The sequence below is a fragment of the Homalodisca vitripennis genome, chromosome 1 (assembly GCF_021130785.1).
Source record: "Homalodisca vitripennis isolate AUS2020 chromosome 1, UT_GWSS_2.1, whole genome shotgun sequence".
In the NCBI taxonomy this organism is placed as follows: domain Eukaryota; kingdom Metazoa; phylum Arthropoda; class Insecta; order Hemiptera; family Cicadellidae; genus Homalodisca; species Homalodisca vitripennis.
The window spans coordinates 118,625,305-118,748,019 of record NC_060207.1 but is presented as its reverse complement, the minus strand read 5'-3'; the positions used below and the strand labels follow the sequence as shown (position 1 = coordinate 118,748,019).

The window sequence follows — 122,715 nt, the reverse complement described above, 5'->3', positions numbered from 1 at the left end:
AGTAGATCCAAGCAACATTAAATTATAACATTAGTCAGTCTTGGCTTGATAAATGTCCTTACACGGTTAAACTTATTTACTCTCCCTTAATAATTGAGGAATAAAAAGTGACTTGACCTTTTTTCCGAAAAAAGGAATAATCGACCTCAGAATTAATTGCACCATGTAGCGAATTATAAAATCTGATAGCATTACCGTAGAATAGCTATATTTTAGAACTATTCTAAGACCAATGTCAAGAGTTCCTTCCCACAAACAAGACGCCTATATATATATATATCTAGAATAGTGTAAATATACGCTGGAAATATTTATTGTTAGTGTTCCCAAAGATAGTTCTAACTTCTCTTTTTGGAGTTTAAAACTAAGCTGGAAGTTGTGTTTTCATGTCACCATATTTCAACAGCATACGGCAAATCATATGAAAATCAATTATCTGCGTAATTTTCTCGTTGGCTCAGCTTACTCAGATGTGGACAAAGGAAGACGAAATTTACAAACAAATTATTGTCTGCTTTGTCACAGATGGCAAATAAAACTCAACAGTCACGTATTTGATCAACCAAAACTTCAGAAAAGCATTTATTTGGAACGTTCAATTCTCTTTTTTGTGACGTAAGAGAAGATTAAGTAAAGGTTTGTAGGTACACTAGAATGTCAATTTTTTTCTTTAGACGAGTTGATCGGGAATATAACACCTCAACTTCAAGGGAAGACACGAACGTGAGAACCATGTAAAATAGTTATTTACCAAAATGGTTATTTCATTATTTTTTAATTGGACGTATTAAAAAGTACAAGCATTATGTCTACGGTTTAAACACGAGCGTTAACCCATTGCGGATCGTATTGTTTTGGCGCGCGGGCACCAATTAATTTACGGTTAGCGGCCGCGCGAACAGCAATGGTGCGCCACATCGTATCGCTCGCTATTGTATACTAGAAAATTTAGCTGTGAAGGTATTCGTTCAGATGGGACATGGGCCTGCTGGGGTATCCGTGATGTAAGAACGATAACACGCGAGCAAGGTTCCGGGGTGACAGGGATGATGTCTGAATCATAGTCTAAATAAAGCGGCTGAGGCGAAGCGATTACAACATCCGGGCCATTGTCTAGACTAAACCCGCCAATATGTACGTCTGCGTCGTTTAGTTCTGTGTCACTAACCTCAAAAGTATTATAATAACAACTGAGGAAAACACCCAATCAGAAGCGCTAAAAAGCAGAGCGTAAACTCATATAAATGACTTTTCAACTTCGACATACAACTGCGATCTGTAGGATATTTATAAAACTTTTGAAAACTCTAAACGTAGACCGTTGTTAAACACTATAGTTGATAAGTGAAGACGATCGCCCAATATATCAGACATTGATAGAACTATTTGGAGGGAAATTTAAAAGCAGACCGCTTTTGCGACCTGAGCTCGTCATCGTGCCGTTAGGCCCGGCCGCTGCGTGACGAGCCCAGCTCGTCAGTGATCCGCAATGGGTTTTAATTTTATAACAACTTTATTTGTCTACGAACTTGTGAATTGTCTTGATATTTAAATGTAAGTAGGGGATATTTTAAAATAGATAATTACAATCAAAGAATAATCAGAAAATGACAGAATGTAGATCAAATTCAGGTAAAATGGTGTACAATAGATTTGTATGTTTATATTTACCACAAATAACGGAACTAAACTAAGACAATGGTAGAGTGGGATTAGTCGAGCGTTCTCCTAGGTCGTCTTTACGCGTCAATCCAACAAAATTCCTCGCTCCTATTAACCTTTTCGGAGAACACCCGGTCTGATGTCTCGGAGTCCAAAAGAGAATACCTTGTCGAATACACATGGGCAAACGTCCGGCCGGGAGTTGTGTGTAGTGGTTAATTTACTACAATGTAGTACTACTTTGCCTCCATCTTCAGAAATAAGATCTCGTGGTCAACCATGTCAATAGCTCGTGCATATAAAAGTGCCCTCAATTGGTCTACCGTCATCTAGAAACCGAACTATGGAAGACACCAGAAAACCAGTCGCATCTATCACTGAATTGCCCTTGGTAAATCCAAACTGGCAAAATTATAAAACTTCCTCTCTAGCAAAGAAGTCAACTTGCTGAGAAATAATATTTCCATCACCTTAGACTGCAAAGAAATTAAGGCGATTGGCAGTAAATAAAGCCATTCCTACCTCACTTTTTATGTATGGACCTGAACTAACAATAGCACTTTTCATTGTATTTTCCCTAACAAGCAACCCTTCTCGCCAATCATTTCAATTTATTGCTAAAAAGTACAAAACACCACAACTTATTATATGAAATATAATTTTTATTTTATTACAAAAATCAGTAATACTACGTTTCAAGATCTGCAATCTGATCTCTTCCACAAGTGAATAACTAAACTAACACATAATATTAAAATAAAAATGATACTATAGCGCCATGATAGCATAAGTCAGGAATCACAAGTGCCATATTGTGTTAACTCTAAGTACTCTAACATGCACTTACTTAAAACAGTACACTAATTATTAAAACTGAACCACAGTTCTGTGGTCGGTCGAGTCCAGACATATTGTGACCTATATTCTTTAGTTCAGTTTGAACATACTCTGGTGATTCGATTTGTGTTTGGTTAGTTATTCACCTGAGGAAGAGAAACAGTGTTACTGATTTTTTGTATCATTGAATAATGGCAAATGTCCGGAACATCCTGCTTCCTTCACAACCCTCCATCGCCAAAAAAAATTCAAACAATGAAAAACTTAAGCACAGCCTCGAACCTGCCAATGCCTCAAGCTTGTTCCTATGTTTATTTTTTATGAATTCATATGAACAAAATGCTCTCTCAAGAACTGTTTGTAACAGGCAACATATACTCGAGTATTGTCACGGTTGTGTTTTTAATTTAAGTTTATTTCTGAAAAAGTAACACTCAAGTTTGCCAGATGTTGAAACCAATTAACAAGAAAGTCAAAATTTAACTCAAAAGAGTAATGTAAAAAAATAGTTTAGCTTCATAACTCAATTAAAATAATTTTATCTCTGCAAGAAAGAGCAATCATGTAGACTGTTCATATTTTCCAATCACAATTTAAACAGTTTTGATTTTTTGCACTGCCCTTAATATTAACGAGTATTATTAAAAAATTATTGTATCTATCAATGACAAGTAAAATTGATAAATTGGAAACATCTATGCTCTCATCTACTTGAATAGAAATCCAGGGATATTTTTTCAACTGAAGATGTCCCTTCATCAGGATATCAGGCATATCCTTAATTCTTCTTGAAAATGTTACTTTAAAAAGGATTTTTTTCTTAACTTCTTTGCACATGTTCTCCACCCAATATACATCTGATGGCATCTTTAAGAAATAAAATATTTTGCAACTGCATGGTTTTACCACTTTCAGCTATGTAGTAAATAATTTTATAAGGATGGTTTGACTGCTTTCTCTTTATCTCTATTTACAGATGAACAATTGAGATCACATTAGGACCTTTATTAATCTTTGGAAGAAATAATGTATTTTTTTCTGTAGTTTGGATGTTATGTATCCAAGTGACGCAATAACAGCAACAATCTCAAACTGCCATTTGATAACATTTCTCCACAAATAATGCATAATGGTTATCAACTGTGAATGAAAACTCACTCCTTTAGTATTCATCAACACATTTTCTTTTTTTTATATTTGGAGAATTGCTGCTTTCAGTTCTTTTTAAACAGACCTTATCTCAGCAGCAAAGTATTAATTGCTGATCCCTTCTTGTCAAATTGCAATATATATATATATGGGTTAAAATGAAAAATAATGTTAATTGGGATGTATTAGCTACAATGAAGTGATATTTTATTTTTGAACACAATCCACAAAGCAAATTCAAGCATTTTACTACTCAATACCAACTAAGCTTTACCTTCAGTGTTGCAAGTACTGATACATATTTCCTGTATTATATATATATATATATATATATATATATATATATATATATGTAGAAAAAGGCCAACATATTATTAATATTGATTAACTATATTTCGCATTACGCTTCTTCAGGTCAAAACAACATAACGAAACACATAAAATAATTAAAAACATACATGTAAACAGATAAATAAATTAATAAGCATAATATTCTTGAAATGATAAACATGTGTTCAGACTGTGGGTGTAAAGATGTGATGAGTGTCCAGATGATTCAAATTTATTGAAGATTTAATCCATAGGGGAATTTAGATTTTGTGACAATTTGACATGCTTGTTCTAAATTTCTTAATTTTGATGTATTTGAATTATTTTGTATTGATCGTATTGGTTTTACTGTATATAAATTTTCAAAAGATTCTTTGTGTATTTTACTATGAATGACTAATGGTTTTGATTCATCATTATGCTTAAAATCATAACGGTGACCTGTCATTCTTATTCTTAAATTATTTGTTGTAGAGCCGATGTAGTCTTTAGGACATTGTTTACACTGAATTTGATATACTACATTTTTTGTACTACATGTCAAATTTCCAATAATTTTGTATACTTTTTTAGTTGAACTACTTTCAAATTTTGATGACTCTTGTATTTGATTGCACACCATGCACCTTGATTTATTACATGGATGTGCTCCTTTAAATTTAGTTTCCACATCAGAATCAGCTGGTAATTTTGGTTTCGATATAATGTCCTTTAAAATAGGAGGTCTTTTAAAAACAATACGTGGAATACTTTTTAGAAATGAGTCTGTCAGTGGAGAATTTTGAAGAATTTTGTAAGCTACTTTAAAAATGTTGTTAATTTTGTAGAGACCAGGATGATATTGTGTTATTAATTTAGGCTCATCATAATATTTCTTTTTGGCATAATTATTATTAAGGTTACTTTCATTGAGCTGTAGCTTTTCATTTAATAGCTTCTCAGGATATCCTCGTTTTAAAAAAGCATCATATATGTTACTAACGTAATTTTTAAGATCTTCACTCTCACTGCATAATTTGGTTGCTCGTGTAACCAAGCTTTTGTGAATTGATCTTTTTACATATACAGGGTGACAACTGTTGTAGTGTAGATATTGAAAAGTGTTATATTGTGTAATATTGAAATATTACACCTTTTATTTATTTATATAAATAAATAAAAGGTGTAATAAAATACCCAAGATTCATATCACAATTAATCAGGATGTAGGAAAATGTATAAACAAAATTAAAAGTTAAATTTTATTTTGTAGTAACAACTGAATTTCTTCATATAGAAAGAGAAAGGGAAGGAACTCCTGTTATTAACAAAGTTGTTTGTTTTCTATCACTGTGATGCACACACCACAGGATAGGTAGAGATATCATTTCAGTATCACACGCTACCAGCTGTTGATCTAGAATGTTTCATTGGCTCTTGATTCTTCTCTTTGATGTGCTTTTGCACTTTAGCTACCATGGAGTGCTGAATGACTGGATACACCTCCATCACCTGGGTCTCCAGGAGGTCAATCACATCAATAACAATGTCAGAGTCCATTGTGCCGATCTGGCAGAATTCCGTCACCTGGAAGCAATAAGCATTATAACAAAATATAACATCTCATTAGAATTACACACATAATCAATCACAATAAATTAGTGCGTTAAATCTTATATTATTTAAACGACCGAAAACAAGCACCTTTTAACCAAAGTAGGCTTCTTAGTCCTACACATTTATGTATTTTTTCTGCATCGAGAGAACAAGGCAAACTCTCATGACTGGGTTATATGATTCATCAATACTCTTGATTATGAATCCTTCTGAAAAGATAAACTTTTCAATGCTATAATTGTGCCCGCTTGAAACCCCTTGACCAATGTGTCACCTGGCGGCTAACGCTAGAAACACACACTATTAGTGACTGACGAGCAGTGCCAAGTGGAGTGTTGTAGAACTAGTGCAGTGCACGCAGTTTAGAACTGTTAAACAGTGGAGCAATGTTAACATACCCATGTGCACACACTTGCCATAGATGCTCGTTGCAACCCTTTACCAAACCCGTAGGCCTAAACACAACATGTAAAAGTAGTAGGACTTTGGTAAGTATAAGTTCTCATTCTTCAAACATGAAAAATGCATGCAGTATCAATCCACACATGATTAAATTAGTTTTACTTAACATTTTTTTCACATCAAGATTCAGTCATAAGGGCCAAGACAGATGAACTTGAATCATTAATTTTACACAAAAATATTTAACCAGACGTTATTTCTATAAACAAACATTGGTTAATGGAAGCAGAAATTCATCTCTTAATACCAAATGGCTACAAAATTGGCATTAAAAGTTTTTTCTGTAGAACCATGTTTGGACGTAGTGGTGTAGCTATTTTTGTTAAGTTAAATTTACTCTTTCCCTGCATTTAAACATTTTTTGTACAGAAAAACGTTTTAAGGTAACTGTGATAGACATTCCAAAGTTACATACAATTATAGTTTCAGTTTACCGTACACTGGATACCTGTTCTAATGTTTTTTTTGGACACCTGGTTGATCTTACTATATATTTGCTAAAATTACCTGAGTTAAGTGCTCAAAAAATTTTTTATCTATGGAGACTTAAATATCAATATATTAGTCAGTGAAAACTAAACACAATATTTTTTTAATTCTATGAGATCAATTGACTTTGCTTGTTTATATGACATGCCTACAAGAGGACTTACTTCTATTGATAACATATAAAGTAATACTCGAGACATTTGTATATCTGTTGAAGTAGTAAAATCCATTCTATCGGCTCATGAAGGATTGATGCTGACAGCTAAGTATACTTCTGTATTGAACAATGATAATTGTGTGAATGAAACCTTCTCTTATAGGCTACTGAATGAAAACTGTTTACTTAGTCTTATGTATAGGTTATGTAAGTTAGATGTAAGGTTGGCTGCAAGAATTAAACCAATTTAATCACATTGAACAAGCTACAGACTATTTTATTAGTATATTAACTGATAATTTTAATGAGTTTTGTCCAATTTCAACTAAATCTAGAAACCATAATGATCATCAACATGTATGTATAAGTGGTTTAACCCTTTCCTTGGTCATGTAAGAAGTTTAGTTCTACTTCTTTATGATAAATCCAAATACATGACATTTAAATTAAAGTATAATAGACTAAAAACTTATTATAAACAGCAAACCAAATTAGCTAAATTTCAAGGCAATGAACAATTTATCATGAAGGCTTATATAACAAATGCAAAGCAGCCTGGAGTATCATAAACCGTGAATGTGGTCGCAAAAGTAAACCCTCTAAAGAAGTTCGTCTGTCACCAGATAAATAAATATGTTCTAAATATAGGTAGTAATAACTTAAATGTAAACAAAAGTGATGTATATTTACATATTTATATTTTAGCAAATATTAAGTATGCAATATTTGGTAAGTAGGAAATGCCGATATCAAAGACAAAGTTACTGCCTAGCTTTGATTGCAGATTTATAGACCGTTATAAAAGCAATCTTAGTTGCTTTTAGGCAGAAGTAGGCTTCTTAGAACTGCGTATGTATGTATGAGTATATTTTATAAAGGCAAACTCAACTTATGGGTCCGGAGATATCTATGACCGGAAATAGATTACTGGGACTGGAAGTAGACGCTTTTTTACCAAAGTAGGCTTCTGTTTAAATATATTTTCTTCATCTTGGGGGCAACATGGCTAATTCAACTATGTCACTGAAAATACCTGAGATTGAAAGTGAATGTAAACGACCAGAAGTTGACAGTTTTTTGAGACCTTTCTATGTATACAGAGTGTCCCACGACTATTCCGACAAACTTCTAAGGTGGTTTCCTCTCATACAAATAATGAAAAAAGTTCATAAAAACATATGTCCGGAAACGCTTAGTTATCAAACTACGACTAGTGAAAGATTTCACCAGATATTTTAAGAAAGGACGGAAATAAAGCGAAACTGATGTTTTTATGGCGTAAAGATAGTTGTTAAATTTATTGGATTTTATGTAAAATGACCTGAAAAATTGAATAAAATATGTCTCAGAACTGTAAGACCACCCATTTCTGAGTATCAGACAAAATATGCAAAATTCGGTCTCAGAAAACATGCTTTGTTTAGATTTGAAATACATTAACTTCATTAAATGAGTAATAACACGCAAACTTTTTAACCAAAACTTTTAGAGAATTTAATTCTGAAGAGAGTAATGTAAAATAAAATAGGCTGATAAACAAAAATAAAGTTTAAAATTAATGCTTAATTAAATTAATACACACAACACAAAAAATAAGACAAAAAAATGCTAGATCTGTTTATTAAATGTACGTCAGGTTACTCATGGGACACCCTGTATATTTTCTTGATTGGGGAATTAGAGCAGGCAAACTCAACAGTGGGGTCAGAAAAATCATATATTCGAACTAGCAATGCTCGATCTTACACACGAAACTCCTGAAATAAGAACCACTAAACATTATATTAACTGTTGAATCTCTTAGCCAGACTGAATTAAAATTGTTAGATCTTTGCCTAAAATTCTGTTTGAAAAACATCATAGAGCATCATTATATTACATCATAAATGCTTTAACTAAGACTACGTCCTTTGATTTTAAAAATTGCGTGTGAAGCCTTATGGAATTTTTTTTGTTATGGGTTTTTGAATACACAAAACATAAACATGTTCACAAATTTTTCTCTGTTGTATTGAATTTAATCTCACCATAAAAGTATGCGTACAGGCCTATATATATATATATATATATATATATATATATATATATATATATATATATATATATATATATATGTGTGTGTGTGTGTGTGTGTGCAAACTCAATTTGATGTTGGAAATATAATTAATTTCAATCAAAAGTATTCCTAATAAACCAAAACGTAAAATAATAGCCACTCGTTACAATCTCTTTGGCCAGAAGAAACTTAAGATGGAAATAGCTGGGCCACTTCAAAGAACAGTGTCTACACACACCTGGCACTTGGAAACATTGGAATTTTCAGAATAGCTATTTTAAGTTATGAATATATTCACTCGAAAAGATAATGAGTTTCATTAACTCATTGCGGATCGTATTGTTTTGGCGTGCGGGCACCAATTAATTTACGGCAGCGGTCGCACGAACAGCAATGGTGCGCCACATCGTATCGCTCGCTATTGTATAGGCCTACTAGAAAATTTAGCTGTGAAGGTATTCGTTCAGATGGGACATGGGCCTGCTGGGGTATCCGTGATGTAAGAACGATAACACGCGAGCAAGTTTCCGGGGTGACAGGGATGATGTCTGAATCATAGTCTAAATAAAGCGGCTGAGGCGAAGCGATTACAACATCCGGGCCATTGTCTAGACTAAACCCGCCAATATGTACGTCTGCGTCGTTTAGTTCTGTGTCACTAACCTCAAAAGTATTATAATAACAACTGAGGAAAACACCCAATCAGAAGCGCTAAAAAGCAGAGCGTAAACTCATATAAATGACTTTTCAACTTCGACATACAACTGCGATCTGTAGGATATTTATAAAACTTTTGAAAACTCTAAACGTAGACCGTTGTTAAACACTCTTAGTTGACAAGTGAAGACAATCGCCCGATCTATCAGACACTAATAGAACTATTATATTATATTTTGCAACCTGAGCTCGTCATCGTGCCGTTAGGCCCGGCCGCTGCGTGACGAGCCCAGCTCGTCAGTGATCCGCAATGGGTTAAGGGTGAGAGACATTATGGGCCATTGATAATTGTCGTTTAACTAGGGTTTAGTTACATATTATTATTTTTTAGATTTATGTAATCTTGTTTAAGTGTACAGTGTAATATTAAATATTTATAGTATACATAAATATCTATCTATAAATATGTAATAGGATTTGTCTTTTATTTTGGCAACTCTATGAAATTAACAAAATTAACGATTAAAATGTGAAGTAATCGTAGTTCTATTTATTTGCATTCAATTATTTTTTCTTTGTGTATTAATAGTTTAGAACAATTTGACTAATTCCACAAGATTTTCATACCTCATGCAGTTATAAAATAATAAAAATATATACACAACAAATTGAGTGCTGTCTGCTGATATTTGAAAATATATCTAAAACTATTTATTTGGATTAAGTGATTAGTTTCTTTTTCTACAAATAAACCGTTTATAATATGTTTATAAAAATCCATAACAGTTTAACTTAATTTACTTAATTCATCAGTGGCCACAGTCCTGGACACAGTGTAATAATAAATTGTGGAATTGCACAATTGGGCTTACACTTTACAGGTGCAGACTGTGGATTGCCGCTCGGCGACTGGTTAAGCTATTCAATTCATAAGAATTTTGTACGAGTATCTCAGAATATTGTGTCAGAGGCCTGAAACGGGCACCGGCTTGTAGTGAGAAAGCAGGTAGACAGAGCGGAGAAGTTCTGACTACCACCAACAAACCCAGAACATCTGCTGGCCTTTCTTACAGGGTCATGAATTTTGCAGGTAAACAAGGGGTTAGAGGAGGGAGAGGGTAATGGGTGAAGTGATGTTTGCGACTGTGGTGGTGGATACGAGAACTACGTAAAACCGCGTACTCTGGCTGTTTACACCCGTCCCATAGGGATGATATATATTTTCAGAAGGATTCATAATCAAAGTCAATACACAACCCATACAGCACCAGCAACTACCAATCATTAACCCTTTTACTGCCGACGTGCGCAATTGCGCACGCTGCGATTTGTTCGAAAACTGCCGACGTGCTTATTTGCGCACTCTGCCGTTTGTGCGGAAATCGCCGACGTGCGCTATAAAAGCCGTCTCGTATTTGTTTTATACTGGTTTTCAATGTTGTCCAAATGCATCGAAATTCAGCTGTGTTATTCATTACTATATGGACAACACACAGAAAACAGGTTTTATAATCTATGGAAGCCATTTTTGTTACTGAACATCTTTGGTTATAACTCGAGTTTGGTTTGATAAGGTTATGGTCGATCTCGTTAGTCGTGAGTTCCACTTGTGTTGTTTCGTGTTTTACACTTTATTTGACATTTATATTTGTAAATCTACATATTTTTACGATTAATAAAATGAGTAAGAGAAGATCACCTGTCACCTGCAAAAACTGCAAAAATGTGTTCATCCCACATGTTTTGGGGAACACAAGTGCTAATCAGCAGGCCTATGAACCTAAAAATGTATATATATTTTTGTAAATATTGATCAAAGTGCCTTTTAACTTTAATTTTCTATTATATATTATATTTTCATATCAATGGACAGTGATTTATGTAATAAAGTGATTTATGTATTATAAAGTGATATAGTGTTATCAATAAGTGTTATCTTGAAATTCGAGGATATTGCACCAATTTCCAAAATTCATCACAGCTTCAGTATTTTTCAAGGTGTGTTCCTAAAACTTTTTGGGAATGTTTATATATAATTACTATACAATAAAAAATTATAATTATGGTGTTGGTTTAATATTTAAATATAGTTGTTAAAGTGCAAACTCAAAAAATAATTTTTATTTATTTAAAATTTTTGTTTCATGACATAATATATATATTTTTTAATGACAGAAAATGTTTAAATTATTTTTTGTAGCAAATTTCAACTTATAAGGAAAAAAAACAAGATAAAGTTTATCAATTTATGATAAAAAATAATGAATCCATGATTTTTTTAAAAAATCATTACATTTTAGTAAATTTCAGCCCGGCATTTTTAGCAAGTCAGTAAAATTAAAGTCTGGCATTTTTCAAACAAACCAAAAAAAAAGTGTCCGGCAGTAAAAGGGTTAAACTCCTAATGTGAGAATTCAGTACTATCATTATCATGGACCTTCCATATGACTTATCAATACACAACCCATGCAGCACCAGTAACTAATTAATCACTGAATTCTTGATGTGAGAAGTCAATGCCATCATTATATAGGACCTTCCAGTCAAGTAAAATTTTGAATGTGTTAGTGAAAAGGATACATTTTTTATTTAGTGATAGCTTTTTTTATTTCGTCAAATTTTAATTTGGTCCATTATAAGTTTCCAAAGAAGGAGTTACGTTGAGGTGGGTTACATACATGTGTGTTTACAACTGACTTAAGATTCAGGATGAACATTGCTGTCATTAAAAACAAACTCTCAGTTTAAAAGCTAATACCCTTGTAATATGTCTTAACCCTTTCAGGGCCAGGACCAAATATGAGATGTTGCAACATTTTTTTCACATCTCATATCCCCTTGTAACTAGTCAAAAGTGCCAGGCTAAAATTGGCGATTTTGCAGTTTGCAGTCTCTTAGATTAAAATTTATAATTTTTCATAAAAATTAGAGAATGACCTAAAAGTTGCATCAAATTACTCGTATAGATAATTATATACTATCAACAAAAAAATATATAGATGTAGTTTTAAGTAATTTAAAATTTTAAAAATTATGTTTTAATAGATTACATAAAATTTTTTTTACTTTTTTATTTTTTTTGCAAATAACTAAAAAAGGAAAAATAATTTTACTGTGGGAAGCTATTTTATTATATTATTGTACATTTAGAAAGGAACAACCGTACAAAATTTTGTGTTATTTCTCTCATAAATAAGTTTTTTATGACACATTTTGTATAAATACGCATAATTGTACTTCGCAACATTTTATAAGTGTTAAAGCAACTGACTCTTACATTGCAAGAAACTTAAAATAAATATTCACATTATGAATGTACCGGTAAACAGATGATTGTAGGAACCATAAACAGTTTCAATACAGTTAAAAAACACTATTTACCAAGAAATATTTACATAATTTTATTTGAAATTTATTTACACTTTTTCTATTTACAAATGTGCTACTTACAATTTCACTCCCGTGAAATTGCAAATTGTCAGTCATTGTAACTACTACACACAATAGCTAAGCACGTAACAACTAACAACCCACTACTAATATTTACAACCACAAAATAAAATTATGAAGAAGAATACAGCATACAATAGTACGATTACACTAAGGCATAAAGAATTAACAACAAAAGATCGAGTCAGCTGATAAGTCACATGATTATTACGAAATATAAATGCAGACCTCCAAAATAAAAATGATATTCATATTATTTATCTACAAATATACCAGGGAATAAAAAAACATAAAACTTTAATCATTTGACATCGTATTTATTTAAGAAAACGACGAATATCAAGGAGACCATATATTGCCGCCAGGCGCTTTTCGCGTATGTCACCGGCGGCAATATTTTGTCACCTGGCACTTTTCAGACGCGATCTATGGCGGTAATATATTGCCGCCTGGCCAGGAAAGGGTTAAAACCCATAATGAAGATTTTCTCATGCATTTTAGTATAGGTATACCATCATCAGAGCTTATAGTACATACATTGTTGTTTGACTCATCAAAGTTATTTAAAAATAAATTAACACAACAAACATTCAACACATAAAACATGAAGTAAATGAGAAAAGGTCAGTAGACCAATCACAATACTATCAGAATATGATTAGTCTTGAATTTCATGCCTTTGATTTTTATCTCCATCCAACTAACTATTGGACGTCATATAAATTCCATTGTGTTCCAATAAATGTTATAATATTATGCTAGTTTGATACAGAGGCAATACTATGGTTGTACCTGTTTAAGGTTGCCAAGATATGAGAGTGTGGCCAATCCTCTGTTTCCTGTTACTTGTGGGTTTACACTACTGCAGATGTTTTCCTCTTCAATAGTAGGATCCATCAGCCTTGACTCTCCATGAATTGCCTACAGATCAGTTTGTACAACTTTATACTTTTATAAATACTTTGATGTAAAACTACCAGCTTACACATTTTATAATTTCAAAAGTTGGGGTTGCATCATACACAAGGTAAAAGTTTAGGCTCTTATTGTTAAACCATTATCTAGGTCCTACAATTCCATTGTGACTGGTAATATTACTAACTATAGGTGTAAAGATTCTTATAGAAAGATATAACTCCAATGTTTGTAGTACTATGTCAGTAACAGACATTTTAAAATCTATTAATTACTATCATTGAGTCCAAATAGAAAAAAAAAAATATTTCAATGACAACATTATTTGATGGTTGTACAGAATCATGCTTAGTTTTTTTAAACACTCAGAAAATGTTCAGTGTGTATCAGTTTCATAATGAAGGTAGCTAAACCATTTTAAATAATCTTCAAAATGACCCTCACAATCAACTCACCCGCTGACTGTGAAGTTCAATCAGAGTTCTTTTGGTAAAAAAAATCAGAATCATCTTTGTTAATAAACATCAAGATTGCAAATAGTGTCAAGATTTTATTTTTATTGGTGGACTTAGGCCAGTTCTCAAAAGTCCCTGGGAGGAATTCTTCAAGAGAGTAAAAGGGTCGGTCCATGACCTACTCGTTCAGCTTTTAGCGAGTGCCCTCGCTTGTATTGCAGTTCTTGTGGTACTGTGTTGTGAACTTTCCTGCCCATACACAATGGTTTTGATTCATATTGCTTTAGATGATGTGCTAGAAGGTTATATAATTCACCATTTCTGGTATTGTAGTAGTAAATATTTTTTCGGATTTTAGCAGATCTACCCCATCCGCATACATTGCAACTTCCAGCATGTATAGAGCAACTATTGTAATTTTCAAGGATTTGAAAGCAATACTTTGCTACTTTCCAGGTGATGTAAACCTGCAATGACCCTAATAAGGGTTTTCTGGATCATTTTTCTGGAGAAATTAGCTAATTCAGCTGTGTCAGTGTTGCTGAGGGATTTGATTTGTTTTATCATACATAAACTAGCATTCAGTTTTTTGTTAAGAGTATTTATATGTGGTGACCATGTAAAATTATTATCTACAGTCAGACCCAGCAACTTAACATTGTTTGAAAGTGTTTCACAGAAACTAGGAGCCAAAAATGCTTACAGATCGCCATAAAGAACAACGAATGGGGGCAGCTTTTGGAGGCCTACCACAGTCATAGTGCTGCACTACTGGATCAAATCGTAACAGGAGATGAAACCCGGGTGAAATATGTGAATTGTGAGACTAAACTACAGTCCATGTAGTAGGGGAACTTATGTAAAAACCAAGGAAATACCTGCAAACTTTGTTTGCAAGGAAGCACATGATAATAGTGCACATGGAGCAGACAAGGTGTCTTCTTACGATTTTTTCGAAGCGCAACAACAAATTCTAAGCGATATTGCCAAAATTACAAAACCTTTGGAGAGCTGTCCAAAACAAGTGCCGAGGAGATTGTCATCCAAAATTTTGCATGACAACTAACGAAATAACACAGCAAACCGTACGCAAGACTCTTGACTCGTTTAGCTGGGAAGTTTTTCCTCATCCCCATACAGTCCTGATCTTGCTTCAAGTGATTTTAACTTGTTCCTGAAAATGAAGACCTGGCTAGCAACACAACATTTTTACGGAGCTTCAGGTAAGCGTCACTGTGTGGCTGAGATCACAGGTGGCAGAATTCTATGACACAGGAATTTTAAAGCTTGTCCACCGATATGATGTGCCTGAATTTGTATGATGATTATGTAGAAAAGTAGTATTTTATTCCCCCTTTCACATGTACATAATAAAATGTGCTTTTTTTTTTCCAAAACGTCCGTACTTTCTAAATAGTATTTATATGTAGATAAATACAATCACTGACTACACCATACTAAAGTGTACTAACTATATAATTAGCCCATAATAATGATAATAGTCGAAAACATAGTAATTAACTACAACAACATCACATATATGACAACAACAAAATATTTTCATCAACATTACACTTAATGATGACGCTGCTGTGATATTTGATAAAAAAAACTGATTCTGGTTTATTTTCATCTGCAAAACGCAAACTACTGTAGTTGACTGCCGACTATAAAGGGTTCATGTAATATTTTAGCTCTAAACTGAACAGTGATTAGAATTGTTGGTGACTTACGACAGAGACAGCGCTGACCAGATCATACATAGGAACACTTGCGTCTGCCAAGGCTAGTCCGGCACAGTTGATAGCAGCGGCTAGTGCAGAGCCGTCATTCTGTAGCACCAGAGCATATACATCCACTTGGAAGTTTGGAAACTCGTGCTGAAGCATATAACAAAAATGTTAATATATTAGTTTTTTCTTCAGATACAGGAGAGGAATTTTATGACTAGATTCTATCCAGAGAAGAACAACAACCAATTCTGATGTATATAGTGTGATCTAGAATGTACTACTAATCAATTGGCATGGCCTACTGTCTTCTGATTATGTTTATGAGATGGACATAACTAGATCATGCATGTTACAGTCCAGAAGTCTAATGTTAAATTATTTCAATGCTTCAATACAAGAAGTAATGAAAACTAGATATGGATTAGAATGTCGGTGGTTTAACAAATATTTCAACAATAATGGAAATTATATATTTTTCAATAGATTTGCTTTAAATTCATCAGGAGTATTCCATTTTGAAACATATTGTACAATTTTGCTAAATAAAAAAATCAAATCAAATTCAATAAAGGTCTTTATTTATGTTTTAAGTTTAATTATCGAAAAACAAACTGGATTTCAAACTTGCTAAAAGGACCTAATTGTGGGTCTGATCATGGCTTGTGGTTTTGTAACTACTAAATAAATGCACCTGTTGAAAAAGTAAGAACTATTGCCTCAGATTTGTAACATTTAAATTCCTTCCTACAGCACAACAAAACTTGGCTGATATTACTAGAGCTTGTTGCACTTCGTATTTGGGAATTCATTCCTACCACACCAGTCCTTCTCAGCCATAAGAAAATTATTTTATTATAGTACACATATTTTATTATGCATTTACAGATTCTAAATACTATGGCATCTTTCACCTGAATAGCATGAAATACTATTCTTTCATTTGATAGTTTTTATATTGATTCAAGAATTGAATGAACATAAAACATATTTCCCAATGGAAATATGTTTAATGTTTATTGTTCTAATAGAAAAAGGAATTCTTATTTGGCCAAACGTGTGTTCCTTATTTTCATTCAAAAGTATTTGAGAGCAATCAGGCCAAAAGTCCAACCTTTGAAGAAATAGTTATGGAAGAAGAAAATAAGATCAACCATGAATTGTCAACAAAAGTAGCTTCTGAAAAAAGGGTGATTACTGGGATTTAGTTAGGCTCAAACCTGTTAAAACCAACAAGTGTAAGTTGGTGTGGTTAGTGTGGTTGTACAAACACTACCATTTTTAAACATGTGTATCTCCATAACAGAGCGTGGTAGGTTAAAAATAAAAACGACTTCGTATTCTGTTTGAAATTTCTGTTCTTTCTCTTAACTCAGTTGTATTTCTATATATTTATATGGCTTAGTATAACCTACATTCTCACTTGCCCCACAGGCTGGGCCAAGTGAGAACTGAAGACTCAAAATTTTAAAAAGAGTCCACTTTGAAAAAATACAAGTATTTCCAGTTAAAAACTTGCACATAATGTAAAAGATTCCAAACAACTCACGTGCAAAATTTGATTGAAATTCTAATAACTATTACAGAGATATTTAGGTTCAAAGTACAATTATATGAGAGGTATGGCCTCTGTGAGTCATGTTCGGTGAAGTTATGCAGAATTTTTTCAATAAGTCCTACCATGAGGGCATTTGCAATAGGCTAATTTTGTACAAAAATCTACCTGATAATTTGTGCCAATCAATTAAATACTTTTGTTAACTTATTTATTTGTTTTCCATAACATACCCTACATACTGCGGGCTCTAAAGCTCTCTTCAGACTGACACTAAGCTCTTTCTCTTCCGGGTCCCGCACAAAATTTCTTCTCTTCTTACAAGAGAAAGTTGCAAACTTGAACTCACAGTAGAGTTCACCATTAACACTGAACTCGGACTTGTTTGGTATTTCTCTCGGATCAAACACTGAGCATATCACCTTGGTGTTTCCCACCTCGATATACGCCGAGCCCTTAGCTTGGCTGACAACCCCCGTCTTGATATCTGAAACAACAATTGGCTTTAGAGGTAAGTTAGTTTTATTAACTCAAAGTATGATATAAGAGAAAAATTTTATTGTATAGACAGATACATTTTTACACAAGTACTGATGGTCAATATATACTTCCGAAGATAACTTTTGAACTATCTACTACTTTTCTATCCACCACTATAGAAGCGAGGACATTTCAAACCTACTGTTACACACAGCAATGGCTTTTAACTTACTAGACTTAAAACTAACTTATATAGACTTAACTTATACTAGAAATAGAGGACTCTAATGCCTGCTTTGGGACCAACATGACAGACACTGCCTACTTCTAGATAAATCCTGGACTGTATGTTGATTTTCACTCCAAGAATGCAGGAGAGGGAAAATTTACATTAATCAGTTCAACACAACCATTTTCAAAAAGGTTTTTAAACACATGAGTTACTACACAACACTAATGCCAACACTGGGCCAACCTTAGCTAACTATGCCCATTTTTATATTGTTTACAGTACTGCCAAGCTTGTTACATAAAGGCTGATAGTAAGAAAATTTAGATCTTGAAGAATCACAAAAATCTAACACAAAATAATTCAGTTCAAGATATCAATTTCATTCTTAATTTGCAACTACACCAAAAGTTATCCAATTAAGTGTTGTTTCAGAAAATAATGAAATGACCGTAAATCTTTACATAAACTTACTTCATCAGAGAAGCAATAAAATATGGTTAAGGTGATCCTTGGGACATACTATTGTTTATTACATTATATTAGTTTGTATATAAAGGTAAGGGATAATGTTTACATTAACAATGTTAGCTATAACGATCTGAGACCTCTTTATGTATGTTTATATATTCAGAAAAAACATTTTAGGCAGTGACAATGTATATATTGTACAATAATTGATATGTTTGAAATTTGAATTACATCCTAAATAATCCATCAATCTAGAGAACAGAGGAGAATCGGGGTTTCTGGGTGGGAAGGGATGACAAGCTAAGTAGAGGTAGGCATTAGTGGAGGGGTAATCAGTATACCAATATTCATGTGAGACAAGTACAAGGGATTTTTGAGGTCAGCATAAGTCTACCAATTACATAAAAAGATAAGTTTAGTTTTTCTGTACTTTTTCATAATTTTTGCAACAGTTTCTACCTGTATGATGAAGTTTTATTGTCGCTTTTTCTCTGCGCTCTTAGTATTTTTTGCCAATACACATCCTATTTACACATCTCGTTATTAAGTTTTTTTCCTTTTTCATGATTGGTCAGATTTTGCTGCATTGAACATTTCAAAATAAAGAGCTCTAGCTTAAGATACACAGCTGTTTCGTTGTTTTAGAAGCATTTAATATAGATAGATAAGTTTGTAATATTTAGTGAACATTAATGTTCAACCTTTTGGAATTTTATATTTTACTGATCAGTGCTATCTTCAGCGACGTTTTTCAATCATTTCCAGAACTACAGAACAGAGTTGGTATAATTTAGCATATTAAAATGCTTAAGATATGGAGAAACAATGTAAAAGATATAATTTAATAATTTCTTTAAAATGCGCTGATAGCCGGAAGCATTACTGTTAGCTCGTACCTACTAGTGCATTTTATGAGATTAAAAATAAGCTTTGGTCTTTCCCAAATGTAATTGTAATCTATTACTTTTTATTTAATTTTGAAGTGTTTTCCTTTTGAAAAAACAACACATAATTGCATAACCGATATTTTTAAAATTTTAGATTGTATCTCAAATAGTCCGTCAATCTAGAGAACCGAGAAGAATCTGGGTTTTCAGGTAGGGAATACAACAAGCTAAGGAGGGGTAGGCATTGATGGAGGGGATAATTGAAATACCAACATTTAGGCAAAAAATTCCAGAAAATTTTAGAGGTCAGAGTAGGGTTACCAACATTGTATAAGGATAATTACGAGTTATTCGATTTTTCCTCTTTAGCTACATTTTTGCAACAAATTCTACCTCAATGAAGATAAAATACATTTTTTCCTCTGTGCTCTCAATTTTCTTCCTTTTTCTCAGCATTTTTTCAAGAGTTTCTACATCTATTATGGTAGGTTTTTCTTTGTACTCTTGGTCTTGTTTGCCAAAACACATCTTATTTCCGTATCAAGTTATTAAATTATTTTTACCCATTTCTTAATTTGTCCAATTTTGCTGCGTAGTAAATTTCAAAATAAAACTGTTCTTTGTGTTTTGTCGTCGCCATTCTGTATTCACGTTTTCTTGACCTATTTCAAGTAGTGAACAGGTTTTACCTACGAATAATGTGTGTTGTGGGGGTTCCATCAAGTTGTTTGTGTTACAATGAATAATTCAGAAGTTGAGTCATATTTAGTTCGACACTGAGTTTTAAATTCCTTTTCACCATGTATAATATGTGGCGACCATTGTCTTCTAGCTGAGGATACACTGTTGTTCCATTGTTTTAGACGGGCTTCTAGATCAAGTTATATCCTCCTCTTCATTAAATATTCTCTAAGTTTCTATTATTTTTATTTCATTAGTATTTTATTTTAATTATGTTTGAAATTTTATTACTATAATTCTTGTGTTAGCCAGTTGCCCCCTCTCTCCCCCCGGGCAGGACACTTTTCTAATGTCAGATCATGTTGCATGAACTTTGGGTAAGGCGTAAACAAGCTCTCATGTGATCTGAGCTCGAATTAAGGTACCATCTTGAGGACATTTTTCTTTTTCTTTATTTTTTTGAGAAGTGCAGGGTGAAAGGCGCCACCGCAGCCCACTCTGATACCCAGGGGCATTTCAATTTACGCTTGCTCACGTGATCTGAGCTCGAATACAAGTTTTTTAAGAATTTAAAAACAACATGTTTTTCTTTTCTTTCCCAGAAGTGCTGAGTGGCACCACAAAGCTCGCACTCATTGCCAAGAGAAAATCCAACATAATTTCAGTTATTATTTAGGTTTCCCTTCCTTTTATATCTACTGTAGGCCTACTACTCTCCTGTACCTTTATTTTATTTTTAGTTTAATTTAGACAACTAGTGTGAAGTCGCTAAAGTAAACAATTACCGTGTCCACACCAGTAAGTAGCTTAATTTGATCCTTCAGGGAATTCAATGACACCGACGTGAAACTGGCCATAGATTCCATCCATAAAAAGAACGAGTACCAGAAACTAGTTCCTAACTGAATCCTAATCTAGTTCATCAACTCAATCCATACAAAATATATATTTCATTAATAACATGAAGATAAATACTACAAATAAAGATTTTAAATGAACAAGCACTACTTTTATGATAATAATCTCTATTTATAGCGGCCATTTTCAAGACTATACTCAATTAACAAGACCCTATAAATGGTCCCGTACCTCAAAAACGTACGAGCCGATTTTGATAAAACTTTCTATACACATTCAATACATTGTCTACTATCTTGCAATACAGCTCTCATTCTTATGGACACGCCTATTTTCGGAGCCAGACCTATTTTACAGCCTATGTGCTGACAAAAACCAATCTATAGATGGCCGTACCTCAAAAATGTACAAGCCGATTTTGATAAAACTTTCTATACACATTCACTACATGGTTTACTATACTAAAATATAAGCCTCATTCTTAGGCCGCGCCTATTTTTCGAAGCCATACCTATGTTACAGGCTATGTACTAACAAAAACCAATCTATGGATGGACGTAGCTAAAAAACGTACGAGCCAATATTGGTAAAACTTTCTATACACATTCAATACATGGTCTACTATACTAAAATATAAGCCTCATTCTTAGGCTGCGCCTATTTTCGGAGCCACACCGATTTTACAGGTTATGTGCTAAATAATCAAATCTATACTCACCTGCAATATGGTGGAGTCTATTTTGGTTAATCCTCGCATACATATTGTAGTCACTCTAACAGAAAATTGCGTGCATTAACCGTTATATCTATAGTAATGAAGACTATGCTGGTTGAGCATTTTATTCGAAACAATGGAAGGAGAACCTGGATTAGAGATGGGTAATATGTAACGTATTAGTGTCGGTAACAACTTTATTTAGTGGTTACCTAATACCAGAATAACGTTATACCAGTAACGGGAGGGCAAAATGCTTTGGCGTTCTCATAACGTCTTTCTAGCATTAGGCTAGGCTAGTAATCTGATTAGTGAGTAAAAGCCGAGGCTATTAAATTAAAGCAAACCCGATGGGGTTGTTTATTAAAATAAAACAATACTGAGAGTGGGTCAGCTGGTAACTTTTCACTACGGTAATAGTTTACTGGACACTAACCTACTCTACGGCATAGTGTGGGATCATTGTCCAAATCATAAAATGCGTCATGTATGTAGTCTTTCAGTTCGTCAATAGTATGAGGCTTTCGAGAATAAACAGAGTCCTTGACTACTCCCCATAGGAAAAAATCCATTGGTGTGATATCTGGTGAACGTGGGGGTATGTCAATATCTGCCCTTCGACCAATAACTTTTCTTTGGAAACGTTCGTTTAAATAATCGCGATCGGTAGTGGCGTAATGTAGTGAAGCACCATCATGTTGAAAGTAAAGTTCTTGAAAGTTTAAATACGTGTCACAGATGAACTCACTAGTTCGATTGTTTTGTGTTTAATTGCATTGTATTGCCAACTTAAAAAGGCATAATTACCAACATTTAATAATACCAACATCACGGACGAAAACTATTGTACTACGTCTTGCTGTTATTTTTTTCTTCTTTAAACCAATTGTCCAGTGACTTTTGCGCCACCCTGTATCTTCGAAAATAGGCGCAGCCTAAGAATGAGAGTTATATTTTAGTACAGTAGACTATGGAATAATAATGTGTATAGAAAGTTTTATCAAAATTGGCTCATACGTTTTTGAGATAAGGCCATCCATAGATTGGTTTTTGCCAGCACATAGCCTGTAAAATAGGTGTGGCTCCGAAATTAGGCGTGTCCTAAGAATGAGGGCTGTATTGCAGGATAGTAGACCATGTAATAAATGTGTATAGAAAGTTTGATCAAAATCGGGTTGTACGTTTTTGAGGTACGACCGTGTATGTTTTTCCAGAATGTGACACATAAAGTCGATATCTCGGAAAAAGGTGCGGCCTAAGAATAAGGTCTGTATTGTAGTACAGTAGACCAAGTACTGAATGTATTATCAAAATTAGCTCGTACGTTTTTGAGGTACCGCTATCCATAAATTTTGTTTTTCAGTGCCTGATACGTAAAATAGTTAAATCTCCAAAAATAGGAGAGGCCTAAAAATGAGGGTTGTAATATAATACAGTAAATCATGTATTCAAAGTAGGCTATTGAAGTAGAATCTACAGATTTTTTTGTATTTATTCTTTTTGTTTTTAAATTATAAAATTTAATTAGTTTTATTAATTGAACTGGTTCAGTAACTAGGTCAGGAATAGTTCAAGAACCAGGTTAGGATTCATGTCAGAGGATTAGTTCTTTTTATGGATGGAATCTATGGCCAGTTCACACTGCATTCAATGACACTGAATCTTTCGATCTGAAATTAGTTATGCTTGTTGTTACACATTATTGTGAATACTGAACATGTTTTAACAGAAAAATAAATTAGACTATAAATTCTTAAAAAGTTTGACTCCCTCCACTCTGTTACCCAGATGAGAAAGGGTCAAGGAGGTTGTATTGTATCTCTCAACCCAAAAGTACTTACAAATCTTTCTAGGTGTTTCTGGTTTACGTCCATCCTTTCTAATATTTTCTGAACTCAACAGGTCCTTTTCACATTCTTCATAAGTCTTTTTTTGTTTAGAATATAAGTAATATTGAAGAGTATTATCAGGTCCTGGCACACGTCTGGAATCAGTTGGCATAACGCTTCTTTTACAACCAAACAAACAAAACTAAATTGAAAGTATGCACACATAAGAGAAAATTTTCCACATTAGAAAAAATAATAACAGTAGACCGACAAAATATTAAAAATATTGTTCAGCTGTCCAGTACACTAGTTTCTTTAGTGGCGGTCTTTGTTCATAACCTCCCTTTCAAATGTATAAACTATAAGTACTTTTTAGTCATATTTTGTTAGTTTCTTTTAGTGACTTGGAATTATCTCCATGAAACCCACAGATAAATAAAACTAAATATAACCACTAATTAATACAACTTCAACACTGTTCAATAGCTCGACAAAATTGTATTGATCTGTAATATTTATAAAATGGTTTCAAACGTAATTTTAGTGTAATATTAATTTGTAGCACATTTACAGTTTTATATGCCACCAAGGCATGAACTTCAATTTCAATTGTTTCAATAACTTTTTTAGTAAACGATTATTATAATTATTTTAATCATTCAGTATTACTTTCATGTATTGCTGAAAGATCGTTCTCAACAGAGATAGGGATCAAGAACTTGTTATTATATATTATATTAATATTGTACAATATTGTTTATACTAAGATCTTTTTCAGGTCCTAGCACCAGTAAACAAAAGGGAAATATCAGACAAAGCAGCAAAGACTATTGAAGATCTTTCTCAATTTTGAGATAGTGATGAGGTTGACAATAGCGATGCTGACATTGACTATTTACCTAATTAAGGATCTAGTGACTTGGAAAATAAACCTGTTCAACTAAATTTGTCATCAAAGTCTATGATAAAAATATGTTTATATTAGCTAATTCAGAAGATCAGGTATCATGTGCTTGCTCAATTCAATATTAGAGAAAGGTTTGTCTTTTTCGGTTGATGAAACTAGTAATCTTTAATCATCCGATTCCAATTTCTAAGGGGAAATTTGATAACTTAATATCTCTGTTACCTAATTTACTTACTTTATGCCATTCTTTTTTTTAAGAATTACGTACATCGACAAGTCTGCTGATTATCCAGAAATGTATTATAATGGTCCATATTGTTGATGAAATAGTCTTTTTGACCGATATTAAAAACCTATTTTATATTTTGTTGGATGTATTTATTTGATTGAAAACCTTTTAATATTGCTAGTTAATCCTTTAATCACTGTGTCATGAGAGGCAAAAAGCACTATGTCCTAAGGTGCAAGAGCCACTAAGCCCAACTCATTAAATAATGTTCTAAATTAGTTTTTTTAGAATAATATTAATTAATGCTAAATAACATATAGAACAACAATATACTACAGTTTAGATGTTGAATTTTCCGTACTAAGTGTGCTACATAAAAAAGAAACAACAAAGCAAAAAAAAACTGTTGTGCTGTAAAATTCACATTTTGTGACAGTGTCCTTTACCTTCGGCATACAGATATAACACTAACAATGGCTTGCTCGGCTCAGACAGCTAATTTCAAAGATCATCTGATCGCTCTTCTTGATTCTGTTTGGTTGTAGACCACGGTATGTTATGAACATTTGTTGCTATATTGAAACGGTAGCATCGCTAGAGCTTCTCGTGTGGCCGGATGTTCTAGATGCCTTAGTCCACCAACATCCATGGGCTATGTTAGGCCAATAAAGTGGTTCACAATGTTTGTGCCGATCACCGTGTTAGTTGTGCCTAGAAATACCGTTTAGTAGGAGTCTTCATGGGGATCCCCCTCTTAATAACTGTATCGTGTTTTAATGGACTTCCCTATATATGATGCCTCTCTTGAAGCTGTAAACAAATCGAGGAACTGTACTGGAAGTAAAAGTGCCGATGACATTTTGGTATACTGTGTGCATTTAACTCGTACTGATGAGGTGGACAAATCCTCTAAAGACTGTTCAAGATCAATCCGAGGCAGTTAACGTGAACTAAAACCAGTGCTGTATTGCGTTATGTAATAGTGCAGCGCTCGTTACGGTGTTTAACAATCAGGTTCATGTATAATTGTATAATTTACACACCTATTTTATTCCTTTATAACACTTCCTGATTGACCCTTCTTAAGTTATCTTAAGTTACCAACCACTTACAACTGATTATTGGTTACACCAACCACCTATCTGGTTATTTTGCCAGTCGTAGGTGGTTGGTAGACGAATGCAGACGTATTGTGACCTGTATTCTGTAGTTCGGTTTTAATGATTAGTGTTGTGTATAGTTTTTTTTATTAAGTGCATTTTTTAGAGTTAGTGAAGTTGACACTCAACATATTGGTTGTGACTCCTGACTTAGGCGTGCCACAACGCTTTGGTATGATTTGTTTACTTTAACCTAGTTTGTAATTATATTAAGTTAGTTATTTACCTGAAGAAGAGATCTGATTGCAGATCTCGAAACGTAGTGTTACTGACTTTGTTCACTGAACGATGGCAAATGTCCGGAAAAATACTGTTTCCTTCACGTACTAAAGATGTCGTGAAATGTAATTATAAGATAATAATTTAAATGTTCATTGTTCCAGTACTTTGACGACGATTCTTTCTACTTTTGGAGGACAAACGATATAGTAGAGAACATTGTACAGTGTCCTAGCAGAGCTCTTTAGTAACCTTTTAAGGTGTTATTCTTGGACCAAAGATAAACAATAATATCATAATCAAACTTTCTAAAACTCAATAATTACAAGGGCAGCCGACAATTTGTTCTTTAGTTGAGCTATTGTATCATTTGATACTGGCTTGATGTAGTAAGTTGAATTTTAGTATAGACCTTTATAACCTAATAAAATTTAAAAAAAATACTATCTTCAAAATGTTGGCTTTAAAAATTCTTTGAGCGTAAATATCTTAAAACGACATATGATAAATATCACAATTATTAATTTTTAATTGGACAATTTAAGTACAAATCTAACTGCACCAATATTATTTAGAAAAATAGGTTAAGGAACAAGGGAAACAAAGCACTTTTTAAAAAGTCGAGTAGGAAGCAATAGCAACTGTCTTTAAATGACAGCACTGCTCGTGAGCCTCAAAAATAAGGTGTTTTAACTTTAGCTACTCTAATCAGCTGATTTTAGGTTTCAGCATTTCACTGTTGAATTATGGTCCTACTTTCATTACCTATTGGATAATTTAGGTTTATTTATATTAAAACATAAGAAAATAAAAATTGCTTAAATTGCAAAGTTAACGACTTTTTTTTAATTTTATGGCCTACATTGGACCACTTTAGTCACTTTATATTTTCTAGTCCTTCTTCTTTTATCCACCCAATATTTCTTCATCCTTTCCGAGCGTAATTTCCTTTCCTCCTCCGGAACCACTCTTCCTATTCGTTGTTTGTTTTTTTTTCAGCTGTAGTGTAGAGTGTTTGTCATTTAATATCTTTAATGTGTTTGTCTTGTGTTTTAAATCCTCTACTGTAATTTGTAACTCTCTCATATCTTCTTTTAATTCTGTGATCCATTTAATGTCACTTTTACTATACCACAGTTTTTCTACTATTTTCCTGCTAATTCTGCTAAATTAACGACTTTATTTACATAGGATTGCTAATAAATCCCTAAGCCTTTACAGACTTTTTTTATTAAAACAGATTACAAAATCAAATTTGGAAATGTTTTAGCTACTTCTAATGGCACAGTTTAAGATATGCAACAAAACTGTCACCAGTTTATGAGGAAGCAAAATTGTACCTTGTGCAATTATTGATTTTTCCTGCTTTTTATTATTGCTTCACTGCATACGGCAACAGTATCAAGAAGAAGGATATTGGACGCATACAAAAGCTGCAAAACACTTCCGTGCGATTGTCTACAATATACGAAGACAAGAGCATCAGCCTATCGAGATGCTACCAATTTGATGCCAATCGAAGCCGTGGTAGCCAGGATACACACCTGCTGCACAGACTAAGTAGATTTCTATATTTCGAAATTTCAAGCTGTAGAAATATATTTAATGATGACCTGCTGACTAACCGCTAACCAATTGTTAACCCTGGGAGAGCTACAGTATTGTGGCATACTGAGCAATACTACACTCAGGAGAGAGGCCGCTTTTTGGACACACGAGATAACCGTGAAGCTTCTCTTCTAAAGTGAAGCTGGAAATACGTACGACAAGTTTTTCCTATTCAGCATCAAAATAGTACATTGACCTCTACTGTAATTTTAAAGTGCTTACGGCACCATGTGCAAAGCTAGAGTGTACGAATATGTACGCAGTACTTAATAAAAGCTGTTATGATAATCCATTATTATATTAAGATTGTTGTTTTTGATTTTGAACTTTAGATTGTTATTTTAGTTATAGTTATAGTAATTGCGTAAGTTATTCATGAGCAATCTATATAGAGAACATATTATAAGTAGACAGTTATTAATTGACGATATTCATCAATGTTTAACTGTAGCAATTTCACGGTAGTTATGTTTGCTCGAGCCACCAAATATAATATACTGCGTTTCGATTACATATGATCTCTAATAAGACAGTCTATTTTGTTTTACAACTAAAGCTGAATATTGTAGATTAGATGGTAGTGGCAAGCGCTATCAACGACGAAGCTATGAAATAACTTGGCAATAGCCCGTGTTGCTTATTAGATAATTTAAGAACATTTCATTTGTAGGCTTCACATCCAACAGAGGTCTTTCTAGTTATTTATTATAATTGTTCTGACAGCATCCTATAACTCCAATCATCTATACATTGATATAAGTTTAACAAGATGAATAGTTTTCTGTTTGGTTTCTGTTGGTTTGTTAAGCAGTTATCGTTATTACATTTCTCATTCGTTACAGTGAAATGGTATACTCCACTTTAGTGTATTTTAGAACATGATTCATTCTATTCGGAGCTAATTGTTAAGCCAGTAAGTGCAAGAGGAAGAAGAAGCAATAAGTATCTGTTCGCTTTTACCAGTAGGTTAGAGTTCCTATCCACAGCATCTAATTAGGAATGTTGCTTTGGTCAATTATGGTCCTTCTTAGTTTACGCAGATGTACCAATTACCAATTAATTTTTTTTCCAGTGAACTTATTACAACTAAATGCAATAGTGAACCCCAGTTGCACAGTTGCATTTTTTAAGACTTCTAGTAGTTAATACCACGTGTTTTCGGTTTGTCTCGCATGAAGCAAATAAAAGTTCTAGAATAGTACTGTTAAATTTTCCATTAACACATAACGATGACAAAAAATCCTCTTGTCACCTACTTTAAAACATTTGCTTTAATATCGATAGTTACAACAACCGGAGAGTACGTGAAATTTTCAATTTCACTTCCAGGCATGAAAAAAGAAAGCAGAAAATCCAAGTGCAGTTTGTAGAAAACAATACTAATAACTCAAAGAATCTATATCTTATACTAAAATAAATTACGTAATAATATCGATTATACTGTATGATATTAAAACACGGGATTTGAATTTATATTTTTTTAATGTTATGTGTTTTTGGAAGCAAGAGATTAAAATGGTTGTAGACATATAAATTGTTATATTTTATAATCGTGTTTTCAAAATATTTGAAACAACACGTTAAAGTTGCTAAGTGCTATTGTGACATGATAAAACATAAAACTCATTAATTTCACGAATAACAAATATCACATAAAATTTTCCGGAGTACCTTGCTGAGTATTTCTATAGCATCGAAGTAAAGTTATCTGGGAATGATTTTATTTCCTTAAAGCCATGAGTAATATGTGCCGGGGAGAAAATATAACTTTATATTTAATTCATATAGATGTTTTGTAAAAAAAACACACACACACACACACACACACACACACACATACTCTTAACATGCGGCATCTGAAATCTGATGCTGTTGCAAACTTCACTCTTGAAATCTGGAGTTGGGTTGGTCTGAAGGGATCTAAAAATAGTTGGTGATGAAGAACGAAGACGCTCAAAACGAACCCTCTACATCGTTTCGACATCAGAGATACCCAGATTAGAAAATAAGTGGAATCTAGGTGAAAAGCGGTGAAGAGGTATTCTCATTGTCTCATCAGGTGCACAACTGAGCGCAATACGATGTTGACTTACACGATCCCAAAGCACGGTAATCACGGTAGAGCAACCGAGTCTTCTACACGAAAAGGACTGATTCAACATTCACACCCATAGCTACTTTATGTGTAGAAGTAAATGGGGGTTTTAAGGTTATATTTCGATTATTTCTGATTTTATTAATAGTTTATAACCCTAACTACAACAAAAACTTCGACAAAAAGACAGACATACATGTTTGTACATAACAAATAGTACAATATACCGGATGCCCCATGAAGAGGTTTAAACGTTTCATTTTATATTACTTGCCCATTTATGCAATGAACATTTTCAAACTCTACACAGTTCATTAAATAGGTTTTAAAAATATTTTGTGAAAATTTAAGCTCTCTAGCAATTTTGTTGAAACAAAATGGTGGCATTTTGAAAAACTATACTTTAAAAACAGTATTTTTGGTTTTGTAAAATTATTTATTGTTATATTCTAGAGAAATAAAACATTTCAATCAGAAAATTAGAAATGTACAATGAGGCAAGACCAACGAATTATAATAATGGAACGCGCTCTGGGCCGGAGAAACCGAGCCGAAATCCTGGGCTGCGTTCCGAGTCTGCAGGCGCTGGAAATGGGCAAGAACTAACTCCGCCCATATGGCAGGCATTATAGTAATGATCTAATATCACTTTAAAACGCCTTGTAGACTTAATACAATTGTTAGATACTACAATTTATTTATTATTACAAATGTTAGTAGCTGCTTTTTACCGTGGATTTTTATTTTCTGTTAAAAAAAACTGATTTTTGTGCAATATCAAAATAACTGAGATTTTGACTTTTATTTTTCTTACAAAGTCGGAAACAAATATTACAGGCATTAAAATATTACCCAGATGAAAAAAAAAAACAACTTTTTATTGACAGTATTTTATTTCAAAATAAACTACAAAAAATTTACAAACATGACACACTTAATCTACGTGTTAGAAAATAAAATTATTTTGACCAATATTTTTGCCTTATTTCTAAGTTGGTTTCTTTTTTAATGTCAAAAGTTTTTGTTTTTTTCGATGTGATGAGATATTATTTAAAAAAAAATAGTTTAGTCACAGTTTTAATTCAAAGTAACTCGTGGCTTCCTGTCAATTTAGAAGTGGTCGCATTTGTTTGAGATAACTAGAGTAAATAATAATATTTTACAATTTTCAATACCGTACATCATCACTTGATCTACTTAATTTACCCTTAGATTTAAAATCAATAAAAAGTTAATGTGTTCTAAGATCAGCATCATTGGCATGGAGTACAGAACTTGGTGAGTTCTTGCCCACTTTAAGCGCCTGCAAATCCATGGATACACCAGTAACGCACAGCTGTGTGCGACCGGAAAACACAACATGCTGCTTATGGGCAGTGCGCGTTCCAGTAGTATAGTTCGTTGGGCAAGACTTGTTCATTTAAAACCTAGTCATACCTATTCTCAGTCATTGCAATTAAATCAAATCAGGTAACTCAAGAAATGTTCAATATGTCACCATTTTGTTTCTACAATTAGTTAGGGAGCTTTAATTTTCACAGAATATTTTAAAAACCTGCTTTATTAATTGTGTAGAGTTTGAAAATGTTCGGTGCATAAATGGGCAAGTCATATAAAATCAAACATTAAAATGTCGTCGTTCAACACTCTATATAATATGTTGATGAATTTACCTGTAAATAAATAAGTAGAATAAATGAACCCGAATATAATTAATTTATACATTTTAAATTTAGAATGAATTGCGGTGAAATATTAGGTTTATTTGATTATGTTTTAGAATATAAACATGTTTGTTCGATACGTAGTTTGATGTTTTTGGTTCGATTAGGAAATATGAGCGGGTTTCCAAGGCATATGGTATTCATTAATTTTTCATATTTATTTGGTTTGGCAGGTTGACATACTTTGTTTCACATTTGGTTGCCGTTGTTGGGAAGTTGGACTTGGACTGCATACTGCTCTTTTCTGTTTTGTTGTTGCACGTTGATTGTTTATTCTCAATTCTCATCTTGTTGTAGCCGGTTCGGGTGTTAAAATCACATGTCCGCGTCATCGTTTGTTGAATTTTCAATGTAGTTTTTTTAGTTAGTTTTTCATCTTACTTTTCTGTAAAAGAAACATTATTGGAACTTCGCTTCTTTCATAGAGGTGAGTGTAATCATTTATTAAATGTGAATTCCTTAAATTAGGCTACGTTATTTTAGGTATTTATGCCGACTGAAACATGAGGGCTAAAAGGTTACAAGTATCCTAATTGTTTTTTATTATCGATATAATAAATCAATTTATACTAACGTATACATTATAAGAGGTGTTTAAGATTAAACGAGCTTGTTAATAACAACCCAAATCAAAATTTGGATAAATAATGCAGGTTCTTTGTCCTTGAAAAATAGTTGACTAAATTTTGGTTATTGGGCGTCTACAGTAATTTATAGTCTTGCTACAGTATACAATCTACAAACAAATAAGCATATTAATGTTACATTAGGTACAAATGAATGAATAGGTACTTTATGACACATTAACAGTAACATAGTTATGAACTGTTAATGTCTTAGTTATTTTTAATTACCAGGCTTAACCCAAGAACTGGCAACTAAATTACCTTTATTCTGTGGCCACTTTTCCAGGATTTTCAAGGGTAGCCTACAGTACTTAAAAAAAGAAATATTTTTGAAGCTGTTTGATTATGCATTGTCATACAGGCTATCATTTTTTCCCCATTAAAATCTGTATTTTTACTATGCATATTTTTATAAGTAAAATAGTTTTTGTTAGTTTTTTTTTTGAAATTTGATACTTTTTTATATATTTTTATTTGTTTTAGAGGATGGGACCATACCCACAGAAGTGATATATTTGTACTAGGCCTAAATCGAAACTCCAAAATTTAAAATTATACATTTCGGGAAGACTTTAATAAGCGGCCTACACTCGTTATTCCATTGTTTTTATTTAACAATTTGATATATTATCCAACTTCTATATGTCAAAATTGTATGCAATAGGAGTTATAATAAATTACCTTAACAAGAACGTCTGTAGTATAATAAGAGGCCACCACCACAATAAAATCATAGTATATCCTTAAAAACAGTAAAATGTAACTAAATGTTTAACTGTTTTGTTTGTTACATTTTATAGATACACATAACAGATAGTTTTTATATAACATAATTCATGTTAAATCTTTTTACATAGTATAGATAATCATAAATATGATTCTATTGTGGTGGTGGCCTCTTATTATACAGCAACCGAAGAAACTTGTTGCATTACAATTAAAAAAAAAAAAAAATTAAACATTAACATTACAAAACAACAAAACTAAGTATGGACTGGACTTAAATATCCTGAGCACATGCCCAGACTGAACTGTTAAGCAGGTACTTTGGGATTATATCGACCACACCAGTATGAAGAACACAAAAATATAAATTTATAGAAACAAACATGATAGAACGAAAAAAAACAACTTTTTAATTATAAAATTACAAACTTACAAGCATTTCTAGGTATTTTTGTTGCTGTTATCTTTCTCGAGAATCCCGATTACGGCAGGCCGCGCAGCATCACATGATTATTTAAGTTTTTTACACGGTACATAATTGCCTTTCCATTACAATTCAATTTATATTTCTGATCAGCCCCTCTAGAATTTGGTATTTTACTGATAGGTACTATCTCGAGGGATGTTTTTCTTTCGTTGACATCAGCACAGGGTAGCACCAAAGGTGCTGCTGAAGCCCGCGCTGATGGCCGGAGGCACTCGCATTTTGGGTGGCGGAGTGTGATCAAGAATAAAAACAAGTTTTGAGTGTTTTTTTCAATAAAGAGTTTAGTTTTTGTTTTGTAATGTTTGTTTTTATTGTTTTGTGTTTGGAGAAATGTAGGGGTAAAACACGGAAATAACACAAAGCGACGCACCACCTGAACGGGCGGCGAGACTCTGCAATTACGTTATCTACTAGACTGCTCGACTTTGACCTCTGTCTGAGGATGGGAAGGGGTTTGCGATAAGACAATTCCTGTTTTATATTGACGAAATATTGTTCTACGCTTATCTAGTAATCAGTAGAAGCAAAATGTGAAATAACGATTCATGTCTGGGTGTGGTCGGTATAATCCCAAAGTAGGTACCGTTAAGCATTACTGGTGTATGCAGTGAGTAAGTTGTCTTGCAGTCTGAGCACATGCCCAAGGCTGAACAGTCAATCATTACTAGTGCATGCAGTGAGTAAGTTGTCTGGCAGTCTGATTAAATGCCCAAGTTCAACAGTCAAGTATTGAACACGATTGATGGTAGTTTGGTTAAATTTATTGTTAATAGTTTAAACAAGATGTTAAATTGTCATCAAGTATATCACTAATATCATTAACTAGCTGTTTCCCGCGGCTTCGCACGCGTCTCTTAAGCTTTGCCCGTATATTTCTTTGCCTTCAAATAGTGTTTGGATATTTTAATATACGTAACTACTGTGTTGTAATTGCAGTTTATAATGTGCAGGCGCTTTGATAACTTTTATATCTTGCAGTACAGCCTGGTGGTTAGTTACATCAATGGGCATTGCGTATAAACCTTCTACATAGAAAAATACAAATTTTCATAGTGATCGGTCCCAATAGTTTCTGAGTCTATAAAGGACAAACACACAAACATTCATTTTTATATATTATGATTGCAGAAACAGTTTAAACAAAAATTTGTCCTTTCTCTTAAGCTTACTCTATGCTTTAAAACTACTATGCTGTTCGAATTAATTGGGACAAAACATGTTTTTCTGGTCTTTGTTAGTTTGTGATAACTGGTGATGTCCCAGGACCGCTTCAAACCGGTTATAACTGCATAGAAGTAGTGTGCTGGGTTGACTTGACTGTAAAAAACTTGTTTGACTGGTTTTTGGAGTGTCATTCCTTCAGTTGTGAGCCTTTCTTTGTGGCGGTCGGTGGTTGTGGTACTGTGTTCCGTTTATTTACGTGCTTCTTCAAAGATGGATATAACACCTAGGAAGCGTGCTAAAGTTGTTGCTCTTAATGAACACACGTCTATGACTGTGAGAGATATAGCTACAGCAGTTGGTGTGTGGGAAAATCTAGTGTTTCCAGAATTTTAAAAAACATATCAAGATTCCGGATCATTGTCTCCAAAAAGAAAAGGAAAATGTGGGCGCAAACGTAAAACAACTCCAAGAACTGACAAAATTCTAATAAGAAATAGCAAAATAAATCCAAGAAAGACAAGCACAGACCTTCGAAGGGATTTGTTGGATTCTGGTATTGAAGTGAGTACTTCAACTGTAAGGAAAAGACTTCTGGAAAGTTGGTCGAAAGGCAAGAAAACCGAAGAAAAAAACAATTTCTTACTAAGAAAATGATGCAAAAAACGTTTTAGTATGGGCTAAGAAATACCGATCATGGACTGTAGATGACTGGAAAAAAGTTATTTTCAGTGATGAATCACATTTATTTGTGCAGGGATATCTATCAAGTGTTGTTAGGCGGAGTGAAGGTGAACCTTTGCGAGAAGGTCATATCCAACAGACTGTTAAACATCCTTCTAAACAGATGTTTTGGGGTTTTTTTTACCACAAATGGTACTGGGAGCTTAGTTTCCCATCAATGGGATGATGAATTCAGCCAAATACATCGACATACTACGCAGTCGGATAGTTTCCATTTATGGGAAACATTTGATGGAACATTTCAACATGACTTAGCCCCTTGCCACAATTCAAAATTGGTCAAGACTTTTATTGCGGGAAAACAAAGTAAAAGTGCTTGATTGGCCTGGTAACTCACCCGACCTAAATCCGATTGAGAACTTATGGCATATTCTCAAGAAACGTTTTAGCTAAGATGGATTGCACTACAAAAGAAAAAATGATAACAAGTGCTATACAAGTTTGGTTTTCACGATGATGAAGTCAAGAACATGTGTGCTAAACTAGTGGAGTCAATGCCAAGACGTGTAGGTGAGGTCATTTCTGCTAAAGGAGGACATACTTCATACTAAATGTATTGATTGTTCAATCTAAATAAGGTATCTAATGATTAAAAACTAATGTTTTAGGAAAAAATTGGTTTTTTTCATTTGTCCCAATTAATTCGAACAGCATAGTATAAGTGTAAAGAAATTTATATATAAATATATTTTTTGTCGCATTATATATGTTTACAAAGAACAGCTGATTAAAAATTTGAAAAGACTCTTTCACTTAATAACATATGTTTTGCTGCAATGCATTTCTTACGGGTATTTCTGTAACCAGTGGGGCGGAATCCTGAATCGGGAAAGGGATAAAAAAGTATCCTATAACCTTCTACAGATCAAGACGAACAAATTAAAAAAAAAATTAGGCGAATCCGTCCAGCCGTTTGTGAGTGATGCTGTTACACACGAACAGTTTTCATTTTTATATATATAGATATACACGTTGTGAGCATATTGATGGGCTCTCAAATTTTGTAATAAAGCATATAATTAATGTGATAATAGTGCCTCTTACTTACTTGATAAATTTAACTATGTTTAAAGGCCAGTTTCCAGATTGCCTAAAATCAGCTAAAGTCACCCCAGTTTTTAAAAAAGGTAACAGAAATTTACCAGAGAATTACTGACCCATTGCAATTGTGCCTGTTTTCAATAAAATAATTAAATCTTATTTGTTGTCTCAATTGCATAATTATTTTGTAAATAATTCGTTGCTATATGACCATCAATATGGGTTTAGGCCTAAACTCTCCACTGCAATGGCCGTGGAGACTATGGTTGTTGTAATTTTAAAAGGTTTTGGTAAGTTAGTTATAGGTTCTAGTCTGATTGACTTAAGCAAAGCTTTTGACAATGTGTCCCATAGTATATTATGTAGAAAACTAGAATATTATGGCATTAAGAATGTGGAGTTAAATTTGTTAGAAAGTTATAAAAGTAGCAGGTTGTTAAAGTTAATAATTCTCAATCTAAGTATTTAAATGTCATAGCTGGTGTCCCTCAAGGATCTATCCATATTGGGGCCATTTCTTTTTTTAATCTATGTAAATGACTTAAGTGTAAATATATTTTGTATATCTATACTATACGCTATAGAGATGTAACGGATAGTGGTTTTGGCCGGATACCAGATATCCGGCGAGGTTCTAGGCTGAAGCGCCGAATATCCGGCTACCGGATATACGGCTCAAGTAGTGAGTGTGTATAGTTTTAACTTTTAGCGATGATTCACGGAAAGACAAGTATGAACCTGTCTCTTTGACCGTGGGAGAGTATAGGTGGCTCGCATTGTTCATTCGCAGTCAGTCAGTAGCATCCAACGGTCTGTCAGTGAGTTCTTTTGTATTTGTTTTTTTGTGGTTGAAGTGTGTTGTATTTCAATGGCGACAGCTAAGAAAAGATCACCTATATGGAAGTATTTTAATATTGATGATCATCATGATAGTAAGTTTGCAGTGTGTTTATTGTGTAACAATAAAATCTCACGTGGTGGTGAAGGCAAGAAAGCAGGCACATCTGCGATGACGAATCATCTTAGAAACAAACATCATGAAGAGTATTCTACTGTTTCTGCAGTTCCCTCCACACCTGTAAGTAAACCTACTAGTGTAAATGTGATTGCTAGTAGAAAACAGTTAACTCTTTTGGAGACAACTGAAAGGAAACTTTTGTGGGACATTAACAATCCTAAATCAAAAGCTTACCATTATTTGATTGCTGAGACGATTGCTTTAGATAATGAACCTTTATCGATTGTTGAACGTATTGGCCTCACTAGAATTATGAATAAGGCAGTGCCACAATACAAAATCCCTAGTCGCAATTACATTAATGAAAAAAATATTCCTGACATATATGACAGAATACATTCAAAGATTGAAACCAATATCTCACAATCAGCATCAATATCTGTAACTACTGATATGTAGACCTGTCAACACAATAATGCTAGTTTCCTAAGTTTCACTGCACATTGGTTATCTTCAGAATTTACTCTTGAACATGGTGTTTTGGCAATGAAACCGTTTGTTGGTTCACATACCGGTGATAATATAGCAAGGGAGCTAAGTGCCGTTTCTGACTTATGGAATATTCCTAAAGAAAAGATTCATTTGGTTGTACACGACAGTGGAGCCAATATAGTAAAAAGGCGTACGAGGTGCAGAATTTAATTCTGAAAGGTGCTTTATTCATTCTCTTCAAATAGCTGTCAATCATTAAAGATTCAACCAGAGGTTATGGAGACAGTGGCTGCTGCGAGGCGGATTGTAACCCATTTTAATCACTATGCTATTGCACAAGAAAAACTTAAAGCAATCCGTCAAGAAATTAGCTTGCCAGATCACCAACTTGTGCAAGATGTCAGCACTAGGTGGAACTCCACTTATTATTTGATGGAACGACTTTTAGAACAGAAACGAGCTGTATCCTTGTATGTTACCGATCACGATACCTTAAATAACTTTTTTCCAGCTCAGTGGGAATTAATGGAGCAATATATCAGACTCCTTAAACCATTTGAAGAGATCACTAAAATTACTAGCTCTGGTCTTTCATGTATATCTGAAGTAATACCACATGTAGTAACACTGTTGAAATACCTGGGAAAGGAAGAAACTGCAGTAGGAACACAGAACTTATTAAAAATGAGGTCGTCACTAAAAACTCAGCTTGAACAACGTTTTGACTTTAAAGAGAATGATAAATACTTGGTTGCAACTTTTCTAGATCCGAGATATAAGACCAGTTTCTTGAGATAAGCTCAAGCCGAAAGAGCAAGACAAACAATTTTATTACAAGCCTTAAAAATGAGTTGTGATTTTGAATGTGGTAATGGATCTACCAACGATATTGATATTGATAATGATTATTCTCCACCTGCCAAGAAGACTAATTATGAAAGTGGTAGTGACAGTGAAAAAATACAACAGTTTTTGGAATTGCTTCGACGAAGTTGCAAAAGTATCAGACCAATCTATTGACATTGGGAAAAGCTCTGCAGCAAATGAAATTGACTATTTTTTTGCAAACTGTTCGTCTGGACAGAAAAGAAGACCCTTTTAAGTGGTGGTCAACCAACGCCAAGCAATACCCAATTCTATCAAATATTGTAAAGGTATATCTCTCGTCTCCTTGCAGCAGTGTCTACAGTGAAAGGCTATTCTCAGAAGCAGGACTTGTGTACGAAGCAAAACGCAACCGTTTACTGCCAGTACACGCTGAGAAACTTGTTTTTATTTACCACAATTTGTCGTTAGTTAAATATGACTACTGATTTTGTATATTAAGCTGTATAAATAACTAAAGTGTGTACTACAATAAAATACTTTTCAATATTAATACAAATATTTCAATCTTAAAGGTGTTTTATTGATTTCAAAGTTTACCTAATTAAGTATCCGGTATCTGGCCGAATAGTAGCAAGTATCCGGCCGGACACTGAATACTAAAAAAAGGCCGGATAGGCCGGATACCGGTTAGTAACCGGATATTCGTTACAAGTCTACTGTACGCAGATGGCACCACACTGATTAGTGCAGATGGGGATATTACCAATGTAATGTTGCAATTAAATACATCCCTAGAACTAGCTAAAGCTTGGTATTCTGCAAATAGCCTTTTAATAAATGAAAACAAAACTGAAAATATAATATTCATACTTAAAAACCAATGATTAATGATAGTTTATTCAAACCTGTAAAACTACTTTGCTTCTATCTAGATAGTAAATTGTGTTGGAATGTACATATTGATAGTCTCTGTAAAAAATTATCTAGGGCAATTTTCCTGCTAAGAAAATTGAAGTACTGTGTAAACATAGAAACACTTATAATGGCGTACAACATCTTATTTCATAGCCACTTGTGTTACGGCATTCGACTGTGGGGTAATTCCAGTAGAGAAAAAACGTTTTTGTCTGACAGAATAAAACAATTAGAATATTAGCTGGATTATCATACCAAGAGTCTTTCAGACAACATTTTTCTAGGGTTAAAATTATGACCTTGGCATGTACTTATATTTTCTATAATCTAATGTGTAAAAGAAAATGAAGATAGATTTAAAACACAATGTACACTCCATGAGTATGGTATGAGATCAAAAGATAATCTAAGAACTCCTAATATAAGGCTAGATAAATATTAAAAAAGCCATAAATACCAGAAATTAAAACTATTTAATAAGCTTCCTCTTTTTGTTAGAGCTTTTCCTTTAAAACAATTTAAATCAAACATGTCAGAGTGGCTTAAGCTTAAGGCATTTTACAGCGTTGAGGAGTATATGAAATGTGATATATTGTAAATAAAAAAATAAGGATACTCCATAATTTATTATATTGTTTATTTTAGATTTTAACTCCATGTATCTGTGTTTTTTATGTTTTATTTATTTGAGTAGATTTAAGTATTTATTTTGTACTTATTATAACAGATATGACTGGAAACTAGTATATATTTATACTATATCACTAGAATTAAGCTAGAAAATAATGTTATTTTGACAAAGCCTATTGTAATCTTTGGAGTACTTAATGGCCAATAAAACTTCTGATTTCTGATTTTTTGCTGGTGTATGCTGTCAGTAAATTGTCTGACAATCTGATCAAATGTCTAAGCTGATCAGCCAAGCATTACTGGTGCTGATAATCTGTAGTCATTAAGTTACCTGGCAGAGAAAGTGTTAATTTAGTATTGGGAATCTAAAAAAGATGTTAGTAACAAAACATACAAAAAGTTAAATAAATTATTAGAATCAGAACTGTTGGAAAAGATAGCAGGAATTTGGACACTTGTTATTGAAATCCTTTAGCCTTTAAAATCATCCTTTATCAATAACATATTTTGAACAAATAACCTTAAACTGACCTTAACTTCATGTTTTAAAATATTTAATCATCCTTTTGTTAACAGGTAATACAAAACATCATGGCAGATGACGGATGGGATTCTGGTGGTGAAAGTTCAAATCCTCCTCCTGTTTATACAGCCACATTTTCAAGAGGTGGAGGAGGTTTTAGAGGAGGGAGGGGTGGAGGCTGGCGAGATGAGAGGTCTAATGAGGGTTCTAGGAGAGGCAGAGGCAGAGGAAATTGGGATAGAAGTGATGGTGGAAATGGGAATTGGAATGGAGGAAGAGATAATGGATTCAGGGGGAGAGATGATGGTAGAGGGCGGAGTGGTGGAGGGGATAGAGACAGAGGATTCAAAAGAGATGACAGCACTTCTACTTCAATAACAATAAATTCTTCAGATGTTGGAAGAATTATTGGAAAAGGTGGCTCGAAAATAAGAGAACTTGAAAGTGATTCTGGAGCTGAAATTAAGGTAGATCTATGAACAAATAACTTACTATTTTAATCCATACAAATTCAGATATATCTCTTTAAATTATTGTCATGTTTTTAATTATAGTAGTAGTCTCATGTGATTCATTCATTCATACAGCTTTCAATATTTTAAAATAAAATTTGGTTAATAATTGTATCTGTGGGTATTTCTTTTTGTAGGTTATGAGTGTTAAAATTATTGTGTCCTGTGTTATTTAGTTTTTAATTAGTTATTTGTTTCTTTTTTATTTAATGTAAATATGTTAATTTAGATATTGTTTTGAAAATCGCATTAAAAACCAAACCTTTTTTAACCATTTTTAGTTTTTTATTACTTATTTTTTTCTTTTTTTGAAGTAGATTAATGTTTGAATTAATTTGTATCTATTTAACCCTTAGCACTTGGTTTTTAACTTAAGTAATTGTCTCTTCATCACGGTGAATATTCATGGATGGCCTTAGCAGTTATTTTTGTTAGATCTGAAGATTACCATCATATTTGGCCTCTTAACTCAGAGACCACACTGAGTAGTCCTGTCTATCTATCTATAGTCCACACTAGATCAATTTCTGTTGGTAGGTTTAAGAATGTTGTTGCAGAGTGGCTCAAGAGAAAAACGTTTTATTCTGTAGATGAGATTTTTAATGATAATTTTAGTGACTTACAATTTTAAACTTTTAACGTAGATATAGATTGTATTTATTTTAGGCTCTGTAGGCCTACTTAGTGATATTTTTAATATCACACTTGACTTTGTCAATACAATTTTGTAATTGTTGGACGACAATAAAATGATTCTGATTCTGATTCTGATTCTATTTTATAGTTACATTTGGCTGCCCATTATGTGTGGTCCATTTTATTACGCAGTTGCTTAATTCATAATATTTATAATTCTTATCTAAGCTGTAAATAAAAATACGATTAAAAGACAATTCAATTAGGAAAACAATAGCTTAAATTACATATTACTTGGCACTTAAACAAGAAAGGAATAGATAACCAATAACAAAAGTATAAACTTTTAGCTCTATAATATCTCATAAGTGTTAAAAGGTTTGCATTTAAATCCCAGTGATTTAAAGGGTCTGAGCTCAAATGCTGCTATTAAAATCCTAGTCAAAGTGATTTTTATTGTTACGCAATCACTCAGTTGAGACTAGGAACACAGCCAGCCACTATGTGTTGCCTGCAGGCTGAGCTGACAATAACAACCTTTGATTACACCTGAGCTCTGCTAGACATCAGTTAAAGCCACACTCAGTGGACTGCCAAGGATTAAGAGTTAAAGAATTTAGAAATTTTAGAATATTATTCTTTAAACACTACCCTTTTTTAACAAAAGTCTGTTCCATTGTTTTTTTTTTTTTTGTTAAACCAGGTCTATTCAATCTTGTACTAATCTTGTAATTTCATTTGAAATAAATAATTAAATATATATATATACTATATATATATATATATATATATATATATATATATATATATATATATATATATATAGGGTGATCACTTTTTTTCTTGTTTGTATATAATCAGGAAAGTCTAAACTTATTCTATTTTCAGGTAGAGAAGAACAACGACAGTTATTCGGACCAGACACAAGTAACATTGAGGGGTTCGGCTGAGAGCCAGACTAAGGCCAAAGAACTGATAGACGAGTTGTTAAATGACATGGGAGGGAGGGGTGGTGGTGGTGGAGGTCGACCTTACGGAAGCTCTGGTCCTAGAAGAGGACGTGGCCAAAATAACAGCTTCTCCGCTGTTCCTATACGGAAGAGGGTGGAAGATGAAGACCTAGCAATTGATTGGGATGAAGTCAATAGACAATATGTAAGTATTTATTTTGTACAGTTAAAACTGAGTTGATATTAATTAATAGATTTAACACTACAGAGGTTTTATGGAGTTTCACAGTGAAATCCCAACTTATTCTTAGTTTTCTCATTGTAGTGGAGTCCCGAGAACTCTTGCCTATTGTGGACCAAAGTGTGGCTGAGTTTTTGAATATGCCGGGTTATCAGGAATACAGTAATGCAGAGTTTCCCAAAGTGTGCGCCGCGAGCTAGTGCTATGTGCGCCGCCGTTGTCTACCAAAGAGTCTAAACGTCATCATACTACAATACAGTGCGGACCAGTCTGTGCACGCGGCTTTGGAGTTACTACCCCCTCTTCCCCCTGCCGAACCTTACTTACTGGCCCAGCCGGCCGGTTGCACAAACAAAACAACTAGGCAAGGTCAGAGAACAGAGCTTTGCATCTCGGTATGTCATTCTGTTCTTGGAACTTACTACCTTCGTGTATTTTCGGAAATCGTCGTACGTTCCCGGCGGACAGTCTGCTACTACTACTTGCAGTCTAGCTTCTGTTGAGGTTATGTTTTAGATTTAAGTTGCGAGTTTATGTTTACACAGTGTGACAGTCGCACAAGTGAAGTAAATAATCAAAGTAGTGAAGTTGTAGTTTTGTTCAGTTTATTTAGTGTTGGTTATTATATTGTTCTTTAAATGAAAAGATTTCTTATCTTCAAATAAAATTGAACAAGGAAGTAAACAAAGTAGTGATTCCGCGTCAACTTCTGCAAAGAGCGAGGCCGAGGCAGCTGAGGGAAGCCGTAAACCAAAATACAGAAAATATGACGATAAGTATTTAGATTTTGGTTTTTCTTGTATTGAAATTAATAATGAAGAGCGCCCGCAATGTGTTGTTTGCATGAAGGTTTTATCAGTCGAATCTATGCTGCCTAGTAAACTAAAACGGCATTTAGAAACTGTCCACTCAAACTTGATAGGGAAACCAAGAGAGTTTTTTAAAAGAAAGGAAACTGAGGCAGTAAAATAAAAGGCTTCTTTTTCTAAACATTCCAAAGCTAACAGCGATGCACTTTTAGCTTCATTCAAAGTGGCATATCACATTGCAAAATGCAATAAGCCTCACACAATTGCGGAAGAGCTTATTTTACCAGCTGCCGTTGACATTGCTAAGATAATGATTGGCGAGGATGCAGGGAAGCAGCTTCTTAAAATTCCTCTGTCAAACAATACAATAAGCAGGAGGATTGATGACATATCTGAGGACATTAACAACCAGCTTATAAATAGTTTGAGAGGTAAAGAGTTCGGAATTCAATTAGACGAGGCTACTGACAGTCACAAAGACGCTAATTTAATTTGCTACGTTAGGTATGTGAATGAAAACCAGTTGATAGAAGATTTGTTGTTTTGTAAGGAAATTGAAGGAGGCACCTCTGGTAAAGAGTTGTTTGATATTGTTAACAATTGTATGGCGGAGAATGATATTAACTGGGAAGACTGTGTTGGGATGTGTACTGATGGAGGCCGGTCAATGTCAGGCCACTACCAAGGACTGCAATCTCGCATTTGGACACACTGTATTATACACCGAGAAGCACTGGCAGCAGCAAAGTTCAGTTCAGAGTTAAGTGCAGTTATAAAAACCGTGATCCAAGTAATAAATTTTATCAAAACAAGACCAATGAAAGCCCGGTTTTTTTCTAAACTATGTGATGACACAGGCGCTCAACATTCGTCGCTTTTGTACTATAGCAGTGCTTGATTGCTATCTCTGGGCAATTCTCTGCTAAGATTGTTTGAGCTGAGGCAAGAAATCTACATTTTTCTGAGTGAAGACAATAATGCTCTTGCTGATATGTTTATTGATGAAAGTTTTCTCCTTAAACTGGCGTTCCTGACAGATATTTTTGAACGTTTGAACATTCTTAACAAGTCTTTGCAGGGGAACAATACGGATATTTTTCAATTGAGCAGTAAAGTTGAAGCATTCAAGAAGAAACTTATGCTTTGGAAAAAAAGTTTGAAGAATGGAGATTGTTCGATGTTTTCAACTTTGAATCAGTTTCTTAAAGAAAACGATCGTACTCTGAAAGAAGAAATGAAAACAATGTTGACTCAGCACTTGTCTAGAGTACAAAGTTATTTTGAAGACTACCTGCCAAAAGATGAAATCAAAGCGCAGCAGTGGGTAAACAACCCTTTTCAAACTGAAATGCCTGAAAACTTCAGCAATGAAGAAGCAGAACAGCTAATTGACATTTCAACGGACTTCTCATTGAAATCAAAATTTCAGTCCCAATCCCTGTTTGAGTTTTGGAATGGTATTGAAAACGAATTTCCACTGTTGAGCAAAAAGGCTTTGCGTGCAGTTATTCCATTTGCAAGTTCTTACCTTTGCGAGTGTGGTTTTTCCGCTGTTGCAGTGATAAAATCCAAATATAGAGCAAAGCTTAACATTGAAAAGGAAATTCGGGTTGCTATATCAAAATTTACACCCAGGTACAATGAGCTTATAAAAGACAAACAAGCGCATCCGTCCTATTGAAACAGAAACTTATGGACTTTGTTATTTATGTATAATATGTATAATATTTTTCAAGTTAGCATTTCATTTCTATATATAATTTTCTTATAAAGGGAGTCGTGTTTTTCTTATGGTTGTTTTAAGTTATTATTATTACATTTTTTTGCAATAAATCAAGTACAATCCAACTTTTGTGTGTTTAATGATGTTTTTTACTGTTGTAAGAACAAGGTAAACCTGGTGTGTTGTTAAAAAAGTAACAACAATCTTATCAACAATGCTACGTAAAGTATAATAACAAATAACTATTAAATTTTTATACAAAAAATTTAATTATTGTAATGTAAGTGCAATGCAAAACGGATAAATTATACTAGGTGCGCCGCAAAGCCATGTCTGTACTCAAAGGGAGCCGTGGGCCAAAAAAGTTTGGGAACCTCTGCAGTAATGTGATTTGTATGCATTATTTGCTTGAAAGTTCAATAAATACCGTTAACATTTTTCTTCCCAAATCCAACGGTACATAATCAAATCGATATGTTGCCAGAATATATTATAAGAAGTGATTATGAGTGAATGTTTGATCGACAAAACTTAGTCGATTAACACTACAAGGGTTGAAACAAGAATTTTCAATTTGGAATCATCATATGTCTGAAAAATATCTATTCTATCAGCAGCAATATTCTGAAAATAACTAACGTGATGTGTGCCAGTTGTAAATTGAGAAATAAATGTCACCTGATTTAGATCTTCTGGAGGAAGTTACTCCTAATACTGGTGGAATTTGTAAATTAATGGTTTGCTTCAGTAAAGATTATACAGTGTTGTGCCTCAAGAATGTGTCTTGTATTTTAACAGCAGCAGAAATTGAATAAAACTCTAGAAAAACTTCTATGTCAGAAATTCATGTTGTATGCACACGAAATGTTCTGGACAGAATAGAGTAAATGGATAATTAAATAAGTCCAAGATAGACTAAATTTTTTCTAGTTTTAGAAAATTATACTTTTTTGTAGTTTCTTTGACAAGTACATGACATGTTGTGCTTAAATTGGATAAATTTTTCATATAAAATTAAAACATAATTTTAACACATCTAGTCTTATCACTTACTAATAAGCAATTATTGTAACTATAATAAATATAAATCACTAACAACAATAAATTTACCTCAAAACATTTACGTAAGCAAGACTAAGTGCTGCCAAAAAAAGGTAAGTTACAATGCATGAACTGGTTTAGTCACTGATGTCATAGTTATTATAAAAGATCAAATAAAGGCACCACGTTATTCAGTTGTTTTTGATATTTCTAATGGTCATCATATGGTTGTCATTGGTGTGTTATGTGTAATAATACTAAACGATGCAAATCTGTGTTCGCCAAGTTGAGGGTTAAAAAAAACACTGTACATAAAGAAAACAAAATGGTAAAATAAATGTTTGCTAATTATAATTTTAAATTCTTACTTTAAACACAATATTGACTTATGTTATGAGTTATGTTATGTTTTTAGGAGGAGGGACAGAAGTTAAAATGGAGTAAGTGTCCTCCTATCATTAAAGAGTTTTATAAAGAGGACCCCCAAGTCAAAAATATGGATGAAGAAATGGTTAAACAATTTAGGTAGGTATAAAACTTATATAAATTTACTTAACAGTTCAAATCTTTATTGAAAAAAATCTTTTGAATTATATGGAAACATTGTCATTGTCATTATCGCATAAGATAAAACATTAAGATAATTCATTATTACTGTATATAGTTTTCACTACAGTTATCTCATTAAAATCCAGATAATAAGTAGTAGATTGCTCACACATTGTATATCCTAATTTCTGTTTATCCATTTCAGGCTAGAAAATAAAAATATTGTTGTAAGTCACACTTTTGGTGAATGTGGGGAAACAATCCCTAACCCAGTGATGACGTTTGAGCAGGCCTTTGATCCCTATCCAGACATACTGGAGCTGATATACAATCAGAATTTCGTAAAGCCTTCACCCATTCAATGTCAAGCCTGGCCTATTCTGCTAAGCGGAAAAGATTTGATAGGCATTGCACAAACCGGAACTGGTAAGTACAGTAGCAATATTTAAACTTATTCATTATCAGTACAAGTACAGAAATCTTTAAATCATTTATTAATTGTTCATATTCAGTTGCTGAATATTTAGATATCGCCACCTGTGAGTAGCTATTATTTTCTCTTTTTAACAATTATTAGTGTTTAGACACTAAAAATCGAAGTTTCTATAGTGAAACATATGGACTTGAGACAAATCCTTATTCGTAAATAAGTTTTAAACTTTAACCCTATGTTAAATGCCAGGCTGGTAGATAAGCTAAGCTACCACACTCTTATGGAGAATCCATAACTCTGTACTTCACCATGTTAACGTAATGAACATATTTAAAAAAATTTGACTTTTTTGTCAGTTGTTCTACATTCTTTGAAAAATGCTGAGAACCATGCTGAGTTTTTTTAGCTAAATATAATTGGTTTTCTCTGAGTTATGATATTGTATTAATTTGTAAAAACATGTTTTTTAGTTATTAATAATTTTTATACACCTAAATGCAAATACAGTACATGATCACAAAAGAACTCAGCTGCTTTGCAACTGTAACAAGAATGGTGTGTAATGATTTCAGCTTATTGCATTAATACCATTTGAGAAAAGGTTCCAATTAAAAAATTTCAACTTTTGGGTAAACTTAAATGTATACAAAGATCCAGAGTTTATGTAACACTTTCTTATGAACCTCTTAGTTTTTTAATGTGTTTACTTTTTCTGTGTAATTATAGAACATGTGCTTACATTATTAATCAATAGTTTGATCATAAACATTTTCATAGTACCACCAGTTTTTATTTTTGCAATATTTCTATTTTAAGTATCATTTGCCCTATTTTTATATTAATTTTTTCACTAACCTGTGAACAAATAGGTTATAAAAACCCAACCAGAGTAAAAAACTAAATTATTGCCAATTTATTAAACAAATTACAAATGAGATTATAGTTCTGGTTTAAAATAAAAGGCCTATGGAAAAACTTTTGCACAGGTATAAAACTTATTTATACAATAACATGTAAGTTACTCTATAGAATGAACTACTATTATATGAGAGAAACTCATAGAATGTACAACTGGTAAAAATGTATCAATAGTGCAGTTATTTTGTTAGATAGTTTTGAACAGTTTGAAGTTAAAATCACTGTGGAGGAGGGATTTTTAAACATCATTTTAAATATGGTAAATACTACAAAAATAAATAAATTATTTTTAATTTTGTTCACAAAAAATTAGTTAAAAAAGTGGTAAAAATTAAACTGTTCTTACAGCCTCTCCCCGTATTTATAAAGTGTATGAGGCCATGTGGTATTTGGCATACATAACATTTAATGACAAAGTAATATTTTGTAACATGCATTATTAACCCTTTGAGTGCCGCAGCGTTTTGCTATATGGTATGCATAAAATGCACAGCGAAAATGCCTGATTCTGAAAGGGTCTAGTTAAACATTCATAACAAATTTATTTATTGGTATAATGTCTTGGGTTTTTGATTTTTTTAGATCAATATATTTTCTTTATACACATAATACATTGATCACTTATTTAACGTTTTTATACAAATAAAAAAAATCATTAACAAAAACTTTATGAGCAAAAACATTTAGTTTTTTATTTTGACACAACTTAGTGTTATTGAAATATTTTATTTTTCACTTTTAGTTATTCTATCTTATACTCCATTTAATTCCTTACAAAAAGACATATAAACATTTTTTATACTTATAAATAAAGTTTGGAAAATAAATATGAAAATATGAACCACTACAAAACTAGAAATTTTCTAACCTAACCTAACACTCTGTGTATTTTCTACACTGATAATGCTTAAATCTAATGCCTGCAATACTAGGTCTTCATTGTCAGCAATGTTTTTACGACTCATTGTTTATTAATATCACTGAACAAACGCAAAAAACATAAAAACTATACAAACGTATTTAGTAAAGTACTACATGCTTACGATCGCCGTAACTCGCGGCCAAGTCATTGTTCTACTTACATACAGACTAGAACAATATACACAAACAAAATAATTTGAAAATACTAACACTACAAACCCATTTACACTTAAACACTTTCAATATCATTTGTGAAATAAACAGCAGCGCAAACAAAACACGTGGCGGCTCGTCCGCATAGCGGTCGATTCTAAACGCAACCGACTCGCTGACTTTACAACCGCCATAAAAATCAGAATCTAACCAAAATGCAACAAAACCTACATCGAAAGTTACGTTGAAGCCTTTGGAATGCATATGTATAGTAATTGAGCCAATTTAGATAAAAACTATATAAAATATAAGCGTTACTGCAGAAGTCGCTAACAGCGATTCTGGCATTTCTTGCATATAATGCGGGATCGCTGACAGCGATGCTCCGGCACTCAAAGGATTAAAGTGAAGATGTTTAATAATTTAAAATCATGTTTGGTTTGTTGTATTATTATTTTATGTTGCATAGAAATACAGCATTGTCTGTTGGATATATTCTTATTTTGTTATGATTAAGTAATTTTATGACTCAAACATTTAGAGAAAGTTCTTCGTAATTTGGTTTATCATGCCAAATAGAATCTAAATTCAGTGCAGCAAAAACTGATGTAATTAAATTATATTTTGGTAATGGTTCCAACCACTGATTTCCATATAGAGGAAAGGAGACAGCTTAATTGAAAGGTATAATTTCAATAGTTCTGTTAGAAAAAAAAAAACATAAGTACGGGATGTTCTCCTTGCTTACTTTTCTAGCCTACCCTACTAAGTGACAGAAAGTTAGAGTGGTACACAAACTTTTCTACTATCGTGTCTCTCCAGAAGTTTTACTGGCGGTCTCTGATACTTCTTACCTCAAAATAAACAAAAAGCAAGTTCTCTAATAAATTCAATGTTGCAGGGAAGACTCTGGCATTTTTACTGCCGGCATTCATCCACATCGAGGGACAGCCAGTTCCTCGCTCCCAGCGAGGGGGCCCTAATGTTCTTATCCTGGCTCCCACCCGTGAGCTGGCGCAGCAGATACAGACGGAGGCCAAAAATTACTCTTATAAGGGAATCAAATCGTGAGTCACTTAACTTATAGACATGTACTAGTAAAAACAATAATTATGCCAATTTTTTGAGATTACATGTAAAAATTTGTATGTTTACTAATAAAAAATATGATAATATTTATCAATGATTAAAAGATACAATTTTTTCTTGATACAGCTAGTTTAATTGTAAGTCTATAGAGGCTCACAGTCCTTTCATATATTCTTTAGACATGTAAGAAATATTTATGTTTATTGGTTGCAATCCTGTGACAGTAAATGAAAGTATGGGTATCTCCATTTTTGTTGTAGATTGATTTAATAATAGGACAAAGGTGTGTACAAACCCATACTGGACGAATGCCGGACTATTGTGAATATATTAACCCTTTGAGCACCGTGATTAAATTGGCTAATTTCCCTATGCACTCATATATTGAAAAAAGCAAAAGTTTCCTTGTTTTTATATATCTATAACCTTTATGAAAAGTTAGAGAAAGCAAAAAAAGTTCTTTTCAAGATTTCTGGCTTCGAATGCTTTTATTTTTTTTATTGTTATTTATTTTATTATTATTTTATGAAATCGTCAAACTCAGGATCATTGAGATTTGCTATAATATAAGAATATAACTAATTAACTAAATAAAACAAAACATTAGAATTACACCAAACATACTACGTCATCGGCACTGTGCGTGACCTTCAGCCGCGCCTTCCGCTATAAATAGATGCAGCTGACATTCGTCCTGGGCGTTGACCTACATTTTACAGTCCATGTGTGGAATAACACAACATAGCTGCACTCCAGGTAACCATGAAGACGCAAAATATCAAATACAGCCAAATGCGTATAAACATCAAAGATGTTAAGAGAAAAAGTCACAAGATTATGTATACGTGTCAATGGCGTTTGAAGGGTTCAGTTACTTAACATAAGTAGTTAGTAGTTAAGTAGTTTTATAATGTGCAATATACGCTGAATCAATTAGAAATTGTAAGTGAAAGTCAGGTTCTTGCTCAAGCAAGATGTTTCACCCAGCAGGGATCACTACTGGCTGGTTTGTACCTTCTAGTTGAACTTATCACTGGGCATAGCAAAAACTGATGTGTCACTTAAATGTGGGCAACCTTATGGATGTCCAGGAGCGGCACATCACTAACCGCAAATGAAGAGATTCTGGGGTTCATGGGCAATTCGATAGGTCTAGTCTACTGTGGGAGATGACTGTTGGAGTTGGTGGGGTTTGTTCCCTAACCTCAGATGTTCTTGCTAGCCTCAACAAGGGTGTACCACCCCCTGCCTGCTTTGACTGAAGAAATTGCCCTGCCTGCTTTGACTGAAGAAATTGGTTCAGAGCTGGCCTCCCCTTCTTTCGGGAGGACATGACTTTGAGATTATTGCCCTAAATTCTTCTTCATGAATCTCGATAGAGGCGGCCTCTACCCCCTAACCTTACCCATCCTGAATATCCTGTCACTCCAGAAGCAGTGCAAAGGTCCTTATAAGATAAGACTAGGTGTAATTTATAAGCTTCTTGTCCTAAGAAAGAAAAAAATAGAAATAAGCAAGATGTTTACATTTTCTTATTTACCTTTTTGCAGTATTTGTATCTACGGTGGAGGAGACAGGAGAGAACAGATCAATAGTCTCAGACAAGGAGTGGAGATTATTGTTGCAACTCCTGGGAGGATGAATGATCTCATTCAGGCTGGTATGTAAACTAAGTATTTTGTTTATGGTACTATTAATTGTCAAGATAATTTCATATCAGTGATATGAATTTTTGTGCATATGCTGAAACATCTTTGTATTGTATTTGATATGGAATCATGATAATAAAATTTATTCCTTTTATACCTTTGTTTAACAATTATTAACTTTTCTTGTAAATCTTAATTTTATACTTGTTCTGATTAAACAAAAAATTTTAATTACTTATAGTAGGGGAGCCTGGGATGCTAAAGTTGCAGTGACTAAAGCGTCATGGGGACCTATAGGATTGTGAAGATTTGTGAAGAAGTCTTAAAACAAAAGAAATTTATGTTAAGTTTTTTATTTCAGTGTGGAGGAAAGCGTGGACAAATTTTCAAAAATGTAAAAAAAAAAAAACATTCACATGGAAATACTTGAGCGCGTCAGACATTCATAATCTATACGCGCTATGTCTTTCTGATAACCGAGCGATATTAATCTGACAAGTAATAAGTGGACGGTGGCCATAAAAAGGGATAGAAAAAAAAGTGATTCGAGCGTGTCAGATATTCAGAGGGAATGTTAAGTAAACTCAAAAAAGTATCCTATTTAAATGACTGACGATTTGGACGTGATTGAAAGTCATGACAAATTTGTGAAAATGTAAAAAAGAAATGCGGTCTTGAAATACTCGAGTGTGTAAGATATTTATACAGGCGGTTCAATTCGATGGCCTGACCGTTCTAAATGATAATTTGACAATAATGTGGAGGAATATTGTTCATCTGACCATTTGAAAAAATGTATTTATTTTTTTTTCACATGTTTCTTTTCCACAAAATACACATTTAACACTTATATCACTCATTATTGTAATGTATATAAAACTTATTGCATTAAAACCTGTAGTCCTGTCTGTGTCAGATCTGTCTTGGATACCGAGGAAGGAGTCTCTTGTGACGGCCCTTGTGAACGTTGGTTTCACAGAGAATGCGCTAAAATGACCAAGGCCGAATATCAACGAATTAGCGGCAACACTAATATTAAATGGTACTGCAATAGAAATGATTGTAAAAATCTCTCGAACCAACCACTCAATCAGCTATCAACTCAAATGAATTCGGTCCTCTCTAAGTTGGATGATTTATTGGAGAAAGTAAACAAAATTGATTTCAATATCTAGAGACGTTGTTTCCATTAAATCAGAAATTGTAGCCATTAACAAAAGTCTCTCGTCCCTTGAACCCCGTGTTTCTACCGTTGAACAGCAGGTCATGGATATAGGAGACAGAGTAGACAGCATTGAATCTGGAATTGCTTCTAACGTAGAAAGCGCAAAGTCTCTGGCAGGCAGCAGTCAGGTTGACGTAAGTCTTGTTGTCGAGGAGGTGAATGAGAGGTTGTTTACGCTCGAAAAAATATAATGATATTTGGCCTATCTGAAAGCCTTATTGACAAACCCAAATGAAAAACGTGAGAGTGACAAGCGTAATATTGAGGCTATTTTGTCATCAGCTGACCCAAATAGCAAGCAATTCGAGCAGCTTGAGATTTTTTCGTGTGGGTAAAGGATCAGCTTCAAAAGCCAGACCTCTTAAGGTTATTATTGGTTGCGCAGAAAGAGTTAACAAGATTTTTGAAAGCTTGCACTAAAGATGTCATTCGAGGACTAGGTCCAGACTTCTCAAACATAAGTTTGGCCAGAGACAAGACTAAGCAGGAGTTGGCCCATCTGGATCACTTGAGGAAGGAACTATCACGCCGTTTGAAGGAAGGTGAAGTCAACTTGACCATAAGATACTTAAATGGTACTCCTAAGATTATGCAGTCAAAAAAACGAGTAGCTTCCCACGGTAAACCCTATACACTTACAGGACTGTATCAGAACGTAAATGGCATTCGCTCGAAGACTCACACTTTATCTGAAAATTACCTTCAATGCGTCTATGACATAATTATATTTACGGAGACAAACCTAAAATCAACAACGTTGCTTCTTCTGAGCTGGGCTTCACTCATCACACTATATATCGCAGAGACAGATCGGAGCTTACCAGCCGCAAGGGGGACGGTGGGTGGTGGGGTTTTAGTAGCAGTTTGCAATAAATTTCAGTCCAATGAAATATCATACGCTAATTCAGTTTGTGAAGCTCTATTTTGTGGAACTGAAGTTTGACAATTCTACTAGGCTCCTTGTTTGTGGCGTCTACATACCTCCTCACACTCATCCTCTCAGGATTATATTAATTTCTCTGCTATGCTTGATGAGATCATTGCAACCTCTAGAGAATTTCAATCTATCCTTATAATTGGGGACTTCAATCTTCCTGATTTCAACTGGATGTCGGACACTCCACAGGCTGCTTCTGCCTCACACACAGAACCGTCTTGGATATGGCCTCGTCGCTTGGCATTAGGCAGATGAGTGGAGTTCTGAATGGAAGAGGAGTTCAGTTGGACCTAGTGTTTGCCACTCGGCAAGATTTCTCTGTCACTTTTGCTAGTTGATCCTCTTCTGCCATTCGAAGACTATCATCCTCCCCTTGGTTTCACAGGCACCATGGGCAGTGTCAATCCCCTTATTCAACGCCCACAATATGTTCACGATACGAGGAAATGTAACCTCGAGAATGTCAAGAATGAAATCTTGGGCGGCGCAATTGTTATTGACTACGACTGCAAAGATGTGAACTGTGTCTTTTCCAGTTTCTGCTCTCAACTCTCGGTAACTGTATAAAATTGAATTCCCCCTTGAAGAGAGTTGGGAGCTCCCCGTTTCCAAAATGGTTTACCAAGGAGTTAAAGGACATGGTTGTCCTCAAGAAAAATATTGCATGCACAATATAAGAAAACCCTCACGGACTTCGACTACTGTGCATTTAGCAGTGTGCGTGATCAATGTAAGATCCTTTCTAGAGCTTCTAAGGCTAACTACGTCCACTTTGTTGACTCAGCTATCTCATCTAATGTAAAAGTCTTTTGGAGCTTTGTCAACGATTTAAGGCGAAAATCTTCTGTTCCGAGTGAGATGAACTTCGGTTGACTCAGTGTCTTCCCATCCAGGAACGATGTGTAATATTTCAGCACGTTCTTCTCTTCAGTGTATGCGCCTGCTGACAACAGTTCACCACCAACAAAGGCATATGAGACTCCTTTTACCTTTTCCGAGGTCTTAGTTACTGCTGAAGCAATCAATAAAAGGCTGAAAAGCTCTCGACGCTTCTAAGGGATGCGGGCCCAGATAACATTACTCCTGGAGTCCTGAGGCATTGCCGCGCTGAATTAGCCCCCATCCTTCTCTTTTTGTTTAACCTGAGCCCTGGCCAATGGAGTTTTTCCTGAAATCCTGAAGGAGGGTTACGTCGTACCCATTTTCAAATCTGGTGACAGACAGAACATAACTAATTACCGGCCGATTGTGATCCTCTCAGTGTTGGGCAAGGTATTCGAGGGTTTGGTACTGGACATCCTTCAGCCGCACTTTAAGAAACATCATCATTGAAGAACAGCATGGCTTCATGGCGGGGAGATCCACCGTGACTAATCTTCTCGTATTCCAAAGTTATGTTCTTGAGGCTTTCAGTCGTAGGCGCCAAGTTGATGCTGTTTACATTGATTTTAGCAAGGCGTTCGACAGGATCAGCCACAATCACCTACTTAATAAACTTGAGGGCTATGGTGTCTTGGGAAACTATGCAGGCATGGTTCCGTAGCTATCTTACCGACCACAAGCTGGTGGTTCGCTTTGCAAATCAGACTTCTGACGCCTTTGTCCCATCTTCTGGTGTGCCTCAGGGCTCCCACCTTGGCCCGCTTTTATTTTCCATATTTATTAATGACATCAAGGAGGTCACCAAAGTTTCCTTTCTTACTGTTTGCTGACGACATAAAACTTTTTCTTGAAGTGTCCTCCAGCGGAGACTGCGAACATCTTCAGCAAGCTCTTAACTGTATATCGAAATGGTGGTCAGCGCAACGGGATGTCCATTAATGCCAGCAAGACCAAGCTTATGACATTCAAGAGAACCACCTCCTCAATTGATTTCAACTACTCCCTTGATGACAAGCTTCTTGATCATTGTACATCCATCAAAGATCTTGGAATAGTTCTCGACTCCTCTTTTGGCTACGGTCTCCATGTTGACCAATTATGCTGCCGAGCGTCTGGTATGATGGGGGCTGATTATGGAGGACTGCTAGGCATGGCCTCGGCTCTAAATGCTCTTGTACTCCTCTACAAGTCCCCTTGTCCTCCAGCTGCTCGAGTACGCTTCAGTTGTTTGGTCTCCTTACCAAGTGGGCCTCATTGACAGACTGCAGTCCGTGCAAAATAAATTTTTAAGGTATTTGCACTGGAGAGAGCCTGATAGGCCTCTGAACTTGCTTTCGGCTACATCCACTGGTCGTTAGAAGGGAGGTTGCAGATGTTTTTCTTTCTTTATAAGATTCTCAACTTTGTGGTAGTCTGCCCCCCTCTTTTGGAAAAAGAATTGCTTTTCGTCTTCCTTCTGGCACAAGATCGCGCCGCCTCTTCGAGCTGAGCCACTTAAAAAACCGCAACTATCTCCAGTTTCAGCTCTGTCCCAAGAATGCTTCGCTTGGGCAACGAGGTGTGCAGTGAAATAGACTTTTTCTGCAATCGACTGGGTGCTTTTGAGACGTGCTGTGTTGACAGTAAGGCTGGAGACATTTGAATCAGAGTGAGCTTGCCGAGTCCTGCACAGTATTACAATAGTTACTCCATTGTTATCTTTGCCGATTTAGTCTATTACTGTTATCATTATTGTTATTGTTGTATTATTATTTTTTATTACTTGTTATATCACTACTTGTTATTGTTATTGCACTATTGTTATTGTTACCTACTTTCGTTATGTTTCACATTGTATTAGTTTTTATCTTGTTATATCTATTTATTTCATTATGTCGTAGGCATGGTCAATTGCTGAAATTGCTGAACTTGATTTTTCAAACTATACTTTTTTTATGAGAATTTATTACTGTTATATTACTAGTCATCTTAAAGTATTGTAATTTTGCAAAATGGTTTATACCGTGGGAATGTAAATAAATAAATAAATAAATAAACAATCAAACAAATAAATAAAAACGTTGTACTTCTACAAAAACACGTTGTTATTGTGATCAGCTGAGATGGCATTATGGCGGCAGATGGTAGTGTGCGGATGGTGCAAGAGAGTGAAAGACAGAGAAAGAGTGAGAAGGAAAGAGAGGCGTGGAGTGGGAAATATACAGTTCTCAGTGGCTGTACGCTCCACCCTTTATTTTTGGTTTTAGCTACCTCATCCCATGAAAATCGTCAGATTATATCTTTTCCGTAATCCTTAAAAGATTTCCTTCAAAATAAAAAAAAAGTTCAATTGCGCTTGAGTATTTCGAGGTAATGTATTTTTTACACCTTTGTGACTTGTCTATTTCCTTATACCACGCTTAAATCGTCAGATTATTGAAATCTACACTGTTCTACATGTACTTAACTTACCTTGTATTTATCTGACGTGCACGAGTTTTTCTCAGGATCGATTTCTTTTTACTAGTCTGACGGTCTGCCCTCAACGCAGACCCCTATATTAAAGGTTCATATGTGCTAGGGGTACGTTACAGGGTACGACATTTCTCCCCATATAATTTTCTGACGTGCTCTAGTAAGGCGAAAAATCCCCGCTTGGGCTCCTACTCCTACTATTATGCCAACATCAGATTGGTCCATCTTCAAATGCTTTAACCACTAATCCACTGTGTTCACTTCATTAGAATTCACAAAACATTAATTGTCAATGTGGCGTTGGAGCTCTAAGGAAGGTAGAACGAAACAGGATTTTTCCGGACATTTGCCATCGTTCAGTGAAACAATAAATCAGTAACACTACGTTTCGAGATCTGCAATCTGATCTCTTCTTCAGGTAAAGAACTAACCTAATACATAATATTACAAACTAGGTTAAAATAAACAAATCTTACCAAAGCGTTGTGGCACGCCTAAGTCAGGAATCACAACCTACATGTTGTTTGTCAACTTCACTAACTCTATAAACATGCACTTAATAAAAAACTATACAAAACACTAATCATTAAAACTGAACTATGGAATACAGGTCACAATACGTTTTCATTCGTCTACTAACCACCTACGACTGACCAAAGGGGCTAGCCAATGGTAATCGTGACGGCAGACTAAAACAAGATGGCGGAAATAAAAAGGAAGGAGGACAGGAATGGGCCCTTTCGTTATTATTGGTTCATGCGAGATGAACTTCTTAAAACCATATTGTGACTCCGCATTGGTTTATTACAAATTTCTGATACGTTTGATATTTTTGGTTTTCTCTTTAGTTCATTTTTTAGAATTGGCAACCAAAGCGGCCTAATCTCGACTGATGGTTGACTGATTGGTTGGTCTGCCAATTTAATGTATGTTGCCTCAATTAATTTCCTTTTGAAGAAATGTGGTTCCCGATGTATTATGTTGGCTTCATCCCAATTCATATGATGGTCTTCGGACCAACAATGGTGTGCAATTTTTGATTTTTCTGTGAGACCCTTTCTCGTGTTTTCTTTGTGCTCTTTTATCCTTACGTTTAGTGGTCTTTTTGTCTCGCCTATGTATTCCCTATTGCAACTACATTTTATACTGTAAACACAGTTTTTGGAATCCTGTGTGCCATTTTTTGGTTTTGTTTTTACGAGACTTTGTCTAAGAGTGTTATGTGTTTTAAATGCGGTTCTAATGTTGTACTTTCTACCTACTCTTCTAATTTTCTCTGATAATCCCGGCATATAAGGGATTGACATAAACGAAAATTTATCACAATTCTGTTTTTCTGACTCAGGAATGATTCTTCTGGTTCTTTTGCACTTATTTATTACTAATTGAGGGTATCCATTGCTTCTGAGATCCGATTCAACTTTCTTAAATTCTTCTTTTAATCCATCTTTATCTGAGCACAAGCTCTTTGCTCTATCAAACAACGAGTAGGCTACTCCTTCTTTGACAGATTTTTGATGGTTGGATTGATAATTTAAATATTTTCCTGTGTGTGTTATCTTTCGAAAAACGGTTGTCTAAGGACATCCCTATCTCTTAATACACACACATCCAAAAAGGGAAGCTTGTTTTGGACTTCCACTTCCATTGTGAGGTGGATGGAAGGAGAAATACTATTAATGTGATTCAAAAAATTATTTAATTCAATGTCTCCATGAGAAAAAATAACAAAGGTATCATCCACATACCTCCACCAAATCTTCGGTGCCACAACGCTTTGGTAAGATTTGTTTATTTTAACCTAGTTTGTAATATTATGTATTAGGTTAGTTCTTTACCTGAAGAAGAGATCAGATTGCAGATCTCGAAACGTAGTGTTACTGATTTATTGTTTCACTGAACGATGGCAAATGTCCGTAGAAATCCTGTTTCCTTCACAATCCTTCCATCGCAAAAAATAACCTTCAATCAAAGAAGGCAGAACATTGCAAAAGTAAGTCCTGTAGACTCCAGTGTTGCTCTTCTGAAAGATATTATTCTTAGATGGGGTAATTAAGATATCTCCTTTTATAATAGTATTCAGTCCCTAAAAGTTGGCCATAATATGTGAGTTAAAAATTTTTCTTCACGTGCGCACACACACACACGCACACACAGTTTAAACACATTAGCACCAACCAGTTGCACTTTGTTACATCTGTTGCCTGTGATATTGGTGATAACTGATACCTGGAATTGACTGCCGGCTTTGGGTATCAAGGTAAATATCGAAGTACATTAGGGATGCTATCTGAACTTCCGGGTTATCCAAAGTACATCAGAATTTGTTTTCGTAATCCAGTTGTTATTGGTGTAAATCATTTAATGTGTGTGCATTATTTATTTAACAGTTAGTGTTGGTGCTGTGTATGGGCTACTATTACGCTATTATCTTGCTTCCTGTTTGGGATTGATTACATTCTAAGGCTATAAATAGCAAACACCAACCCTTGCTGTTGGCATTACCTGTATCTAGATGTCCCTGTTCAGTTTTTTGTTATCAATACCCAATGGAAGCAAGTTTTTATTAAGAGATTCCATCACCATTGGATAATTTTGCATGTAAACTGAATCTTATTCATAATATTAGTAGTACAAAATAAATAATTGCTTTAGAAATACAAAAATCATACAGGTTAACTAATGAGTTGATGTTTTCAATTACAGGTGAGATAAATCTGAATGCTGTAACATACCTAGTGCTGGATGAAGCAGACAGGATGTTGGACATGGGCTTTGAACCAGAGATTAGAAAAACTTTGTTAGATATACGACCGGACAGACAAACAGTCATGACCAGGTTGGTGTAGACGTTATTGATGTATTTAAAAGTTTTTTTAACAACAAAAAGGGAATTATTTTTTAATTGAACAAAATATTCTTAGGTATTTTTTACAGTTTTAATTTTGAACATTTATGTTGAAGTATTTGACGATGTAGATAGAACTAATTATAATGAATAATAATTATTCATTATCACTGAACATCAAATACAATGACTTTTTAAAGTCTATAAAGTCAATGTCTTTAAAAAAAAAAACTGTTCGACTTGGATTTCTTTGAATGTAACAACTTTTTAAAGTTTCCTAGTTAGTTCTTTTTTCTAATATTGGTAGCCAAACTGGCCTAACATCAACAGAGGGTTGACTTAACCCTGGAACTGGCGGTCATATTTCTCTCAGTGGCAGAGTTTTTTAGTACTTCATACATTGCCTTATATTTATTTTATTGTTACATATTTACTATAAAGTACCTATAACATATTATATATTTCTTGATTCAGCATTGTTCAAGGAACATTTTTCACATAATATAATTAAAACAAAAAAATACCCTTACTCTACCTCTTCAGGAAAAAATATGTTTTTTAGAAAAAAGAAAAGTTAGTTCAAAGTTTTTGATCTGTAAAATTGTTGTTGTTAGTGATACGCAAAATCCAAAATATACAAAAGGAAAGAGCATTTAATTCTGAGTAAAAATAAAACAACACATAGTTTATAAGGTATTTATTTTTACATGTGGTAAACGATTCAAAAATCATACACTGACATTCGAAAGTGCTACTTACCAACAAAAGTAAGAACTTCAAAGCTCACTTGGATTTGTACAATCTTGTAAGTATTAGTTTATATTAATTTTCTATTTTTTAATTTTTTATTATACATTTTTTAATTATGTTCTGATTGAATGTCTAAATCGGAATCCTCATCGTTCCTTATTTCATGTACAACTAATTCTCGAATGTCACTTGAACGATCGCGGAAATTACGATCCGTTATATAAACACACACAAAAAACTTACTATTATTGTGTCATATACACAATCATCATTACAACGACCTCAAACAAACAATAAACCAGTCAAAACACCATGCAGGTGACGAAATAACAATAGCCGAATGAACCAGTTGACTCATCGCTACGCGCGCGCGCAACTAGCGCGGTACGCGGGTGAATGTAAACAAACAGTTTAGAGATTACAAAACGTATGGACGTGTAACGAAACAATAAAATTATTTATTAGTGTATTATTTACATAAATTGAACCTTCCTCTTTCGATTGGTATCAATGTACAAGTAGTTCTCGAATGTCACTTGAACGATCGCGGAAATTACGATCCATTACGTAAACACGCACAAAACACTTACTATTATTGTGTAATATACACAACCATCATTACAAAGAACTCAAACAAACAATAAACCAGACAGGATACCATGCAGCTGACGAAATAACAATAGCCGAATGAACCAGTTGACTCATCGCTGCGCGCGCGCAACTAGCGTGGTACGCGGGAGAATGTAAACAAACAGTTCAGACATTATAAGACGTATGGACGTGTAACGAAACGATAAATTATTTATTAGTGTATTATTTACATAAATTGAACCTTCCTCTTTCGATTGGTATCAATACCGATACTCTTTGATCGTGTTTTAAGTACGTAATATTGAGAAATATAAGACGTATTAAAACGCCCGATATCGGGCGCTGCCATCTAGGATGCGACTAAAACGCCCGATATCGGGCGTTTGCCAGTTCCAGGGTTAAGAGTTGATTGGCAAATTTTATTGGAGACAAAAGCTCAATTGGTTTATGACTTTCCACTAGCCTTTTTGGGTATTTTCTTTGTTTTAATCATAGATCTGGTGCTATGGTATGTTACAAGTTTAAAATGGTTATGGCATTTTTTGCACTTGCTAGTATTTTTTTTTATTATAAAAAATAGAACACTAATTGAATTTATTTTTTTTTAGGCCTATATATAGTTTTGTATGAGGAAATGTAGATTACTGTACTATTTCATGCAATAATATTTGTTGGTATTAATAAGTTTTTATGAGAGGAATTAATAAATGTTTGTTAATTTACAATTCCAACCTCAGTAGTGTGGCAGTTTGTAGGATGTTTGGACTAGAAATTGTTTTGTGAATATATTTTGCACAAGAATCACGGTCAAATAAAAATGTGAGGGTACAATAAAAACTTTCCTTGTCAGTACAAAAAAAGCTATACAATTTAATTGCAACTATTTTATATTGCTAATAAAATATGCTATTTTAAATTAAAAAGATTATTTTGTATTTCTTTAATTTATTTGTATATAAACAGTCAAAATCAATATTTCTGCGGGAACCAAAAGCCTTTTTTTAGTAAAATATTTGAAAAGAGCCTTGAAATACTTGCTTTAGTGCCATTAAAAAAAACTGTACGTCATTACTATACTTAACAAACTAACATAAAAAACAAGTGCTGACCAGAAAGTAAAAGACATTTTTAAATGGTGCGGCAGTGGGTGGCTACAGTCGCCATCTTGGTGGCACAAAACTCTGGCGTTCATTACGCATCGAGCTGTAGTTGTGTGAGGTCTGCATCTATTTTACTTTTCTCACTGTGATTAATTAAAATGTGTGCTACAATTGAGAATCCCTCCACTTGTGAAATGCGTTCAGTGATAAGGTTTTTGTTGGCAAAAAACCATAAACCAATTGAAGTCTATTTATTGCCAACTGTGTGAAGTTTATGGAAATGGAATAATAAGTAAAAGCAGAGTAAGGCAGTGGTGTATTGGATTTTTAAATGGCTGCACCATTGTTCATGACGATAGTCGTAGCAGTCTGCCTAGCCTAGTGACTGAAGATTTGATGTCAAAAATCAATGACAAAGTGAAATTTTGAAAAATTTCACAAAGTTTAATTGATGGAATTGTTGTAAGGAAGCTTGGATACCACAAATTGTATGCAAGGTGGGTTCTAAAAATCCTTAGGAAGATGTCAAAAAAAAAAAAAACAAAGACTTGCTGCATCGTTCACTTTCCTTGATGAAAACGACAAACATGGTAACGAACTTCTCGATCGTATCGTTATTGGTGATGAAACATGGGTGAGGCATGTCAATCGTGAAACGAAAATACAGTATATGGGATAGGGGCACACACATTCTCCAAAAAAAACCAAGAAAATGTCTCCAAACACTGTCAGCGAGAAAGATTATGGCAACTGTTTCTTTTGGGATGCTAAGGGTGTGATTCTGGTCGATTTCCTTGAACGAGGATCAACAATCAACACAGAGAGGTATTGTGAAACATTTAAGAAGCTACGGCGAGTGATGCAAAACAAGGGTAAGAGAAAATTGAGTTAAAAAATTTTGTTTTTCCATGACAATGAATGTCTCCGTACAGCCAATCGTACACAAGTCTTTTATGATTGTGATTGGGAAGTGTTTGATCATCCACCTTATAGCCCAGATCTGACACCAAGTGACTACTATCTCTCCAGTGATGAAGAGCTGGCTCGCAACGCAGCGCTTTGATAGTGACGCTGAACTTCATGCTGGCGTTAATCAGTGGTTAAGATCTCAGTCAGCAGATTTCTACAAAGCTGGAAACAAAAAATTTGTGTCACATTATGATAAATATCTCAATTTGAACGGGACAACTTGGATCGGTCAGCGAGGCAAGAAACTTTATACTGCCACCAACAACCTCTTCTGAGGATTTCCTGCAACGAGCCAAGCGACCCATCTCACTCTTTGAGTGGGGAAGTGTGATCAGTGATAATGTGATTAGTGTTGTGTCGAAAATGAAAGCTTCTAAAAGCAAAGATATGTAATGGTCTTTCAGCTAATATAAGGTATGTCGTTAATGCAATCTTATTACCACTTGTAATTTGTATTAACTCCTGCCTGCTAGAAAGTGTATTCCCCAGCTCTCAAAGAGTTTCGAGAGTTGTCCCTTTTTTTTAAAAAGGGGACACGTCTTAGATTAAAAATTACCATCCAATTTCTCTAGTGCCTGTTTTAGGTAAGATTATTGAAGCAGTTGTAAAAAACTCAGATATCCAATTTTTTAGAATCCCAAAAACTTTTGTCTGGATGCCAGTTTGGCTTCCTCAAAGGAATGTCTACCACATATGCCGTAGAGCGAGTGTTTGGTCTCTGGAATTCTCTCTGCTTTTCCAGAAGGGCAGAAATCTTGTCTAGATTACTGCTTGTGATTTAAGCAGGGCTTTTGATTGTATAGATCACAGTATACTTTTGGGTAAGTTGGAATACTATGGCATCTTGGTGTCTATCTAAATTTTTTCAAATATTACCAACAAGACAGAACTCAGTTTATAGTTGTTAGTAATGGCTTGGAAACCAATATCATTGACTCATCAACCATCGTGTTTGCAAATGACACTACTTTTTTAAGTGTGCATTCAGATCAAAGCCTCTTAAAATTAAAATTTGACGACACTCTTGAAAGGGCCTACTCCTGGTTTAGTGCAAATAGCCTTCTTTTGAATAGCGATTAAACCAAGAACCTACTTTGTAGCCTTAAAAACACTAGTCATAGTTTAATAGAAAATAGTAATGTAAAAGTCCTTAGTGTAGTATTATTTATTAAATGTAAGATTTTGCACACATTACAATTGGTCGGACAATTTGAAATGTTCAAACCAAACCAAATAATCCAACGTGACTACATCATGTTGTTTCGTAGTCCATGTTTATAATCTAACGAACAAGTTGTTGCTTGAACCACAGCCGTTAGTGTGTTTATTTATCTGATCCTCGTATACTGTAGCTCTTTTCACTCAATTCCGATATCAACAGAAGTACTTAAAATACTCTTGGAAAATCATTTCACAATATTACAATTAATTAGTGATGTGTGGAAGCCGAATCTCAAATCCAAATAAGTCTTTTCACTGAGGACAGCTGATTGGCAGTGTGCAAATGACCTATTCTTAACACATTTTTGTACTTTCTCTATTAATAAATACAAAACTCACAGGAGGTGTATGACGTATTGTGGTCTGACCATATATTTGAGGTATTCATGGTGTGAGTGGTTGATGCTTGTTGTTTAGTTAGGTAGATTACTAAATTAACAAATTACTGTAGTTCAACAAATTATTTTAGTTATAATATGTAACTTTTTGACACCTCGTCGAGAGTCTGCTGCACCTATTTGTGGAACACCGCTGATTGGCAATACACAAATTACCGATTGCTAAATGTGATATAGGTTTTTGTGTAAAAGACTATTTAGGATCATAGAGGTACAAAATAAAGTGATTTATAAATAATATTTTAATTTAAGTTTGTATATTCTGTCTAAATTTGTGAAATCTAGTGTCTGCTGATTCTATGGACGGATGTTAGCTGTTCGGTAGTAAACAGACAATTGCTTATTTTAATTTTATCTGTATGTTGTACTTTGTGTATTATATATATCCACACATTTTTAAGTAAATGAAATATATTTTGGAAGCTCATTTTATAAGCTATCATTTATCATGTAAAAGCATAATAAATATTGAAAAATAATGTACAGGTAGAGGGATATGACTTGTTTTTCTTAAAAGGTCAAACAAAGGTTAAAAGTAGAGTTCAGAAGAAAGTATTTGGTTTATTTGTTAGTCGTATTGAACCGACCATGTGTACCGGGCAATATCGTGGTCTAGCACCGCAGACCTCTGACCCGCAATGCTGGACTGCAGTCTGCTCCACGGTAGCACTGTGTTGGTAATTGTCATGTTCTTTATTTTTCCTAATTGAATACATATATTTACAAAAATCAAAATCACAGAAAAGAAAGTTATTAGGTATACACAACGTTATGATTGAAAGGCACATAGATAAAAAACTAAAGACCTTAATGAGATGGTAGTGATGAATCGTCACAGAATATCGGTAGCAACGAAAATTTACTTGACTACCACAGATTCGTAGCAATTCCTGCAAATACAGCTGGTGACAATAAACCGTCACCATTGTTGCACTCTGCGTAAGGATTAAATACAGTATTTCAGTTTTTTTATTTGGTTTGAAAATGAACTAGAGAATAATACATTTTTACCAGGGAAAACCGGGAATTTGAAAAGAGGTTTTGAGTGGCCACCCTGAAAAAGTATAGTAAGTAAAATAGACTCATTAAAAGCACAAACTTTGACTTTTTTTCAACTTCTTTATTTCTGTAATTTTTCAACAATGGAATCTCTAAACCGTTTTTCTGTGGTTGTCAAAAGTGTCCTGTAAGCAAGAAATATCCCATTTGTGTGTTATTTTTAGTGTGTTTGTGTTAAGAAAGAGAGCAATATCTTAAAACTGATCTTAAGCCTGCTTTTCTTTTACTATTTAAACTCCCATGTAAAATGATTTAGAGTAGTTCTTTTTATTGATTTTAACATAATACACCAAACATTTGATACATTGCAGAAATCTAATGAAGTAAAATGATTGAGCAGAAGTGATATTTCTGAATGTGTTCCAGTGCAACCTGGCCACCAGGAGTGAGAAGATTAGCACAGTCATACATGCAGAACCCTATCCAGGTGTATGTAGGCTCCTTGGACCTGGCAGCAACACACACTGTCACCCAGACTATTGAGATCATCGATGAGGATGAGAAGGAGAACAAGGTAAGCTAAGCTGCATGATATTGAGATTTTACCACATTTAGGTGTAACTTATAAACTAACCTGTAAACCTCTTTGAAGTAATCAGTTTGCCGCCTCCTAAGTTTTACAGTATTTTTCTGTGCTGGAGACCAAAAAGTACTTCTAATGCAATCAACTTAACATTACCAATTTCATTGGGTCACTAGTGATAAGAATGTGCAAACAAAAATTTACCATCTCTTTCCTAGTGTAGGCTTAGCTTCTGATAAGTTTGTTTTAGGATCCTGTCAGTTTAATAATTGACTTGTTTTTGATGATGAAGTGTTCACCTTTGATTTGAAACTATGTATTTCCACTGATTGATATTCTTGCAGCTCATGGAATTCTTCTATAACATGGCGCCAGAAGACAAAGTGATGGTGTTTGTTGGGAAGAAATCCCGGGCAGATGATATCTCCAGTGAACTGGCGTTGAAGTCGATCATATGTGATGTGATCCATGGAGACAGGGAGCAAAGTGATCGTGAGAAAGCCCTTTTTGATCTCAAAAGTGGGGAGATACGTATTCTAATAGCGACAGATGTTGCCTCTCGTGGTATCGATATACAGGACATTACGTAAGTCTTCACCTCATAATTGTACTGAGTTCATAAGACTTAGAGTTAACCAGGTTAATAGTAAATGAACCTGGAAAAAATGTTAGATGTTACTTTTCTTTTTTATTTGTTTACATAATATTTATCAGGTACATAGTTTCTGTCTGGAGTTATATTTATTTGCATGTCTCTATTCTTGTCTGAGGCTTCTGTAGTAGAGATATTACTGAAGTTGTATTGTAACAATTGATAGTCTCTTACAGTATGTACTGATAATTTTGATGAATATATATTTTAGTAACTTATACTCAAATACAGAATGTTTCACTTTCCAAACCATAAACATTCTCATACTCTTCTATGAGAGATATAATTTACAAGCCTAAATATTTCACAGGATTTTGCAGTATTATCACAAAACAGCTCTAATTTTTTTTATAATAGATATTATGATGGCCTAATTAATTTATTATAACTAGCTGTTGCCCGTGGCTTCACATGCAATTATCAAAATTGAAGTCCTTATTAGTGAAATTACTTGTGATGTGATATGATGGAGTCCTATTAAATTTTTCAAACATAAGTAGACATACATCAGGTACATATTATTTCAGTGTTTATGCTTAAAAGTATAAGAGTTTAACCTGACTGTTATATCATGTTACTCTTAGACATGTAGGAGAATTTCTGGTACAAATTAATTATACATACAGTATTTCCAACGCCACAGCTGATTCTGCTTTATTGTCCGTAACAAAAATACAAATTCATAAGTCTCGGAAACCTACTTCACTTAAAAAAAAGTTTATTTCTATACCCTTGTAATATTCATTTGGTGTAATATATTTCTAGTGCTATAGTAGAGTTGGCCCTGGTGAAGAAAAATATTTACATACGTCTGAGAAGCCCTCTTTGATTAAAAGATGTCTACTACCGACTGTATGAAATCACTTACATTGCCACATTTGAGTTTGTCTTATTGCCCCAATTAAAAGACTATATACATATGTAGCACTTGGAAATCTACTCTGCTCAAAAAATGATTGCTTCCAGCTCTTATAATCTACTTTCCATTTAAGGTATTTCCAGTGCGATAGCAAAGTTTAACTTGTGGCAATGAAGAAAAAATATACATACATACGTAGGATTGAGAAGCCTCTTACGTTTAAGGGGGGAAATCCTACCCCCCGTTTTTTAAAAGGTGTATACTTCCCGCTGTTTAAATTCACCTACATTGCCACTGTTGTTTTGGTCTGTGATGTATTGTCAAGACCAAACAACTCAATTCATATGTAATTTCAATGTCAAGAACCGTCTACTTCCTATAAGATTCATTTGGTCCGTCTACATTTGGTCTTAAGATATTTCAAGTGCTTTAGTTGGGTTTGCTTTGTTACCTCAATGCAGAAAATATTCATACATAAGTAGGACAAGGACATCCTAAGTAAGTCCTATGTATTTCTGGTATAAAAGGGAAATCCTTGTACGTTCATGCAACGTTTCAAAATAATTGCGTTTGTATGGTTTTGCGTAATAGAAGTCTTAGTTTTTGGTCTGTAGACCGGTAAGAATGGATTGTTGAGCCATATTATTGTTTATTTAAAGGTTTTTCCTTAAGTCACTGTTAAAATGCGATACAGAAATGTCAAGGAAGCACACCAGTTTGGAGTATTTTATGTAAAAACATCTGCACCTTTGGTCATTAAAGTTGGTTGTATAAACAGTGTTTAAATAGTATGTACAATGCATTAGATGAAGGAGGGGGAGCTCTTCGTATTGGAAATATTATTTTACAAAAGAAAACTCACAATTCTTCAATAATTTTTGTATTTTACCACAAGGCCTTTTGACATCGAAGATGCCATCATCAGGTGTGAATCAACAATTTAAAACAAATATCAGCTGAGTAAAACTTAATACAAAATGTATATGGTTAAAAGTAAAATTTAATAAATATTAGTATATGTATAAAAGTTTTGGTCAAACAAGAATTTAGTTATATTTTAAAGGAATGGTGAATTTTGAATCGGTCCAAAATCATTGTTTAATATTTTATCTTTATGTTTTGTTATGTATAATGTTTCATATGCGTCGAGTTCTTCTTGTTTATGGAGTTGTTTTAATAATGTAAAGTTTTTAAAGGTGTGGTTTGTTTCAAATGCATGTTTGGCAATACCTGATTTTTCAGTTTGTCCATATTTATAATATCTTTTGTGTTCCTTAAATCTTTTTTCAATGGTTCTTTTTGTCTGGCCAATATAAATTTTATCACAATCTTCACAGTTAATTTTGTAAATGCCACTTTTATTTTCATCTAAAATTTTATCTTTTGGATTTCCAATTAGGTTATTTATCTTATTTGGTGTGCAAAATGTTATGTTCATGTCAAGATGTTTTCTAAATACTTTTTTAATTTCTTTATAAAGTGGACCATAACTCATGGATTGCCAGTTCCGTTTTTCTTTTTGTTCACTTTTTAAAGTTGTTCTCGATGTTTTTGATAAATTCTTCTTTTGTTTTTTTAATAAACTGTCAATTAATTTAGTTGAGTATCCCAATTACTATACTATCCCAAAAATCAGCTATTGCCAAACATGCATTTGAAACAAACCACACTTTTAAAAACTTTACATTATTAAAACAACTCCATAAACAAGAAGAACTCGACACATATGAAACATTATACATAACAAAACATAAAGATAAAATATTAAACAATGATTTTGGACCGATTCAAAATTCACCATTCCTTTAAAATATAACTAAATTCTTGTTTGACCAAAACTTTTATACATATACTAATATTTATTAAATTTTACTTTTAACCATATACATTTTGTATTAAGTTTTACTCAGCTGATATTTGTTTTAAATTGTTGATTCACACCTGATGATGGCATCTTCGATGTCAAAAGGCCTTGTGGTAAAATACAAAAATTATTGGAGAATATTGTGAGTTTTCTTTTGTAAAATAATAGGGAAAAAATGCATTAGATGTTTTTAATTCGTTACTTTTACTGACGCAATCTGGAGTAAAAGTTACATATTAACTTCGTATTTGCTATCTGCATTACACTACTGACCAAGAACTGTATACTTAATATTTTATAAAATTTGAACGTAAAAAAATGTTTCAGTCACTTGTTTAAAGTGTCAACAGCTGTTTAGTGTCATTTAAATTTGGATTATAAAACATAAATATTACCATTTTATCAGAATTCCAAAATATTTCAAGTAACTTTTGTTCTACAAACGTTCAACGAATTTCAAAGAATATTTTACAAAAATAATTAGCCAAATTGGTCTAGCTGTTCTCATGATTAATGCTTAACAATACATTGCAATTCATTTTTGTATAGTTATTTATTTTTCTATACTGATAAGTTTCTAAAATAATATGAAGGTTTTTATTATTTTATTCTTTAATCACTTGTAGAATTTTACAAAAACCGTCTGTTGGCAACAAAAGCTTTGAGCCCAAAAAAAGACTACAAGAACCACTGTCATTTATTATTTTCTGAAGAAGGTATCCTGACTAACAAGTATAAAATTGATTCAAGAATGTAACAAAGTAATTCTAACAAGTTATGTTAGTATTCTTATGAATAAATACGAGGCTTGTTGAAAAAGTAAGTACCGTATCATTCTACTGCCGCCTTAGCATTGTAATCGGTATACTGTGCATGTGCACTACGTCCTTGTTCACAGGCTATCAACTCTACCATTATAGTTGTTCTACGTTGTGTTTTCAGTTTTCTCTGAACGTTTAAATGTTTAAAACAATTAGTGATCCCGCCGATTGTTAGATTTGGTCTGTAATAAGATTTTTGAACGCAAGGAAAGTGAAACCGGCTGAAATTATCGTCAATTTCAAGATGTTTACGGGGAAGACGTGATGAGTGAAAGTTGGTTAGAATGTTCAGTGGTGGTCGAACAGATGTGCACGATGAAAATCGGAGCAGTCGGCCTTCTCTTGTCACTGATGATCTGGTAAGGGCAGTTGACCAAAAAAATCTAAGAGAACAGACTTTTCACTATGACAACGCTGTCTGACAATTTCCAACAAATATCAAGCACTCTTTAGTACGAAATTATTACGGCATACTTAGGTTATCACAAGCTGTGTTCCCGATGGTTTCCAAAAATGCTCACCGATGTGCACAAAACCAAGAGACTCGGAAGAGCTTTGACTTTTCTCACATGGTAAAGTGATGGTGAGGATTTTTTAAACAAAATTGTGACAGGTGATAAACCTAGGGTCCATCATGTCACACTGGAATCCAAACAACAGTCAGTGGAGTGGCGACACGCAATCCCCGAAGAAACAAAAATTAAAGACAACAACTTATGTCTCCACAAAAAATTATTTGCACTGTCTTTTGGGATCGGAAAGGTGTTTTGATAATTAATTTTCTTCCAATAGGTGAATCCATTGATGGGGCAAGCTTTTTCGAAATCTTAAGAAAGCTAAGGCAGGCAATTCAAAACAAACGGAAAGAAATGCTCAGTAACGGAATTGTGTTGCTCCATGACAATGCTTGCCCCATATCGCTGGTGACACTCAAACATTAGTTTTACAATCACGTTGGGAGCAGTTTGATCACCCGCCCTACAGCCCGGACTTGGCACTGTTTGACTACCACTTGTTCCTGCACATGAAGCGCGAGCTAGGCGGCCAATGCTTTGAAACTGAAGATGAAGTGGAAACTCCTGTGGGGTCATGACTACATTTATTAGTGGGAACCTTCTACAAAGAGTGTATAGACAAATTGATCACCCGCTATGACAATTGTTTGAACATAGGTGGAAACTATGTCAAAAAATAAGTTATGTCAAATAGTTTAAGGTTTGGGCTTTCATGTAGAAATAAAATTGTGTTGAAAAAAATTGTTTTACTTGTTTTTCTTAAAAACGGTTCTTGCTTTTTGAACACGCCTTGTATAATGGTTTTTCAATATAAAGGATATTTCTACAATTTTAAACAATAACATTAGATAAATGTAGTTTAAAAAGAAGCAATTAAGATTATTATTTTTATGTTTTATCATAAGAGAAAAATTCAAGTCTAATCTTCAGTATTATAGACGGTTTTTTTTATTTGTAATACATTTTAATACTGTATTGTAATTTACTGTTATTGTATTAAAAAAATACTACCTTGATTTTCTCTCAGAAGTAGAGATAAGAAATAACAAAGGATATTTACCCATTGAACATTGTTCTCAATTATGATTTCAGGCACATAATAAACTATGACTTCCCACGTAACATTGAAGAATATGTACACCGTGTGGGCAGGACGGGGCGAGCCGGACGTACTGGAGAGGCTATATCATTTGTCACCCGACAGGACTGGGCTCAGGCTCGGGAACTCATCGCAATGTTGGAGGAAGCTAACCAGGTATATAAACTTTTTCACATTTTTATTTACTTTTATATTCATTTTGGTTTACACATTCACGTACAAATATTGTTTATGTTTGTCCGCATTGAATAAAATATAGTTCACTTAGCTTCTTCGATGTATTCATTTGGAATATTCCCAATGCCATAAAAGGGTGTTTCCTAGTGCGAGCAGTAACTAGTTACCAGCTGGCAAGGAAGACTATCCCCAGGAGCTAGCAGTAACCACAGTTACCGCATTCTCAAAATGCTAGTGATAATTTTTGTGAATTTCATCCAAAAGTAAGTAAAAAAATATATTTAAAAAAAATTCAGCATATATAGAACTCTATATAGTGATTATTATTAGCTGCAAACGTGTTAATAATATCAAATTCCTACAAAAAATAAAAATAGTTAAATTTAGAAAAAAATGTTGCTCAAATAAAAATTTTGGTTCAATAATGAATTGTCTTTCATGAGGGATAGGCTTTTCTTTTTAAAGTCACTGACTGGAGGATACTACCAGCATTGAGCTTCAGCAACATATGAAGACTTACAAAGAGAATATAGACAGGCAATAATAGGTGTTAAACTTTCTTTGTTTGAAGTTAGTTTTTGACAATGAAAGGATTGTGAAGGAAACAAGATTTTTCCAGACATTTTCCATCATTCAGTGATACAAAAAAGTAACACTATGTTTCAAGATCTGCAATCTTCTTCAAGTAAATAACTAACCTAAGACAATTAAAAACTAGATTGAAAATAAACAAATCATACCAGAGCGTTGTGACACACAGAAGTCAGGAATTACAACCACCATGTTGTGTGTCAACTTCACTAACTTCAAAACATGCAGTTAATAAAAAACTAAACACAACACTAATCATCAAAACTTAACTACAGAATACAGGTCACAATAGGTATACATTCGTTGACTAACCACCATCAGTCAACCACCTCTGCCTAGGGAAAGAATTGTTTACTGAGGAAAAGCAATGTATGTGAGAGGGGAAATCAGGTGACTTAGCTATGAGGGAAACAATGATTTCTGAAGATCTCAGCTGTATTGGAAAGTAGTCCATAATGTTTACTTTCACTAAAGGTCAATTTTATTTAGATTTTTTAAAATTCCAGATTGTTCCTGAGGAGCTGTACCAGATGGCTGACAGGTTTGAGGCCATGAAGGAGAGGAAGGATCAAGATCGTGACAATAGAAGGGGTGGTAGGGGCGGAAGGGGAGGGGGTGGGGGAGGCAGAGGAAGACGTTGGTAGTCAATTAATCTATATTACGCGTAACTACAGTTCCGAACTGTGATAAAAGTTTTGTGTTATTAATTTTTATATTATTTTAAGAGTTGTATGTTAGTTTTTACATACTGTCATTATTATTTTTGTACAGTGTCCGTTTATCATTATGACATAAATAAAGTATTGTTTAATTTATATCATATGTTTTATACTTATTTTATGTATTTTTTAATAATTGCATGTAGTATTAAGAGTAACTAACCAAATCATATTTAGCATCAGTATTCTTGAAGAAGCCAAACTGTAATATTTTAGATAACTAAAATTTTATATTTATGTTAAATTTGGACATTTAAAACATTTAGAAGAGTTTTATATCTTAATTAGAATTGTAGACTGAAAAATATTATGTTATATAAACTTTAGAAGATTCCCTAAAGTTTGGCAATGGTTTATCAGTCTAAAAACTAAAAGTTTTATCATCCAACCAAAAATCATTTGAAATTATTTCAGAAACTATTCTTATGTTTTGATTAAATATTTAATTTTCTATGAGCTTAATCAGTTACATTAATATTAGTAATCAATTAAAATGTTTAATGATTAATTACATTTGAATTGAATTAACATGTGACTTATTATGCATTGATAGATGCCTTGTTCTAGATCCAAGGGCATTATAAAGAGCTTCCTGTTGCATTTACTCTTACTGTAATAGTTAGTCCTTCCGTGTTCACCAAGATATCTGGTGCCTTTTAAATCTCAAACGTAAAATAAATATGATTGAAACAATTAATTGCATTTTCGTTATGGTATATACTGAGGTGTGTGTTATTTTTTTTTATGTTAAGAATATATTTTTGTAATATTACATTTATATACTCAGTATTTGTATGTACAATATATATATATATGTATACATATATATGTATATAATATTATGTGACCTTAATAATGCAAATGCTTATAATTTTTGTCAAAGTGAGAATTTTAATCAACTTTTAGTGTTTTGTAAGCTTACAATTTGTTTATTTTTTATGATTAGACAAGTTTTAAGCGCATAATTGTTTCTTTTAAGTACAAGTACATAATAAATAGTTTTACCACGAAAGAATAATTAATGGTAAACATTTAATTTACAATAATATCATCCAATTTCTAGCACCTCCAGAAGCAATGTAAAGTTTCTTGTTAAAAATTTAAATATACAAAAGTCTGTGAAAGCGTTATGATTTGTATATCCTGAAAATTTAGTAAACATTCTTTACTGGGTAAACAAGATTGAGGCTCTCTACCTTCGGTACTTTGTACAATATAGTCTTCTGCAAATATAAATTTAATACTTTATATAATTTTCATATCTTAGTATTGTTCTGCTTGGGATTGTTTTTAAATTGGCCCAAATACGATTGCGACCTTGTTTATGTGTTCAAAAAATAAAACATGCAAAATAGCTGTATTGTAATCAATTAATTTTTAAAGTCAAATTTGCAGTAGGAATCAACATAATAAATAGGAACAATAAGTTTTATGAAATATTTATATTTGTATTACACTGTGTTTTGTCTTAGTCCCACAGGCTAAAGACTGATTGAAGTTACTAACAATGACAAAATATAATTACATATTATTTGAACATCCAATGCATTTTTACATTTTGTTCAGAATATTGAAAATTTATCCACATGGCATATTTCATCGTAATATATTTCTTATCAACAACTAATTAGATCCTATGAACTGTGCGAAAAAAATAGTATTAAATAGAATTTTAATGATGTAAAAATGTATTATGTAACATGAAGAGAATAAACAGGGACGTTTTACAGTTCCTATGTTTATTATATAAATGTCAATCGAAATTTTAACATGATCATAATTATCAAATGTTGAAAACAAAACTTTTGTAAAAGTTTCTAGGTTTTTTAGATTTTTTCAGTTATTTTTCTAGACAGACTTTTTCAAAATTAAAAATGTAGAAAGGTTAATCGATGATTAAGGTGTACAATGAGACATACGTTCCGAGGATGAGAACACCAAAACCCATGACGATGAGTGTGATGTCCTTGATGATGATGTAGTAGCAGCAGCCGAGCTGGTCGGGCCACAGAGTGCACAGCTCCAGCAGGAATGGACAGATCATGCCTAGGGTAGAGAGACAGAAGGCCCCCACCAGGGAGATCATGATGTCAATGTGAGGAATCAGTGCAGCTCCCACAACTGTCATACAACAAAATGTATAAAAAGTCGATGACAGATTCCGAGAGAGGTGGAAGAGCAGTTGCCCCTATTGATATAGAGCCAATCTTGCAATTTGCACAAAGAAGTCATTTTTAAAACCTTAACGCTATTGCATAAAATCAATTTTAAGGTGCTAAGCTTTCAAAAATTGCCTGTGAGATCACCCAGACTTCCCAATATTTTGGAGGATCGATATTCCATACCTACAGACCCTTAAGAGATCACTGGAATTGTGTAATACTTCCACATAATAAAGTATGGATCTGCCCTTGTAAAAACAATCTATTGAGCGAATTTTTTTTTCTTTCTAAGCTAAATATATCTGGAAGTAAAAAATATATTTGTTTGGATTTATGCATAAATAAATATTGATTTAGTTTACTAGACTTTGAAACAATTATTCTGAAAGCTAAAAATACTTTTCTTGTTTTAATCTACCTATTGCAGTGTGTAAATGTAAACAAAATGTTTTTATGTATCATCACGATTGTGGCTGTAATTTATAACATATAATAAAACTTGATGTGAGTGTTCTACAAGTGAATTGTTGGCTCAATTGGACTGAGGGTCTTTTTCCATACAACTATTACATACACATTGTGGTTGGATGGATTTCAGGCAAAATTGGCATGAGTTTTTTTATAGGAATGATTAGAATGATTATCCAATGCTCTTGAGACAAGAGGTCTGAGTGCTTTTGGTATACACTTATTTGTAGTTTGATGGATTTTAACAAAATTCAACATGAATGTTCTATAGGACAAGTAATAACTAAGGAGCTACAGTACATAAACAACTTAGGAGCAAAGGAGGTGGAGTTTCCAGGGCAAAACCATTTTATGTACAACTACTGTAGACAACTTGCAAAAAAATATTTGACAAAAATTGTCGTATCATTCTATAAAAGTGTTGCCTAAGGGTGGATGTTCAGCACCCTTTTGAGACAAGAGTGGAATCCAAGGGTAACGTTCATAATGTGTATAATTCTCTGAATATTTTTTGATTGGATGGATTTTAACAAAAATGATATGAATATATTATAGGTGAAGTAGTAACCAAGGACAGTTTGTAAATGTCTTGAACCAAGGAGGTGGAGCTCCCAGGCCAAAAACGTTCTGTATAGAAATACTATAGACTCCTTCTGCTTGGATGCATTTTAACCATAATTAACATGAACGTTTAATATGAAAAGGATGCTTGTTCAGCAGCACTTGGATAGAGTCCTCGCATCAAATTCATAATATGTACAGTTACTCTAAACATCTTGCTTATATGGCTTTTTAGAAAAAATGTATATATTGTATGGAACAAATAATATCTAAGTTGAGCCCTTAGCTAAGGAGGTGGGGCTCCCAGACCGAGAGGTGTGAGAGGACTGGAGACTAAGAGTTCCCAGAGGCCAAGGCCTGCTAGAAGTTGGGTTAGCATCGCTGGGGTTTGCTATGAGGTCCTAGAGGCCAGGAACCACCAAAGGTAGGGAGCTGCCAGAGGCCATGGGTTTCTTAAGTCCAGACTTGCCAGGAGCTGGGAGGATCTAGAGGCTGATAGCTGCCAGACACTGAGAGGTGCCAGAGAGAGAGCCTAGATGTTGAGAGCTTACGGAAGTTAACAAAAATCCCAGCAGAGTCCTTATGGACTCGGGGAGCTCTCAGAAGATGTGAGCTTAGAGTGTTTGTAACTTAATTAATGTGACTGTTGGGATCCTGGTCATTTGGGGGTCTCTGGGAACGGAAGAGCTGATGCGCTATCAACTTGGGTTCTGCGCCCAACTTGATGGGGCCTCAACCATTCTGTAGTATTTGTAGGTGTAAATCCTCTGGTACTGCCTCGAAGTGGGTTCACACTAAACATGATAGAAGATAGAGCTGCATTCGGGTCTGAGAATGAGCAGAATGGTCCTACAGTTGCCTTCCCCCAGAGTGGAGTCTAACTTTCTCTTCTTAAGTATATTAGTGTCTTCTTGCCTTGTGGGTCTAATGGGACATGGTCATCTGAGGAAGCATCTTCACAGAGTCTGCATTTTCCGGGAGGATCCGCTTTGTAGAATTTGTGACAAGCAGGGGGAAATTGATGAACACCGGCTCTTTGACTATCTTATAATTGTAAGGGAATGCTACACGCCGCCTTTAGTAGTCTGGCCAAGCAAGGGTGATGAATTTCTCCAGGAGGAGCCAATCGGTTTTTTTCGGCAGTTTATATAACTGTTGAAACCGTAAACTGGTTGACCTCATGGTATACTTCTGGGGTGCAAAGGCCCTTGAGGCTTACGTGCATGCAATAAGCCACTCCTTAGAAGAAAAAGAAGGTAGTTTAATGTACATTCTTGTGGAACCAGGCTGGTTAGCCGAAAGATCTTCTCTTAGCAATAACAACACTAAGAATCATTTACTGTGTAAACTCTCATCAAGGAATTTTGACAATCATACAGTAACTATTATGTGTTCAGAAACCATGTGATAAAAAATCATGATCAGAAATTAAACATCAAAGTGTAAAATTATTAATTCACAATTTTAACGAAACTATAATATGAAACTTTTAGTCCATACAAAACAAAAATAGAATTACTGTTACTGTTAATAGAGTTACCATTAATCTCAGTTAATTTGTTGAAAATAGCCTAGTGTTATTTTAAAATAAGTTATGTTATCACTTAGCAATGATTTTGGCTGCCTTTGCGTGTAGTGTGTGAGAGAGTACTCAAAATCACAGCATAGACCAGCATTGAATGAGTTAAACCTAGTAACTATGTAGTTAATGTTTAGTAGGAGGGTGCCAACCCCTCTGGCTAATCCGCCTTCAAGACTACATCAAGGTCCAGTTTACAATGTACTTATCTGAAGAGCTCTTCACATTTGGAAAACACTTCTTTTAAAATTCAAAATCTCTTCGTGAAGTAATAAGCAATCTGAAAGAAGGCCAAATCTGTTGTGTATCACTGAGAACAATTGTTTCCATTGATATATGTTTTCTTCTTCCTAAATCTATTGGACTTATCCCCAAATTTAAAAAATGATATACTACTGAACAAAAGCTCTTAATCTTACTGGAGTCTAGGTGGGTACACATTGTCAACCATAGATTGTTGGGAGGTAAACGTACTGGGAGGATTTCCAACTATAAATAAAAAAAGAATGTTGCTCCCATCAGTCATCTGTGATATTCATACATGTAAATTCATATATTTGTTTTGAGCAATTTTTCTGTGGGCCTGATTAAAGATATACCCCTGAATCTCATTTTTAAAGGATAACTGTCCCATAAAAAGGTCAAAGAAGATGAAACGTGTTACACAAATTTGAACTTATAAGTATCTCGGCTTGGTAGCTATATTGTTTCAATATGGCAACCATTCAAACTTTAAAATTCTATTATTTATAAACCCAGAGAAAAAACAAAGTGTTCTGAAATGATTTTAAGATTTCAAAAGCATTTTGTAACTAACAATTTATTTTTCCTGAACGGTTTTAAGATATTAAGTACATACATGTAAATCCCACAAGAATAAATTCAGTCACAAAATCTACCTACTTCTTCCGACAGCAGGCAGGACTATTTCATAAAATATAAAAATTCTTGTATCTGTTTAATAGCTGGGATAACAGAAGTTAACACCATGTAATATTCTTAGGGGAATTTACACAACTACAGTAACCACAAACAAGCAGATACTCACAAGTGATTATGACGCAGACAGTTCGAAGGATGTACTCTACAATAAACTCTCTTTCGGGGTTCTTGATATATTTAACAATATAGTTGCCCCAGAGGATTTCGAGAGCAACATAGCACTGGAGGGGATGAGTGCCGTAGATACAGATGCCGTATATTCCTTCAGCAGTCAATGACAACCTACAGTTTGTTGAACTTTAGACTTTGGACAGAAAATTATAAGACGTTTTGGCTGGGATAGCTTAAATAAGTAAACATTATATAGTGATCACTTTTTTCTGTAAGAGGCAATGGAGTTTCAATATGGGTCATAGATAGCTAGTATAGTCTGAAGCCACATACTTCCTTCAATAAATGTTTGTAAAGTTTGAAGAATGTTTAGGTTTTTAATGTTTTAACTTACCACTCATCCTTAGGTAAAGAAGCAAATATGGTCTCTCGAACTCCAGCATTACCATATTTGACGTAACCGAAGAACCCAACTACAGCGTATAAAGCCGCTACAATCATAAGACCCAAAGGGAAAATCCCTTTGGTGCCCAGAAAATGCTGAGGCTTTTCCATGTTATGTTCTAATACAATCAACTGTAACATACAAGAAAGCTGTGTTACAGCATCAGTTCAATAAAAATACATACCAATAAATAGATAATTGAAATACTTTTACCTTTTGTAATGTTATTATTAATTGGATTTTACTAACTTAATAAAAAGTCATGGGAACATGAATGAAAACTTCTAACAAAATTTTTTATCATTGGGAGGAGTGATTCAATTTTTGTTTTTAAAATAGAATCATCATTTTATAGTTTTGAAGACCCATTACGAGATAAATTTTCAATATGGTTCAAATTTCAAGTCAAAGTATAATCCACTTACATATATTTAAAAAAATAAATTTGTAACATATGTGTAATGTTAGGTAGCTAAAAATGTTTGATAAATATTTAATTAATTAATTATGCTTTCTACTTAGATATTTAAAAATATGAATTGAATAAAATTATCAATGAATTTAACATTTATAATAAACTGTGGCTGCCACCACGTTTGCTGTTTTTTGGACTACTTATGATCACTCAGTATAGAGTACTAATTATAGCATGTTGAGATCTTTGCTTACTTGAAATTGAATTTTTTCTAAACAAAAAGTTATAATCAATATAAAACATTTATAATTTGCTTCTTTTAAATTATGTTTATTTATTGGATGAATATTTTTAATTCTACATTAATATTTTCAGTATTGTTTTAATTTTCTGGTAATCCATCATTCAGATAAAAATAAAGGAACAAATAATAGTAAAAATGATTTTTTAAATCCTGAAATAATTATACATCTAGAAATATGTGTGTTTATAATTTGAATAATCAAAGTCCAAACATTTTTACTTTCATTATAAATTGCTAAGTTTTAATCAGAATTTCTGCTTTAAACATGGTTTATGTTTTATTAACATTTGCAGAAGATAATCTTTATCATGATTTTAATCACACTAAATCTTTAAATTCTGGACTTGATTACTATAAAATAATCAATAAATGTTCTAATTAACAATAAATGTGTTCTTCAATAAAGTCTGAATATAAACGCATAAGTCAATTTTATGATATTGCATTAATTTAATTTGTTTCAAATAAACCTAAGTAATACATTTTTTTAATATTATCCAAATATTCTATTTTGACTTGGTTTTGTTAATGATTTATTGGTATTAAATAAAATTTCCTTTATTGCTGTAAGAAAATGTTCATTTTATACACAAAAGTAGAATGTTAGCATATAATATGCTAGTACAAATTAAGATAGAATGGTTATAATTCTGAAATTACATCATGATTACTGATAATTTTGGAATTTACCAACTGAACAAAAAGCAGAAACACTAGACAGATTTTCAATGGTGTGTAGAATTTTTACTGGTTTGGTAATTTTTGAGACATTAATCAACATTGTACTTGCCTTTATAGGCGGGCTTCATGAACATACGTTTGAAGCTACGAGTATAACCTGGTGCTGAGCGATTTAAAATCTGTTCCTAGCCGTATTGTACTGTTAAACTGTCTGTCTAAGATATCAACAGTACAGGGCTGCTTGGGATATATAAAAGATAAGCAACTGCAGTGTGTCGAATGTCTCCTCCTTACACAACTCTCATCTTTAATTTAACATGGAACTATACTGATTAGCTCTTCTTGAAGACAAAATTTCTTTCAAAGTTTGATAATACTTTTCCTCCCCATAATTTGGTGCAGTAGGATTGATGAAGACAAATTAATGTATCCATTGAATCATCTATTTTTCAGACACAAGATTTCTGGATTTTGCACTGAACAAATTAGCCAGATAATACTCTCAGACACATTGAGGTGTGATCAGTTGAGGTCAAACCTCTGATGAGGTATATTCTCAAGAAGTTGGCATCTTCCCTACAACAATGATCTAATTTACCATGATATTATCCAAACGATTATTATATAAAATGGCTTTTAAATGGATTGTATTCAAGTTGTTACTTTTGAATGTTATGTACAAGAATTATTTATATTGGTGTACGAGATGAGTTAAAGACCTTGAGAACACACAGAACTAAAATAGTGAGTTTTCATCAGCAAACTAAATGATATTTTATTTGAAAATCAGAGCCAACATCTTTCACATAGAATTAAAAAAAGTATTAGGCCTACTAAGTAAAATAGGTAATTGAGGGCTCTGTAGCCAATTTGGAGAATATGAGTTAGAAACTTGGATACCCTAGCTTTTTTCAAATAGGTAGGATTTTAGCTAACTATTAAGGACGTCATGCATGCCACAATCCTCAAATTTGTTTTGCAAATTTGGTTGTGGTCAAAAGCTTTAAATTTTTTACTAAAACCGCTTAGCACCTGTTGTTGCCTTTCTATGCCTTTTATAACTGGAGCAACAAATTATGTGATAGCACCATTGGTCGTTTTGTGACTAAATCTAGATTTACTGTCAAAAACTTTGTTTTTTGGGAAACCTGAAAGGTCTCTCCAAGTAAAGCTTCTCAAAGATTTTGCTGAGTTCAGGTAAAATTGAGATGGTTGGTTAATATTAGCAGAAGTTGAATAACAATAACATGCTCAATTAAGTTCACCTATGTTTGGTTTTGTATGAAGTAAAACCAGGTTAAAATCACATTATTATTATACCTTTAAATTATTACTACACAAGTACATAATATAAACATATAAATCATACAAAAACGTACATTATGTTAGTAGTAAATACACAAGTTACATATTTTTTTGCTGCTTATAAATAATTTATAAGTTCGTATACTTAAAAAGTATTGATACTTGAACAATGTTGCACAAGAAACTTCACAATCTAGCTTATATCGTAGTCTTCAAATAAATCAAATTGTACTTTTATATTCTCTTTCCCAACACCACATTCAATGTGCAAAAGTCTGTATTTAATAAGAAAAAGGTAATGAACTCTTACCACTCCAATCGTGTTCAGAGCAAACATGTTGGTGCCGATGAAGAGTGGCCATGTGGTTATTGAGGACACTAAGTTGGTATCATTGTACCTGAATGGTCCAACACCAAAGATGTAGTAGAAGCAAGAGCTGAACGCAAGTATCGTGAGAATATTTGCCATGAGTGAAACTAAGGTCAGTTTCTTCAAATCTCGAATGTAGTTGATCAAAACTACTGGAATGAAGACCATCAGGAGATAAATATTAAGGTTCAGATTCTCCACGATCCGAGGCTCTGCTACCTTCAAAAGACAAATTCAGTTTTAAGTTGGAAAGTTTTTACAGACTGTGAAGCATTATTTCTCTAAATCTAGCATATGGGTACATGTTTGAAGTCGTACAGTATCTGATTATTACCAGGACTAATAGTAATGGTTCCTTAATCCAGCTATTTTATGTGTGTGTGTGTGTGTGTGTGTGTGTGTGCGCGTGTGCACGTGCGTTTGTGTGTATACATGGAACTAGTTTATTGTAAGCAACCTGACATATGCTTCCATCTCATATGTCATTGGGCCCTTTTTAGATATCTAAGTCTTTTCTGGGGTGTTGAAAAAAATGAATTTGGCATTATAACAAATATATTTCCACAGCCCAATGATATTACCAATATTGGAGCTCAATAGTGGTTTCAGACTATTACAAAGCTGATAGCACACCCTTGTTCATAACTGTTGTAAGCGATAGCATTTGCTAAGGAACAATAGATCTACATTAGTAACAAATTTGTCCTTAATTTATATTCACTTTTAAATACATCCTTGATTACAATTGCATCCCAAGTTAGTAAAGATTTGGTTCTTGCAGGTGAAGAATATATATATATATATATATATAACTGAACTTGTGGATTTGAAAGCTATTGGGGCCAGAAACTCATAAACATTTGAAAAATAGATTTCAACTATTGACTATTGGAAGTCTCATGTTGTACTATGGTACATAATACAAATGTAAGAATAACTTAATGCTTTATTTATAAACTTTACACTCAAATTACAATGAAATGTAGCGATTTTGTAATCAAATCGAATAAGATTGTTTTTCTTAGCTCGACTGATCACTGTACATTAAGTACATTTACTAAGAGTCGATGATTACAAAATCGATACGTATCAACAATCTGATATTTTCTCCTGGAAGGTTCAAACTTCTGGAAAGTTTAAGATCTTCCAGTAGAACGTACACTGGGATCAGTATAAAATTAATGTTGTCATTTACATATGAGCACAACAGATACATTACATCACTAATCATGAATGTTGAGCTATTCGATATATTGGGATAGAGGGACACCAGGATAACTTGATCAATATATTTAGTTTATTACAGGTGGTTCATTTGGGTAGAGCTCACATAAAGCTTTTTGTGAATGTAAACTTAACCTTTCTGCCCTCCGCTTTGACTGGAAAATGCTGAAACATAGAAAGCCTTTTTTTCCAAAGATGAGTGACTGAGATAGTGCCCCATATATACGGAACAGCCTCCTCATAGTGGTTGTACAATGCGTTCTCGGCTAAGGCGGCCGCAATCCTTTATCCTTATAAATTTTACCTTTACTTAATTCGTGTTGTATTCACTGGACACAGAGTTCGAGCAGATAAAATTATAGATGGAAAACAGAAAACTGTATTTTCTAAATTGTTTTCTATTATAAACAGTATGAACTTAAGTAAATTTATAGCAGTTACATGTTACTAAGAATAGTGTAGCTATAAAACATAAATAATATTAATAATAACTTAATACATCAACAGTTCAACTATAAACTTACACTTTTAAGTGTTTTTGCAATGAATATAACATAGGCTGTGCAGATTCCCAACTGATAAGCGACAAGAAAAAAATCCACAATGGAACTGGAAAGAGAAATCATGTATATTAAGTATAGCATAACCTCTTATTAAGTTTTTTCAAATACTGAGTAATTTTCAAATACGCATATATAAGATGACTCACGGAGCTAGCCAGGCCAGTTTTTGGAGAGGTTGGGGTCCGTTCAGGAGCCCTATCTTCATCGACCGAGCCATTGTAAGAAACGGGACACGTAACCTTTGGCACTGGATATACTGCATTGTCAACTACAACAAAATATTGGTAAATCTTTCAAGAACATGCAATAATGCACATAGATACAAATATGCATTAAACACTTTTATAAATTAAATGAAAAATGTCTTTTTATTATAGAGGCAAAGTTAGAATTTAAATGTCTTCTCTTACACTTTACCTATAGCAAACCAGATCAAATAGAGTAATGGATTGTTTTTTGGTTTCAATTCATTGCTCTATGATTATCACATTATTGTTAAATTCCTTATCTTATTTTATAAATGAAGCTATACTTTCTTCAAGAGTATAAAGATTGTAAATTGTCAAGATACACCTGGATATATTCCAAACAGATTGAGATATCAATGTACAATCTTCACCATACTTATTAAAATACTTTTTTTGATTTTTTGAAGTATAAACAAACTTTCCCCTCCCCTTCTTAAAGGGGGGTAGAAGGGGGTAACTTTAAATTTTCAAATTGCAACTCGTATCTTGTGACTCCTATCTTGTAATTTTAAAGGTCAACATATTTAAGAAAAAAAAAAAAAAAAAAACAGTGATACGAATAAAACCTCTGCGATGTTTCTAGCAAAAGTTATGGGCAAATAAAGCAATAACATAATAATCTGTAGGAACAATGCCAATGTCTTGTGCATATCAACACCTGCGTATGCATGATATCAATTAATATTAATAATATATTATACTAATTTCACCATATTGTTTAAATGTAATTATTTCTTTATTTTATTATTATAATTTTTTTTCTTAAGGTAATATTTATTTAATGTTTTAAATTTTACGTTGTCACAGGTTAAGTGCAAGAAAGCGCCATGCGGCCCTAACTTTGCCTGTATAAATAAAGAATTTTTCATTTCATGATATCTTTTAGTAAGACTTTTTGACGTGCCCAGCTTATCCCTTTGTGTAGTATTTAATTTTTGGGGGGTGCATAGTTTTGGTAAGAGGTGTCTTTTTCTAGCTGGCATTACAATGTTATTTGCCCCACAGGAGGGATCGCAGGAATGCAGTTTGTGATAGATATTATACATAACTGTTATTTGTGATTTTCCTTCGATGTTAAATCTTCTAAAAAAACTCTTGTAATTAATTACAATAACTTTCACTCAGGATATACTACTATATTCTGCATATAGCACTCTGTACAGTGTATAAAAGATATTAAAAGTAACACAAAATCTTGTGTGAACAAAATAGTCCCATGTACTTTTTTAAGCAAATAAATAAAACATATCTTTGTGCTTAAAACAGTGTCTAAAAGCATGTCATACAAAATTGATCTTAAATTTATTATAAGTATTTGATTGAATTCATAAATTAAAATTTATATCATGGAATATAGTAGAACAGGGTGGAAACAACAAAATTTTGATTATTTTAAAAGCAAACTGAGAAAAAGCATAACAGGTGTGAAGCTTTTGTGAAGAAACATATGAGAAGAGAAAATACAAGAACCCAAGATGCTAATATCTTTGGTTACAAAAATGTTACAAATTCTGAAATGTGCAACAAACTGCAGCGGGTGTGATCCTCTCATATATTAACTACATGTCTCAGATTTATTATACAGAAGTTGACACACGTTCCTGGTGATTTATTGTTCAGTGTGTCATAATGCATAGTTGATTTGTTCACTTTGACCTTGTTTGTATTCTTTACTTAGGGTAAGTTATCCACCTCAGAAGAAAATCTCAAAATGTGTGTTGACTCTTTTTGTTTTGTGTAATGTTGAAAAGTGTCTGAAAGTCATGTTACCACCATCACTAAAAACAAACTTTAAGCTTTGAAAAAAATGATCAGAAACAGGAAAAAGCTGAAATACAGGTAATCTTATGTCCAAAGTTGAAATGTTGAATTTTGTGTATTATACTGTATTGTAGTGTGAACACGTACCAAAGTCTCTATTGCATAAATGACCAGTGTTGCAATTAGAGGGGTTCCAACCAAACCAATGCCTATCCCTGCGTTGGAAAAAGCTATGGGCATTGCAAGAATGCCCGCACCTACACTCCCCTTGAGCATGTGGATTATCGTGTCAGTATCCCTGTAAAAGTACATATAGTTTAGTTATATTTTAATCTCGTACATAATAATTAGTACTGATTATTGATATAAAAACAATTATATTATTTCAGGATTCTAATGGACTTTGGTTTAGTGCAGTGTATAAGCCACTGTTTTACAAGCTTTAGAATATGTTTCTATTTATATACCAAATTGAACTTCAGTACCTATGTACTGAAGTTCAATACTTAACCCCAAGCAAGCCAAGGATATTGATAGCCATCATGCAATAAAAAAGTGTTAAGATCAATTAGAATGATAGATGTCACCATCGCACCATATAACACTATAGCCAATGTAACAAGTTAAATAAATGCTGATCTTTCGTTTATTACATTAAAACGTCGGAGTGAACAAAATGTTTCCTTTTAATCATTGTTTATTGGTTTAATAGAGTCAATGTGTATGCTATATTACTGAATTAAAGGGTTTTCTACAAGAGAATATCAGAAAGTAAGGGTATTTATTATATTATATTTATGCTCTTTTATATTTAGATTATACTGTTAATCCAATACATATAATTGTAATCAAAACATTAAAATCGAATTATCAGTAAAAAAAATTACGAGATAGGTTTCTTGATTTTTCTGCTGATATATGGATTATAAAACCGAGCGTACTGCATCCCTTCTTCGGTGAAATATTCTGAATCCAATTCTACGAAGTCTACAAAACTGGAACAAAAAATGTATTAGTTTCATATGGTTGCACAGATGTAGTAAATATATCAAAATAAGAATAAACTGTAGGCGAATCACGAGACGGTCTCTCCTTCCTTGCATATCGGCAAGTTGAAGGCACCATCCACCCCTCTGCAGAATAATTGTAATCAATTGTAATGTTGCATAGAATATGTCATTTGTGAATCCAGTTTTCGTATGGATCCAGTCCTATATAACAATTACAATGTTGATTGAAATTGTATGATTTTTCGCACCACATTTCATTACATAGTTTAAAGTTTTCTTTTACTTTAAAAAAAACTTAAACTGTAAATTAGCAACTGTAAGGAAATTAGGTTTCGAAACTAAACCAAACTTTATGTCCAAATATTGCTTTGTTTCGGTTAACAGTGTACTTAAGTAATAACTTTTAAACATCTATAGTATTACTCTACAAACACTTGCGGAAAGTCAAGATGCTGCCAAACCTTGTTTCATCTAGATAAAACGTTTTAGCCCTACTGTCTCTAAAAAATTTTATCTCGTGTAAATCTTTAGGATACTTGCTCCATATAACACTGTTCAAACTCTCATTTGAATTCTAATTGTGTTATAGCTTACTACCCATGGTGTAAGCCTTACTACCAAAGTTAGTAACTTAGTTACTACTAGTTAATTACTTTCAAAGCAGTACAGAATGCCATACATCGGCTGTAAAATCTAACAAAAGGGGAGCGCTATTCAATTAATAAACCGGTTAATAAAACTAATTTCCATGTACATTTTCCGAACATATGATATATCAAAATGCCCAAGAAAATCTATTGCACAAAACAGGTTAGCTATCACTGTCAGAAATATGATGTTTTTCGAGTCAGACGAACCAGACTGATGTTATCTAAGTGTTTGGTAGAACAAATTGAAGTTAATTTAATTAATGGTTTTGAATAGTCCTTTAATGTACTCGTATTAAAAGATTAATCAATCAAAATGTATTTAAAATCATTTAGCCTCTAGATGTACAAAGCGTATTTGTTTTTCATAGAAAATGTCATGATAATTGCTGGAGTAATAGATATTCAGAATTGGCAGTCAACCTGTCAACAATAATTGCAGGATAAGGAGGATAATGCTGCTAACATCATGACATGCAGTTGTATAATATGCAACAAAAAACTATTTCTATATTTTCTGACAAACACTGGGCTATCTCTTATGAAGCACAACGTAATGGTAAACAACCCGGTTCTTCTCTAATTTGAGCATGCATCATGCAGTGTCTCCTATTAATTCTGCTGTGTGATGCAAAGGTCTAGGACGTGAAAAACATTAACAAGATGGTAAAAGTAAAAACTATTCAAACTACACGCTCATTGATGGTGATATTGATCGGAATACTTAATAGACCAAGAAGATTGTAAGAATATGATTTGATTTTTGCCTGTGCGAAATGGTTTTACTGCATTTGAATATAATGTATGCTGATGCATTATGATATTTTTACAGACTTTTAGAAACCCCTTGATTATGAACAAGAAATAATCCTCTCGTTTTACAAAGGGAAAGAAACTGTTCTATCTTTCTAGGTGTCAGATGAGTTCAGTTATTATATATCGACAAATTAACTAAACCATCTCATAAACAGTAAGAGGGTCTTTAAAAAATACCAATGTGCGATTTGTCACAAAAATTCATAAACTATAGTGATATTAGTTTAATCCAAAATGGGTGTACATGCCTGCTAGTCGGGCTAATAAGCCCTTTTCTCTTCTTTGGGGTTGTTGTAACTGCTGGAGAGGGTTCAGATGTAGAAACCCCCTCGATCCCTTCAGTTGCTTCAGCCATCTTCTTAAGAAGTTAAAATTTAATGATTTTATACACCTGAAAGTATGTAAAATAAATACATATTAGAATACTATTCTGTGTCAGGGCATTATCAAAGCATGGTTTATAATATTATACATACCGTATTCTAGTATTTGGTTTTTAACATTAATATGAATAATTAACATTATGAGTAATAGTTAAAAATGGAATTTAAAATGTATTGGAAAATATCAGCCATTTTCTAACTACAACAATTCAAAACATATTTATTTCCATTAATAACCATTTAGTTTTGTTGTGAGTGCACTGATGCGCTATTGTTTAAATGATGCACAAACCTGTAATGAAGCTATGGTATAATTACAAGTTCAGGCTTCAAAGATTAATTTATTTCATAGTTACTATTAATCTGAATTTGTAGATACTAGATTACTTGGTGTGAAATTTACATTTTTACCGTAAAATGACTTTATTTTGGCAACACACTGCAGGGGTCAATGTTTGTATTCCACTAGTGATAAACACACGAACAACTGAAGAGAACAAAATAATTAGAAATACATATAAAATAAGTCACTTCTAGAAAAATATTACACACACTGATATTGATTTTTGCTCTAACTCGGGGAATATATAGCTAACCAGACAGATCCTCCTTTCGAAGAAAATATATTTTGTAACAACTTGATTCACTGTATCTATAGACAGTGATATAATGGCAGGCTATCTCTTCTAAATTTTAACAATTAAAACAAAATATATCACTGATATTACTTAATGAGAAAATATTTTATTCATTGCTACTCTTTCTACCAAATGGCGGTGAGAGCCAAGAGCTCAATACACATATATTTCAATGGAAACTCCATCTTGTGATTCAATAAGCATAGATTATAAATAAAAATTAGAGCCAACGCTGTTTGAAACACATTTTCTTTTCACTACAGACAATTTTAGACAAAAATTTAAAAAAATTCTCAATTTTATAACTAATTAATGTCTCTTAAATTACAAGACTTTTCTTGTATAAATGTATTGTCCGTACTACCCCTTCAGTTTTCTTATAGAAATTACAAAAAAATAAAATGAAAATAAATAAATAGATTGACATAATTACTGCTCTTACTATAGATTATTACTATTAAAGATATAATTTCTTTAATTATTTGTATTGATTCAGGAATTTACTTTGGAGAGTATTAAATCTAACAAGAAAATTATTTCTGTTACATTCTACTGTTTTTATGATTTTTATTGATGTCAAATCTCTGTGAGGCTATAATTCCATCTTTCCCACGTAATGAGATAACAACTGCCATTGTTTGACTTGATTGTTGCTGTGCAAACAATTAGGCTAATTATTTGGTGGATCACAATATCCAGTTACGATTTCATAATTGATGTTATTAAAGCAGCTATTTAAATCTTGTGGATATAATAGTCATTATCAAAGAAACAAGTGCGAGACAGGGTACTTACTTGGAAATATTTTAATTTTAATATTATATATGTACAAGTAAAAATAATGCCTAAATTTACCAGGGTTACGTATTGGGTTTATTTATGAATATGTCTGGTATTTTGTTGCCATATCCATAGAGTACTGACAATATTATAATAGTTCTGAAATAAGTCTTTCTCAAAGTAGTTCTAATTCTTGATAAGCCTAGTTCAAATGTGTACTCGTGAGATATCGACATTGTAACAACAAAGTCAAAACATGCAGCTTTATACAATTTATAAAGTAGTTAATTTTACAAGTCGGTGCTCCTTTCACACTCCGTCATATCCTCCACGTGCAGAGATAATTTTGCACGAAATTTACATTAGAATAGGATCTTAGTTAGCTTAGAAGTTGAGAATAGGAAATTAAATCCATCACTCCAGTAATACTACCTTGTGCTCTTTACAAAGAAAATATTCAATTATATTATAAAGAAAAGATTTAATTGATGATATGGATGCGTTTGAAAGGACATTTTGGATAAATCCATGTGTGACTTTCATGGATTACATATGCAATCTGTGAATCGCAATGGATAATTCGTATATCGTCAGTATAATTCATTCATTTATTTTTTTTATTCATACACCTTTACAGAGGCGCAATTATGGACACATGGCCCTACAATGGTACAGCCATTCCTTATACTGTGTGGGATATTTATTTATCATACAAATTTTAATCCTGGAAAATTTGTAGATCTACATAGTTTAGAGTTTTAATATATGATTTCGTAATAATTAGGTCGCACGTCCCTCTAATAATTCCCTCGACATTTCAAATAATGTAGAACATTAACTCTGGGACCCCTTTATGTAGTATTTAATTTTTGGGGGGTGCATAGTTTTGGTAAGAGGTGTCTTTTTCTAGCTGGCATTACAATGTTATTTGCCCCACAGGAGGGATCGCAGGATTGCAGTTTGTGATAGCTATTATACATAGCTGTTATTTGTGATTTTCCTTCAATGCTAAATCTTCTAAAAAAAAACTCTTGTAATTAGTTACAATAACTTTCACTCAGGATATACTACTATATTCTGCATATAACACTCTGTACAGTGTATAAAAGATATTAAAAGTAACACAAAATCTTGTGTGAACAAAATAGTCACATGTACTTTTTTAAGCAAATAATAAAAAACATATCTTTGTGCTTAAAACAGTGTCTAAAAGCATGTCATACAAAATTGAACTTAAATTTATTATAAGTGTTTGATTGAATTCATAAATTAAAATTTTATATCATGGAATATAGTAGAACAGGGTGAAACAACAAAATTTTGATTATTTTAAAAGCAAACTGAGAAAAAGCATAACAGGTGTCAAGCTTTTGTGAAGAAAACATATGAGAAGAGAAAATACAAGAACCCAAGATGCTAATATCTTTGGTTACAAAAATGTTACAAATTCTGAAATGTGCAACAAAACTGCAGCGGGTGTGATCCTCTCATATGTTAACTACATGTCTCAGATTTATTATACAAAAGTTGACACATGTTCCTGGTGATTTATTGTTCAGTGTGTCATAATGCATAGTTGATTTGTTCACTTTGACCTTGTTTGTATTCTTTACTTAGGGTAAGTTACCCACCTCAGAAGAAAATCTCAAAATGTGTGTTGACTTTTTGTTTTGTGTAATGTTGAAAAGTGTTCTGAAAGTCCTGTTACCACCATCACTAAAAAACAAACTTTAAGCTTTGAAAAAAATGATCAGAAACAGGAAAAAAGCTGAAATACAGGTAATCTTATGTCCAAAGTTGAAATGTTGAAATTTTGTGTATTATTGTATTGTAGTGCGAACCACGTACCAAAGTCTCTATTGCATAAATGGACCAGTGTTGCAATTAGAGGGGTGCCAACCAAACCAATGCCTATCCCTGCGTTGGAAAAGCTATGGGCATTGCAAGAATGCCCGCACCTACACTCCCCTTGAGCATGTGGATTATCGTGTCAGTATCCCTGTAAAAGTACATATAGTTTAGTTATATTTTAATCTCGTACATAATAATTAGTACTGATTATTGATATAAAAACAATTTATATTATTTCAGGATTCTAATGAACTTTGATTTAGTGCAGTGTATAAGCCACTGTTTTACAAGCTTTAGAATATGTTTCTATTTATATACCAAATTGAACTTCAGTACCTATGTACTGAAGTTCAATACTTAACCCCAAGCAAGCCAAGGATATTGATAGCCATCATGCAATAAAAAAGTGTTAAGATCAATTAGAATGATAGATGTCACCATCGCACCATATAACACTATAGCCAATGTAACAAGTTAAATAAATGCTGATCTTTCGTTTATTACATTAAAACGTCGGAGTGAACAAAAATGTTTCCTTTTAATCATTGTTTATTGGTTTAATAGAGTCAATGTGTATGCTATATTACTGAATTTAAAGGGGTTTTCTACAAGAGAATATCAGAAAGTAAGGGTATTTATTATATTATATTTTATGCTCTTTTATATTTAGATTATACTGTTAATCCAATACATATAATTGTAATCAAAACATTAAAAATCGAATTATCAGTAAAAAAAAATTACGAGATAGGTTTCTTGATTTTTCTGCTGATATATGGATTATAAAACCGAGCGTACTGCATCCCTTCTTCGGTGAAATATTCTGAATCCAATTCTACGAAGTCTACAAAACTGGAACAAAGAATGTATTAGTTTCATATGGTTGCACAGATGTAGTAAATATATCAAAATAAGAATAAACTGTAGGCGAATCACGAGACGGTCTCTCCTTCCTTGCATATCGGCAAGTTGAAGGCACCATCCACCCCTCTGCAGAATAATTGTAATCAATTGTAATGTTGCATAGAATATGTCATTTCGTATGGATCCAGTCCTATATAACAATTACAATGTTGATTGAAATTGTATGATTTTTCGCACCACATTTCATTACATAGTTTAAAGTTTTCTATTACTTTAAAAAAAAACTTAAACTGTAAATTAGCAACTGTAAGGAAATTAGGTTTCGAAACTAAACCAAACTTTATGTCCAAATATTGCTTTGTTTCGGTTAACAGTGTACTTAAGTAATAACTTTTAAACATTCTATAGTATTACTCTACAAACACTTGCGGAAAGTCAAGATGCTGCCAAACCTTGTTTCATCTAGATAAAACGTTTTAGCCCTACTGTCTAAAAGATTTTATCTTGTGTAAATCTTTAGGATACTTGCTCCATATAACACTGTTCAAACTCTCATTTGAATTCTAATTGTGTTATAGCTTACTACCCATGGTGTAAGCCTTACTACCAAAGTTAGTAACTTAGTTACTACTAGTTAATTACTTTCAAAGCAGTACAGAATGCCATAACATCGGCTGTAAAATCTAACAAAAGGGGAGCGCTATTCAATTAATAAACCAGTTAATAAAGCTAATTTCCATGTACATTTTCCGAACATATGATATATCAAAATGCCCAAGAAAATCTATTGCACAAAACAGGTTAGCTATCACTGTCAGAAATATGATGTTTTTCGAGTCAGACGAACCAGACTGATGTTATCTAAGTGTTTGGTAGAACAAATTGAAGTTAATTTAATTCATGGTTTTGAATAGTCCTTTAATGTACTCGTATTAAAAGATTAATCAATCAAAATGTATTTAAAATCATTTAGCCTCTAGATGTACAAAGCGTATTTGTTTTTTCATAGAAAATGTCATGATAATTGCTGGAGTAATAGATATTCAGAATTGGCAGTCAACCTGTCAACAATAATTGCAGGATAAGGAGGATAATGCTGCTAACATCATGACATTGCAGTTGTATAATATGCAACAAAAAACTATTTCTATATTTTCTGACAAACACTGGGCTATCTCTTATGAAGCACAACGTAATGGTATACAACCCGGTTCTTCTCTAATTTGAGCATGCATCATGCAGTGTCTCCTATTAATTCTGCTGTGTGATGCAAAGGTCTAGGACGTGAAAAACATTAACAAGATGGTAAAAGTAAAAAACTATTCAAACTACACGCTCATTGATGGTGATATTGATCGGAATACTTAATAGACCAAGAAGATTGTAAGAATATGATTTGATTTTTTGCCTGTGCGAAATGGTTTTACTGCATTTGAATATAATGTATGCTGATGCATTATGATATTTTTACAGACTTTTAGAAACCCCTTGATTATGAACAAGAAATAATCCTCTCGTTTTACAAATGGAAAGAAACTGTTCTATCTTTTCTAGGTGTCAGATGAGTTCAGTTATTATACATCGACAAATTAACTAAACCATCTCATAAACAGTAAGAGGGTCTTTAAAAAAATACCAATGTGCGATTTGTCACAAAAATTCATAAACTATAGTGATATTAGTTTAATCCAAAATGGGTGTACATGCCTGCTAGTCGGGCTAATAAGCCCTTTTCTCTTCTTTGGGGTTGTTGTAACTGCTGGAGAGGGTTCAGATGTAGAAACCCCTCGATCCTTCAGTTGCTTCAGCCATCTTCTTAAGAAGTTAAAATTTAATGATTTTATACACCTGAAAGTAAAAATAAATACATATTAGAATTATATTCTGTGTTAGGGCATTATCAAAGCATGGTTTTATAATATTATACATATTCTAGTATTTGGTTTTTAAACATTAATATGAATAATTAACATTATGAGTAATAGTTAAAAGTGGAATTTAAAATGTATTGGAAAATATCAGCCATTTTTCTAACTACAACAATTCAAAACATATTTATTTCCATTAATAACCATTTAGTTTTTGTTGTGGGTGCACTGATGCGCTATTGTTTAAATGATGCACAAACCTGTAATGAAGCTATGGTATAATTACAAGTTCAGGCTTCAAAGATTAATTTATTTCATAGAGTTACTATTAATCTGAATTTGTAGATACGGTACTAGATTACTTGGTGTGAAATTTACATTTTTACCGTAAAATGGACTATTTTGGCAACACACTGCAGGGGTCAATGTTTGTATTCTACTAGTGACAAACGCACTGAACAACTGAAGAGAACAAAAATAATAAATTAGAAATACATATAAAATAAGTCACTTCTAGAAAAACATTACACACATTGATATTGATTTTTTGCTCTAACTCGGGGAATATATAGCTAACCAGACAGATCCTCCTTTTGAAGAAAATATATTTTGTAACAACTTGCTTCACAGTATCTATAGATAGTGATATAATGGCAGGCTATCTCTTCTAAATTTTAACAATTAAAACAAATATATCACTGATATTACTTAATGAGAAAAATATTTTATTCATTGCTACTCTTTATACCAAATGGCGGTGAGAGCCAAGAGCTCAATACACATATATTTCAATGGAAACTCCATCTTGTGATTCAATAAGCATAGATTATAAATAAAAATTAGAGCCAACGCTGTTTGAAACACATTTTCTTTTCACTACAGACAATTTTAGACAAAAAATTTAAAAAATTCTCAATTTTATAACTAATTAATGTCTCTTAAATTACAAGACTTTTCTTGTATAAATGTATTGTCCGTACTACCCCTTCAGTTTTCTTATAGAAATTACAAAAAAATAAAATGAAAATAAATAAATAGATTGACATAATTACTGCTCTTTACTATAGATTATTACTATTAAAGATATAATTTCTTTAATTATTTGTATTGATTCAGGAATTTACTTTGGAGAGTATTAAATCTAACAAGAAAATTATTTCTGTTACATTCTACTGTTTTTATGGATTTTTATTGATGTCAAATCTCTGTGAGGCTATAATTCCATCTTTCCCAGTAATGAGATAACAACTGCTATTGTTTGACTTGATTGTTGCTGTGCAAACAATTTAGGCTAATTATTTGGTGGATCACAATATCCAGTTACGATTTCATAATTGATGTTATTAAAGCAGCTATTTAAATCTTGTGGATATAATAGTCATTATCAAAGAAACAAGTGGGAGACAGGGTACTTACTTGGAAATATTTTAATTTTAATATTATATATGTACAAGTAAAAAAATAATGCCTAAATTTACCAGGGTTACGTTATTGGGTTTATTTATGACTATGTCTGGTATTTTGTTGCCATATCCATAGAGTACTGACAATATTATAATAGTTCTGAAATAAGTCTTTCTCAAAGTAGTTCTAATTCTTGATAAGCCTAGTTCAAATGTGTACTCGTACTCGTGAGATATCGACATTGTAACAACAAAGTCAAAACATGCAGCTTTATACAATTTATAAAGTAGTTAATTTTACAAGTCGGTGCTCCTTTCGCACTCCGTCATATCCTCCACGTGCAGAGATAATTTTGCACGAAATTTTACATTAGAATAGGATCTTAGTTAGCTTAGAAGTTGAGAATAGGAAATTAAATCCATCACTTCAGTAATACTACCTTGTGCTCTTTACAAAGAAAATATTTAATTATATTATAAAGAAAAGATTTAATTGATGATATGGATGCGTTTTGAAAGGACATTTTGGATAAATCCATGTGTGACTTTCATGGATTTACATATGCAATCTGTGAATCGCAATGGATAATTCGTATATCGTCAGTATAATTCATTCATTTATTTTTTTTTATTCATACACCTTTACAGAGGCGCAATTATGGTCACATGGCCCTACAATGGTATAGCCATGCCTTATATTGTGTGGGATATTTATTTATCATACAAATTTGAATCCTGGAAAATTTGTAGATCTACATAGTTTAGAGTTTTAATATATGATTTCGTAATAATAAGGTCGCACTTCCCTCTAATAATTCCATCGACATTTCAAATAATGTAGAACATTAACTCTGGGACAGTTTTTGCAGTCCCAAAATGGCCGTTTGCATCTTAATGGTTGCTCGGTCACGAAAATATGAACTCAGCGACCTACCAGCATGTCCGATTAGAACCGCCACACGGTTCACAAACCTTTGTGGATCTCTCTAATAATATCACTAAAAGCTTATAGGACGCATACGAGTATTTACTGGAAGAGTATTCAGCTAATAAAATGTATATCTCACTTTATTACTATGTAAACAAGTTGTATTCCACTTTTTTCAAATATAGGCCAATAAATTAACACCAATTCGACAACACATATCATTCCAAAACACACACTGGCAGTTTTAAAAATTTCTTAATAAGACTTGTGTTTTTATTCTGAAAACTATCAAAACAAATAATTTAGTCTTCCCACACAGCTGATATAAAAGCTTGAACCACTTTTTTCGTTAGTTGTATAAATAAAAACAAACCTTATGACAGAAAAAATAATATAAAACATATACATAAAAAAGTCTTTAATTGGTACAGTGGTAATCCAGAACTATTTACGTAATGCTGTACATAATACAAGAATTTCTACGACCGAAAACAATCAGAATTTTTTATGTGGTGAACTGTTCTATTATAACACCCAGGTTCCTACAGGTGCGATAAAATAATACACCGCAAAAAGTTGTAGCTGACGCTTAAATTTATGTAGATTTCATGAGCAAAAAATTATCTTTTTTATACTCTTAGGACAAGAGGTTGAAGACTGCGCTGCTTCCGGAGTGACAGGATGGGCAAGACTTAGCCGAGGGCCTACCCTTGGGCCGTTTGTTGTTCATGAGGATGAATTTTGGGCATTAATCTCAGTCATGACGTCTCCTTGGAAGAAGGGGAGGCCAGCTCTGTACCAGCCTCTCCAGTCAAAGCGGGCAGGAGTGGGCTAGCCTAACATTTAGGCTTAGCAATTGCCTTTGAGGAACCATGTTGATTAATCTTATTATTATTTGTACATGTTAACCTAGGTACTTTTCTCAGGAACCGCTTGACTTAGACAACTGAAAATTTGGTACACTTATAGAACTAACGTTGTTACACAACTATACATATACAATTTGTAATATTTTACTCTAAAATCTTTTATAAAATTGTGTGTTTAAGATGTTGAAAAAGGCATGTGAAAAAATAACACAAATTAAAAATAAAGCAAAAATTTTAAAATTTGTATATGTCCAATTTTGCTCCAACGCATTCTTCTCACCTTGTGGAAAAACTTCTCGACGCTTAACACGCCATCCCCGTACTATTTCAGGTTCTCTACAAGAAACAGTGTTATCTCTAGTTGTTACCTTATTTAAAAATGCACTTTAAAGGGTATCGATTTTAGAACAGGATAATTTAAAACACGATAGTTCAACTGAAGTGCATTCTGAGAGAGGTCATTGAGGCTTCTTACCAAAAGTGTACATGGTAGTAGGAGGGCTAGAAGCAGTTTTGAGTCTCAAGGACACTGTTATTTGAAGAAGATTAAATTCTATATTTAAGTTTCGAGCTGTGGAAGCAGGATTTATTCTCCAACACTAATCGACTGGTACAAATTTTACTTCATCAAATTTTACTTCATCAAATTTTTATTCTGTAAAAAAGAATTAGAGATTGTTGAAAGGATTTTTTATACAGTCATTATTCTGATGTTTTTGATTTCACTTTAATAAAACAATTTTTAACGCACTTTTCGTGGTTTACATTATTGTTGTATAGTAAAATAATGTACTATTTGAACATATAAATCCATATAAATTTTGGCAAAAATCAGTGCATCCATAAGTTGTTCAGGTTAGTTTGGCAAAATAGTTTTCCTTGGTACATCGTCCTCTTGATTCAACAAGAATAATACTGGTTCAAAATTTATCCAACGGGATATCCATTCCAATTTAGGATAAAATCCGTTACCTCAAGGCATTTAGAGTAGTTTTGTATAAACCCGTTAGCTCTGGTATCCGTCACTATTTAGTATTTTACTTGCCAGCTGTATTACCGAGGTATTCGTGATAAAATTTAGAATTTTGTTTGTGCAAAAATTGTGCAATAGGTAGAATAGCTAAAACAAAGTCAATGCCTATCCGCTGTTTTCAGGAAAAAAAGTGAGCTAACTTAGTTTTCCAGGCTGAAAGAATTTTGTACAAAGCTTTGCATTTCGTAGTTAAATTTCGAGATCAAAATATGTTTACAAAGAAGAAGAGACAGCATTTGAAATATTTATTAAAATCAAAGTTTCTTCAGATGCATACCTAATTTAACAAGCAATTCATCTAATTAGCTCAATTCATAAAAGTTCTTGATAAACAAAGATATACAGTGAAAACTAATCTGTAGACGCTCATGAGCTGATGTAGGTGTGCAGAGATACATAAGTGCCGAGAATCAGCACCGCGATACCCATCAAGATGAAGAATATGTCCTTGAACAGGATGTAGTAACAGCACCCGAGCTCGTCTGGCCAGAGAGTGCAGAGCTCCAATAGGAAAGGAAATGCCATCCCAAGAGTGGACAGGCAGAAGGCCCCGACCAGAGAGATCATGATGTCCACGTGCGGGATAAGTAAGGCTCCCAAAACTGTAACAAGTTTCCGTAATATAAATCGGTTATAAACCGTTTTCACAATAAAAAATAATAAAAGGTTTTTGTTTTTGCGCCTGAGTAGACTTTCTATTACTTCTAACAAAGGTTTCTACATCCATTGCATTAATCGTCCGAAACAAGAAATTAGACGAGTCACCTCCTTCCTTACTTGATAACGTAATATGTATTTGAGGTTAATAGTGTATGCCAATCCAGACATACATACGTAAGGTGGAAACAGTATTAATTAGCTGTGGCAGAAGATCTAGTCACTAGACAAGGGTGGTTAGACGAGAGTTTAGGCTATAAAAATGTACTTTTATCCTCCCTTATTGGCCTTCCTGTCAGTTATGGATCACACTCCTTTTTAAATAGGCCATCAATGGACATATTGTACTATTTACAGCTTGAGCCTCTTATTCTTGATGTATTGTTCTTAAAAGTGCAGTTAACACCAATTGTTTTTAATTCTTAGTAGGTTATAAATACAATGTAGGTTGTGGTTCAACGTACAAGTGACGAGAACGACGCCAGTTCTCAATGTGTATTCCACGTAGCATTCTAAATTTTCATTCTTAATGTGTGAAATAATGTAGTTGCCCCACAGTATCTCAAGGTAGACGTAACTAGGGTATGGTTCAACTTACAAGTGACGAGAACAGCGCCAGTTCTCAATGTGTATTCCACGTAGCATTCTAAATTTTCATTCTTAATGTGTGAAACAATGTAGTTTCCCCACAATATCTCAAGGGAGACGTAACACTGGAGGGGGTGCGTGCCGTAGATTGCAATGGCGTAGATGCCCTCGGTCGTCAGTGCTAACCTGTACATATGAATCAACAATTAATACAATTTAATTGCCGTGTAATATCTCCGGAAAAACACAATGCTGAAGAGGGTTAATGCCTTAGATTGCAATGGCGTAGATGGCATTAGTCGTCAGTGCTAATCTATTATACGTATCTACAATAAACGCAACAGTACCATTGTCATTTAATATCTCCACGGAGAATTCACATTCACCAAGGGAACGTCGTAGATTGTGACAGCGTATATGTCCTAAGTCGTAAATACTAACATGTTTATAGGAATCTACAATAAACGCAACAATGACATGCCATGCAATATCTCCATTGAAAGTAACATTTAACTAGGTGAGTGCTGCTGTAGATTGTGATAGCGTAATGTCCTTAGTTACGACTACTAACGATTAAGGACTAGTTCATACAAATCTACAATAAACGCAATAATGTTATTGCCATGTATATTATCAAATAAATAAAAATGAATGGCGAAATGTGTTGGTAAGCGCTAATCTCGATAACGGCTGGACCAATTCGGTTAATTCTTTTTATAAAATGTCCATTGAAATCCGAGGAAGGTTTTTATAGGGGTAGAAAAAGTTAAAAAAAGTTACCTGGAATATTTTGGAATCCAGAAAAAATTGTAGTTTTTATGTTTCATAATTCAAATTAAACTGGCACTAAACAGCTGTTGACAGCTATAGTTCGACAAACTTTCTGAAAAATCTGTTTACATTTAAATTTTATCGATAATAAGTAAACAGTGCTTGGTCGGTAGTGTAATGCAGATAGTAAATGAAACATTAATATATAAATTTTACTCCAGATTGCGCCAGAGACGAATTAAAATCATCTAATGCATTAAATACTGTTATAAAACTAACTTTAATGAACAAAGTTATGAATGTTTTCAAATATGTGACTCTAAACTGGTGGGGTTTCTTGACATTTTGATATTACATTTTAACAATGGCTTATGGAAAAACAGAGAAATGAATACTAACATACCTCAACGATTCATTCTTTCCCTGGCTACAGTCCAAAAAACAAGTGTAACCCAAAACGTTAATAACGATTATTTTTAATGTTGCATAACCTTAATAAGGATTTCTCCCTTATACCAAAAGTACCTAAGAAATAGGTAGGATATACACTGTATATATATATACATACTATATATATATATATATATATATATATATATATATATATATACATAGTCTCTCAGAGCAGTTTCAAAAGAAAACTACAAATTTTTAATGTAAAATATTTCGTTGTAATTAACAACTTGCCAAGTACACTTTTAAAACATACACAGAATAAAATAAACCAAAACTGTATATATATATATATATATATATATATATATATATATATATAATATTTGTAGTGAATTACTTTACAATTAAAACAAATTGTTTTTAAAACATTGTCACTATATTTCGGTGAAAACCGTCTTCAGGTGCAAAAAATGTATAAAATATAAAAATATAAAAGAAAACAGTACAAACGAAAGTAAATAAACAGTGAATAAGTAATAATAATAAATACAGATGACATGAACTAAACAATTGTTCCATATGTTGATTTCAAATTTAGACGTTTTTGGCTAAGTTATCTGATGTTGAGTCCATGTGGAATTTTGCTCTTTAAAACCAATTGGTGTGCTTGTTCTAATGTTCTGAGGTAAATTGGGTTTGAATTTGTATGTACTTGCCGAATAGGTTTGACTGAATATGTATTTTCAAAAGTTTCATTGTGATTTATACCATGAGTCACGACAGTTTTCTTTAAATCTTGGTGTTTATAATCAAATCGGTGTCCTGTCATTCTTGTCTTCAAGGTATTTGTTGTTGAGCCAATATAATCTGCTGGACATTTTTTACATTGAATTTGGTAAATCACATTTTTAGATTCACAAGACAAGTTGCCGATGATAGGATATGTCTTGCGTGTTTTGCTACTAGTGAATTTTGAAGAATTTGGTAACATTTTACAAATCAAACAAACATCTTGGTTTATTACACGGATGTGATCCTTTTTGTTTTGGTATTGATTTTTCATTGGTGTTTGTCATTGGTAATTTAGGTTTGACCAATATATCTTTAAGAATAGGAGGTCTTTTAAAGATTACTCTAGGAGTTGTTTTTAAAATATCATTAGTTGAACTAGAATTTTGTAAGGTATTAAATGCTATTTTAAGAATATTATTAATTTTGTGAAGCCCTGGATGGTATTGAACTATTAATTTTGGATCACTGTTTTCAAATTTAGAATGTAGTGTTTTCTTTTTTACATTAAGTTTATCTTTAAGTAATTTTCGTGGATAACCTCTTCTTAAGAATGCCTTCATAATATCGTCAATGTATTTTTCCAAGTCATTTGTATTACTACATAATTTTTGAGCTCTGCATGCTAAACTTTTTGGTATATTCCGCTTGATATGGACTGGATGACAGCTGTCGTAGTTTAAATACTCCAAATTATTCGTTTGTTTTACGTTAATTTTGCTTTTTAAATGTCCATTTTCAATAAATACTTCCATATCTAAAAATTTGACTGATGTTGAAGACGTCTCAAATGTGAATTTTAATTTGCTAAAATTGTTTAAATGTTCTAAAAAGTTGGTTAAATTATTCTTCCCATGTGTCCAAATAAAGAAAATGTCATCAATAAAACGTTTCCAAAATATAGGCTTGTAATTTTGACTGTTGAGAAAATTACATATATATATATAATTTCAATAAATATTGAATCGCAAAAAGTACTTGCTCCGCCGGGACTCGAACCCGGATCTTTCACTTGCCGGGTGAATGTGCTACCATTACACCACAGAGCCCTCACTTTTTACAATTCAATTACTTTGTATTTGGCCGTTTCTTTCACATATGTGTTTAAATAACCAAACTAACATATGATCGGAAGACCAAATACCTGTCAAATGACTTCTATTTACATTCATTAAATTTATATAAGTGGCAATAGCCTAATTTAATTTCAATAAATATTGAATCGCAAAAAGTATATATATATATATACACACAGAGTGTACATAAAGTCCTGCACAGGTATAATATTTTCTGAACGATAACAGATAAATCGACAAGATTTGGTACATCAACACTACACATAAAAATCTACTTTTTGAAGAAACTATTAGTTTTCTGTAATATCATGGGGACGTCCCGCAAGGAGTCAGAAGGAAATCTTAAATAGAAGCATAGGTCAATATGCACATCATTTTAAAGGGCTCATCTAGCAGAGTTTAATGCCGCAAACCGCACTCAAAAAGATTGATCCAGTACAAAATTTTATTAGTAGCCATAACCCCTAGTAAAGCAAAACTGCAACCAAACGGATACTGCAGCTAAATACTACATTATGCTTGTCAGTTGTACAAAAGTTAATTATGTGCGCGCGCGCGCGCGCGCGTGTGTGTTATTTCTATGAAGAAGTAACACCTAGGAAGGTAAGTGCCATAGATTGTGTTGGTGTAAATGCCTCAGTAATTACTACTAACGTGTTGATTCAAATTATAAGTTTATACACAGTTCCTCATAAACTGCGATGAATTATATTTCTTTTGCATAATTTTTATGACTAAAAATCACTCTGGAGCCTCAGGTATATTTGTTGATATACAACTAGTTCTGTGCAGTGCCATGGTTGGAACTTGTTCTCGTCACTCTGGAGCCTCAGGTATATATGATGATGTACAACTTGTACTGTGTAGTGACGTGGTTGGTACTTGTTCTAGTCACTCTGGAGCCTCAGGTATATTTGTTGATTTACAACTTGTTTTCTGCAGTGCCATGGTTGGAACTTGTTCTCGTCACTCTGGAGCCTCAGGTATATATGATGATGTACAACTTGTTCTGTGTAGTGACATGGTTGGTACTTGTTCTAGTCACTCTGGAGCCTCAGGTATGTTTGTTGATTTACAACTTGTTTTGTGCAGTGACATGGTTGGATCTTGCTCTAGTCATTCTGGAGCCTCAAGTATATTTGTTAATGTACAACTTGTTCTGTGCAGTGACATGGTTGGAACTTGCTCTAGTCACTCTGGAGCCTCAGGTGTATATGATGATGTACAACTTGTTCTGTGCAGTGACAGGGTTGGAACTTGCTCTAGTCACTCTAAAGCCTCAGGTATATTTGTTGATTTACAACTTGTTCTGTCCAGTGACATGGTTGGAACTTTGCTCTAGTCGCTCTGGAGCCTCAGGTATATTTGTTGATTGACAACTTGTTCTGTGCAGTGACATGGTTGGAATTTGCTCTAGTCACTCTGGAGCCTCAGGTATATTTGTTTAAGTACATTTTGTTCTGTGCAGTGACATGGTTGAAACTTGCTCTAGTCACCCTGGAGCCTCAGGTATATTTGTTGATGTACAACTTGTTCTGTGCAGTGACGTGGTTGGTAATTGCTCTAGTCACGCTGGAGCTTCAGGTATTTGTTGATCAGTCATGTTTTGTTGTTTGTCATGATTCTGGCGAATTCATTACCACATCCCAATTAGCTTTTCGAGTGCGCAGCATGGGATTGACGTGAGGAGGCGCTGTATGATTCACAAGATCATAAAATTCTTTTCCTACATTGCCCTTATATAATATTTAGTATTTAATATTTTTGCCTTGAATTGAAATCACTAAGACACACCTAGATCAAACTTTATCTTATACAAAATCTATTTAACATTAATTTTGGTATAAAATACTTACCATTCATCTTTTGGTAAGGAAGCGATGATTGTCTCCTCAATACCCTTCCCATATTTAATGTATCCAAAAAATCCAACTGCAACGTATAAGGAAATAACCGCAGCAAGGCACCACGGAAATATTCCTCTCTTTCCCAGAAAGTCTTGAGGTGTTTTCATATTGTGCTCCAGTGCGATGAGCTAAAATAGGAACCGAATTAGGCTTATTTAAAAACACTATAGTACTACAAAGTCACATTAAATCGATGTTGTTCGTTACCAAATTAACGCAGTAGAGCTTACCACTCCAACAGCTTCGAGGGCGAACAGAACCGTCCCGACGAAAAGAGGCCAAGTCTTGACGGAAGACACCATGTTGGTCTCCTCATACTTGAATGGACCAACTGCAAATATGTAGTAGAAACAGAATATGAGAGCTATCACCTCGAGAATGTTGGCCGTGAACGAGACAGGAGTCAGAAGCTTCAAGTTGCGGATGTAGTTGATGAGAACCACCGGGATGAACAGAACTAGCAAGTAGACACGGTCGTCTAGATTCTCCACAACACGTGGCTCTGCTATCTGGAACATTGAGAAATTATACCGGAGGATAAATACTTCGTGTACAAAGAGGAAAAACTATAGTGTGGGGTATGATTTAGTCAAATAAGTTCCACCCCGCTGTAGTATGATAGCGACAGTTTAGATCAATGAGCTTTGCTAGGCACTATATAGTAACTGTAGCGCAGTGCAATTCTGTTATTCCACACGAAATCTGTTTGTAGAAAATATATATCCTATGTGTAAATATGTTTTCATTGCATGTATGTAGAAGTTCAGTTTAAATATATAAAACTATGTTAGTTAAACAATAAAGAACACATTATATCTGCTGGAAAATTTTACTCTCCCTCCACATATTTCCCTCTGTTTTTCTGGATAGTTGATTGTATAATTGATGGACCAAATGTGATATTTATATTAAAATAATTTATTTCTCAGTTAACATCCATTGCCACACGCCAATTGTAAGACTGGCAAGTGGAATCATAAGCATTAGACCCTTGTAACTCTAATGTCGATGCAGTATTATGTAAGCAATTTAGTAGTTCTAAAAAATAACTTCTTTTAACTATAAAGTGGGAAAAATATAGTAAAACTTGCTAATTAAGACCAAATATAAAAACATTTTAACTGAATTAATTTGTACAGTTTTAAATGTCATAGAGGAATGAACTTACTTGGACGGCACCAAGGACTACAGTAACCGCCTCCACTTGATAAGATCAGTCATTGTATTACAGTTAACAAAGCGAGTAAGCTAGAGGAGCTACTCATTGAGAATTCGCGAGGTACTCGCACAGATCTTTCCACTAAATCTCAGTCTTTCTACAAACATCACATCACGTTTGGAATACCATGGCCATTTAATGTCGTAATAATGAATTAATATACAACATACCTACGACAAACCTTCATTGAACCTTTCTTCCATTGCATACAATTCTAACTTCGGGAGGAGACAATTGCAAAACTATATTCATAAAAAATACGAGTAACTTATGCTTCTTTTTAAATTCCACCCAGTTGTATAAGGGATAAGAAATGATCTGATCTACCTTTATGTAAGTGACCGTTCTCTCCTCTGTTTTTCTCGAAGGCAATGCCTTTATCAGAATTGTGAGTGATCAGGCAGTTCGGTGCTAGTAAAGTGACTGGCCGTAAACAAAAAAAGTGAACTGTGCATGAAGCAAAATGTGAAATTCTCAGTGACATAGGAAGTTGACATATGAAACTTACATGTTTCAATGAATGTGCGATAAAAATCACGTATGCTGTACATATGCCAAGTTGGTAAGTGACAAGGAAGAAATCCACCATACACCTGAAAAGAAAAATTGTAGTGAATATTAATATTATTTTAATATTTTAATAATATTTGACTTTATAATAATCAGATATAACAATACGAATTTTCATTAATCCAGTTTTTAGTAGTTGTTAAGCCAATCTAACATATCGAAGCCAAAACGTTATGACTTCTAAGACTGGATACTATTGTTGCCGTTTTCATTTACATAACGCTAACCCTGAAATGACTAGATTAATCTTACACGATTACGTTATATCCTTAGTAACTTAGTTTGATAAAACTGTACAAATTCTGAAAATGTAGCACAAATAGTCAATTATTATTATACTATAAAAGAATTTGACTAACTTAAAGAGCCAGTTGCTCAAGCATAGGTTGTTCAAAATACATCACATTTAAAAATATTAAATTATTATTATTTGTAATACTTTATTTTGGTAGGAATGTAGTCATTAAGCAGTAAAAATATAGCATTTCAATTGCTCATTTCTCTTATCATTAACAACTAAAAAGTTACTTGATTAGGGTTAATAAAGATAAATAATAAAGATTTGAATATATTCAAAATTCAACTTTTAGATGAACTGTTAAAAATCTCAGGAAGAGGCTCAATTTAAAAATTGGTAAGTACGTATTGATACTTTACCTACTCGTACTATTTTACCCAGCTCACGCCACAAGTGTAAACAAACAGACATTATAACTAGCGGCACATCACTAACTGTACATGTCGAGATTCTGGGGCGCAAGGGTAATTCAATAGGTGTAGTCTACTGTGGGAGATGACTGTTGGATTTGGTGGGGTTCGTTCACTACCAGTCAAAGGTTCTTGCCAGCCTAGACATAATGTTTTGACTGGAGAGGCTGCTTTAGAGCTGGCTTCCCCTCCTTCCGAGGGGACATGACTTGAGATTAGTGCCTCAACTTTTCCTCTGATAGGAGGCGGCCACTACCCCTAACCTTACCCATCCAGAATATCTATCACTCCGGAAGCAGAGCAAAAGGCCTTATAGTGCTATGTGCAATTTTCTAAGCTTCTTGTCCTAGAGAACAAAAAAATCAATACTCGGGCATATTGATACTTCCCCTCCTATTTCAACAATCTCATGCCACAAGTATTACTACTCATACAAACAAGAATCATCGGACATGTTATCACACGCCATTATGAAAAAAGTGTTATTACTCTAAAAACAAACATTATCGGTCATATTGGTACTTTCCCTAATTTACCAACCGTGTGCTACTAGTTTAAATATACAACTCTTAGCAAACTCAATTATGGGGCATATACTTCCCCTCGTTTTCACTTTAGATACTAAAATACTTATTGTAAGAAAGCAGCCTTACTTACGGAGCGAGCCAGGCCAGTTTTCTCAGAGGTCGGGGCCCGTTCAGCAGCCCAATCTTCATTGATCGAGGCAACGTTAGGAATGGAACTCGTAAACGTTGACACTGTATATATTGCATCCTAAACTACAACAGAGTAAACAGATAATAATTTAATACGTTCGTCGTGAGTGTAAACATACGCTATTTACACGAGTTGCAGACGAATAATATGGAGTCAAGTTCTACTTAGAGCTATAAGACAGAGGTTTCTCATATTTTGATGTCCTTCCGTTTGGATGATCTCAGTAAATCTTTTTCTAACAGTAAGATTCCTTTCCTAACTAGGAAAAGGAAAATAAACACATAGAGAAAAGTTTTATTATATCATCAGGCAACATTAAAATTAATTTACAATAATTTGTAACTTTGTATGTTATTTAAACATGCGATTTATTTTGGTCCCATTCAAATTGTTGGTGACCGATAAATACGAGTGTCAAGGTGGAGGGAAAGCGTGGACTTGTAGCCAGTATAGTGAGGCGGCATGTGGACACAACTGTATTACAGGTCAAGCTAATGATGATGGAGAACTCGGGTATATTATATTATTTTCTTGAAAGAGCTTTTCCAATAATATCTGTGAGCATCAGCTTGGGGCAGCTTCTCCCAGCTGGTCGTAACGAACAAAAACGCCCCTTGAGGTAGTAAATAACCATAAGTAAAAATAAACATTCTAATTCTAGAGAATTTTTGTTACAAGGATTGTGAGTGCGGTGGTAGTAAATTAACGGGAAATGTGCAGTACGCTGGTTATGAGTGAACTATATACGCTATTAGGTTGGTTTTTAACTTATATAACATGCGTGTTTTCATTATCTTTCTGATATGAACATGTAACTAGAAGAACAAAATACTAAACAATTCCTAGTTAAATCACGCAAAGAAGAAACTATAGACACTATTCGTGATTTTGGGGAATTCTTCAAAAGAACCACCTCCCTATCTAGTGTCTAAGCTTCAGACTAGTTTATTTCTTGGCGGGAAAATGCTAAAACACCGGCACATCCGGTGATGAGTGGGGCTGTTACCCTATCCCCCATCAACCAAAATCTCTTGGGACTGCGTTGTCAGCAGCTGTATTGGAAGCAGTGGTTCCCGAACCTATCGATCCCGAGAACCATTAAAATGAACTGTAACCATGGACCATCTCTCAAATAAAGAATTGCATTTAATTATATTTGTTTTTTTACATATCTTATGTATATTATTTATTTATATTATTTTATTTATATAATTATTGTTTATAATTTCTTTACTGACATAATTTATTTATACATGCTGGGCTGGAGAGATTTTAGTTGATTTAAACGTACAACAATATCAAATTCAAATGATTATAGAAGTCGAGATTTTGGATATGGAAAGACGTGAGATTAAAAAAATCTATCCACATGAAATGAATCATCATGTAAAAAACACAAACATTACAAGTTAAATTTAAAATCTATTTTGAAACTAGTGTACGTTACCATCGTATTTATTTTGCTTGACATAGTAAAACGGTAGGTTTTCAATGTGTTGTAACTTACGATTATTGCTCACCAACTTGTCCATGTGAGGTTTAAAAGAAGATATAGCACGCCTAAACGTTGATTCTGACTCAAACTAGTATGTGTTGAACCAACAAGTAGGTTAAAAATCTAAGTAGGTTGAATTTAAAGAAAGATTTATTTTCAAAGCCTTTTCACGTAACTCTAGAAACTCATGTCGTGCTTAGATACAAAATCTTCTAATTCTTCCAGCGTAGGATTGAAATGACTTGAAATACTGATCAAACGAAAGTTCTATTAATTGTTCGTGTTATGGGTGTAACAACTTTAGACGCTTGGTGGACACATATGAATAAATAACCCAATCGTTTCCCTTAATGAGTAAACAGAGAAAAATATTTTTCGAAATGACTTTGGAGAGCTAAAACTATCTGGCAAGTAAGAGGCTATTTTCGATTTCTTTCCTTTAAGAAATAATGCAAACTCCTTTCTCATCTCAAACAGTTTTTGTATTTAGTAAGAACTAAGAGTGGAAAGACCACATATCATCTCATAGAAAACAAATTTTGAATTGAACGAACTACTCTTAATAACGTTATTGTCTCAACGACGATTAGCGACACTCATTCTGTTCAGGACCCAATGTTTGAGACGAGCGTTTCCCGATGGATAATGCAATGACTTACTTGTAAGTCTACACTCACTCCTAATTTTACATGACTTGTATATACGAGTAATTTTACTATTAGTCAGAGCACACTTTGGTAAACATTGATTTAGAGCATTATTCCTTAATGTTGCCGACATCATGAGCCTATCTGTGCTGTCTAGCCACAGTTCGTCCACTGTATATCCACCAGTAGAACAGATTAGGAGTATGAACTATTTATCAGGTCTGCTAATGTTGTTTACCAAATCAGATAAAGAGGCGGTGTTTCACGATGGTCTATATCTCAATTAGCAATACATCCATCTGTTTTGTGAAATGACGGATCATGATGGTAAGATCGTCTAGCCTATCCCGGTGAAAACTATTAGAATCATAAGGAGGAATTTATCAAACATAATTAATTAAAAGAAGATATAACATAATATACCGTTATCAATTTATTGTATTGGTGATGTTTATTTCAGTATCGAATGAACTATAAAAGAGTTCATAGTTCCTTTATAATTCGTTGTTGCAAAGAACAATAGCATTGATTAAAACTAGAATGTAATGAGATTCTGGGTAGTAAGTCACAGCGTTCATTCAAAAACGCTTATCCTTCATTGATATCCTGACTGATCATGTTTTATTTTCATAGTAGACACATAATTATGCACTCTATTTATCCTTCCATTGGACCACAGATGTTAGTATAGCAGGTGATTAGGCGAAGTAATAAAAAACTTTGAAAATGAAACAAAGTTATGTGTTATTTAGGTTACAACTCAGAGAGTCGTTGAAAGGTTGAAAGAAGGTGTGCTGGTAGAAATAATTAAGAGATTGACTGATATTCATGTCCCATGTGAAAATACTTGATTATCTCATAATCAAAAGTTTCTAAAATCAAATTATAACCTGATCAATGCTGAAGTCAGCTGATCAGTCTTTAGTTTCCATCTCTAGACAATCGTGTAGTTTGATCAACCATATGTAGTATTTAATGAAAAGCATCAAATTTGATCTGATGTTATGAAATGAGTTGGTTAAGGATGAATAGGTATAGGAATATTATTGACAACTTGATCAGATTTTTGTATAAACGCCCCATCATTTCTTAAAATTTCGATGAAACATGATATCTGATGGAACTTATATTAAAGATTTTCAAATGGAGGAGAGGAGATGGGAAGGCATACTGATGAGATAACTGTGGACTAAGCAGATGGTAATACAGGAGGACGTTCTGATGATGAAAAGGGTAACAAAAATACGTCATTATGACAAGAATTGCGTTACATTTAATATGCAACAGAAACAATTGTGTAATATTAGTATTTGCACGAAAGAAGATCAAAGTAATGTTAAACAAAAGGTTGTTACCAATGTATCCATCGCGTAGATGACGATTATTCCCAACAGCACAGTTCCGACGAGGCCAATGATTATTCCCGAGTTGTCGAAGGCTTTGGGCATCGCCAGTATCCCAGCTCCCACGCTCCCCTTCAGCAGATGGGTGGCTGTCTCAAAATTACTGAAAAACGTGAATCGCTCATTAAAGCACTATTCATCATAAAAAGAAATTAACATCTTTGTTAACACAACATATACGAATTGAAATGCATATTTTTTAGAAGGCTGAGTGTTATCTTCCAGTTGTTTAGCCCAAGTAATTATGCGGTACATTTAGGTAAATTATCTTGCCTTGCATAATTTATTTTAGGACGTCTTCAATCAGTGATGCACTGAAGACGAGTGAGTAATATGATCAGTGCATGCGACAGGTGCAATTTGTGTACACAACAGAAATGTGAATGACGCTTTTCTTTACCACCACCTCACGCCCCACTTTGCTCAAACAAACTGCTCAAATATCGAAATAATTATCGCAAATTGTTTCAGCATCGAATATATCCCACTGGTCCGACAACAGTATTCCAAATTCGAATGTTTCTACCTAATTATGGGATATAAACCGTTCTGGGACAGAAAATGTGTATATGGTTCTCTCGAAAAAGATTATTTTGTTATTTATCTATACATTTTTGTATCTGAAGTGGTATGATTATCTATATTTCTGGACTCTCGTTGTGTCATTTCATCTTCATTACAAAAGTTATGCTTTTCAGTACTTAATAAATGATAAAGTGTGTTTCAGTACCAATAAGGGAGGATGTTAGATCAAGGGTGGGTTCATATTTGAAATGAAGTATAGTTTACAGCAGTTGTTAAAAAAAATCAGTAATAATAGTTTTATCCAAGATATTATAGCCTTTTAGTTTAAATTATTTTGCTCTGGAGGATTGATATTCTGATTGATCCTTCGTATTATTTCACTACTATAGACACCCATACTATGTAGTCTACTATCCGTGGTTTAAATGTGGCTGTTATCCTACTGGATGTGGCAGAACATGTTACCATGGCTTCATATATGTAATAATAATAATAATCAAAAACACGTCACAAAGATGAAATAAAAATAAGTTTTATAAGCCCTTATTGTCGTATTTTAATAATTAAATTTAAAATAACAATAATTATTGAAATATATAACAGAATGGAACGTCATTTTATTGCTAGTGCTTGCTGTTACTATTAAACAACGCAATGCTACCAACACCCACCATGTTGTTTCTTTTGCAGATGTCAACGTAAAAACTGTAAGGTACAGTTATAAGTATGTTTCCAACGTGTATGAAAACATTCATACAAATTGGTTGACTTCAATTATCTGAAGGCTATTTAATAATGTAAACACCTTCGTGGGACACAGGGAATACGATAAAGGTTAAACTTTCACGTGTTTAACTTCATCCGTTTTTATTTTGGATTGGTACAAAATTGACCAAAATTTTTACCTTTAAAGCCTGTAATTCCTTATGGAGTGGTACAAAAGTGTCGTAATGTTATCGTCTTCAAACCCGTTATATTAAAGGGCTGTGACACACACACAAGAGCGCGCGCGCGCGCGCGTGTGTGTGCGTGCGTGCGTAATTAACCCAACCTATAACCAATTTTATTACTCGGATCATAACACTTGAAAATCAAAACTAGTTCGTGCAGCGTTTGTCACTAGCAAAATTTGGAAAGAGAAATGAATTGAAAATTATAATTTTTAATTTACTTGTAACAATAAACATTTGGATGGGCGATCAAGACAGCAATACTCTTTCCTTGCAAGCAGCCAACTTGGTAGTTTACTGAAGGCTCTCCACGCCATATTATGGTTTAGAAGAATGTCGACTTCTCAGCTATATATGCATCAGATAATATAAGTTAATCCATTCTCTATCTTTTTTACACATTCCTCAGAAAATGATAAAGTTTGTAATATCCTTTGAAACCCACGAATTCCACTGATCTCGGCTACCTGCCCCCACCAGTACAAAGTTTGGAAATAATCGTATAGGACCCCTAAACTTAATTCATTGACCCATCATGGTCTATTCAGTGAATGAGTTCCCGAAATTTACTCAAGTTAAACCATACTTACGTAACGGGCTTCTTGATTTTTCTATGTATGTGGGGGTTATAGGATGCAGCTCCTTGTCTTCCCTCTTCTGAAAAGTATTCTGTCTCGAGCTTTTCAAACTCTACAAAACTGCAAATAATATGTCAAAGCTTTTAAACAGCGAATGATATAAAATACACTTAAAGTTTTAATAACAATTTTACTAATGGCTTTCTGTTGTGCGAAAGATAAGAAAATGTACTGTTTACAACATGATTGATACATCCACTTCATTACAGTATAGTACAATACATTTTTCTTTTAAACAACAACTTTAGCCAGTGGTGGAATCATGGGTGTGGCAAGGGCGCAGTTGATCCTCCCCCCCAATATTCTCATTCTTTCATAATTCATTATTAGAAACTACTGTTGTTTATATTGAATTATTTTATGTCAACATATTAATAACAAATATACAGTCTAAAATAATATGAATGTGAAATTAAAAGTAAACAAAAAATTCAGAACACCGTTTGTTTGCTACTTACTACTAACTAATATATAAACACTAACTATAAATTTAAACACACTTTGGGGCTATTCTGAAAGTTTGAGGTCTGTTTAAAGTTTAAAAAACTTAGTAGTTCAATCTTACTAAAAGCTAAATGATACTTAATTGATTATACTAGTTTTTATTTCTGTTTATGGAAGTTACTGACCTGCTCGTAGGACTTATGAAACCTTTTCTTTTAGTACTTGTTTCAGAAGCAGTGCTTTTGACTGCTTGGAATGACGTCGCATCTTCAGCCATCTTGTGCTTTACCAATCCTAAAATATTTTAACTGGTTAACCCTGTATTAAAAAAATATTAAATTTTAATCTTAATAATTAAATATGGTAATAAAAATACCATCAAACAGTTATTAAACTAATATTTCTGTTTATTCCATCTAAAACCCGTTTGAATTCAACTTTTTGAGAGGCATTACAAGTCTGGTCCTCCTGGCTTCAGCTTGTTTTACTACAATTATACTTTGCTCTGAACCAATTATGTGACAACACGTCCCAATTTATAGTATGTAAATTGTGTAACTCTGATATAAACAAGTTTTAGTAATATTTAGTACTAAAAGTCTTGCAGATTTGACAATGTGATATTCCATACATTATACATTTAATTTATAGTAAATTATCCAAAATAATTCTTTATTTTAACTACAAATTATTTCTAGTTCACTTTCAGTTAATAAAATACTTATTCACATCACTACCCAATGTATTCTTATCTAACCTATTGTAATTAATTAATACCTTTATTTTTTCACAAAATGTAGGAGGTTTTTCTAAAAAGATTTAGTTTTCTTTATTCTACTACCTCTTTATTTTATACTGTGATATAATATGGAACTAACTACTTCAACGCTGTGGACTAAACGTTATTTAGTGTTTTCTGCTACATGTTCCAGCTTCACTTTCCTTCTGCTTAACTCAACAGAGCTGGTGTAAAAATAAAATAAATATATCATTCATCAAATAGAAAATTAAGTTTTTAACATGTTGACGATGTGTACCCTATCGGGTATAGGCGAACTTTCACAACTGCCGTTGTGTACCCGGTCGTATTGATTAATTAAGGGGACAATAATTATGATTAGCTATTGCATCAGGACTTGCAAGTATGTAGTTAAAACTATTTGTTATTATACTATTACCTATATTTTAGTGTATTGTATTAAATTACTGATATACTAAAAGAACATTTGAACAGCTCAAATGTTTGGTTCTATGATAAGTCATGTTTTCCTATACATTACCTACCTTTATAAGTAAGAAACAGTTTATAAAATAACAGTACTGTATATATAGGATAAGTGAACTTTCCCACAGTTACCACACTGAACAATACTGTAAAATATAAATTAATATTTGTTTATAGGTAATTTTAGCATAATATTTACTGTAACCTATCTTATTTTTATGATGCAAATGATTCCCACATGTGCTGATATATATATTAATCACCTGTTATTGTTTTTACACATTACATAATTAACTAGGCCAGACTTCTTACAGGCCAGACCCAGATTTACAGTAGGTAAAAAATCAGAACATACTTGTTAGAATTAGTTAAAAAGATTATCTACTAAAAATCGAAAATCTGTGTAATTGATATAAATTTAATTGTATTACATTACTAAATAAAGTTGAACGTTATGTGCTCTTTTACACAGCTAATTCAAAGACAATTTTAGTTATTTAAGTGAAAGTTTTGGGAATATACTAAAAAGATACTGATTGAACATGCAATATTTTGTAACTCTTGTAACTTTGTAACTGTAGAAAGTCTTGCTTTATAACCATTTCCATAATATCTTCTTACTTATCCTAGGGTTTCACTTTTCACATAAAAGTATTTTTAAAAGAGAGCAAACGTTAATTCTTCTCTCAACATTTCCTTATGAACATAAATGTTTATAATTGGCAGCACTTAGTTTCTGTATGTTGATGTTGTATCCATACATGTTACTCTGTATTTGCATACATCTCTGCAACTCTGTCTTCAACATACGTCTTTACAATCCTAAAAGGTGGTAAAGTTGCCTTCTGAAGAGCTATTTGAGATTGAAATACCATAGTGTAGATAACTAACCTGAGTTTTAGACAAATGTTATCCATTTGGTTGTTTTCATAGAAATTTTCATCACATAAGGCAGCTGACAGTCTAACCGTTATATGCTACACGATTTTGTGCATTCAAGACACTGAAGCCTTTATACTTCCCATAAGTATATGGGTAGTACTACTTTCATTAAGAATAAAAACGAGTTTCATACTGTAATCCTATGTCTTATTCAAGACAGCATATGTGTTCACTTCTAATTGTTCAATAATTCCACTGCACGATCTGCATAATTTGATCTGCACAATCTGCATTATTTTGATGTTCTTCTCTATCAAATAAAACTGATCCTGTTGTTGGATATTAACTATATTTAGTAAGTGTAAGATTGTTTTACAGGCAGTCAGAAGCCTTGCTCAAATTGATATATTCATTGCATTCTGCAAGGTCTATAATCACTCTCTGGGAGATTATTTCAGGCTGTATTATACCTTCCAATAAAACTTACGTTGAGTAAAGCAGAAACCAATGTAATCACTTAGCATCTGGAAAACCTCAGGATGTACAATGTCTAGAAGTGGCACATCAATAATCGCAAATGTCAACATGCATAGATATATAGATTTAATTCACCACGGAATACTATGTTAGAGTGGGTGGTGCTCCCTGCCTGCATTAACCATTAGAGATTGCAACAAAGCTTGCTTCCTCTTTCCCAAAATATATTTTAGGTTTAAATATATATATATATATATATATAAAACTGGTGTAGTGCCTACTATATATACTCATAATAGCTGCACAATTTTCAAGGAATTCTTGCGCTTATTCGTTCAATTTTTTCTCAGGGTCAACACTAGTTTTTTAAAATCCTACTGCAATAATGTTAAGATTTGCGCACACACACACACACACACACACACACACACATGCACGCACACACGCGCGCGCGCGCTCGCACACACACACACACACACACACACACACACAAGGTGTTTGAAAAGTCTGGGTACGCCTTAATATTTTACAAACCATAGCAGATAACATCTATAAACTTTGCACAGTGTCATATGGCTATGTAAACTATTTTCCCTTGCTATTACCATGACATGCCAACCATGGGGGGACGGCCTACAGAGGAAAACATGGAAATCTTAAATTAAAGCATGGGTCGAGTTAGTATTCATAAAAAATTTAATTCAAATTAAGTGGTAAGTTAACTATTTCACCAACAAAGAACAATGGTAGAACTTAAGTATTATCCACTTTAACATTTTTAAATGTTTAAACTAATTATTTAAGAGGAACTTGGATGTTTACTATTGTAAAAGTTTCCATTCATGGATGATGTCACTTTCTAATGTATTTTCACAAAGTGAATAAAATAGCATTGCTAATGTGTAACTATGTTAATTCATAAACATAAAGGCGACAAATTAATTTTAGTTTTATTTATTGTGTTATAAATTAATGACATAATTTGCTAATTTAAAAAATTCAGTGAAAACACATCAGTTAGTAGAGTGAAACACCGCCTACCGCATTAGAATACGACGATCCAGTCAGAAATGGCAGCGCATAATATACTTCACAATGTGTACCTAAAACAATCCGCCATTTGATTGGATAAACCTTTTGAGATGCAGTTTGCGGCATTCAACTTTACTAAGTGAGCTCTTTAAAATGAGGTATCACTCGACCCATGCTTTAATTTAAGATTCTCACAGAGGTGTGGGCCGTCCCCCCATGGTTGGCATGTCATGGTAATAGCAAGGAAAAATAGTTTACATAGCCATATGACATTGTGCAAAGTTTATAGATGTTATCTGCTATGGTTTGTAAAATATTAAGCCGTACCCAGACTTTTCAAACACCTTGTATGTATCAAATGTATTCTCTTCATGCAAAAATAAAAATAAAACCAAATATTGGTAAACTCTTTATGAATTTTCGTTTGTCTTTAGCATACTTCTTCAGATAACAATAAATAGTGTATAAATATTTACAAAATTAAATAATTAAACTAACTAAATATAAACAAGAAAAAGAACTGAAATAGAATATTAAACAGTGGAAAATACCTCACAGCTGATGTTTCATCAGAAATACCAAAGAATAAAAAAACTAATTTTATAAATTAATGAATGTTCAAACCTAAAGGAAATTTTGATTTTAAAACAAGTTGATGAGCAGTTTCGCTCCTTCTCAAATTAAATCTATTTATATTTTCATTGGCATGCAATGGAACATTATTGATGCCTTTTAATTTATAACAGTTTTTAATTTTGTCCTGATTATGTTCCCTGGAATGTACAGAGAGGAGCTTGTCATCTCCATGAACAATACTGTAACAGTGACTTGTCATTCTGATACGAAGAGGGTTAGAGGTTTGGCCAATATATTGTTTATTTATTACAAAAATTACAATTTAGCTGATATATTATATTACTTGAATTACAATCAATAGTTCCTTTAATTGGAAACGTTTTATTGGTTATGTTACTGCTAAAATTTTGACTAGAGGATATAATTTTGCATGTACTACAACTTGATTTTTGACAGGGTCTACAACCGTTAAAATTTTTCCCTCGATTTTTGTTTTGTTTGGTCTAGCATATTTTTAAGCTTTGATGGTCATCGAAAGATGACCCTAGGTGGTTTTGAAAATATATCTTTAGTTTCCGATGATGACTGTAGAATATGGAAAGCAGTTTTAATTATAGGGTTTATTTTGTTAAGTCCGGGTCAGAATTTGGTAGTAAATTTAGATTAATCTAGAGGAAAAGATTTGTTGTAATTAAAATTTCTTGTCCTATTAATTTGATTTTTTACAAGTTTGTCGGATTATTTAAATTTTTGAATGTGTTTGTTAATTTGTTAATATAATTTGTGAAATCAGACTCTTTTGCTACATAAATTCTTTGCTCAAATGACTAAACTTTTTGGAATACTTTTTTTACATGTGTAGGATGGCAATTAGTATAATTTAAGTATTTCATAGTGTTGGTATCTTTAACGTGAATTTTTATTTTAAGAAAGCCTTCATCTAAAAACACATCAACATCTAGGAAGGTAATGATTGTGTGGGAATATTTCCAAGTGAAATTTAATGTTGAAAATTTGTTTAGGGAATATAGAAAATCTTTAAGATCTTCACCATGTTGCCATATCAAGAAAATATCATCAATGTAACGTTACTATATATATATATATATATATATATATATATATATATATTTTTTTTTTTTTTTCTGGTGTTGTTGTTATTAAAATGCTTAATATTTTTTACTATATCTTATCTTATAATTCAAATGTAGTAAAATACATAGCATTAAATTACATCACTCGATGAAACTGCTCGTAAGATATCTGACAAGCATCAATCTTCTTTTACCAGGTAGAAGAAAATATATCTTTGTAGAATTTAAGAAAACTGATCAGACCTGATTAAAAACTAAATCTAAGTGACATATAGCTTTATAACTAGCAACAAACCTGCATATAATCAAATATAATTAATTCGTAGTTTAGTAACCTATGTCAACCAAAACCCCAAGTTGTCACTTTTTATGTTGAACTTGTAAAGCATAGATTATATCATTAGCTGTATTATAAAAGGTATGCTGATGAGACTCCAAACAACCTGCTCAGAACAATAACCTACCTACCAGTTGCTGTCCAGCACAACACAGAATAGGAACTGGAGGCAAGCCCAGAACCCGGTGAAACACCAACCCTGCTCACCGAGGCCGACCGAGCGGTCGTCTAGAGAGATGCCACCCCATCTAGAGCGCTTGGAGTGGCCACTAAGCCCAGCTGGGAAGCCATCCCAGGAGGAATAAAGTCTGGCAGCCAACACAAAAGTAAAGAAGTGAAGGCATATAAATCTGTCCGGCACAACATGTCTATCATCCTGGCAGAGATTGCAGCCGTCACTCAGCTCTTCAATGAAATAGTAACCATCTGTGGCTCATCCACCAGCTGTTAAACAGCTACGAAAGACAAGTGACCACAGCTACCAGCCAGCCTTTGTGCTTGTTAGACAGACACTGCCAGACAGAAAAAGAAATTCTTGTGCTGTTAATTAAAAATTCTAAATATTCTTTAATAATTTATGTACAACTAGAGAGACAGATTCATAGAACAATGTCCAAAAGTTAAAATAAAAATTACATTAACACAACATAAAAAACTTTTGATCTGGGTAATATGGGCAATATTGATTGATTCTCTATATTTCCAAAAGGCACTATGCTAAATTTCCATCATTTATAATACTAGTTGTTACCTGCTACCTCT

The 122,715-nt window shown here is 33.3% G+C and overlaps 5 protein-coding genes across 5 annotated transcripts; 1 reads left to right on the top strand and 4 right to left on the bottom strand.

The window, feature by feature from the left end:
* Positions 1–5,205: 5,205 nt before the first annotated feature.
* LOC124370424 (exosome complex component MTR3-like) lies at positions 5,206–24,145 on the bottom strand. The gene is made up of 5 exons (XM_046828710.1): positions 23,663–24,145; positions 17,734–17,987; positions 15,949–16,095; positions 13,638–13,766; positions 5,206–5,544 (listed from the first exon to the last, which is right to left on the bottom strand). The coding sequence occupies exons 1-5, from the start codon at positions 23,820–23,822 to the stop codon at positions 5,353–5,355; spliced, it is 882 nt and encodes a 293-aa protein (XP_046684666.1). The 5' UTR covers positions 23,823–24,145; the 3' UTR covers positions 5,206–5,352.
* A 7,694-nt stretch (positions 24,146–31,839) lies between these two features.
* On the top strand, positions 31,840–75,725 carry LOC124370406 (probable ATP-dependent RNA helicase DDX43). Its single transcript, XM_046828693.1, has 12 exons — positions 31,840–32,019; positions 40,777–41,190; positions 42,760–43,026; positions 47,051–47,160; positions 47,390–47,610; positions 50,511–50,676; positions 52,249–52,358; positions 60,552–60,684; positions 67,148–67,295; positions 67,649–67,890; positions 73,108–73,270; positions 74,389–75,725. Exons 2-12 carry the CDS (start codon positions 40,792–40,794, stop codon positions 74,524–74,526), a joined length of 2,097 nt encoding a protein of 698 aa, XP_046684649.1. The 5' UTR covers positions 31,840–32,019; positions 40,777–40,791; the 3' UTR covers positions 74,527–75,725.
* Positions 75,726–76,323: 598 nt separating this feature from the next.
* On the bottom strand, positions 76,324–90,598 carry LOC124370414 (proton-coupled amino acid transporter-like protein CG1139). The gene is made up of 9 exons (XM_046828701.1): positions 90,462–90,598; positions 88,628–88,735; positions 87,888–88,038; positions 85,878–85,999; positions 85,693–85,777; positions 83,885–84,163; positions 80,819–81,000; positions 80,420–80,595; positions 76,324–76,722 (listed from the first exon to the last, which is right to left on the bottom strand). The coding sequence occupies exons 1-9, from the start codon at positions 90,566–90,568 to the stop codon at positions 76,487–76,489; spliced, it is 1,446 nt and encodes a 481-aa protein (XP_046684657.1). The 5' UTR covers positions 90,569–90,598; the 3' UTR covers positions 76,324–76,486.
* A 3,327-nt stretch (positions 90,599–93,925) lies between these two features.
* On the bottom strand, positions 93,926–99,204 carry LOC124352760. The gene is made up of 4 exons (XM_046802424.1): positions 99,068–99,204; positions 96,437–96,577; positions 94,610–94,717; positions 93,926–94,013 (listed from the first exon to the last, which is right to left on the bottom strand). The coding sequence occupies exons 1-4, from the start codon at positions 99,148–99,150 to the stop codon at positions 93,926–93,928; spliced, it is 420 nt and encodes a 139-aa protein (XP_046658380.1). The 5' UTR covers positions 99,151–99,204.
* Positions 99,205–101,060: 1,856 nt separating this feature from the next.
* LOC124354196 (proton-coupled amino acid transporter-like protein CG1139) lies at positions 101,061–117,786 on the bottom strand. Its single transcript, XM_046804480.1, has 10 exons — positions 117,615–117,786; positions 116,516–116,624; positions 115,839–115,946; positions 113,726–113,876; positions 110,169–110,290; positions 108,742–108,826; positions 107,245–107,523; positions 106,964–107,142; positions 102,086–102,261; positions 101,061–101,432 (listed from the first exon to the last, which is right to left on the bottom strand). The coding sequence occupies exons 2-10, from the start codon at positions 116,605–116,607 to the stop codon at positions 101,197–101,199; spliced, it is 1,428 nt and encodes a 475-aa protein (XP_046660436.1). The 5' UTR covers positions 116,608–116,624; positions 117,615–117,786; the 3' UTR covers positions 101,061–101,196.
* Between the last annotated feature and the right edge of the window lie 4,929 nt (positions 117,787–122,715).

Coding starts and splice junctions, on each gene's coding strand:
- LOC124370424 (XM_046828710.1), bottom strand. CDS start 23,822: ATGCCAACTGATTCCAGACGTGTGCCAGGACCTGATAATACTCTTCAA. Junction 13,767..15,948: donor TGGTCAGCGCTGTCTCTGTC/GTAAGTCACCAA, acceptor ACTGATCTGTAG/GCAATTCATGGAGAGTCAAG. Junction 5,545..13,637: donor ATCTTGGCAACCTTAAACAG/GTACAACCATAG, acceptor TATTGCTTCCAG/GTGACGGAATTCTGCCAGAT.
- LOC124370406 (XM_046828693.1), top strand. CDS start 40,792: ATGGCAGATGACGGATGGGATTCTGGTGGTGAAAGTTCAAATCCTCCT. Junction 67,891..73,107: donor ATCGATATACAGGACATTAC/GTAAGTCTTCAC, acceptor TTATGATTTCAG/GCACATAATAAACTATGACT. Junction 73,271..74,388: donor TGTTGGAGGAAGCTAACCAG/GTATATAAACTT, acceptor TTAAAATTCCAG/ATTGTTCCTGAGGAGCTGTA.
- LOC124370414 (XM_046828701.1), bottom strand. CDS start 90,568: ATGGCTGAAGCAACTGAAGGGATCGAGGGGGTTTCTACATCTGAACCC. Junction 88,736..90,461: donor CTTATTAGCCCGACTAGCAG/GCATGTACACCC, acceptor TTTTTGTTCCAG/TTTTGTAGACTTCGTAGAAT. Junction 85,778..85,877: donor AAACTGGCCTGGCTAGCTCC/GTGAGTCATCTT, acceptor TTCTCTTTCCAG/TTCCATTGTGGATTTTTTTC.
- LOC124352760 (XM_046802424.1), bottom strand. CDS start 99,150: ATGATATGTGTTGTCGAATTGGTGTTAATTTATTGGCCTATATTTGAA. Junction 96,578..99,067: donor CTTGTTTACATAGTAATAAA/GTGAGATATACA, acceptor TTTTACTTTCAG/GTGTATAAAATCATTAAATT. Junction 94,014..94,609: donor AAAATCAAGAAACCTATCTC/GTAATTTTTTTT, acceptor GTACTTTTACAG/GGATACTGACACGATAATCC.
- LOC124354196 (XM_046804480.1), bottom strand. CDS start 116,607: ATGGCTGAAGATGCGACGTCATTCCAAGCAGTCAAAAGCACTGCTTCT. Junction 113,877..115,838: donor AAAATCAAGAAGCCCGTTAC/GTAAGTATGGTT, acceptor CACGTTTTTCAG/TAATTTTGAGACAGCCACCC. Junction 108,827..110,168: donor AAACTGGCCTGGCTCGCTCC/GTAAGTAAGGCT, acceptor TTTTCTTTTCAG/GTGTATGGTGGATTTCTTCC.